This window comes from Curcuma longa, chromosome 1 (assembly GCF_044706935.1).
Source record: "Curcuma longa cultivar G26 ecotype Majalengka, Jawa Barat chromosome 1, ITB_CL_G26_1.1, whole genome shotgun sequence".
NCBI classification, from domain to species: Eukaryota; Viridiplantae; Streptophyta; class Magnoliopsida; order Zingiberales; family Zingiberaceae; genus Curcuma; species Curcuma longa.
In genome coordinates this window covers 19,852,364-19,987,726 of record NC_133861.1, presented here as the reverse complement: position 1 = coordinate 19,987,726, position 135,363 = coordinate 19,852,364, and the positions used below count along the sequence as shown (strand labels likewise).

General features: G+C 38.4%; 26 protein-coding genes, 1 long non-coding RNA gene, 1 other non-coding gene and 3 pseudogenes across 36 annotated transcripts in view; 18 read left to right on the top strand and 13 right to left on the bottom strand.

Moving 5' to 3' along the window:
• LOC141835528 (WD repeat-containing protein DWA2-like) overlaps nt 1-1,220 on the bottom strand; it is an 8,300-nt gene extending 7,080 nt beyond the window's left edge. For both annotated transcript variants that reach the window (XM_074722939.1, XM_074722945.1), the window contains exons 1-3: nt 1,099-1,220; nt 934-1,017; nt 728-860 (exon numbers count right to left, since the gene is read on the bottom strand). In XM_074722939.1, the coding sequence (XP_074579040.1) occupies nt 728-860; nt 934-1,017; nt 1,099-1,146 (265 nt within the window). In that variant the 5' untranslated portion in view covers nt 1,147-1,220. The remainder of the gene's footprint in view (nt 1-727; nt 861-933; nt 1,018-1,098) is intronic.
• A 4,618-nt stretch (nt 1,221-5,838) lies between these two features.
• Nucleotides 5,839-11,304, top strand: LOC141835709 (putative plant SNARE 11). Its single transcript, XM_074723087.1, has 10 exons — nt 5,839-6,314; nt 6,752-6,844; nt 6,996-7,089; nt 7,182-7,219; nt 8,652-8,737; nt 9,414-9,493; nt 9,906-9,962; nt 10,043-10,135; nt 10,228-10,302; nt 11,092-11,304. Exons 1-10 carry the CDS (start codon nt 6,241-6,243, stop codon nt 11,164-11,166), a joined length of 765 nt encoding a protein of 254 aa, XP_074579188.1. The 5' UTR covers nt 5,839-6,240; the 3' UTR covers nt 11,167-11,304.
• A 1,254-nt stretch (nt 11,305-12,558) lies between these two features.
• Nucleotides 12,559-14,186, bottom strand: LOC141844174 (large ribosomal subunit protein eL42z/eL42y). Its single transcript, XM_074732205.1, has 4 exons — nt 14,092-14,186; nt 13,084-13,263; nt 12,848-12,922; nt 12,559-12,781 (listed from the first exon to the last, which is right to left on the bottom strand). The coding sequence occupies exons 1-4, from the start codon at nt 14,092-14,094 to the stop codon at nt 12,722-12,724; spliced, it is 318 nt and encodes a 105-aa protein (XP_074588306.1). The 5' UTR covers nt 14,095-14,186; the 3' UTR covers nt 12,559-12,721.
• Nucleotides 14,187-14,778: 592 nt separating this feature from the next.
• On the top strand, nt 14,779-15,780 carry LOC141825722 (transcription factor MYB80-like). The gene is made up of 3 exons (XM_074713112.1): nt 14,779-14,911; nt 14,983-15,112; nt 15,177-15,780. The coding sequence occupies exons 1-3, from the start codon at nt 14,779-14,781 to the stop codon at nt 15,778-15,780; spliced, it is 867 nt and encodes a 288-aa protein (XP_074569213.1).
• Nucleotides 15,781-30,536: 14,756 nt separating this feature from the next.
• On the top strand, nt 30,537-31,022 carry LOC141825712 (uncharacterized). The gene has a single exon (XM_074713101.1). It carries the CDS (start codon nt 30,555-30,557, stop codon nt 31,020-31,022), a length of 468 nt encoding a protein of 155 aa, XP_074569202.1. The 5' UTR covers nt 30,537-30,554.
• A 5,372-nt stretch (nt 31,023-36,394) lies between these two features.
• LOC141835517 (cytochrome c oxidase copper chaperone 2-like) lies at nt 36,395-37,799 on the top strand. Its single transcript, XM_074722930.1, has 2 exons — nt 36,395-36,577; nt 37,364-37,799. The coding sequence occupies exon 2, from the start codon at nt 37,383-37,385 to the stop codon at nt 37,602-37,604; it is 222 nt and encodes a 73-aa protein (XP_074579031.1). The 5' UTR covers nt 36,395-36,577; nt 37,364-37,382; the 3' UTR covers nt 37,605-37,799.
• A 364-nt stretch (nt 37,800-38,163) lies between these two features.
• On the top strand, nt 38,164-38,793 carry LOC141813887 (uncharacterized). Its single transcript, XM_074701889.1, has one exon. The coding sequence runs from the start codon at nt 38,181-38,183 to the stop codon at nt 38,649-38,651; it is 471 nt and encodes a 156-aa protein (XP_074557990.1). The 5' UTR covers nt 38,164-38,180; the 3' UTR covers nt 38,652-38,793.
• Nucleotides 38,794-41,141: 2,348 nt separating this feature from the next.
• Nucleotides 41,142-41,516, top strand: LOC141825702 (flowering-promoting factor 1-like protein 3). The gene has a single exon (XM_074713090.1). The coding sequence runs from the start codon at nt 41,142-41,144 to the stop codon at nt 41,514-41,516; it is 375 nt and encodes a 124-aa protein (XP_074569191.1).
• Nucleotides 41,517-43,910: 2,394 nt separating this feature from the next.
• Nucleotides 43,911-44,873, bottom strand: LOC141847795 (uncharacterized). Its single transcript, XM_074735886.1, has 2 exons — nt 44,701-44,873; nt 43,911-44,514 (listed from the first exon to the last, which is right to left on the bottom strand). The coding sequence occupies exon 2, from the start codon at nt 44,498-44,500 to the stop codon at nt 44,093-44,095; it is 408 nt and encodes a 135-aa protein (XP_074591987.1). The 5' UTR covers nt 44,501-44,514; nt 44,701-44,873; the 3' UTR covers nt 43,911-44,092.
• A 619-nt stretch (nt 44,874-45,492) lies between these two features.
• LOC141839059 (pentatricopeptide repeat-containing protein At4g30700) lies at nt 45,493-51,354 on the top strand. 5 transcript variants are annotated; one of them, XM_074726720.1, is made up of 4 exons: nt 45,493-47,951; nt 48,794-49,006; nt 51,057-51,190; nt 51,279-51,313. In XM_074726720.1, exon 1 carries the CDS (start codon nt 45,493-45,495, stop codon nt 47,863-47,865), a length of 2,373 nt encoding a protein of 790 aa, XP_074582821.1. In that variant the 3' UTR covers nt 47,866-47,951; nt 48,794-49,006; nt 51,057-51,190; nt 51,279-51,313. The 5 variants fall into 5 exon arrangements, with proteins under 5 accessions (XP_074582821.1, XP_074582813.1, XP_074582845.1 ...); XM_074726712.1 differs by having other exon boundaries at nt 51,057-51,354; XM_074726744.1 differs by lacking the exons at nt 51,057-51,190; nt 51,279-51,313 and adding an exon at nt 49,637-50,032.
• Nucleotides 51,355-51,908: 554 nt separating this feature from the next.
• On the bottom strand, nt 51,909-53,432 carry LOC141839050 (RING-H2 finger protein ATL13-like; annotated as a pseudogene).
• Nucleotides 53,433-61,333: 7,901 nt separating this feature from the next.
• LOC141845206 (uncharacterized) lies at nt 61,334-61,850 on the top strand. Its single transcript, XM_074733265.1, has one exon. The coding sequence runs from the start codon at nt 61,385-61,387 to the stop codon at nt 61,703-61,705; it is 321 nt and encodes a 106-aa protein (XP_074589366.1). The 5' UTR covers nt 61,334-61,384; the 3' UTR covers nt 61,706-61,850.
• A 1,861-nt stretch (nt 61,851-63,711) lies between these two features.
• Nucleotides 63,712-68,199, top strand: LOC141842265 (uncharacterized). The gene is made up of 14 exons (XM_074730481.1): nt 63,712-64,146; nt 64,268-64,308; nt 64,663-64,732; nt 64,811-64,959; nt 65,065-65,157; nt 66,243-66,313; nt 66,678-66,739; nt 66,839-66,902; nt 66,997-67,081; nt 67,169-67,295; nt 67,384-67,470; nt 67,713-67,768; nt 67,861-67,937; nt 67,980-68,199. The coding sequence occupies exons 1-14, from the start codon at nt 64,071-64,073 to the stop codon at nt 68,161-68,163; spliced, it is 1,242 nt and encodes a 413-aa protein (XP_074586582.1). The 5' UTR covers nt 63,712-64,070; the 3' UTR covers nt 68,164-68,199.
• A 349-nt stretch (nt 68,200-68,548) lies between these two features.
• On the top strand, nt 68,549-68,620 carry TRNAW-CCA (transfer RNA tryptophan (anticodon CCA)). The gene has a single exon. It is a non-coding gene; the product is annotated as a tRNA-Trp (tRNA).
• Nucleotides 68,621-69,159: 539 nt separating this feature from the next.
• Nucleotides 69,160-77,679, top strand: LOC141842789 (aspartic proteinase-like protein 1). The gene is made up of 10 exons (XM_074730792.1): nt 69,160-69,727; nt 72,068-72,200; nt 74,180-74,412; nt 74,499-74,726; nt 75,469-75,607; nt 75,676-75,749; nt 75,823-75,922; nt 76,729-76,792; nt 76,883-76,954; nt 77,401-77,679. The coding sequence occupies exons 1-10, from the start codon at nt 69,432-69,434 to the stop codon at nt 77,622-77,624; spliced, it is 1,563 nt and encodes a 520-aa protein (XP_074586893.1). The 5' UTR covers nt 69,160-69,431; the 3' UTR covers nt 77,625-77,679.
• A 2,876-nt stretch (nt 77,680-80,555) lies between these two features.
• LOC141825690 (protein LNK1-like) lies at nt 80,556-83,905 on the top strand (annotated as a pseudogene).
• An 817-nt stretch (nt 83,906-84,722) lies between these two features.
• LOC141829466 (E3 ubiquitin-protein ligase ATL31-like) lies at nt 84,723-86,132 on the top strand. Its single transcript, XM_074716946.1, has one exon. The coding sequence runs from the start codon at nt 84,723-84,725 to the stop codon at nt 85,917-85,919; it is 1,197 nt and encodes a 398-aa protein (XP_074573047.1). The 3' UTR covers nt 85,920-86,132.
• A 116-nt stretch (nt 86,133-86,248) lies between these two features.
• Nucleotides 86,249-87,172, bottom strand: LOC141829475 (protein PLANT CADMIUM RESISTANCE 8-like). Its single transcript, XM_074716957.1, has 4 exons — nt 86,881-87,172; nt 86,716-86,787; nt 86,418-86,630; nt 86,249-86,322 (listed from the first exon to the last, which is right to left on the bottom strand). The coding sequence occupies exons 1-4, from the start codon at nt 87,170-87,172 to the stop codon at nt 86,249-86,251; spliced, it is 651 nt and encodes a 216-aa protein (XP_074573058.1).
• Nucleotides 87,173-90,050: 2,878 nt separating this feature from the next.
• Nucleotides 90,051-95,910, top strand: LOC141829458 (ubiquitin carboxyl-terminal hydrolase 17-like). The gene is made up of 11 exons (XM_074716933.1): nt 90,051-90,361; nt 90,772-91,822; nt 91,961-92,049; nt 92,722-92,807; nt 92,894-93,056; nt 93,633-93,753; nt 93,842-93,999; nt 94,417-94,501; nt 94,628-94,837; nt 94,954-95,015; nt 95,102-95,910. Exons 1-11 carry the CDS (start codon nt 90,051-90,053, stop codon nt 95,451-95,453), a joined length of 2,688 nt encoding a protein of 895 aa, XP_074573034.1. The 3' UTR covers nt 95,454-95,910.
• An 820-nt stretch (nt 95,911-96,730) lies between these two features.
• Nucleotides 96,731-99,165, bottom strand: LOC141821876 (uncharacterized). The gene is made up of 3 exons (XR_012601226.1): nt 98,737-99,165; nt 97,981-98,151; nt 96,731-97,046 (listed from the first exon to the last, which is right to left on the bottom strand). It is a non-coding gene; the product is annotated as an uncharacterized LOC141821876 (long non-coding RNA).
• A 215-nt stretch (nt 99,166-99,380) lies between these two features.
• LOC141842223 (uncharacterized) lies at nt 99,381-103,409 on the top strand. 4 transcript variants are annotated; one of them, XR_012602868.1, is made up of 5 exons: nt 99,381-101,876; nt 101,953-102,018; nt 102,337-102,374; nt 103,090-103,223; nt 103,318-103,409. XR_012602868.1 is itself a non-coding variant. In XM_074730455.1 (2 exons), exon 1 carries the CDS (start codon nt 99,381-99,383, stop codon nt 101,829-101,831), a length of 2,451 nt encoding a protein of 816 aa, XP_074586556.1. In that variant the 3' UTR covers nt 101,832-101,876; nt 101,953-102,198. The 4 variants fall into 4 exon arrangements, 1 of the variants encoding a protein (XP_074586556.1); XR_012602871.1 differs by lacking the exon at nt 101,953-102,018; XR_012602869.1 differs by lacking the exon at nt 102,337-102,374.
• Nucleotides 103,410-104,045: 636 nt separating this feature from the next.
• Nucleotides 104,046-105,116, bottom strand: LOC141847470 (tuliposide A-converting enzyme 1, chloroplastic-like). Its single transcript, XM_074735524.1, has one exon. The coding sequence runs from the start codon at nt 105,070-105,072 to the stop codon at nt 104,062-104,064; it is 1,011 nt and encodes a 336-aa protein (XP_074591625.1). The 5' UTR covers nt 105,073-105,116; the 3' UTR covers nt 104,046-104,061.
• Nucleotides 105,117-105,580: 464 nt separating this feature from the next.
• On the bottom strand, nt 105,581-105,919 carry LOC141815691 (uncharacterized). Its single transcript, XM_074703657.1, has one exon. It carries the CDS (start codon nt 105,917-105,919, stop codon nt 105,587-105,589), a length of 333 nt encoding a protein of 110 aa, XP_074559758.1. The 3' UTR covers nt 105,581-105,586.
• Nucleotides 105,920-106,598: 679 nt separating this feature from the next.
• Nucleotides 106,599-110,323, bottom strand: LOC141848666 (glutamine synthetase nodule isozyme-like). Its single transcript, XM_074736717.1, has 13 exons — nt 110,204-110,323; nt 109,527-109,566; nt 109,343-109,446; nt 109,204-109,252; nt 108,799-108,905; nt 108,623-108,710; nt 108,067-108,195; nt 107,883-107,957; nt 107,738-107,791; nt 107,575-107,612; nt 107,327-107,486; nt 107,002-107,062; nt 106,599-106,899 (listed from the first exon to the last, which is right to left on the bottom strand). The coding sequence occupies exons 1-13, from the start codon at nt 110,317-110,319 to the stop codon at nt 106,808-106,810; spliced, it is 1,113 nt and encodes a 370-aa protein (XP_074592818.1). The 5' UTR covers nt 110,320-110,323; the 3' UTR covers nt 106,599-106,807.
• A 2,889-nt stretch (nt 110,324-113,212) lies between these two features.
• On the bottom strand, nt 113,213-113,572 carry LOC141825679 (U-box domain-containing protein 20-like). Its single transcript, XM_074713069.1, has one exon. It carries the CDS (start codon nt 113,570-113,572, stop codon nt 113,213-113,215), a length of 360 nt encoding a protein of 119 aa, XP_074569170.1.
• A 2,094-nt stretch (nt 113,573-115,666) lies between these two features.
• LOC141829318 (uncharacterized) lies at nt 115,667-116,177 on the bottom strand. Its single transcript, XM_074716799.1, has one exon. It carries the CDS (start codon nt 116,039-116,041, stop codon nt 115,679-115,681), a length of 363 nt encoding a protein of 120 aa, XP_074572900.1. The 5' UTR covers nt 116,042-116,177; the 3' UTR covers nt 115,667-115,678.
• A 393-nt stretch (nt 116,178-116,570) lies between these two features.
• LOC141821622 (small ribosomal subunit protein uS3x-like) lies at nt 116,571-119,372 on the bottom strand. Its single transcript, XM_074708995.1, has 6 exons — nt 119,280-119,372; nt 119,031-119,178; nt 118,776-118,947; nt 117,304-117,358; nt 117,099-117,230; nt 116,571-116,907 (listed from the first exon to the last, which is right to left on the bottom strand). Exons 1-6 carry the CDS (start codon nt 119,307-119,309, stop codon nt 116,743-116,745), a joined length of 702 nt encoding a protein of 233 aa, XP_074565096.1. The 5' UTR covers nt 119,310-119,372; the 3' UTR covers nt 116,571-116,742.
• A 1,908-nt stretch (nt 119,373-121,280) lies between these two features.
• On the top strand, nt 121,281-122,356 carry LOC141821611 (transcription factor MYB123-like). The gene is made up of 3 exons (XM_074708985.1): nt 121,281-121,407; nt 121,488-121,617; nt 121,721-122,356. Exons 1-3 carry the CDS (start codon nt 121,281-121,283, stop codon nt 122,181-122,183), a joined length of 720 nt encoding a protein of 239 aa, XP_074565086.1. The 3' UTR covers nt 122,184-122,356.
• A 1,602-nt stretch (nt 122,357-123,958) lies between these two features.
• Nucleotides 123,959-125,408, top strand: LOC141825670 (transcription termination factor MTEF1, chloroplastic-like; annotated as a pseudogene).
• A 2,691-nt stretch (nt 125,409-128,099) lies between these two features.
• On the top strand, nt 128,100-131,267 carry LOC141825660 (transcription factor MYB56-like). Its single transcript, XM_074713046.1, has 5 exons — nt 128,100-128,108; nt 128,284-128,359; nt 130,034-130,243; nt 130,311-130,652; nt 131,101-131,267. The coding sequence occupies exons 1-5, from the start codon at nt 128,100-128,102 to the stop codon at nt 131,265-131,267; spliced, it is 804 nt and encodes a 267-aa protein (XP_074569147.1).
• Nucleotides 131,268-133,954: 2,687 nt separating this feature from the next.
• LOC141845244 (extracellular ribonuclease LE-like) lies at nt 133,955-135,177 on the bottom strand. Its single transcript, XM_074733310.1, has 4 exons — nt 135,011-135,177; nt 134,734-134,889; nt 134,257-134,455; nt 133,955-134,178 (listed from the first exon to the last, which is right to left on the bottom strand). The coding sequence occupies exons 1-4, from the start codon at nt 135,116-135,118 to the stop codon at nt 133,955-133,957; spliced, it is 687 nt and encodes a 228-aa protein (XP_074589411.1). The 5' UTR covers nt 135,119-135,177.
• Nucleotides 135,178-135,363: the final 186 nt, after the last annotated feature.

Here is a 135,363-nt window from a genome sequence, read left to right as displayed (position 1 = left end):
GTTGTGACAGTCCAACTGAAGCGCGAGCTAAGGGCGTGTTTGGTCATTGTTCGACTCTTGAACCAGAGGTGTGTCCGTCATCCATTCTGTGAGAGTTAAGGCACATCTGTAGCTCATTCGACGTGCAAGCTAGAAATGTAGTCGTCGCTGTTAGGCACACAAGCCAAAGGCATGTCCTGTCGCCATGGCTTGAAGTAGTACACATAGAGTGTTTCAGCTGCACATGTGTTTCCTATGTGGCATAATACTGCAACCAATTGATTGTTTCACCTGACTATTTGTCTGCACGACTATAAAATACTTGATTTATTTAAGCTCAACATTTTTCTCTAATTACGACCTTATTTGATCTTCGTTCATTGCCAGGATTTGGCAATCCTAATTTTTAAGCTAAATTTACACACCTTAAAACCTATGAAAATGAAAATTAATACTCACTAATGCTCAAGTTTATGTTTGTGCATTCTTGTTTATAGATCAAGCCCATGCTCTCATCCGATCAAGATAGAGGCATGAGATCGGACCAACCTTTTCTCACTCGAATAACCTTGGATAATACTTTCTCATTCACCCGAGAAATTATTCTACAACACTGCACTCGCAAAGTAGTAAATCCGTTTCCATATTAAATTAATTAGTTAAAAAAACTAATTTCCAACGCTTCCACAGGAGCGCATTACCACCCATGAGTCCAACATCAAATTACTGTAAGCCATAGTTCGCTCACCAGAAGTGAAAACCGTAGAGAAAATTCTGGGATCGAAGGGGCAAGACTTGAGATCCCAGATCTCGTTTGGGTGATAGAAGAGACCGTCGCAGATAAGCTCCGATCCCGAGGGAGACAGCCGGATCAGATGCACCTAATAAACAAAACCACCGGAGTCACCCACAAAATCATAAGATCGAGATCTACGACGCGCGCGCGAGAGGAACCTCGTTCTCCTCTTTGAGGCTGAGGGTTCCCGCGAGGAAGCTGGTGTGGTCGACGTCGGCTTTGACGTCGGTAATGCATCGGGCCTGGAGAAGGAGATAGGGAGGAAGATGGACGATGAGATTTCAAAAGAAGAATCGAATTGGATTAGCTGTTGCTGTTGTGACCTGGTATTTGAGGCCGCCGTAAACGATGCCGGTGGAGGGTCCCCGCATTGCGGCACGAGCGAGGAAGATGGCGGTCGTTCTCCGGCGGCGATGAGGGGTTTCGTTTCGATCGGCTCCGCCGGTGCCGCACCGTACTGATTAGTGAGGAAAGGCCCTGGGAATCGAAGGCTTTGATCTACCGTACATCGAGGCGTGAATTCGTATGGACGGCTGAGATTGGTCAAGTGATTTGAGCCCCGAATTTTATTTAGTTTAATTTTGAGTCCATTAGAAAATGAGAAATCTCACTTTGCCCCTTCTCAAAATTTTTGACTATTTTCATGTATTTCAGATAATCCAAATATAATTGGATCATAGTGGCTAATGCAATTTATCAAAAATTAACGTATTTAACTATAAAAATATTCAACATGCGCACGATATTTTTGAGTATAAATGGATTTTTTATTTTATATGAGTGCTTTTATATTTCTTCAAAATTTTAAAATAAAGAATTCCGGTCTTTAACTTGGTCGTCAAGGCCTGCTGAATCGGATCTTTCTTAAAATATAAGCCCTTCTATTAAAACTATCGAGGTTAAGTAGCTCGACTTCGAGAGACAAACTGTGATTTACCAAATTTCGTCGGCACATTCTTAAACCCTAATTCCCTATCAAAACCACCTAAGTCCCAAAAGACCGTCGGAAGAAAGGCTCGCCAGAATTGGGAGCGTCTGTCAACGAGAGAGGTATCCAATCTCCATCCTTCCTGGCCTTCGATTTCGGTTGACGTGTTTAACGACGATCGCCGGCGTCATGGACGGTATCATCAAAAATCGCCCCTATGCTCACCGATCGAGCGTCCTCCGCAAGCGCCGCCCCGAGGAATGCGCGGAGCAACTCCAGGACCAGCCGGCGGGGCCGTCGCCATCGAAGCCAGAGACGACGGCTGAGGCATCGGGTGGCTCGCCGCCGTTTGCATTCCACGAGATGAGGAGGGAACTCTCTGAAACGGAGAGAAAGGAGAAGGTCGCGGCATGGAAGACGAAGGCCGAGAAACGGAAAATGCTGATGGATTCTGATAAAAATGAGGTCTTGAAGAGGTTCAAGATGCTTTTGACTGTCGTGGAGAATGGTAAGGTTTTGGAAAGGTTGAGTTCTCTTTCATTGCTCTCTTCGTCTCCTCCTCCTTAAAAGTAAGGAGATGACTAGAGTTTCTGTCGGCAAATCTGCAAGAATTGATCTTGTTTTGCTTCATTGTTTATAAATTTATATCCTTTAATTCGTTTAATGCTGTTATTAAGTTGAAAATTGAGATATTTAAAGTGTCGATAGTTGCGAGATCTGAATCATGTGTTCCAGAGTTTTTGGATATGCCTCTTGATAACAAATTTTTGGATATGTCAGAGTTTCCCCTTGTCATTCTGATTTTATGGAGCTTTTGGTATTCATTGCTCGAATTCCTTTGTTCTTCCTGTGTTCTTGTTTGATTTTGTTTCTGGATATGTTTTTGTTTAGTTTTATTATGGGAAGCACATCAGATAGATAGTTGTCGATATTTGTTTGTAATCATCAAGATCATGTATAGGAATTGCAGGGTGGTATATTTATTAAAGATTTGTATGTCATATACTTAAGAATATGATTTATGAAGTTCGATAGTTTGATTAATGTGGGAAAACTTCTTGATAACAAGTATTTGAATATGAGAGTTTCCTTTTGTTATTGTGATTTTGTACAACATTTATTATCCACTGCTTGAATTCCTTAGTCCTGCCTGTGTTTTTATTTAGTTTGATTACTGGATATGTTTTTCTTGTGTATTTTTTTATGGGAAGCATATTTGATAGACAGTTGTTGATATCTTTGTCTATAATTGTCAAGGTCTTATATTGGGATTACAGAGTTGTATACTTAAGAATGTGAATTATGAAATTGTTGGTTTAATTAACGTTGAAATACCTCTTGACAACCAGTATATGGATATGTCAGAGTTTCCTTTGTTATTTGATTTAGTACAACATTTAGTAGCTATTGCTCGAATTCCTTGGTTCTTCCTGTGTTCTTGTTTGGTTTGATTATTGGATATCTTTGATTGTGTGTGTAGTTTTCTTGTTGGAAACACAAAGATAAATAGTCATTAATATTTTGATTATAATCCTCAAGGTCATATATAAGAGCTGAGTTGTATGTTTCATTATAATTGTCAAGGTCATATTAGTGAGTTCAGTAGTCTCATGTTGTTGTATATTTCATTTTCCTTGATTTTCTTCACGTAGAGAAAATAAACTCTTCATGGCGAATGATTCCTCCTCCTTTGTAAAACAAGAACCCTATGAATGCTAGATATACATTATACAGCCTGCATGTTTATTCACTTGGTACGTACTAGAAAAGGTGTTAGTGAATGTCAAAAGGTGTCAGTGAATGAGAGGATTGTTCCATTCACAAATCAAATTTACAGTATCAATAAGGATTAAGGAGGGTAGGATGAAGTCTTTGATTCAGTTTCCTGTATAATCCTGTGATAACCTCAGATCCAAGCTGCCTCCAAATTGCTCTCAATTGCACACAATTCAACTGTAAGAGCTCCTGTGACTTTCAGCATTTGTTCAATTTTGTCTCTTTTAACCAAGCCCAACCTCAATATAGCTACTAATGGGACTCTTAATATAGATGAAGAAGAAAACTACTGAGTGACACCTCCCAACTGAACTATCGTCGAGAGAGCATTGTCTCTCCCCCTTCATTTTACCATCAGAGTTGGTGTGGGGAAACTAGATAGGGTAAAGTGTTTCAGTACCCCACACCCACTGGAATACTGGATAGAGTAAAGATTAATTGCTACTAATTGTAGTTATGTTTTGTTGTGGTTGGATCACAATGTCTTTTGGCTTGTGAATTAGCATAATGCAGCATGTATAATCTCTGCAACCTCAACATGAAGAGAAGGGCATTGTAGCCTGATCAAGAAACACATAGCACCAAAACCAGTATCACCAGCCCAGCCACAAGGATCAAGTCATGACTGGATGGTACAAGGTCTGAAATGACCCCCTTCACTGCTAGAAGAAGCTTTCGATGACTCGGATCCGCCAAGAGATGAGTCTTTTGTAAGTTAAATAGATTGATGGATAATTCATATTGATTCTAAGGGTGATTTAATCTTCATGTTGTTTTTGAGTACTTGTGAGGTTGCTGCACAGGTGATAGGGGAGGTGCCAATGAATGGATAGTGTGTATTCCTGTTTTTAGTTCATTTTAAAAATTAAATGGTAGAGATATTATCTAAATCGAGCTCCTAATATTTAAAAAATGTACAAATCGGATTCGATGGGCAATATAATGAATGTTATCTTTCTTGGGAAAATTATTTTTTATTTTAATTTATTAAGCTGCTGCGTCAATCAACTTGTGGAACTGAAATCCATTAATTTTGCCTTTTTTAAAAAAATACTTAAAACTGCCAATGAGATTAAATGGGCAATTTGTAATTTAAAAATATTGAATTTTGCAGTCCACGAATCAAATGTTTAGGTTGATTCTTAAATCAAATTATTTTAGAGAAATAATAAAAAAAAATATTTTATACAGAAAAATGCTAAAAAATTTAGTTGGACATTTTGAAATAAAAGTTGACCGTAAAGGATGTTTGTTTTTCAAATCGGGAAAGCAACGTCCCATTTTGATATTTTATTAAAGAGTATCTCATCCCTATTTAAAATAATATAATTATCTTTAATACCATTTTTATTATTATTTTACCTATATCTTTCATCTAATTTTGTATCAATCACAATACTATGAAATCATAATTGTTATACATATTATAATAATTATAGTATTATAGTTATTACAACTGCAACAATTACAGTTTATAACTACGGTTTTATAAATAACTGTTGTAGTTGTAATAGTTATGAAATCATAATTATTATAATATGAAAAATAATCTTAAATAAAGAGGATTAAAATTTTTTGAAATCTTCGAAAAGTTTTCAAATAATATTTTTTGAATCTAAGATTCGGCTGTTATAGGTTATATCCGATAATAAATGTAAATATCTAAATGAGTTTTAATTTGATATATTATGTATTTTGTGATTCCATCCCAGATGAAAATTATGATCTTTTCAAACCTTACTTAACATTTGTGTATGTGCTTCGTATCTGTTACAATTGTGTATATGTTACAAAATTATAATTGTTATAACTGTGTAATAGTTATAATTTTGTAACTGTTATAATATTCCCTGATTCAAGATTTAGATAAAAAAATATTAAAAAAATAATAAGGAGAATAATACATATAGTTGGATAATTTTACACATGAAGTGGGATGATGTTTTAATAAAAAAACAAAGTAGAATATTATTTTGATAATTCAAAAAATAAAGAACGTCCTTTATCTTTATCGATTATTATTATGGATAAACGATTGATGGTTTAAAATAAAAAACTTTAAAATCCAAAAATTATTATCCTTGCTCAACGGCTGCCTGTACTAGTTGAGTATGGATTATATCGTTTTATTTTTTTAGGGAAATAATAATTATAAAAAAATACAGAAAATACAACATGGATCTTTTAAGGAAATTTCAATTCAGTATTTTTAGTGGGCGTGGCAGTGTATATTTTTTAACCGAAAATTCAAATTATAGAAAGTGGCAATAAATAGATAAACCTCAAATAAACAACCTTAAAAATGGTAACAAAAGAGCTCGGGCTGTCGAGAAAGCTTCGCAACCGTTGCGACCTCGTGTCGCGTTCGTGCTCCCAACGACGAGATTTCCACGCCCATTCTATGAACCCTAGATCCGCCCTCTCCCCGCTGTGTCCTGCCCGGCCGAGATCGAATCCAGCATCGCCGGTAGCCGGCGATTTCTAGGATTCCCCCGGCTCGACTTCCTCGGCCAGACGACCACGATCTGAAGCCTTGGCGGCCCGCAGCGACTGGATCTGGCCGCCGTGGATGGATTCTAGTCGTCTTCCGTAATGCGTCGCGTGGACTTCGCGGGGCGTAGCGGGAGCTGAAGTCGGTGCTATTAAAACGGGCATCCTTTGCTGGATTCGAGAGGTGGATTTCTTGGTGCTCACGTCGGGAAAGGGTCGATCTTGATTGGTAGTGGTGGTAAATCTCGTCCAGGAGAGTTTCTATTTGAAGATGGACTTGTCTGATGTCAGCGAGGAATTGGCCCTTACAGAAGGGCAGATCAACGATATATTTCGGGCTTTATCGTAAGAATTAATGACCTTTCTGTATTTCTGTAGGACGAGGAGGAATTATTTTTCTTGCTAAAAAAGTTTTTTGGAATTTAATTTAGTAGATATTGCAAACGACAATCTCCTAATTAATAGATATTTGCAAATGGCAATAGACCGTCGTGGTGCTTATCGATTATTGTATGGTTAAAAAAAATAATTATAATTATTCTAACATAAATATATTATTTTTCATGTTTCTGTTTTTCTCCAAAAGGTAGAAACACCATATACTTGATGCTAATGCTTTTGGCATCTAGCATAATTGTGGTCCAGAAGTCGCAGCCTTCCTTAATTGCTGGAAATTTTAGTATGTTTAGATAATTTAAGTGACAAATAACAATGATTCATTGTCCTGATTTCTCATGGATATATATTGTAATGATTTAGTACGTTGGTCAATGGTTTTGCAGAAATGGATTTCAGAAACTGGATAAAATCAAGGATGCCAACAGACGAAGTAGACAGTTAGAGGAACTGACTGACAAGATGAGGGAATGCAAGAGGTACACTCATAGATATACTCTTTGTTAAAGAATAGTCACTATCTATTATTATTTAGTTTCCTCTGTGTTATTTTTTTCACTGTTTTTGTTGCCTCTACCCTATAATCACAATTGTTTTCTGATTGAAACTTTGAATAATTGTGTATATCAGACTTATCAAGGAGTTTGAAAGGGTCATGAAGGAAGAGGAGACTAGGAATTCACATGATACAAACAAGATGCTGAATGAGAGAAAACAATCAATGGTGCCATTTTCTTCAAACTCCTATAATATCTGATTACATAATCCTTTTATTGCAAACATCAACTTATTAATTCATTCGCTTTGCTTGAACAGATTAAAGAACTGAACTCATATGTTGCTCTGAAAAAGCAGTGAGTAGTTCTGTCCCTGCTATTTATTTTTTCCTTGACTGAAGTTGATGAAATTTTTTGCGTTTATCCTCTTTTTTCAAGTTGGTCCTGTTTACAGCAGAATGTTGTAATGATTTTTCCTTAATTATCGATTGGTTAAAACATGGTGACCTTCTTGTTGATAAAATGTACCATTGATGTGGAGTGGAACATCAACATCTTGCTTTTCTGAGACTTGGTAGTCCATGTTAGTGAGGTTTACAATTTGGAAATTGGAGAACCAGAAACACAAGCTGATGAATCTGTGTGAAGCAAAGTCTTTATGTTTCCTTTTATCATAAATGCAATTCTTAGTTTATCTTTCTTTCTTATTTAGAGTAATTACAGAAAACATTTCCATCAATGCTTTTGCAAATAGATATACTAGCTAGGGTTTGATTTGGTTGAAATTTTAGTGGCATTTAGTCTAGTTAACAATTCAATCTTTATTTTCTTACTCTAATAGTTTTATCACTAATTTTTCATTTATTGAGGCAATTTGAGTTATTCTTTATGAATTGTTTGTCTGTCTTATTTAGAGTAATCACAAAAAACGGTTCCATCAATGCTTACTAGTTTGGGCTGATTTGGTCTAAGTTTTCTAGCATGTAGTCTAGTTACCAGTTCATGCTTTTTTTGCTTACTCTCATAGCAACATCATTGATTTTGCAGTTTTTGAGAGAATATAATGTTCTATATAACTTGAGTTATTCTTTTAAATGTTTTTTCAAAGAATTTTCTGTTAGAGACAGCACTATAAAATTTTTGGACTTTCTTGTTATAGACGATCCATTTTACTTGCCATTGACAATGCTGCCCTTTTATCTTTTTTGTGATTCTATTGTCACTCTAATGGTAGTTCTATTAATCAATTTGTTTTATGAGTTTCAGAATAGCTAGTGGGTCATCTTTTGTTGAGTTTATGGTTTATGAGCTAATCATAAAATGTTTGAGTATTACATCCAAAATTTTGTAGTTTGTTCTGCATTTACTATTTAGTATTATCATAATTGGAAACAATATCATGTTAGCATAATTATTAAATTACACAGTTGAAAATTCTGCAAGTACATAATATGTGGCCTTCCACTAAGGCGAAGTGGATGTGAGTTATGCCTGTTAGAAATTTTATGTCATTGATGATTATACCTTCTGCTACTCCAATGGTTAAATTAGTGAAGAAGAATGACATGGAAATCCAAATAAAAGCCAGATGATCTTAAAAAAAATTGTTGAAGCGTTTGTTTGATTAGTCAAACCTTTTCTTACTTGACAATAAACACTTGGTTTTACCCAAGAATTCCTTGTTTATCCTTGTGTTTCACTTGCACACACATCAAGTTGTCAATTTGGCTATGATTTCTTAACTAAACCTTGCAATAGTTCCTTTATAAATTGCTTTTGGTTGATACAGGCATGCAAGTGAAAATAAAAGGATTGATCTCTTTGATGGACCTGATGGTGATGGGTTTGGGGAAGAAAATGTTCAATTGGCATCATGTAAGTATTCTTTTTCGTGGCCTATTGTTTCACTGTCTAACTTCAAGTGCATTTAAACATACTGAAAAATACTGAAAAAAACCTAACATTTTAAAAGGATACGATCAAGTAGTATTGTTTAGAACTCCTTGACTTCACATTTGTCAATATTGGATACATCATTCACATTGAACTTGACTTCACATTTAAACGCACTGAAGGTTCCTAAGAGTTTGTTTGTAGTTCTGATGAAAGACACTTCACTCTACATAAAATTATGATGTGGTTGCTGTGAGGACAATAAGAAAACAATGGGGAGGCCCTTCAACCATAAACCTTTTCCAGAAAATTGTTCACTATAAGACTCTGGTTTAAACTTGTAGGTATTTGGTTGGTTCACATGATAATAAATTTGTAGTGGTTACTTTGTGTGAATAAAATGAGTAAATTTATTGTGTAATCCATTCTGATCCACCCATATTATTGGTCTCATGTCCAATTGGAAACGTAGCATTCCTAATTAGGAATTAGTTATCTCATTAGTTCTACATCTGCCATTATACCTATGCATTTTGGACAACCTTCTCAACTTCACTAAGTCAAGGTTAATAGAGCTATCTTCTATGGTTTTCTTCTGATGATTTTTTTGCAAGAAACAATTGGAGAAAATCTAAAAGCTGAATTTCTTGACTCTCAGCGATGACAAATCAACAGTTGATCGATCATGGAAACCGTATGATGGATGAAACAGATCAGACTATTGACAGGGCAAAGAAGGTTTATTCCCTCAAGTTGCTTTCATATTGCTCTCTAAATTGACCCCATTTTTCTCGATTGAGTCATTCAGATATGCTTGAACTCCTTCAAATTGCACTGTAGTAATCCATCCTTAAGTCTATTTAGATAACTGATATCACACAAAGGTTTTTTATTGTTCATATTTCATTTGAGAGGCAAAAGGAACATTTTCTTATGTATTGTTCAACGAGGAAAGGAAAATAATTGACTTGTATATGAACACCTAATGAGGTGATTATTCCTCTTCCATATATGATAGTTTCTAGTATTCTAATGAAGATCTTGCTTCTTTGTAACATGAAAATTAAATTGGTTTTCGTTAACCCGTTCTATTCGATAGTTATTTGCAAAGCTCTGGCATTTAGTTAACTATGATTAATTTAATACATAGGTCGTCGAAGAGACCATCAATGTTGGAGCAGAAACTGCAGCTTCTCTCAAGGCACAGGTCAGTTAATAGTCACCTTATAGACACAAAAAAGAAACACATTGCTTCTAGTATTCCTAATATTTTCTAAAATATGGCAGACTGAGCAAATGAGTAGAATCGTAAATGAACTTGATTCAATCCAGTTTTCAATCAAGAAAGCATCTAAACTGGTGAAGGAAATTGGAAGACAGGTTAGTTTCTCAAGGATTTATCATTAGGGTTATCAATCGTCCTGTTTCATTTCCAAACTTATCACGGCTACTATTATGATTATGTATTTTAGGTTGCGACTGATCGGTGCATAATGGCAATGCTCTTCCTTATAGTGATGGGAGTTATAGCAATTATAATTGTAAAGGTGGGTGGTTATTTAGCATTAACCCTTTGATTCTCATTTAATTTCCTTAATTGAATATTTCATTAAAATATAAAATCCATCACCAAACCTAGAGTTAGCCTATTAGACTCTAACTTATCTGGACTAAATTGTTTTCCTCTTGCTGATTAAAGGCTTTTATGAAACTCAGTTAAGATATTTAGCATGGAATATGTAAGGCTATTCATGACTTAGAAAGTTTCCGCTTCCCCGAGAGTTTCCACCCGTTGAATGTGATACTACACTTTTCTCTCCCTACCTTTGCAAAAAAAAAAAAAATCTTACCATTTTATTATTGGGCTTTGCACCATTAGGTCAAGGTGATGATCAATGATAAAATAGGATTTGAAATTTCAGTTTGCCCATTTTCTCCTTTACAAAATGTCTTATAGCAAAATGCTTCAGAGTTTTGAAACTCCTATCATTTTACTCTTAATAATTGGATTTTTTTTTTTTGCACGTGATGTGGCATAGGCATGGCTTACTCATCATTGCATTATATTGTTCGATAAATCAATTTTGTTAATGCTTAGGGGGTGTAAAGTTATAAGAGCTTGAGAACTTTATGATAATTTGAATAAGACAACCATCACCTGGACCACACCATAGGTCAAAACATTACGATTTTACAAGTACAAAGTAATCTGCTAGTTTTTTATATTAATATGTAAATTAGCAAACTCGATGAGAAAGAAAATAAAAATGAAAATTCCTCTTTTTTCGTTCATTTACTTTTAGTTATTTGTAACAAAATTTCCTCTGGTAATCCAGCTTGTGCATCCAAATAACAAAGACATCATTGATATTCCTGGACTTGCTCCTCCAGCTGCAAGGAAACTTCTGTAATGTCTATATCACAATTGGATTTCATATTCTTCCTCATTCACGGTAGTCTTATTTGCCATCTATTATTGAATACTTTCTCCATTTTATGTGTTCTTTTATTTTGTTTTTTCATCACTTTTTATGGTACTTTTCCATATAATTGTTATTTGGTCAGAACAGCATTTTGTTTTATAAAGATGTATATGGTCTGCCCTACCTATATTTCACGGTTTATTTATATATTTGTTCGAAAGTTTGAAACTGCATTTGGAACAGTCTGATATTCTTCATCATTCAATCTAATATTTGTCTTGAGGGGGATTTTTCTCTGTTTTCTGGGGAAGGATTCGATTCCTTAGGCTTTATTTGAAAGGGAGAGGAGAAAGGATTTGAGGAGGGAATCCATGGAGTTATTTAATCATGTTCAACAATTGAGAGGAAGGGAACTAAAATATCTTAATTGTTTGCTTGTTTGTGCCCTCACATCCCTACCTTCATTTACGCTAATCCTTGCTTCTTGTGGCTACATGCGACTGTTATCTGAACCCCTCACGCTCATTGCTAATGACACTCGTTCACCCTCGTGCTCTCTTTCATAGCCATAGCATTCATTGCCCATTGTTGATCCTCACTGTGAGCTTCCAGAACACGAAGCTCACCAGGCTAAATGGTTAATCACACACAACTCGTTACAGTGGTTTGTTCTCCTAGTTTGTAGAGGATGATTTTGGAGAAAATATTTGAATTTTTCTCCGCTAAGCAAATGAAGGATATCTCTAACATCGAGGACCTTTTCCCTTTTATACCTGTGTTTTCTGCTGTCAAATTTTGATTTAAAAATCCGAAAAAAAAAATCTACCAAAATCAGTTATAATAATATTATATGTGAATCTCAAATTAAATATCTGAAACCGATCTCATCCAACGGAAAGGGTACTAAAACGAAATTTTGAAAAATTAAAAAAAATGTTTATTATTTTTAATGCATTTTGGTTTCTGAGTTGGGATTTTAATATTTGAACCAATTTCGATTTGCGTTAAAATTTTCTTTTCCAAGAGTCCAAGGCAAGGTTAAGGGAAAAAGAAGTGGATTTTAAAAGGTGATTCTTATCCCAATTTTATTTCTTTGAATGGAAAAGTTAAGGAAAAAATTTCACTTAGAAATAAAATTCCTATAAATCGATGGAAACTCATTAGTGATAAATGGATGAAAATTTTAATTATCCCAACCCTTGGTCAACAAGTCATATGAGTACAATTCCGCCTATATTATTGTTATCCTTTTCACTTTGAATGTACAACAATTCAATTCCTGGCGTTGAGCATTCAACTCGGTATGCCACAAAACATCATCACCAAACAATCCCAGCAGTCATTCAAAACCAAATACATTCTTTTATAACATAAAAGACATGGGCAATAAAAGGCAGCTTAATACTAGTTTTAACTGTTCATTAATGATGTCAAGCAAGGACAAATAAATTGTCGGATAACAAGCTTCAAGATCTCCAATAACAAATTAGATCTACCATTATAAGTGACGTTGAAAATTGCATTAAATGTCCAAAAGATAGAACTAGAAGAGTGAGGTTCCCTTCCCTTTTTTGTCTCCGCCAATCTCAAAATGCTTGCACCTCTGCAAAGAAAGAGGAGAACAATGATGAAGATATCCTGAATTTCCAGTGGATTATTACAAGTATACCTTTATCGGGTGCTGAGAGTAGTGTTTGCAACTCTGGCATTGCAGCTTCAACACTATCTTCTTGGTTGTTTTTGCCTGCAAACCAACACTTCTTTCATGAACAGCTGCAAGTACTTTGAACAGAAAGACACTGTTGCAGAAACTTATGCATAATATGCTTTGTAAATTGGCAGAAATAAATCCTCAAAATGATCGCCAATGCTTCAGAAACACTTTCTTGAGGAACATCTAGATACCTTCTTGTGGAAAACAGGCTTCGTCTGTCCACCATAACCTGACTGCTTCCTGTCATAACGGCGCTTTCCTTGAGCTGACAACCTATCTTTTCCCTTCTTGTACTGTGTGACCTTGTGGAGGGTGTGTTTCTTGCAAGCTTTATTCTTGCAGTAGGTTTTTTTTGTCTTGGGAACGTTCACCTGTAGATAGAATACAATGATATATCAGCAATATCAGTCATCACGACAGAATAGAACTTGCTAAAAGGAAAGAAAAAACCAAATTGATGGAGGTTTCTCATTGGGTAAGTAAAATTAATTAGAGTTAGACATGTGAGATCCCAAGAAAATTAATGAGTAAACATGTAAATGACCTGAACATTATTTACAAAGATATTGTGCAGATGAAAACTCATAGAGGCTAGAAAAATAGATACTAGTCAACTCTAAGATTTATTTATTATGTATGCTACGGTTACTCTAATGCTTAAAAGAATCACTTCAAATTCTAATAACCATTTAATCTCTAATAAAAATTCCAGTGCCCATATTACATTTTCCTCATAAAACAACAGATTCATCTATTAAATAAAAATGAAGAGTAAAATGACATTTTTCATTGGGAAAAAACACATAACAAAATCTTATCCACGCACTGACTTGCGCCAAGCATGAGCTTAGATTGGATTCTATGAATCAGAAACAGTTCTATCCTATAAGTAGATGTTAGTTCCATATTCCCCAAATGAAGTGAACAGAACCTTAATGCAAAAACATTGTTTGATAAGAAATTTATAAGCTGATTGATCACTACAGTCCAATGATTAAGGAAGTAGACTAAGGTAGCATCCCAGATCGTAAATACAATAAAACATATTTAAATGAAAGCAACAAAAACATAGCCTCACAAATCTGTACACCACAACAATTTTCATTCAAAATTAAAAAAAAAAAAAACACTACTTAGAAGAAAAGAAACCATAAATTTCAAATATGGTGGAGAAATAGATCAGATCGGTGTCTCAGTACCATGATTGCAGCTTTGCGTCCGCGCTTTCGCCTCCCAAGCCTTCCGGGACAGGACGGCCTGATCTGGGACGCTGGTTATATAGTTAGGTTGGCGATTGGCGATTTGGGGGCTAGGGTTTCGAATCGTGAGAATATCGATTTTGCCCTTCTCATGTTGATGTATGGCCTTATGGGCTTTGACAACTCAGTAGCCCAATAAAGCCCAATTAATAAGCCCAATTAACAATGTTTCCTCTATTGATTGTTCGGAAACAATAGCACATGATTTACCATTATCAACATATATATATTCATCACCACAGACGAATACGCAGTCAACAGCCAAGAACAGAGTTTAGAGGAGGAGACTAGTTTTGACCAGGGCTCCTTGCAGTGCGGGTGAGCAACCTGCCTCCGCTTCACGCCCTCGACGGGCGTTGAATTATTTAATCCAAATCATGCATCTCAAGCCGCCTTATTCTTCGTTTGCACCCACACATGCGCTCCTCCCTCAGCCACTATACATATATATATATGATACAAACATCATACAAAAAGAAGAACAGCAGCAATTAGTTTAATTTCTCAAAGTGATTGTTTCCCCAAGACAAGGAGAAGAAAAGAAGCTTGATTATAGCTAGACAAAGAGAGGGGAGAGATTAATTATATATGTCTGAGACTACTTTAATTAATAAACTCAATAGCTAGATGGGGAGGATTCCTTGTTGCGAGAGGGAGAGCGTGAAGAGAGGACAGTGGACGCCGGAAGAAGACACCAAGCTCGCCTCCTACATCCAACAACACGGCACTCGCAATTGGCGTCTAATTCCGAAGAACGCTGGTAGGCTCTCCAATCTGATTAATAATACTCTGCTTTATTAATGCAAGTTCAGGCTTCATTTCTTGTAATAGGATTGCAAAGATGCGGAAAGAGCTGTCGACTCCGGTGGACAAACTACCTTCGCCCGGACCTCAAGCGCGGCGAGTTCTCGGAGTTCGAGGAACAAACCATAGTGAAACTGCATGGCGTCCTGGGAAACAGGTAGAATCAATTTAAATCTATATTAAAAGCATTTAATTCAGATTTAATTAGATAGATGTAGCAGGTGGTCGATGATAGCAGGGCAGCTGCCGGGGCGCACGGACAACGACGTGAAGAACCACTGGAACACCAAGTTGAAGAAGAAGCTGACGGGGATGGGCATCGACCCCGTCACTCACAAGCCCTTCTCCCATCTCATAGCCGAGATCGCCACCGCGCTCGACCCCCCGCAGGTCACGCACCTCGCCGAGGCCGCCCTCGGCTCCTTCAAGGACGAGATGCTCCACCTGCTCGCCAAAAAGAGCCCTGCTTCTACTGCGTGCTTCAGTTTAGCTGCCGGTGTTAATAATATTGGGGACGAAAAAGTTATTGAACTGAGCTCGTGCGACAAGGTCTGGATCGAGGCCATGGTGGATGGCTGTGAACCGCCGTCGTCGAATGGAGTGCAGCTGTCCTGGTTGGTCGACGACGACTTGGGGGGAGGGTCCGCGTGGAGCGCCGATGCCGGTGGGGGCAGACGGGGTGGCATTGTAGGACTGAACGGAAAATTTGAGGAGGATGGAATGGGTGGGAAATTTGCAGGAAGAGGCGGCGCCGGTGCCGGCGTGCTGGGATCCGACTGCGTTCCCTGGGATTTGCCTTGTGATCTGATGTTGATGCATCCTTAATTAGGCTGCGTTCTTTTAGAGAGAAATAAGCGAGCAAAGAAAAGAAATAAAAATGGTAGTTTTTTTCTTGATTATCTAGAAAGACATTTTTGTTTATCTTTTTCCTATTTTATTGGCATCTAAATCGGACAACAATCTACAAATAAAATTTACATATCTTATAAACACAGGCAACTAAATAAGAAATCAAATTGTTGACACTGTGAAGAGATCACTAAAGAAATAAGAGAGTGAAGGGCTCCGCTAGAAATCCCATGGAAGGCACTACGATCAATAAATTAAAATTTAATTATCACTCTTTCAAAAATGATAAATCCTAGTCAGTGTCATGGACTCAATCTCTGGGGGTGACTCATCCCAGTCCCATGAAAATTTCCTACCGACCACCAGGGTAAATCGGGAAACGCATACGGCGGTCAATCTAGATGCCCAGCATCCTTTGATTGCGTTCCCCATTTGGAGGAAAATTCCTACAAATATGCCATAGCTGGGGATCGAACCGCGGGTCCCTGAGTCACAACCCGAATGTCCTACCATTGCACTATTGCCCCGGGGACAATTATCACTCTTCCAGGTTTTGAAGGAAATGAAGGATTTGGAAGGAAATGGAGTTTAAAAAACAATCTAGGACACCACAGGCAATATGCTTGAAGGTTTCGATTAGGCCCTTATGGGCATAGTCTAATTGGTATTCAAATGATAGATTTATAATAATTAAAATTTTTAATTAATAAATTAGAATTTTATGTAATTGTGACTTGTGATCTGGTCTAAATGAGGAGGTGGGTGACACGGAGGTCTTGGAGAAAATACACCAACTTCAAGAATTCACTACAATACTCAAAGAGAGTTAGAATGGAGGTCAAGATAGAACTTTATTTCAGTCATTATGATGTTCAAGTCTGCTTAAAAAGTTAAACGAGAAGGAAAACATGATAGAAAAGAAGTGATTAGAATTGTGTATCTGTATCAGGTTGAGAGTGACCTTCTTTTTATACTACCTCTTTAGCGAAATGTATGGAACCCACCACTCTAAGTTCTCCACGTCTGGGTTAAGGGGTTGTCACTTCACTCTCATGTATCTCTCACCATGTGGTCGACGTTTTTCTTATATCTTGTTAAGCGCATCATCCCACGTTCACCACTTGAATAGAGGATTTGGAGCTTGAGTCAAGCATCAAATGGTGAAGTCCTTAGAGTCAATAATTGAGCGTGGTGTGGTGTTATTATTGGAGTCGGAAATAAGGCACGAAATGGTGCTAATCTCGAGGGTTGGGAATAAGACACCCAGTGGTGCTACTCCAGGAGTCAAGAATAAGATGCCAAGTGATGTTGATCATGAAGTCGGAAATAAGATGTCGAGTGGTGTTCAATGTTTCTATGTTGTCGGATCTTCACTAGACATAAGTCCTATTGGGCTTGAATGTGACTTGTAGGGTCGAGATTTGAGTGTCTTAATTGGATTGAACTCTGTATAACTTATAATTTACAATTTAATTTGACATTCTATATCAGATTGAGGTTAACTATCCTTCTCATATCTTCTGCAAAAGGTGGAATCTGTTGCCTTCACGGTCCCACACGATCGGCCCCCAACCATTTGTGAGGAGGTAAATCAGAAAACTGCAGTTGGTCACGACGCAGGAGGGTATTGCCTGGCTTCGCCAGGATTCAAACTCTTGCCCTCTTCTGCAACTCTGCTGCGTCGTAACCAACTCAGCTATGCTCCGGGAGCAATTATCCTTCTCATATATTCTGCAAAAGGTGGATCCGCCACCTTAGCGGCCCCACACGGTCGGCCCCACGACCATCTGTGAAGAGGTAAATCGAGAAAGTGCAGTTGGTTAACTATCCTTCTCATATCACTCTCATAGAATTTACTAAAATTTTAATTTCAAAGAGTTATCTTTGTCTACTAGATAGAAAACAGTGGAGATTCAAAAACCCTCTCGATTATCCTTTTTCCTAAAATTACAAAATCAAGTAAACAAAATAAATGAGTAAAATCTTTAAGCTAATCAAGTTTATGCCCAGTTTACTTGGAGGTGCGGAAAGGAAAACTGCGGAAAGTTTTCCTTTGCATGCATGCACCCCCTGTTTACTTTTTTAAATTTTTATGGAAGGAGAGAAAACTAATCCATCTGCTGATGAGTTTTCTGCCAAAATTGGTTCCTTCCAAATCGGACGGAAAGCAAAGGATGGAATAAAAAAAGACATAAATGTCCTCTGTCTCTCTCTTCCGGTCTTCTTCCTCGCGTCGACCACCCGCCGCCGGCTTCATAAAGCTTCCAAGGCAACGTAACTCCTGTTTTGTCAAAATCACATCTCCATATATTTTAATTGATTTGCCTCATTCATCCTGCGTCAACACCAGCTTCCAAGGCAACGTAACTCCTTTTTTGCCTTGTTTAGAAAAAAACTGGGCAGTGGAAGGTTGTCGGGCGGCGGCGAGAGCGAGTAGATACTCGACTTCTCCTCCTCCGTCAAAGCATCTGCAGCCTTCCGCACCTCTTGCTTTTGAAGCTGCACCTGATCATTTGGCTCACGCCCACACTGGCGGCTGCCGCTTGCAGAGGATGGCTCCGACGCCCTTTGTAGAGGGTGGCACGCCCACACTGGCGGCTGTCGCTTGCAGAGGGTCAAGTTTTAGAAGTGAGGTTCCAAGAAAATCCCACTATGTAACATTTAAATATTTTTAAAATGGTTGGAAAAACTTGTCCAGCGTGGATTCTCACACCGCAAACTCCCAAGTCCAACAAACCGCAACCCGAAGTCTTATTGGGTCTATACGATTAAGGCCCATCAAGCCCATATCGTCTCTATATATTCACAGCAATCTTATCCAACGCAGAAGACCGTTGCATTCAGGCGCTCCTTCGCCCCATCCTCTTGCTCGCTCTCGCTCGGGAGGATATGCTAGCGCTCAGCTTGCTACGTCTGTCTTCGTCTTCCTCCAAACCCTCACCCTTCGATCTTCCCAATCCCAGCCTCTTTCCCCTTCTCCCTCGCGCCATTAGCATAGTTGGACCTGATCTCCCATGCCGATCGCGTCTCCCCTGCCGTCGCTTCAAGATTCTCCGTTCTCGTTCGGAGATGGATTTTCATGTACCCACATTTCCTTCACTTTCTTCTTTTCACTTTTCGGTGTCAGTTTATCCTCGCTGACTTATCTCTTTCTGCTAGGTAAATGCAGATCGTGGTTGTCACAAAGGGGGGCTGGAGATCGACGCTGATGGGATCGTGGGGATGGAAGACTTGGATTTGCCGGTGGATATTTGTGCAACTCGAGTTCTTCCCTCTGCTCTTTCCCTGGCGGAAGGGTTTGACAAGATAATGGAGGCGCTCGAGGAGTTCAAGGTTAACCCACCGCGTACGGGGAGCGGTGTCATGAGATTCCAGGTCTGATAAAGATTTAGTACGAATCTTGCCAGGGTTACTCCGAATGGCTTAATCCCTTAATCTTTTGAAGAATTACTTGGAACTCTTTTTCCAAGATGCTAATAAACTTTTCGCCTCATCATTAAAAAGAACACCCATCTTTGGTTTATGGTTTAGGGTATTAAAAAGAACACCCATCTTTTTCTCGATCATGTTTCCACTTTGCAGCAGGTAGTCCATTTTGATGCAAAGCTTCAAATCCATTTATGGTGAAGGCATACTTGCCAGAAGCTCATCTCAGACAACTGGCGTTTCATATAAATTTCACCATCAACCTTAATTCAACAATTTAAAACCCTAAGCCACAACTCCAATGGAGAAGGCGATGGAAACTATATCAACCAGAAACATGAGAATTCACCTTGCCAATTAATCAACGGCAGGAACATATAGATCAAACATAAACCCTTATGAAAATCCAAGAGATCCATCTTACACTTAGACCTAACAGAAAAATAAATAAAAAATAATAACATGAATAATGATCACGAAACCATGATTGAGGAAACTGCTGATAAATCATATAAATCTTGACACATCACCATAAAATCGAGAAAAATACACTCACCATATAAAATTACCTCTACTGATGAAAATGCCCCTGATCATGGTGTCAACTCAACCATCCAATAACAAGATGTGAAATGATCACTCGACCTTGTTCATCTTTCAAAGTGAGGGATACACCACGACATGTTCTTGCCACGGTACCTATGGCATGTCTTTTTATTGGATTGTTGCTTCCAACTTGCCATTATGAGGTAACCATCAACCATGTAGTAAGGTGAATGCTCAAAAGAATGAATAAAACAGTCTTCTTTTTATCATCTAAGGTTTTGTTTTCTAGTTCGTTAGATGACAAATCTATTTGAAGCAGGTCTTTCTTTCAAGGAACAAAAAAAAAAAAAATCCTTTTGCTTATCTTGCTAAATTTTGTCGAACATCCCAGTACTATGTAATAATAGAGATTTGGGACACCCGAATTGAGCATCTGTTTTAGGTTATTATGCAAAAATTATCATGTTAGGTTGGCTGATTTTCAACTTTTAAAATAACAGGTTGAAGTACCTCCTAGTACAAAGGCATCGAATTGGCTTTGCTGTCAAAATAAGGATCTTTTGGTGTATCCTCAGTTTTATCTCACAACTACATCCTCTACTGTCGAGATGAAGAGACCAATGGAAGTTTGTGGGATTGGTGCTGCAGTCATTGTCCATGGTTTTTTGTTCAACCCACAGGGTTCAAGTCTGATATCAAGGCAAGTTTTTCTACTACCTGTTTATTTGCATTATTGTGGAATTTTATGCATACATGCCTCTTTAATGTGACTCTGAGTCTTGATAATTATAAGTGATGAATCAGGTTTGCTTACTGAAATGGACCCTTGGTCCTAGATTCATATATATGAATCAAATAATAGCCATTCTTTACCTGTTATTATTTATTTCTCTTAAATGTGCATAAAAAGGTAATCCTAGGGACCGTACCTCAGTTTATATGCTGCTACAATAATCTATGTCCTTAATGTGTGCTACATCTTAATTTGGCATTGTTTATGCGCATCCAATTTTTTTTAATCAACAGTCTGATTCCTATTACTTTGACAAAAATATGTCTGTTAATTCTCTACAGGTTGTAAGAAAGTAATGTAGTAAAGCGTGAACATAAAAAAGAGATACTTTTGTTGTGTAATTGATGCCCTGAAGCTATATTCTCAAAATGAATATGTGTGGGTCGGTGTGTTTTATGTATAACTTGCAAGTTTTGGAAGTATGTAAATGATTGTACTCCATGTAGAAGTTGTAGTATAATAATGTAGTGGCACAATTGATTATCTGCAGATATCTTTCAATTGATTCACCCCTGATAAGAGCTTATGGGTTCCTAGGTAATTATATTGATGGTTCATTGTTGGTGGAGATGCTCAGTTCATATTACCTCTGTATTCCACAGGTGAAATTACTTGCATTTAGCTCTTCATTAACTAGAATTTTTATGTATTTCAGAAATTTTCCTATCTTTAAAGAATGTAATGTGATAAACATGCTATTCCAGTTTTTTACATATCTCACATAAATATCCAAGTTAACATATTTAGCCACATGTTTCAGGTTTTGGATTATTGTTCTGTGATTTTGTATGTGGATATCGAAGACTTTTTTTAGACATGTTTTATTTGTGTAACATTGGAACCGTTGAAATATTAAAAAAATTTCCCAACTTTAGATGGTAAGGTAGGACATCAATCATTTAGTACAATGGTTCTCACCCATATGGACATTAATGAAGGCGAGACATGCAACATTCTTCTGAGCCCTGTTTTTTTTTTTGGCTGGGAGAGGCACTCTTCCAATTCAAAGCTATTGCAATCTAATTGCTCAATTGCCAAAAAATCACTACTACAACTACTTTGGTATGTCACAACTCACAAGTAATTGGTAAAAATTGAGGCTAACCACTTTATTCTTGCTTATTACATCTCGAGTTCTACATATTAGAATGGTGCCATCTTTGAGTACCAATTGCTGAGAATAAGATCTTTTTACATTACCATTTGTTAAAAACACAAGAACACCTACATTTCATGGATAAGAAACATAGCGATCATGAAGAAGAGAAAGCTAAAAACACTGAAGAACACAAAATCGAGCAAGGGACACATGTCCTTCCTAGATCAACAAACTTTTGTACATTGATGACTGCATGGATGAATGCTATTGTTGCCATTGGTAGGGTGTTCCATGCTTGGTGTTTAATCTTCTAGAACTTCTAACAATTCACAGCTTCCAGAAGATTAAACACCAAGTATGTCTGTTACTCGAGCAAGGGACACCATTTACGTCGACTTACACCTAATAGTACTGATAGACCCGACCACGGTTCGGAACCGCCGGTTCGACGGTTCGTGGGAGGTCGACCCTTAACCTTAACCGCCCAAGACGGTTACGGTTCACGGTTCGGAACCGCCGGTTCACGGTTCGGTTCACGGTTCGCCACGGTTCGTGACGGTTCGAGATTATTATATTAAAAAAATTAAAATTTAAAATTTATGAAATTTAAAACTTAAAATTTATTGAAAAAAGGGCTTGCACTTATTAAGTTGCCTACGTATCCCCTTAGGGTATAGGGGAATCAAAGCCCACGTAGTTCTTTTACATTTTTACCCTTTTACATCACTCATTCACTCACTTCCATTTCCTCCCGTTCCTCCCGTCGTATTCGTTCCTTCCGTATCAAATTCTTCGGCTTCGTCTTCTGAAAGTTGCATTCCTTGGATTCTCTTCTCGGCTCTGGTCCAATCGTCGAGTAGTGCTTGGGCTTCCAATGAGTCGGGAGACATAGTTGATCGTCGTTCATCTAATACGTTGCCGCTGGCACTGAATGTCTGCTCCACAGCAACAGTTGACACTGGACATGCTAAAATTTCTTTGGCAATTACCGAGAGAACGGGAAAACTTGAAGCCTTCTGTGACCACCACTTCAAAATATCGAAATCTTCGCTGTCTGCTTCATTAAAATCAAAAGAAGTGGTAAAATAATTCTCAAGTTCCTGTGTGGAACTTGAGGATCCTCGTGGACGTTTCGTCCGTTCTTTTAATAAAAGTTGTGCTTTTGAAAGTTTTAAATTAACATTAGTAGTTTGTTGTTGTGTTTCAGAAATATTAGTTTGTGTTCCATATTTAACATAATATTGATTATAAATATCAGATAAATAATTTCTAATAATATATATAATATTAGCAGGATTAGGAGAAGAAGAATCTTTAACAGGAATTAAAGCGTCATAATATAAAGTAAGCATTTCTTGTAAAACTTCTAATTTAAATCTAGGATCTAAAGCAAATGCAACTAAATAAAGTTCAGGAATTAAATAAAAATATTTTTCCCATTTTGTTTTCATAGCTACTATACAAGAAGTTAAAGCTTCATTATTAATATGTTCATTTAAAATTAATACTATACTACAAAAATTCACTAAAATTAAATGAGCAGTAGGATAATAAACACCGGAAAGTTGTTCGGTTGCATCATTAAAAACTTTTAAAATTTCACAAATACTACTACAAATATTCCATTGTTGTGAAAATAAATATATATTAGTATTACTATTTTCTGCAAAAAATAAACATAATAAATCTTTATATTGAAATGAATCTTGTAATAATTGATATGTAGAATTCCAACGTGTTGGTACATCACGTGGAAATTTTTTAGGTCTCATTCCATTAGCTCTACAAAATCTACCCCATTGTTTCATCATAGATGGATGAGACCATAAATAAGAAATTGCTATTCTAATTGGTTTAATATAATTTTCTAAAAGCCTTAATCCGTCTTGAACACATAAATTTAAAACATGGCAAACACAACGAATATGAAAAAATAAACCACCAATAACAGGTTGACAAATAAATTTTAATTCGTCTATAGAAGCGATATTAGAACTAGCATTATCTAATGATATTGAAAATATTTTTTGAGTTAATCCATATTCTTCTAAAATTAAACATAATAACTGTGCAATATTATGAGCAGAATGTGATTCATCAAAAACTCTATAAGCTATTAATCGTTTTTGGAGGATCCAAGAGCTATCAATCCAATGGCAAGTCACACCCATATAGGAATGAGTTTGCCAATGATCGCTCCAAATATCGGCACATAAAGAAACTTTATTATTTAATTTACTAAATTCATCAATTAAATTCTTTTTTCCTTGTTTTACTAATTTTTTAATTGTACGGGTAAGAGTAGTCCTAGGAACACGTTTAGCACTAGGATTAAGGGATTCTTTACAAAAATCTTCAAAAGTACATTTAGATCCAAAACTAAAAGATAAATGTTCTACGGAAACAAATTTAGCTAATGATTCTCTTAATTTATTATCAGAATATAAAAATAAACCAGAATCAGTACTACTACCGGTAGAAAATCTAGATAATTGTGTTTGATTTAAGTCAAGTCCATATTCTGTCGGGTGCTTCGTTTCTACATGTCGTTTTAACGACCCATAGCCGCCGCCGGCTTGGAATTTGTAGGAAGCATTACAATGCTTGCATTTTGCACGCATTTCTCCCGACGGAAGAGTGACTTTCTCAAAATGTTTTGTAAAAATAGTAGATTTAAGAGGAGGATTTTCCCGAACCTTAGAAGTAATTGCATCAGTACTTCCTTGTGTTTCGGGCGTTGGAAGGTGTTGGGCGGCCTCGATCTCATCGTCGATGGATTGGATGTTGGGATCCTCGTGCGCTATTTCTTTTCCCCTCCGAGATCGAGAACTTCCACCACGGCCTCCTTCCATTGTAGGCGAAAGACGGAGTCGGAGCTCGGAAACGAATGAACGCGAACTTACGAAATTGAGAATGAGAGTTAGAGAGTAGAGAAGTGTGTGAAAAATGATGAAATGAGCTCCCTATTTATAGAATTTGGATCATAACGGACACTAAATCCTAGCCATTGATCAAAAAACGGTCAAATGATCTCATCCGTTGAAAAAAAAAAATCAAAAAAAAAACTAAAAAGCCTCCAACCGCCGGTTCCAACGGCTATACCATAAAAAAAAATAATAATAAAACGCTTGAACCGGCGGTTCAAACCGGCGGTTAACCGGCTGAGCCGCCGGTTCAAGAGGCCTTGAACCTTAACCGGCCCGGCAGGCTGCCGGGCCGGTTACGGGTCGGCCCGGCTAACCGGGTCAACGGGCTGGGTCCGGGTTTAACCCGGTCCGGGTCCGGGCCGGGTCCGGGCTGGACCCGGCCCGTGGGCGGGTCTAAGTACTGAAGACATAGAACTAATGTCGATTAGTATTTGATAGGGTTGATTGAGTATTTGGTAGGGTCAACACGACACTAGATTTCCTCTACCATTTGAATGAAACTACATCTCATAGATGATTTGAATTGGCAAGTTGTTGTTTGATCATGGAATGACCATTAATTAATGTATTTCAAAATTTTTGCTTCAGTGAAATGGCTCTTTTTCCTCTTCTACCAGTTTCAATTCCACTGATTGTGGTTGTTTTCAGGTTGTGGTTGAAGAACATATGGGTTGTTCCTTTTTGGCAGCTACCTTGGTTTGGGATGATTGTATGTTATATACATTTGCTGATGCAGTTAGTACCTTTGAGATCAATGTTCACCAGGTAGTTTTCATAAAATGCTCTTGTATTTTTACATTGATCAACTCCAAATATTATTAATGCCAAGAAATTAGCATATCAAAGTGCATTCCCTTGAGACCCCCATATTGATGGAAGTATCATGCAACGAACTTTTTCTGCTTAAAGTAGGACCAGCTTGTCTAGCCATTTTAGCAATTAGTGTTACATAAGCTAGTCTTCTCCTGTCATTTAAACACATCATCTTCCTTCCTTAGAGGCATCTTGTCCTTTGCTTTTGCCTATCAATGTTATCTCCTAAGATAAACTGTTATTGAGCTTTCTGGTCAATTCTATCTGGAAACATCAATGTCATAACCATGGAGTCATGGACACATCTTAATCATCTCTGTTACTACTTGAACAATCATTTCTCTTTTCTTTCTCTGTTTGGTATGCCATGCCCTAGGTCAATCCACTGAATGGTAGGCATAACCCACAGGTGTGTAACCTTAAAATAAGCAACTGCCAATTAGTAGTAGTGTCACAGCTGAAAATAATATAACTTTCTATAGCAGGTAAACATATCAGTTCATAAATATCTAGTGTAACTAACTAGAAAATCAATATAAATAAGGCTCAACAATAAAGCTGTATCAACAACATAAATGCAACAATGATCTACCAGTAAAAACAACAATTCAATTTTTGCAACATCTCCACTACCATAAAAAATCATCTAAATCTCCACAGCAATGCAACTAATATGGGAAGGAAGAGGGAAGTTATGTGGGTGGGGCACGATCCAATAGCATCATTGATTCGGCATTTAATTTTCCTACACCAACTATTTGATCTTCTCCTTGACCACCTGTACTATGCATATCACTTAGCCATGCAACCAATCTTGGATCCAACCTTTCACCATTGGAGTGGCAAAAATAATGCAGTATTATTTTCTAGAAACATACTTCTGTGATGAGACCTTTCACCATTGGAGTGGCAAAAATAAAGCACTATTATTTTCTAGAAACTTACTTCTGTGATGAGCATTTTTTGTTTCTTAGGACAAAATGAAAATTATCTTCATAGACAATTAAAAAGTTATCACCCGTTAACCGTGGTTCCTGTTGGATAGAGAGAGTGTGATGTTGAGAAGATATAACTATTTTATAAAGCCATTGCTCGATGGTTTGGCATAAGCATACATGATTCATCCTCATCAAGCTAATTAGATGGTTATCTCATTGAATTTGGGTGTCATTAAAACGTTTGGACTCTTATCAAGTTATTGGGCCATGATATGCTTTCTATAGTGGTTCAATGACCTTTCTAAATCATTCTTGCTAATCCAATATGTAACTCATGTGTATCTCTGCTTTCTCTTGGATCTGAGCATTTCTAGAGAGGAAATAAAATTACATAAGTTTATATATTTACGTAAGAGAAGGAAAAGACAGCATATAAGAGGAAAATGTTTTTAATATATTGTTTCTTTTAGATGGCTACTGATCTCAGACGATTTTAAGGAAAGATTGAGTTATCTGTTCAGTGGACTTGGCTGATTATGGCAAGAAAGAGGACTAGATAGAGATTTGACCATTGTGAATGGAAAAAAGTAATGACTGTTTCTATCTTTCAAGTTATATTCTAGAGAACTCAGAGAACTTTCAATTAGAATTGTTGAAGGAAGTATGATGCCAAATTTGAAGTCTGAAATATGTTGCTTTTATATTGTTTAACTTGTTACGGACCCAGTGTTTAGTATATTGCGTGGGAAAAATTGCCCTTCAAGTTTCAAGTTTTATGTCCAATATTTCTTGTATTTCTCTTTGTTTTTCCTTGCAGATGAGACACTATATTCCTCAATTTAGTACCATCGACAAATTATGGATGAACCATGCTAACAGGAAGTCAGCTTTGGTTGGGAAGAAAGATATACAAATGGTATCTATAACTTATATGTTCTGTGCTGCTTAATATTCTGGTCAACTTCTTCCCTACAATCATAGTGTAGAAATCAACTTTTCTTATGTGCTTGCTTTGAACCGTATAGTGGCTGTGTGAATTCTATATTGAAGCAATGAAACTAGCTAAGCATAATCGATACTTGTTGTCAGATCTTTGTATCACATAATTCCTTCCTTCCAAGTAAGCTAACCAGTTTGGTTACTTTTTCTGTTGGTTGCAACCTCTGATTGAATAAGTCAATCCTCTTCATCAAATTACATAAATTACACAAAAATTCGTTTAGCAGGTTATAAAAAAAACTTATTCTAAGACTAAACTATGTAGGCTGTGTGAATCCTATATTGAGCAATGAAACTAGCTAAACATAATCGATACTTGTTGTCAGGTCTTTGTATCACAGAATTCCTTCCTTCCAAGAACTAATTAGCTAACCAGTTTGGTTACTTTTTCTGTTGGTTGCAACCTCTGACTGAATAAATCCATCCTCTTCATCAAATTACATAAATTACACAAAAATTGGTTTAGCAGGTTATGAAAAAAACATATTCTAAGACTAAACTATGTAGGATGAATCTATGTAAGCTTGATTTTGAACATTGTCAATAAATGATTGATTAAAAGTCCTATCATTGCTAAACTGAAGTTAGAAAATCTAGACAAGAGTTAGATCAATGTTTCTTTGTGATGTGTGAAAATAGGATGAGTATGGAATGCCAATGTTGCATGTACCAAAATTCCGTTCTACCCAATATGCCACTGCTGCTTTCCTCATTCCAATATGCTCCTGATTCAATTAATTCCATGGAAAGAGTGACAAAGCAGAATCAGGGATTTTTTCTTATCCCAGATCTAAGGTTATGCAGTTACCTGTTTAGTCAAAGAATATAAAAAAAATAATTAAACAAAAAATATTTTATATATATATTTTTTATATACGATTAAGTCATTTAAGATTTATTCTTTAGAATTTAGGGATTAAATTATAGTATTAAATATTTAAAAAATAAAATAAAAAATATATATTTACTGTTTGAGGCATTGAAAAAAATTAATTTTTTTAATATTTAATACTATAACCCAACTCCTAAAGTTTAAAGAAAAAATCCTAAATGACTTAATCGTATGTAAAAAATTAGAAAAAATTAATTTTTATTTAAATTTTTTTTATGTTTAATACTATAATTCAACTCTTGAATCCTAAAGAGAAAATCTTAAATAACCTAACTGTAAAATAAAAAATAGATAAAATAATATTATTTATGTTGGCAAGGCAATAAAAAGTCTTTTAAGAAATTGCATATAAATATTTATCGTAAACAAAAAATATAATAAATATTAATCGATCTGTGTTTTCTCTGTAAATTTTGAAAAGTATTTAGGTTTTCTAAAGCAAAGCTTCGCTGGGTTTACATATAGCACCCGCCGCAAGACTGGAAACCCTGACGAACGATTTCAGCAAGCGGATTCTAATCCTTGCCTCCTCGCGCGATATCCTCTCGGTTCTTGCATAATCGATCTTCTTGCAGATCGAAGCTCTTCCCTTTTACCAAAAGAGGAGGTGGCCCTCTCCTCTTTGACCACAGACGAGGTGACGGGAACCCTATTTCCTCGCCTTTCCTTTCTCTTTCAGGTTTGGTTTCCGTCCTTGTATAGGAAATGATTCGCCTTTGGTCATATTTTTTTTTCTGCTTTCTCATTTTCAGATAGAAATCGCTAGTCTTGTTGTATTTTTGTTACTTTTTTCATGGACATAGAGAGGCGATTCATAAAAGAAAAATCAATGATTCATGTGGGCGACAACGAGGTGGGGTTTTTTAAAGTAGCTACTCGAGTTGTTAATCAAACTTGAATACCTGTGGTATGGGAGGGATTTGGCCATTTGGGTGAAATGGTAGATATCATGTGTATGAGATGAGCTTGGATTTGCATATTTTAGTTTGAGTCTGATCATAGATATATATCTTGTATGTTTAACTTCAATTTGATGGATAATATGATTTTATTGAGCAGATTGATTTTTAGACTCTACACATTTTAGTTCTGAAAATTTTGAATTAGTTATTTTTAGAGGTTCAAATTGATCATTGTTTTTGATATTGGAGGTATGAAAATATGTTAATTTGGTTGAATTTAGTCATACGAGTGGATAGTGATAGAATGAGTGTGAGTATAGTAAGTACCCATTATGGATATGAGCCGAGTATAAATTTGGAGTTATCAAACAGGTATGAGCATGCTTGATAGAAATTCACAGCTAGTCTATCTATTACAACCTCTAGCTGTCTACTTCTTCTCGTTGGGCAATCACTTAATTTTCTGTTTGGTTTGTGAAAATTTTGTCTCCTTTGAATCTATTAAAAGTGTGTGGTATCAAAAATTCAACAATTTATATTTTTTTACTTCTCAACTTTAGAATTTCATTTTCTAGATAATAAAATTTGAACATGGAAAAAGTTTAGAAGATCTAATCTTTCCAACTTCATGGTTGCACTTCCAGAAACTGTTCTACGGTCGAAATGGGTGACCAAAATGAAGTACAAGCTTGTGCACTATCAAGCCAAGGCCCTGCTTCCACACAGTCGCCTGACAAGTCGAAGCCAAAGAAGAAGATCTGCTGTGCCTGCCCCGAAACTAAGCGCATTCGGGATGAGTGTATCGTGGAGCATGGAGAGGGTGCCTGTGCCAAATGGATTGAAGCGCATTTGCGATGTCTCCGTGCTGAGGGCTTCAAAGTTTGATCAATCTTCAAGTTTACATGTTTTTCTCCCATTCTTGGCTGCATAGATACATTGCTTTGATGATTTGCTTACCAAAAAAAGGCTGGATAAAATGGTATAAACTTTCTCAGATGGCAGTCTGAGACATATATACATTTGAAATAAATTACTGTTTGTTGGGCGTTAATGAGTTTATATATATTAGCTTCCTGCAGAATGCAAAATGGCAATGAATTACCAGTATCTTACATTCAATAAATTAGTCTATCATCCTTCGTAATTCATTACTGTTAATTGTGAGATTTGCATACCTGTCTCAGTCAATTATTATAAGGAGATGAGTTGTTATCAATTCATCTAATTATCTGCTTCATTCCCACCTCCAAAATGCTCTGAATTTGTCGCAAAAATACTCACAGTGAAATGTTTGGGCCTCTGCATTTGTTTACTCGGCCCATTTATTCGGATCCAGCCCACCATCCATTTTTATAAACGATTACGAACCCTCGTCAACCCTATCGCCGCTGCCATCCTATCCATTTTCGCCTCCAATGGCGCTGCAACAACCATCCTTCTCCAACGCCGCCTTCCCCTCAAACCCAGTACCTCCGCTTCCTTCCGCCGCAGTCGATTCCTCCGCGACCGCCGACGAATCCTCCAAGAAGAAGCGCCGCGCACCCCCGGGCCCCGCGGAAGTGCTGGCCCACTACGAGTCGCAGGGCCTCAGCCCCCGCGAGGCCTCCCTCCGGGCTGTCGGCGAGCTCCAGGAACTCCTCTACAAGTACGCGGCGAAGAAGAACCGATTGGCGACCGATTACCCCCGCAAGCTCGACAGCGTCAACACCCGCCTCGCCGTCCTCGAAATGAAGCTCGACGCCAAGCCTGGATTTCCTGAATCCTTGGCCATTGGGGTCGTCGCCAGTGCGTTCGCCTCTTCCGTCCCCCATGTACTCAGCGGCCTCCGTAGCATCTGGGACTCGGTTCGCTCCGCCTCTGGAGGCTCCTCCCTCCCTTCTTAGTTACTCACTGCAATGTTACTCTCTTGTTTATTTCTACTTTTGGATATTGTGCTACTACTTAGGTGTACAAGATTTCCTTCCTTGAAAATTATATCAAAATTTCCCATCTCATCGAATGTTAAATTTGAATTCTTGATCACAAACTAGTGTTAAATTGTCAGTAGAGGCCTTAGTGCCCTTCTTCTTGGTCTCCTTGTCTTTTATAGGCCCTGGGAGTGAGCACCCATGGAATGTTTTCTATCTTTCACATGAACACGCATCACCACTTCCTTTTCATGTTGATTCCTCAGAGAAGCTCAAAACAAATGGCGACGGAGAACATTCTTTTATCGATCTCATGTTTTGATGAGAATGAATTGTGATCTATGTGGAGTGATTCGGCCAGGCAAGCTGACCTATTCATGTGGACTACGGAACCAAGCTAAGCTGAGAGCTTTTTGTTGGTCTGTTACTATATCAAACAAAAAGGTAATAGATTTCATGTGTAATTTTATGCACATTGTTAATTCCAAAATAAGGTTTGAGACACGTGTAAATTCAATAAAACTATTATTTATATATATAGAGAGAGAGAGATGGATTAATAATTAATTAACTAATGAATGCTCATCCTTCATCCATTAATGAGTCAGAGATCCTTTCAACCATTTAATTAATTAGTGAAATGATCATTGAATTAGGCTAAATTGAGTGTTTTTTTGTTGGTCTGTCAGAATATATATAGATAGATAGAATTTGTGTGCTTTTGAAAAAATAAAATAAATAAATAAATAAATTTTAACTTAATAAATTGCATGTCGTATCTATTTGCGAAAAAAAAATCATCCAAAATAAGATTTGGAACACATGTAAATTCATTAAAAGTATCATTTAATTAACTAATGAATGCTCATCCTTTCATCTCTTTATTAATTAGTGAGAGATTCTTTCATCCATTTAATTATTTAGCGAACCGACCATTGAACTAGGCTAAAAAGAGTGTTTTTTGTTGATCTGTCTGTGTGTATATATATATATATATATATATATATATATATATATATATATATATATATATACAGAAGCGCTATACTGAGCGCCCTGTATAAGCGCCTCATGCGCGTCTGCTGACCTGGCTTTCTGACGTGGCTTCTCTTCGCCTGCGCGCCTGCTCTTCGCGTGCGTGGCAACGAAGCCGCGATTTTCTTCTCCCTCGCCAAAGCCGAAGCGCGATTTTGTTCTCCCGCGCCTGAAGCTAGGGTTTCTCTCTCGATTTTCTTCGCCGAAGCTAGGTTTTCTTCTCCTGCGCCCGAAGCTAGGTTTTCTTCTCCCAGTCCAGTCCCCCTCTACTCGCCGAAGCTCTCCCTTCGCCTAGGGTTTCCTCTCCACTCCTCGCGAGCTGCAAGGTCCGTCGCCACTCGCCCCTGCAATTTCCCAGCCGCACCCTCGCCTTCGCCGCGCCTCTCTTCTTCCTCGACATTCTTCGCAGAGCCCTCGCCCCCGTTCTCTAGGGTTTCGCCGCGCCCTCGCCCCTGTTCTCTAGGGTTTCGGCGCACCCTCGTCCCCTGTACTCGCGAGCGCAAGGAGCCGCGCCCCTGCTACTCCCGAGCGCAAGGACCCGCGAGCAGCTCTTCTTCGTCGCCCCTGCTACTCGCGAGCGCAAGGACACGCGAGCAGCTCTTCTTCCTCGCCCCTGCTACTCGCGAGCAGCTCTTCTTCCTCGCCACAGGGTTTCACCCTCCTCGCCCCTGCTACTCGCTAGCCGAAGCCACTCGAAGGTCCCTAACCCTATTTTTTTCCTATTTTTTCTTATGTTTGTGCATATCGTTATCCACAAAAGAACATCTAGTAGCCTGATTAGGAGATAAGAAGATGGAGGAAGACTATTTGCCACTGGATCTGCTCACTTCTTCGATTATTCTGATTTTGGTTATGTTTGATTTGTGAACTACTTTAATTTTCTTTGACAATGATTGATCATGCTGTGATGATTAGATTCCAATTGTTAGACCTGTAGATGTAACGGTGATTTCTTAGGAGTTTAGCAATGTGTCATTATACCATGTATTTATCAACACTGGAGGGTCAAGGTGAATTAGATGGAATTTGATAAAGTCAATTGAGGTTGTATGTACTACGAAATGAATCAACAGTCATTGTCATTTTAATGTGCTCGTAAATGGAAAAGTTAAAAATATGTAACCTCAGGTGCTGCACTCTTCTGGATCGATGCAATGCTGCTGCCAACCAGAGTTCCAAACTCCTTTCACATATGCTATGTACTTACCAACTTTACAAGCCAAACGAAGAAAATTTGAGACATTAATTTTTAAATTTGTAGGTCTCAAAGAAAGTTCATTCAGACTGATGGATACAAACCGATCAAATATTTCAAGAACCAAAAAACTGAGACATGCAGGGTGACCTGGTTCTATTTAACCTTTTGGTTTTTCCAAATACATTATACTTTAGCAGTGAAACAATCCCACAAGTTCATAAATAAATGACCAAATGAGGCAATATAAAAGGAATAATTACATCATTGTCATTTTAAAAAACATGATATTTTTATTATATAAAGGCACCAATGCAAGCAATCATGCACGACCAGAATCGCTTTGACGGTGTACTTGGAGACGTGCCCCTCGTCCCTCAGTTGCGAGAGTGCAGTGATATCCAGGAGCCCAGATGTCGCATGAATCACTTCCAGTATTGCTATAGCTTTCACTAATTGTTCCACTTCCTGAACACTCAGAATCATCTTTATTTGCTTCAAGGCCATTATGCTGGTCATGATTTCCAACACCACCATGAATGTCATGAGATTCATCATCTTCTGGATGTCACTATCAGTTGAATAATCTTTTTCAATTTCAGCATCTTCTGAGTCTGAATAAACCTCTGATGACACTGACTCATCATTTGAGGAATCATCCTGAAGTTATTATATCTCATGAATATTTGATAAATTTAAGCTAACAATTTAATATGGTTCAATCTGAAGAAAAGGTAATTGACCCGCTTCAATATCTTCTCAAACCTGCTTTAAGTTCATCAAATGTAATTGACCCGCTGTTGTCTGTGTCCATTGCCTGGAACATTTCTCTAAGTCCAGCAATCTCTTCCTCTAAAAGGCTTTCAGCTATAACCTGGCAAATAGCAGCTAGAATTTAACCTATACTAATCTATATGGGATAAATTCCAATAGCAAGGTCAAATTTAACCTATACTAACCTCACACGCAAAGCCATCTTCTTTAACTTATTCATTGCTGAAAATTGCTTCAGACGGGAGAGAACTGCAGCATCTAGTGCTTGATCAGGAGCAACCCCATGCTTACAAACCCATGGATGACCTGAGCATAAAAGTAGAAATTGCACATTTGACATGGGTATCATCTTGAAGAAACTACATATTAAAAACAGGTTTATGGTTTATGGTTTATGGTGCATGCTCTACCACTAAAGGGTATCACCTAGGTACCATGTGAAGAGTGATAACATCTCTGTCAGGAATATCCCAAGCATCCACTAAAGGAGAGCAAGGACAAAATGCAATATAGTCAATCATGAAGAACAAACTAGATGCTGTAATTATAAAACGCCTGATTTAAATCCTCTATATTAAAATCAACCAACATAGTGAAAAAGATATGGAAAAAAAACATACTCATGGACATTGGCTCAAAGTTTCAATCCAGTACCCTCCAATATGTTGGATCGAGATCGCGCTAGAGGGGGGTGAATAGCGCTCGCGGCTATTTCGTTCGTATCGGAATCGTACGAGTAACAAACACAGTGGAATAAAAATAAGAGTAAAAGAAGACACAAAAACACCAAGATTTACTTGGTTCGGAGCCTTGAGCGACTCCTACTCCAAGGCCCGCGATCGTTGATCGCTTTCGATGGGCAATAACTATAATATCGAAAAATCTTAATACAAGAGTTATATCAACAATTAATAAAGGAAAACCTTGGTTGGTCTTTGATACAGCACGTTGAAGAAGCAAGGACAATCACGTTGAAGCAAGGAAGCACTTGAATTCAATTCTATTTACTGTTCCCGAAAGAAGGCTTTTTCCTCTTGCTTTTTCTTCCCCTTCACGTTGCACACCAAGCCCTTTTATATTGCATGCAACACTAATCCAGATCCTAGAAAATAGGGATTTAACTTCCTTTTCCTTATCTTCACATTGCACACCAAATTTTAATTGCATGCAACAATAATCCACATCCTTGAGATCTAATTTCCTTTTCCTTATCTTCACGTTGCATCCAAAGGCTCTCCTTTTAATTTCATGCAACAATAATCCATGGGATCTAATTTGACCGAAACAAATAAGTTGACCAAACCTCATGCCAAATTGACCAATAAGTTAATCTCCACTTTATTTGATCGGCTCCTATTCCAGGTTTGGTCGATTCTGACCTGATCAATACGGCTTGATCAGTTGACGCTTCTTCTTGGTTCGGTCGACCAATCCTGGCCGATTCCAACCCTGCACAAACATATTAGTATCCTGCAACACAGAGTTAGAACATAATAAATGATATATAAGGAAAATAGATTTGACAGTCTTCGAACTGTCCGGTTCTGACTTCGAATTTCCAACCGGAAACTCTAGGTCGAACCGACGCCTACTGTTCCCTCTTCCGGGGAACGCGTCCTCACCTACTCCCCTCATGAGATATTACCTGATGCCAGTACGATCCTCCAGATTGACTGGACTTTTGCTCGGCGCTCGATGCTCCCGGACTTTCTGCTGGACTTCCGCTTCTCGGCTAGTCCAGTCTTCCACCTAGTTCACGACACCAGGACTTTTCACCTAGGGTTACCACCCCCTAGGACTTTTGCCTGAAGCACTCGACCCACCAAGACTTTCTGCATAGGGTTACCACCCCCTATGACCTAGGGTTACCACCCCCTAGGGTTTTCCCTTTGCCTAACCGCAGCTAGGACTTTTGCCTAAGTACACTTAGGACTTTCCTGCAAACTCATTCACACCGTTAGATCACAAATAGACTTAACTTTGAATCTCTTTGCCATAATCAAAACTTAGGTTCGATCGTCGGATGCTTCCCGCACCAACACAATAGTTATAAAGGTTCAAACTGATGTGTTGCTTTGTGCACCACATGATCCACAGAAGCTCAATACAAAAAAAGAAATCTTTAGAAGAAGTTGTTTTACTACCCAAAACCAAAAGCATGCATAGACAGACATAAAAATTCAAGTATGGGCTTACAGAGAACTTCGAGAGAAACATAGTATGGGCTTCCAACCACATCAGTGAAAATTTGATCTGAAAGACATGAAAACCTGCTTTAAGAAGTTGCAGAGAACCATCTAGTTTGTTCAACACAGTGAAGAAACTTAACAGTATTTCAGACGAACGATTTCAGCAAGCGGATTCTAATCCTTGCCTCCTCGCGCGATTCCCTCTTGGTTCTTGCATAATCGATCTTCTTGCAGATCGAAGCTCTTCCCTTTTACCAAAAGAGGAGGCGGCCCTCTCCTCTTTGACCACAGACGAGGTGACGGGAGCCCTATTTCCTCGCCTTTCCGTTCTCTTTCAGGTTTGGTTTCCGTCCTTGCATAGGAAATGCTTCGCCTTTGGTCATATTTTTTTTTCTGCTTTCTCATTTTCAAATAGAAATCGCTAGTCTTGTTGTATTTCTGTTACTTTTTTCATGGGCATAGAGAGGCGATTCATAAAAGAAAAATCAATGATTCATGTGGGTGACAACAAGGTGGGCTTTTTTTAAGTAGCTACGCGAGTTATTAATCAAGCTTGAATACCTATGGTATGGGAGGGATTTGGGTAAAATGGTTGATATCATGTGTATGAGATGAGCTTGGATTTGCATATTTTAGTTTGAGTCTGATCATAGATATATATCTTGTATGTTTAACTTCAATTTGATGGATAATATGATTTTATTGAGCAGATTGATTTTTAGACTCTACACATTTTAGTTTTGAAAATATTGAATTAGTTATTTTTAGAGGTTCAAATTGATCATTGTTTTTGATATTGGAGGTATGAAAATATGTTAATTTGGATGGGTTCAAATTTGGAGTTACCAAACAGGTATGAGCATGCTTGATAGAAATTCACAGCTAGTCTATCTATTACCACCTCTAGCTGTCTACTTCTCGTTGGGCAATCACTTAATTTTCTGTTTGGTTTGTGAAAATTTTGTCTCGTTTGAATCTATTAAAAGTGTGTGGTATCAAACACATTCAACAATTTATATTTTTTTCCTTCTCAACTTTACAATTTCATTTTCTATATAATAACATTTGAACATGGAAAAAGTTTAGAAGATCTAATCTTTCCAACTTCCTGGTTGCACTTTCAGAAACTGTTCTACGGTCAAAATGAGCGCCCAAAATGAAGTACAAGCCTGTGCACTATCAAGCCAAGGCCCTGCTTCCACACAGTCGCCTGACAAGTCGAAGCCAAAGAAGAAGATCTGCTGTGCCTGCCCCGAAACTAAGCGCATTCGGGATGAGTGTATCGTGGAGCATGGAGAGGGTGCCTGTGCCAAATGGATTGAAGCGCATTTGCGATGTCTCCGTGCTGAGGGCTTCAAAGTTTGATACTTGTTGATCAATCTTCAAGTTTACATGTTTTTCTCCCATACTTGGCTGCATAGATACATTGCTTTGATGACAGACTTTTCTTTGATGATTTGTTTACCAAAACAAAGGCTGGATAAAATGGTATAAACTTTCTCAGATGGCAGTCTGAGACATATATACATTTGAAATAAATTACTGTTTGTTGGGCGTTAATGAGTTTATATATATTAGCTTCCTGCAGAATGCAAAATGGCAATGAATTACCAGTATCTTACATTCAATAAATTAGTCTATCATCCTTCGTAATTCATTACTGTTAATTGTGAGATTTGCCACCTCAGGGATTGAGTCCATGAGACTGATTGAGATTTATCATTTTTTAAGTTGTTATCAATTCATCTAAGGATCTGCTTCGTTCCCACCTCCAAAATGCTCTGAATTTGTCGCAAAAATACTCACAGTGAAATGTTTGGGCCTCCGCATTTGTTTACTCGGCCCATTTATTCGGATCCAGCCCACCATCCATTTTTATAAACGATTACGAACCCTCGTCAACCCTATCGCCGCTGCCATTCTATCCATTTTTCGCCTCCAATGGCGCTGCAACAACCATCCTTCTCCAACGCCGCCTTCCCCTCAAACCCAGTCCCTCCGCTTCCTTCCGCCGCAGTCGATTCCTCCGCTACCGCCGACGAATCCTCCAAGAAGAAGCGCCGCGCACCCCCGGGCCCCGCGGAAGTGCTGGCCCACTACGAGTCGCAGGGCCTCAGCCCCCGCGAGGCCTCCCTCCGGGCTGTCGGCGAGCTCCAGGAACTCCTCTACAAGTACGCGGCGAAGAAGAACCGATTGGCGACCGATTACCCCCGCAAGCTCGACAGCGTCAACACCCGCCTCGCCGTCCTCGAAATGAAGCTCGACGCCAAGCCTGGATTTCCTGAATCCTTGGCCATTGGGGTCGTCGCCAGTGCGTTCGCCTCTTCCGTCCCCCATGTACTCAGCGGCCTTCGTAGCATCTGGGACTCGGTTCGCTCCGCCTCTGGAGGCTCCTCCCCTCCCCCTTCTTAGTTACTCACTGCAATGTTACTCTCTTGTTTATTTCTACTTTTGGATATTGTGCTACTACTTAGGTGACAAGATTTCCTTCCTTTATAATTAGATCAGAATTTCCCATCTCATCGAATGATAAATTTGAATTCTTGATCACAAACTAGTGTTAAATTGTCAGTAGAGGCATTAGTGCCCTTCCTCTTGGTCTTCTTGTCTTTTATAGGCCCTGGGAGTGAGCACCCATTGATGAACACGCATCACTACTTCCTTTTCGTGTTGATTCCTCAGAGAAGCTCAAAACAAATGGCGACGGAGAACATTCTTTTATCGATCTCATGTGTTGATGAGAATGAATTGTGATCTATGTGGAGTGATTCGGCCAGGCAAGCTGACCTATTCATGTGGACTACGGAACCAAGCTAAGCTGAGAGCTTTTTGTTGGTCTGTTACTATATCAAACAAAAAGGTAATAGATTTCATGTGTAATTTTGTGCACATTGTTAATTCCAAAATAAGGTTTGAGACACGTGTAAATTCGCTAAAACTATTATTTATATAAAAATTAAATTTGAACTTAATGAATTACATATCATATTTATTTGCAACATTGCTAATCTGAAAAAAAAATATCCAAAAATAAGATTTGAGATACATGCGAAAATTCAAAAGGACTATTGAAAAGGGACTATTGAACTACTTGAGTGGTTTTTGTTGGTCTGTCAGAATATATATAGATAGATAGATTTTGTTTACTTTTGAAAAAATAAAAATAAATAAATAAATTTGAACTTAATAAATTGCATGTCGTATCTATTTGCGCAAAAAAAACATCCAAAATAAGATTTGAAGTATCATTTAATTAACTAATCAAAAAAGTTTCTTGTCACAACAGATTCCTGTCACAAATTTTATGACGGAAATCTGTACCGTTTAATTTTAAAGTTAAAATTAAATCCAGGTCGTAGATTGAATGGATGTTTTTTGCGATGACCTGGATTTAATCTTCTATTTTAAAATTGAACGGTCCAGATTCCCGTCACAAATTTGTGACAGGAAATATGTTGCGACAAGGATCCCAACTGTTAACTAATGAATGATCATCCTTTCATCTCTGAGAGATGATCCTTGTAACAATAGATTTCCGTCACAAATTTGTGACGGAATCTGGACCGTTCGATTTTAAAATAGAAGATTAAATCCAGGTCATCGCAATCATCTATTCAATCTACGACCTGGATTTAATCTAAACTTTAAAATCGAACGGTCCAGATTCCCGTCACAAAATTTGTGACCGAAATCTGTTGTGACAAGTAGCTTTATTTTTATTAATTAGTGAGAGATTCTTTAATCCATTTAATTATTTAGCGAGCCGACCATGGAACTAGGCTAAAATGAGTGTTTTTTGTTTTTTTGTTGATCTGTCCGTGTGTGTGTATATATACACACACACATATAGAGAAAGATTTCATATGTAGAATTGTAAACAAATTAAGCAAGTCAAGCTAGGTGGCATACATGTTTATTTGATAAGATAATCGAGTCAGATAAAGTCGAGCTTAATATGAATCAAACCATTCAAATAATTATTCAAACTTAATTTGATTTTTTTTATGACTTTGAGCATTATTTAAGTTTGGGAGTTTGATTTGTTTAAATGTTATCGAATTCTCAATTCAAATTTATTTGATTATTTAAAAGTTTTATATTTTAAATTTATTTGGTTGATTATTAATTAAGTTTGATAACAAAATTTTATTTATTGATTTTAAATTTTTTATATTTATTTAGCAGGTTGATAATAATTTTAATTAATGAACATAACTCATCAATATTACTCATAACTATTATTTATGAATATTAACAAATTAAATATGTAGAGTTTATTTATTTAATTTAATAAGTTCTTTAAATTTATTTATTTAATTGATCTTATATATTAAATAAATATAAGCAACCTATTATTAAGTCAACATCAAATTTATTTACAACTCTAGTCGTATGTAGTTTTGGAAAAATAAATTAATAAAAAAATAAATTTGAACTCGATAAATTACATGTCATATCTATTTGCGCACATCGTTAATATGAAGGGAAAAAAATCACCTAAAATAAGATTTGAGATATGCGCATAAAATCAAAATAGATAGATAGATTAATTAATTAATGTTCATTCGTCCATTTAATTAATTAATTATATATATATATATATATATATACTTTTAGAAAAAGTAATTAATAAAATAAATAAATTTAATAAATAAAGTATATATCATATCTATTTGCGCACATGTTTTTTAGCTTTGTTAATTTAAAAAAAAAAACATCCAAAATAAGATTTGAGTCACGTGTGAAAATTCAAAAGGACACATGCGAAAATTCAAAAAAGGAAAATAGCCTCCACCATAAATATTATTTATATTATATATATATATAGATGCATTAATTAATTAACTAATGAATGCTGATCGATCATTTGGTCTATTTAATTAATTAGTGAGTGGAGGCACTATGTCCGGAGTTTGGGTATTCAAGAAGGGCGTGATGAGCCTGGAAATCCCCGGCGGAGGCAGCAGCGGTAGCAGTGGGGGTGGCGGAGGCCTCGGAGGAGGAGGAGGAGGAGCAGGAGGGGAGGGGAGTCTCCGGAGAAAGGTGTTGGTTCACTTGGCGAGCGGGGAGGTGGTGTCATCGATGGAGATACTGGAGCGCCGGTTAGCGGAGCAGGGGTGGGAGAGGTACTCCACCTCGCCGGAGTTAGTGCAGTTCCACAAGCCGGCGACTGTGCACTTGATTTCGGTGCCGGGGGATTTTGGCCGCTTCACTTCGGTGCACATGTACGACGTTGTGGTCAAGTGCAGGAACGTGTTCGAGGTGCGCAACGCATGAGCATTATCAATATATGTATTTTTTAATGAAAAATCTTTTTTATATAATATAGGGAAGTTGGTTTTTGCTTCACACAAGATGAGAATTAGTCGATATTAAAAAGTGGATATAGTTTTTAATCTCATTGATTAATAGTTTTGGTTTGTGTTATTAATTTTTCTTCATGTTTAAAATAATTATAATTATAATTCATGGAAGTGGATGGTTTACATGGGCGTCCGAGAATTTAATTACTTGATCATAATTAAGCGTTTTGGATCTTTTCATATCTTTTCGGAAAATGTAATATAATTTGAAGTTTTTCCGAACAATTTGCTATCTCAAATTTAAGTTAGCTAATTACGTTTACTTAAAATGATCGTAAAGTAATGGTGTAGGTGTGATATATATATATAATCCATTTGAACTAAACACGTAAATGTATATTCAGTTTTTGGGTTGATATATATTCATGAAGTTGTTAGTTTTTGTTACGTTTAAGATATTCATAAATAAACCGATCAATACCAACATCGATCGTTATATATAGATACTCTTATAAAAAAATAAATTGACTAGATGTTTTTTTAGTGATTCTTTGTTAGGCTTGTTATTTTTTTTCACGTCATGCACTACAAAAATGAACGGAAATAGCGACGGACCAATTCCGTCGCTATTCCGTCGCTAATATTGGTTAACGACCGAACAACGACGGAAATCAGTCGTCGCGTAAAATTCGGTCGCTGACGTCACTTTAACGACGGAATACAAATTTCCGTCGCTAATTAGCGACGGAAATTTAATTCCGTCTCTAATTATTAGCGACGGAATAATAATTCCGTCTCTAACATTAGCGACGGATATTTAATTCCGTCTCTAATTATTAGCGACGGAATTATACGTTCCGACATTCCTCGTTAAACGTTATGGCGACGGAACCATATGGCGATATTTAGTTAAACGTTAGCATTAAGCGTCCATAATAAATTATTTATATTAATTTATTATTAATTTAAAAAAACTCCTCGTTAATCTATCGCTCGTAGTTAATCATCGCACGACATTCCTCCTCTCTGTATAAGCGTCAAGGAACGACGCGCTAACCTGCACAACGTCGTCGGTCATCTTATTCGACAACTCTCACGTGCAAGCCGTCGGCGAAAGAACGCCTTCTTCTTCGTCTTTTGTTGTATGAGGGCATCTCCTCGTTGATCGATCTTTACACTCGTCTGAAACCGTACGTAGTTGGTCTTGCAGTGGAACTCATCGATCGCCCTCTTGGTCCTCTTCGATCATCAACCCTCCTCTCTCTTGCAATCATCTCATCTTTGCTCCTCGTCTCCAATTGCGATCTCATCTTTGTGCGATAGGAAGTCTATTTACAATTGCAACCAGTAATAATGATTCACTCATTGAAAAAATATACTAGTAGAATGATGATTTGTTTGTCAATTTCTACAGGGGATACGCATGCTAATTTCCTTTTTCTTACTATAATAATGACCATGCATGAATAAGTACGGTAGATCCTAAAGAACATTTTATGCAGATAGAGGCCATATAAGGAGGCCTAAATATGTTAGCTGTCGCTATTCCTTATTTGATTGAATCAGTTCCAAAGCTTCTTGTTTGCTCAGTGTGCAACCATTATAATTCATCGGTTGGCGTGGCTCTCTTTTATATTATAATTACTGCCATTTCCCCTATCTTAATTTATGGCATTGAGAGATTTCAAGTTAAAACTGCAGGGATTAGCAAAGGTTAGATCTATACAAAGAAGATGACATAGATTTTGTCTGCATGGACTAAATTATTGGCATTATATTTTCATTTTGTGTTGCTTCTTTACTTGCGAGCTTAAGTGCATTTCTTGGATTTGCTATACTTCTAAATCTCCTTTTTTTACTCGGAAATCCATGGAGGGTCTGAGCCAAGCAGCAAAGAGATTGTTGCAGGAAGCTATCAAAGACGAAAACCTGATCCCTGACAATATAACTAATTGTGTTGCGGTACGTTTTCTAGCGGATCAAGAAATCACAAAAACAGAGCAGCGCGCAGCAGAAGCAGTAACAACACCATGAATCTTCCGCTCTCATTGTTGTATTAGTCGTCGTCGATTAATTGAAGGAGAGTGCTTCAGTTGTTAGCTCTCGTTTGATCCTCCTCCCTCATCGACTTCTCCTGCTAATTAGTGAAGCAGAGTGCTTCTGCCGGTGCTGCTACTGGTGGAGGAGCGTAGCTCTCCGCAGTAGTTTTCACAATGGTTCAGAGCAGCAACGGCGACAACCTCAATTGCTCTAGCGATCGCCGGCGCAGGTGATCTATTCCATATGAAAAGCTACACCAAGATAGGCTTCAGTTTGCCGAAGCAACAGATTCATTTTTAGGTGGGAATTAGGAAAAAGATTGAACAAATTTAAAAAGGATCATTTATTTGTTTGAATCGACGAGTCATCAATGTCATCAACAATAAAATTTTCAACGATCAGCTGAAATATGTAACCCTCTTTTGATCTTTTTCGCAGCACAATCGGCAAAGGCAAAGCAACCTGAAATGTTTCCATTCTCTCTGGGCCTCCAATCTCCACCGACCGTTCTCAGTAGCTCGTCTCCTCGATCGCATCCAGCTCCGGCTTCCACGCCCGGGCCCGGGGCCGTACCTTCTGGGCCACGGCTGGCACCACGACTGGTCCGGCCCGCTTGGCAGTGGCGAGGAGGCGGCCCATGTGGGTGGCGAGGTCGACGACAGACGACTCGGCGCGGAGGAGCTCGTGGGGGATGAGGAAGTAGACGCCGCCAGCCGTCAGGCGGTCTCCGAGGCGGAGGCGCTCCGAGCCGAACGCGGCGAGGCGGGCGGCGGGGACGAGCACGTGCTTGGGGGGACGCCCGGTGAGCTCACCCGCCGTCACCGGCGCCGGCAAGTCCACCACGTGGCCCGTGGCGTGGACCACCCGCACGCAGCCCGGCGGCGGCCCGTCCAGCTGGCACGAACTGGAGCAGCCCATGTATAAACTAGATCCTGAAAGACAATTAATGACCGAAAGATAAAATTAGAGAGATCTGCTTCAAAGCTAGTGTGCAGGGAGGACGAGGAAGAGGAAACAACAGATGCAAAGCCCCAAACAATATTAATTTTGGAACTGATACAGAAACGAAAAAGATCGAACAAGATGGATGGAAGCTTCAAGAGGGCCGGGGAAATTACCAGAAGATTAATCTGAAATCGGTGGAAGAATACACAGATGGAAGAGGTGGATCGATGACCAAAGAGGGAGAATTAGAGCTAACTAGCGGGTGAGGAAGCAAGAATGGAGAGGAAGAAGATGGAGTAATAAAAACGTAAACCACACTGCAGTTTCGTTGGTTGATAACAAGTGGAGATGTGGAATTTTGAACGTCTGATAGCACTCGGTTGACTGCTGACTCGAAGCGAGTTTACTTTGAAATGTTCGCCACTTTTTGGTGGATAAGTGTATGGCCGGACATGACTAGGTGTGATTGGATGAGAAACAGTTCATCTGAATTCTGATGGCACGCCAAATAGCTGCTGCATCAACGACCAAACCCATCTCCTCCGGATGAGATATTTAAAATTATTTTAATAAAAAAATAAAGTTTATCATTTCAACAGTTTTACACGATCGATATTGACAACCCCACAACCATTTGTGAAAAGGTAAATCGAGAAACTGTAATTAGTCATGACGCAGGAGGGTATGTCTGACTTCACAAAGATTCGAATCCTTGTCCTTTTCTACAAATTTGCTACATCTAACCAACTCAGCTATGTCTCAGGATAACATTTCAGCTTCTTTCACGTCGGTATATATAGAGGAATTTGAGCGGACTAATAATATTTTATTTTGATAAATATAGAGCTATTGTATGTATGCATTTTGGTAAATTATATTTATATATTTTAAACGATATTTACTTGTTTCTAATAATAAGGAAAGAAAGAAAGACCATTTAAGCACTAGTGCACTCCTCGCGTCGCATGGTTGATGGCTCCATGCTCTGGCCTGGCTCCGCCTCCCTCGGCCGCCACCGCTACCTTGGCATCATCTCCGCCGCCGCCACTCTCCGCCACCTCGACCAGATACTCGCCCACTCCATCGTCTCCTCTCACCACCCCGATCTCATCACCGTCACCGCCCTCCTCCGCCGCGTCTCCGATCTCGGCGGCTCAGCGGCTGCCCCCCACGCCCTCCGCCTCTTCTCCTCGGTCGAAGACCCCGATATCTTCCTCCTCAATGTACTCCTCCGCACTCTCCCTCACTCCTTGGCTTTACCGCTACTCTCCTCTCTTCCCTGCCGCTACCCTCACCTCCGCCCCAACTCCTTCACCTACGCCACTGTTGCCTCTGCAGCAGCCGCCCGCCCTGAATCGATCGCGGCGCTACACGCTCGAATCGTCGTTGATGGCTTCGCCAATGACCCCTACGTCGGTTCTGCCCTCGCCGATCTCTATCTCAACTCGTCCCAAGTATCCATCGCGGAGAAGGTGTTCGACGCAATTCCTGAACCGGACACCGTTCTCTGGAACACCCTCATCTCCGGGTTGGTGAACAATTGCTCCTTTCCAAGTGCAGCGAGCGTTTTCCAGAGGATGATGATCTCCAACACTGCCAAATTCAGTTCGACCACTTTAGCTGTCATTCTCCCAGCTGCAGCGGAGCTCCAAGATTTGATCTTGGGGTCGCTGGTGCATTGCTTGGCCATCAAATTAGGATTTGCATCTCTTACCCACATTGTCACCGGCTTGATTTCCATGTACTCGAAGTGTGGTAATATCTCTGCGGCTGAATTGTTGTTCAGAGAGATTGAATTCCCGGATATAATTGCACACAATGCAATGATCTCAGGCTACTCCATAAACGGTTTGGTCACCTCATCTGTCTGCTTGTTCAAGAAGTTGTTGGCTTTAGGTGTTGAGACACCAAATTCAAGCACTATGGTCGGTTTGATTCCAGTTTTTAATCCTTTTGGTTATGAATTGCTCATAACATGCATTCATGGTTTCAGTATTAAAGCTGGTGTTGTTTTGAATTCTGCTGTATCCACTTCTTTCACCACCATCTACTGTCGAGTTGATGATATGGAGTCTGCAAGAAGAATGTTTGATGCAATGCCTAAGAAGAGCATTGCATCTTGGAATGCCATGATATCAGGATACACACAGAATGGTATGACAGAAATGGCAATATCATTGTTCAAGGAAATGCAAGTCTCTAATGTTAAGCCTAATCAAATTACAGTCACTAGCATTCTCTCGGCGTGCGCTCAGCTTGGATCTCTCACCTTGGGAAAATGGGTACATGACATAATCATAGAGGAACAGATTGAGCTCAATGTCTTTGTATTGACAGCTCTGATCGACATGTATGCTAAGTGTGGAAGCATCTCAGAAGCTAGAAAGATATTCGATGAAATGGAGGAGAAGAATGTGGTTTCTTGGAATGCTATGATATCAGCTTATGGTCTCCATGGAAAAGGCACTGAAGCATTGAAGCTTTTTGAGGCAATGCTGAGTGCTAGCATTGTGCCTACTGGTGTTACATTCCTCTCTGTTTTGTATGCTTGCAGCCATGGAGGGTTGGTTGAAAAAGGTCAGAATATTTTCAAGTCCATGCTCTGTGATTATGGAATCAAGCCTAGGCCAGAGCACTATGCTTGCATGGTAGACCTTCTAGGTCGAGCGGGGAGAATCAATGAAGCTCTAGAGTTTATCCAGACAACACCTGAGGCTTCTGGCCCTGGTGTTTGGGGTGCCTTGCTTGGCGCTTGCATGATTCACAAGGAAAGTAAGCTAGCTCGAATGGCTGCAGACAAGTTGTTCGAACTGGAACCTGAGAACCCTGGTTATTATGTTCTTCTTTCTAACATACATTCCTCAAAAAGAAACTACTTGGAGGCTGCCATGGTGAGACAAGATGCTAAAAAAAAGCACCTGGTGAAATCACCCGGATGCACTTCGATTGAAGTGGGAGATGTTATGCACACTTTCACAGCTAACGACAATGTTCACCCACAGTCAGCTGCAATTTATTCAGAGTTGGAGAAGATAACTTCAAAGATGGCTGAGGAAGGGTATCAACCAGACACTGATGCAGCTCTGTACGATGTTGAGGAGGAAGAGAAGGAGCACATGGTAAAAGTTCACAGCGAGAAGCTAGCAATCACCTTTGCGATCATCAGCACTGATCCAGGAACCGAGATCAGGATCTTCAAGAACCTAAGAGTATGCTTGGATTGTCACAGCTGGACCAAGTTTGTCTCCAAGATCACCGAGAGGTTGATCATTGTCAGGGATGCCACTCGGTTTCACCATGTTAAGGATGGGGTCTGCTCCTGTGGGGATTATTGGTGATTTCATGAACCGAGAGAGGATATAGCTAGTGAAGTATATGAGCCAGATTTCCTGAAATTAACATGCATTACAGATTTCCGAGAATGGTATGAATTCTAATTCAAATTTCAGCAATTGCTATTCTTCTTGATAAAATTTTCATTTCGCCCTTACAGTTATATGAATGTATCCGATAAACCCAATCCTTAATTCGTGGGACTGTTTCTTGACCACAACGAAAATTGATTCCCATAAATCATCCTTCCCAGAATAAATCCACAGATCTCATCCTTTGTGTAATGCTTTATATATATCTGAACAATGATACATAAATTTAGCAATAACATGATTGCTTGCAACTTCTTAAATCAAGTCTTCACGTATATATACTCATACATCTCTGGAACCAAAAGTGTTTGACGACAATCAGTCAATTAAAATCACATTTTATCAAATTAGAGTTAATTATATTCGACTAATCAATTATTAACAACCCTATAATCACAAATCCGATTATTAACATTTCTTTAAAAAATCAACATACATTGAATTATGAGAATTGTGAAATGCGATAACACATACTTGCCACAAATCCGATACATAACATATGTATCTCAAAGGTGCAATAAACTAGTTTATATTGCTGTTAATTTAAAGACAAAGAAAGTTTAGTTTCCAGACTTGTGTTAAATATTGTTAAAGTATCAATTCTATTTCTAAAGGGATTAGATTATGAAATGATGGAGGTGGCATTAGGTCACTTCTAGTCCAATATAATTGCAACCATCTCATTAATTTGCACAAGTATAATTAGTTTCAATTCATTATCTTCATAATTTCTCATGTAGTGCTGGCGAACGGCATTTGCTTAATTAGGCTTTAATAGGCCATTTATTGGGCCGAAAAATCGCACAGCCCAAATAATTAACTACAAGCACAACTCCTCCAGAGTGCACGCCAGAATCATTTCTGCAACATAGAAATCGGTGGACGGCGACGACGAAGAAGGCGGAGCCGCGACGAAGCCATGATAGAGATGCCTCTCCTAATGTTCTGGTGGGCCTTGACTCGCATTCCAATCGGGGTCCAGTCGCCGTGGATCTCATAAGGGGCGTTAGCGAAGGGGGATAAAGCTTCCTTCTTTTGGACTTTCCATAGGGAGGTAATGCTAGGGTTTGATGGTATTCTTGCTACTTGTTTGATTTGCATAGATGCAATGCTAGATGATTAAAAATGTTGTTGTATATTGGACTTATTACTTGCTTTTCTTGGTCTTATTGAAAATAATATTGAAAGGATAGGTGATAATCCTTGTTCTTGTGATGAATTACGATCCAATGGATTGATACAAGTGGTATTTTAATTTTGTAATGGTATTTGCAAAACCAAAATTTGAAGTGGGAAATACATGAGACAGTATATTTATAGGGGTATGTATGTGATTTTGCCAAATTATTTTTTCAATGATGAAGGGGGGAAAATGATGTCAAAGAACGTAAACAGTGATCTAACCAAGTAAAACCAATGTTCTTAGTTAACACTGAGCCCAAGGCTTCGTTTAGTTAGGTGGAAATGTCACAAAATTGTTCATAGATCATGAATCTCTCTGATATATTTATGTTGCTTTTCCTATTCCTCTCCTCCTCTCTCAGTAATCTAATTTAATACTAGATATACTTTATCCAAATTATGTTTCTAAATTCCTAAATAGAAAATTAATCAGTACCCTAACCAAATATAACTTCTGTTGTTAGCTAAATTCTGTCTCCAAACTCCTAAATCGAACAATTAGGGTCACAGATTCAGAGCTTCACTTGCTGAGACCAGAGGACTTATCTTTACAACTCTTCAACCATGTGGGATCATTGGAGCATCAGTGAATGGATTGGACTGAAATACACATGAGGTCAGATATTTTTTTCCCCAGCTATGAGTGACTATATATAGTTAATGGTCACAAATTCATAGGTTTTGACGTTAGTAATAACAGAATCGGTCAACTAAATAATTTTATTTCATGATGCAACATTCGTATTTTCTTTTGTTTCACCACTTTTCTCCAGTCATCAATTTTTTTTTTTTGTGGTTTCTTAAGCTGATTTAACTAGGAGGCAATGCCTTTCTCAATTATTATTTTTGACATCCCTTTCAGTTGATTATGCTGATAATATTCTCTATGCTCTTTGAAATTTCTTCTCTACACCTAAAGTTGCAGTTAAAGTGCATATTTTGGTTCGCTAATTATGTTCTGATGTAGCATCTATGTAGCCTTTTTGATCAGCAAGATTATGCTTTTCAATTGATTGGATGCTCCCATTGAATTGATAAGCTTGGTCTACCTTGGCTTGGTCAATCTGATCAGCATGACTTGCCCCATCAAGCCGATTAATGTTGTTCATTCGGTTGGCTTGATTCCTCTTGTTCAAGGGTCAAATTATTTTAGGTTGCAGAGAATGTAAAGGTATAATTGTAGTTCTGGGTATAACATCCTTCTATGGTCCATGCAAACAATAGCACTGCCAAGATTATTATTTCATTTTCCTTCTCACTTTTTTGACTATCCAAAGTAAAGACACTGAAAAAGAAAAAAAAAAGAAAATACTTCTGCCTAAAGTTCATTCCTTGCTTTTTTTTTAATCATATTTTCACTCCACAACTAAATGGGATCTAATTAGGGTCCAAAAAGCTTGTTGCCCCTCCGATAAGTCTGCAAAGGGCATTTAGTCTCACACTGACAAGAAGGCGACCCTTTCCTCTAGGAGGCTTTTGAGACTAGGTAAAATCATAAGTCGCTTTAGGTTTGCTGAATCTCTCACTAACAGTTACTTCAATCTGATCAAATACATATTTTGATGAATCGTTTGCAGATCATAAATGCAGCCTTTAGATGCATGCCCAAGGCTCTTTGGGTAGAATAAATTAAAGGTTCTCCATATAATTAACAGTAGGGCACCAAGGAACCTACCAGGAGCAAAGCTTGGTGTCCATTTGTTCTATTGTTAACTTTATACTGAAACTTCAATTGCACTCTGTTCTCCTTGCTTGCAAACACATGCAGCACATCTAATTAAAAGCAACCGAACCTACTGGTGAGGTGCAACTTCTTTTCTTCATCAACTAAATGCGAGAGCACGTTAGAAAGTTTCTTGGAAGTTTCTCGTATATGTGTTTTGCTACTTTGCTAGCTAATAGATTCTCTCACTCTCTCTCAGGGCACTTTATTTTCGGTGACAAAAGCATGGTTTGCCTAGAAGAAAAATGAATCTTTCTTTCTGCTCCAGAGTGGCATATAGCTAAGAGATCCAGAAACAGGACGCACCACGAGGAAGCAAACAGAGCAGAGCAGGTGCCAATACACTGTGCCCACTCCAGCGTAACTCAACCACTCTATTAACTATTGCTAGCTATAATTTCCAATACTATTCTCACTGCAGTATACAGCAAAAGAAAACTTTGGAACTGTATCGCTTGATTGTTCTGCATTCAGTATGTTAGACAATTGCCAAACGTGCATAAGTAGGATTAGTTCATAACTTAATATTTTGAGATTATTTTTTACTGTCTTCTTGTCATCATTTTGGATGAATTATGAGGATTTATTTGTTGCATATAAGCCAGTGAATCAATTCTTCCCTTTTGCAGTTGATCATGATCAAGTCAGGATATAGCTTAATGCGTTCTGATCTCGAGGTAAGCTATTAAGATAATAAATAACAGTGACTGCTCATACCATAAATTTATGCTCTTTCACAATAGTTATTAATCAAATAATGAAACAAACTGATCACAAGGATAATACTATATTAGTTCACAAGTTAGGAAATGCCGCTGAGTATTTATTTAAATTTAAACTAACTATCAAAAAGAGTTAAACGGTTGGTCTGCCTCCTTTTAGGTGTGGTACTATAATTGCTTCTATAGGTGGGATCATGAAAATTCAGGTATATTTATTCTACTCACAAAAATGAGACTATAACAGTTACGATTTGGTAGCAAAATAAATATAGCATTGATTGTTTCTCTCTCCTTTCATCTTTTCTCAGGTTTTTGTGCGAATCAAAACATTTAACTAAGATGAAAGAATGCAAGTGATGATTCTCCGAGCATGAAAGAACCATAAACAAATTGATCTATATTTGATGACCATCTTTACACCCTTTTTTTTTCTAGATGCAGCAATTCAAAGAACCAGACCAAGAACCGAAATATGAATCATATCAAACGCAATTTTCGATCTTGTTCTGCCTCCCTGTAATCCAGAGAAGAGTTCTTCTCGCAAATGAAGGTGTTTCATCCACCCTTGACACTGCTCCATCGAAGCCGGCAGCCTCCTCCACATCTGAATCCAATTCCAGTTCGCTCACGTTCTCACTGCACCACTTAGAACCATTGAGCTGAGCCGTGGCGGCGAATGGGCTGCTGCTCTGCTTCGGCTTCTTTTCTGTTTTTCCATTTTGAATGACAGGCAATCTGAAACGACACTGCCCGCCTTGTTTCTACGTCCTCCGTCCTTTGCCGCAGCCAAATCTTGGACACCGAGAAGCTCTCTTTTTTGGGCAAGCCATCAAACAACTTGTCTGCATTCCGTGCATCGCCTCTTGAGCTTCTCGCCGCATTGAACTCATTGAACCCTTCTCTTCTGGAGTTGCCGTCGCACTCCGACCTGGCGATTCGTAGCCCGGGCTTCTTGAAGCTCGCCGTGTTCTTCACCGGCTTGATGGAAACCCTGAGAACAGACCTGTCCTCCATAACGTACTCGTACGCCCCCATGGAAAAGCAACGCCTTTGGTTTGCTTCCCCGCTGCTGCTGCCGTGCGCCTCACTTCCACCGATCTCCACGCTTCTAAATTTCCCAAGTTTAACAGCCACATCGATCTCCTCCTCCTTCGCTGATATTTCATCATCAATTGACTCGGATTCCCTTCTCTGGGAACCAAAACCGATCTCTCGGGAGCTGTTCTCCCCGCCGGATTCAAGAACGACCGCCATGGAGCTTCCGCTGTGGCTAGGCGACAAATCGTGAAGGAGGCTCGCCCTGCACAGCGGACAAGTGGAGTGGGACAGGAGCCAGGTGTCAATGCACTGGATGTGGAACGCGTGGCTGCACTTGGGGAGCAGCCGGAGCTTGTCGTCGCCCTCGAACTCGCAAAGACAGACGGCGCAGTCGAAGGGGTCCTTGACGCCGGCGATGGACTTGTACTGGAACACGGGGAGGGCGTCGATGAAGGCTTGGTCGACCCCCGCGTCGTGGAGATGGAACAGCTGCTGCAGCTCCCCCTGGAAGGCCGTGGCATGCCCCATTGTCTCCGGGTCCCTGTTGCTGGGCCGGAGGAAGTACCTCATGAGCAGGTGAAAGAGACCGGAGACGAAGAAGATGATGGCCAGGATTACTATGATCAATAGGATACTGGGGGTGATCCTGTTCCCAAACTCTACTAGAGAAGAAGGAGGAGGAGGTGCAGAAAGGAGACTCCTTTCCGCCATCGATACGATAGGAATACAAGAGGAAGAAGTAGATATGGTTCACCGGTGCTTGCTCTCTCTTAACACCAAAACTCCATGTCCAACAAAGCTTACAGTAATGGAGGAAGAAGAAAGAAGCTGTTTGTTGAGGTCAAAACGGAGCGGAAGTGGTGGTGGAGAAATGAATGGCGGTGTCAGGTGATGGGGTCACAGGTATAAATGAATTTGCGTACGCATGGCATGGACATGAATGGTGATAGCTGATCACGATAACGATTAGAAAAAAGGAAACAGAGAGATTAGAGAAGCCCGTGCTTGATCTCGCTTTCGATTTGCAGAGGGTCGGAAGAGCTGAGTTCAGTTTCCGAGGTGAGTCTTTTATTTAGTTCAAATCCAAAAAAAAAAAAAAAAACTAAAGCTTCTCCTTCGGCTTCTATTTGACTTTGCATGCACTTTCTTCAAATGTTTCGTCTTGCATAGGGATAGATGGTTGCTTCTGTCCTGATCAACGTCTGCAACCTGCATGGTTTGTCACAGAAGACGAGGGGATTTCATGATTTGTGCCGGAAGAAGGGGAGGTGAGGCGCTAGTTTAGACTTCTAAAGGGGCGGGATTTCCCGTGCCTTGTGTCTCATGCTACATGAATGGGAACATTGCAGATTATGTGAGCGAATCCATCAGAGGGGAGCCCCACTTGGAAATAAGGTGTCACATATTCTAAAATTATTATTTGAGTTATTTTTTAAAAAAAAATATTTAATTTTTATCTACAAACAAATCAATGTGGACAGTTAATTCCTTAATATTTTATGATATTATTGTGTGAGAATATAATGTATTGACCATCTTAGTGAGCAAAATGTTCTTTTATTAGTTTTTACGTAGTTCTTGAGGGACGACTTGATAGAAAAAATATTTAAGAAAAATTAGAAAAGAGGAGGTTTTCTATTTTGTTTTACAGGTAGATGTTTTAAAAAAAAAAATAGAAGGGGTTAAGTTAGGAATTCAGATCTGTATATTTTTTTTACACTGGGTGTTCAATTTAAATATTTGCTTCAAGATATGGATATTAAATGTTTGTTATTAATATATATTGTACTAATTAATGAATGATCTTGGGAGTAAGCACCGCCTTATTTAATAAAATAAGAATGTAATTAACTCCAGATCTCTTCAGATCCAAGGTTTATGCATGCATTTATGGCTGGCTTAATTAATTGTTTCCTCTTGTTGTGTTCTGTTTACTTAATTTCAAATTATGCATCAAACTTGATAAGATTGCTCTTCTTTTCTCTCATAGTAATTAATTCATGGAAATGATATCATGGCTCCCTGGATCTTGTATACAAAGTTGCACCACCACAAGGACTACACATTCTCTCATATGTTCCAATGTTGCATCATTATATTAGTCATTAGAATTAGGCAAATAGGTATTGCAATTGTGCTTCCCTAGATGATGTCTCAGTGTTTTTCTTGCGAATTAAGAGACATTAATTAAACCCGACAACTTGCCTTTATGTTAGAACACCTAATTTACAGCTTGCAAAGAGACAGTAATGATTTACGTATATACCAGATATTTATTCGCCATGAATGAGGCACATGTTAGTAATTAAATAGCAACAGTTGGCCTTCAATATACAACGCATGCATGTCAACTACTCTTTGAACGGAGCTTAAATGAAGGAGATTTGCGTGGAGTTTAGTTTTTTTGACCTCTTTAATTAATTTTAAACTGCTCGATATATATCAGAATAATTAATGTGAATTAATTCCTTTGATGTAATTGTTGGATTGATTAGGATTGGCAAGAGGGGATGAATTACCTTTATAAATAAAACTAGATCTCTTGCACAACTTTTGCACAACTTTAACAAGGATAAATGTTAATTTCAATAATAAAATAAATCCAACATAAATTAAATGAAATAAAACTAGTAAGAGGTGAATACAAATAGATATACTTGATTACAACCTAGGTGATTGTAAGCCAAGAGAGTTGAAGTTTATTATCAAAAACTTCTTATAGGCTAAGAAGCCTTTTACAAACGTTTGTAGCACAAGACGGAAGCTAAAAACAATATTACAATTGCAGTGTTATTTTTCTCATTAGCTTCTAAGTCTATTTATAACATACACAAACTAATCTTGACCATTGATCGTAGATAGAATTTGATCTTGATCGTTGATCTTTGATAAAGGATAAATATTATCCTTTAAAAAATAAAATAAACGTTTATTAACGTTTGAATCATCCTTGATTAAGGATAATCTCTATCCTTAATTTGACCGATAATTAAAAGCTAGAGCGCATGCACATTGAAGCCGCGTCAAATTTGACTTGGTCAAGGTCAAATTTGACTTGGTCAGAGTCAATAGAGTTGACTTTTTTTAGAAACATCATTTGGGTGATTTATGGCCGGCCCACCAGAGTTAGGCTCATCTGAACCTGACTCTAGCCTTTCGCCCCTCGAGTGTCTTCCTCCCGGCTTCTCATTTCTTGGAACGTCGCGCATGTCCTTCTCGCTCCACCGGTGTACTCTTTCGTAGCTTCCATGTCTCTCGGATGCACCGAGTCCGTCAACTCACTCCCTTGTGTCATCCTCTCAACCACTACATCTTCCGTTTAACTTCCTCCACTCCTAAACTTCTGCACACACTTAGAAGGCATGCATGCATGCATGCACAAGTATTATATCTAATATGAACTTATCGACGATTAAATTAAATGAGTAAGTTGTTTGTAGTCGAAGTCTTAATTTATGTTTTGTAAGTTATTTATGTCCTCTTGAGATTAATTATTAGAATCAAACTTTACCTTATAATCTAATAATCGTTCCAAGTGATACGCTATAGGGACACTATGATGGACCACGTTCCTATGTAGAATAGGCTACCTGAAATCTAAAACACTTTAGTTGACACGTGAAGCAACAAACGAGCTTATAGTTAAAATGTTTGTTTTGCAGATTGTTTATACATTTTTTTTTAGTTTGATAACAAGACACATTACGATATTGATAACTATATTTATAGAATAATTATGAGTTCACTAGTTTTTTATTTTAAATTTTGGTTTTACAGTGAGAGAATTAAAAGAAAGACAGAAAGTAAGACCTAGCTATCACAAGTTTGCTTTTCATGGGCTTGGCCCTCGTGAACAAACTGACCAAGAAGAATTAATATGAGTGAAATAGAAAATACTGCTGGTTCAATATCTCTTCTATTGGCTTAATAGTGAAATGAATTATAATTTTTCATTACCAAACAAAAAAGAAATACACGTGCAAAGCACTGATTTTGCACCATGTATAGTAAATTAATGGTGATTAGTAACAGTAATAGTAGCAATAATTAATGGTGGTGGTCCATTAGATAGCTAGAGATAGAGATGATAATAATAATAATAATAATAATAATACTGTCGCTGTTGTTGGTTTGTGACACATGGGGGACACTGCAGCCTGCTGCCTCTGCAGCTCAAGTCATTTTCCAATTCATCGCAGCAATTTAATTTGCCTGGAATACTATTTTTAATTTAAATGTGTCAGCTGTTTGCTTCCTATCGCATTTGAATTGTTTCTGTACCTAGTCATCAGTCATGGGTAGCTACTTAAACCCTAACAGTGGTAATAGAAACAAAACCCTACCTGTCGAATTCATTCCATCTTCCTTTTTGTAACACATGAATTAATTAATTAAGGAAAGGATTAATTAGGATTCATTTTTATATTATCAGTTTGGTATATATATTATAATTTTAATCTTTTAGTTATTTAGTTGGGTTTTAAAATATAGATGGCTGATCTGAAGGTCTGTTATTAAAGAAAAATCATATGATATTTTTTATTTAGATAAATACTTTTTATCAGTTTTGGATAAAAATAACTACATGTGTGTATATATATAACTTTTTAAAATGTGATGACATATATCTATTTATATTTAAAAATTAAGGAGAAAATTAGATTAAAATGATTTCTTGGTCATTTTAATCATTTAAAAAATGAGTCAACTCCAATAGCCTTTTTAAGTACATATTTATTTTTGTTTATATCCAAAAATTTAAGAGATAAAAATTTCACGTAATAATTTATTATATATCAATAAACTTCATAAGTTGTTTAGTCGCTTTAAAAAAAATCTCAATGCTCTCTTTTGATGAGAAAAATTCAACTCAATGTCAATTTAATTAACATTTTTAATCAAAATTGTAGTATAACTACATAGTAATTTTTGACTAAAATTGCTAGATAAGTATATTTTGACTAAAATCATTATATTTTATTTTTTTCTAAAAGGATTTATAAATTTAACAATGCCCTTGTATCACTCTACACTATTTTAAAAATATATATACCATAATACTTTTTAAAATTTCTGATTTAACAGTTTTGATTAAAATAATAATACATCTCTATTCAGCCATGCACATGAGTTAAGTTAATTAAGCACTAGATCTTTTTCTTTTCTCTTCTTTTCTTTTGGCCACATGGGTGATGAATTTTAATAATCAGGGTTTATATTCTTTTGATGCTAAATTTAAAAAAGTATCACTTTGAAAAATATTTTATTTTGAAAAATAGATAGATATATAGATATAGAGTGCTTTGTTTTATTGTCATGCGTTTGTTCTTTTGTGTGTGTTGTGAGTTGTACGCTGGTGGCCTTGGCGGCAGAAAAGGAGGGTTGATTCAGCAGATTGGTGTATTGGATACGTAAAACCCGGGAGAGGAGGATACGTTGCTTTCCATCACAAATCAACTTGTTGAATTCGCATTGCCTTGGGATACAGTTGTCTAACCCCAACAAGGACCTGCAGGTAATTCCGCCCAGCTATGAGGGTGCACAAGCACTTGGCCCTCAAGAACTGTCTCCTTCATTGCCCATTTGGGGAGTTGAGTGGCAGTAAAACCCTGCACTGCACAACAACACACACACAGAGAGGAGTTGGTGTAGATGAGTAAAAGAGCACAGCAAGAAATAAATACACCACTGCCCACAGTCTGGATTATCGTTCCTTTTTTTTTCCCTTCTGCTTCAGTACCAAATAGCAATACCATCCTAGTCTTCTTTTCTCCTTCGCCTTCTTCACAGCTCACACACCACAGAAAAAGAAAAGATGGAAGCAGTAGTTGCGGATGAAGAAGAAGAAGAAGAAGAAGAAGATGCAGAGCAGCTGACAGCTTGAGGTGCCTTAAATTTGTGTGTGTGTGCGCGCGCGAGTGTGCAATGTATGATATTGGCTTAATAGGCTCAATCACTCTTCTTCTTCTCTTCTCATTGTTTTGGTCTTTGATTTCCAGTGTAAAATTTCTGTGGAAGATCTTGTAGCTAGTTTAATTTATCTCCTACATTTAACATTGGTGTGACATGGAAGAAGGGGAGAAGTAGAGAAGAAGGAAATGAGACAAGGAGTCAACTTGCTTGTTCCCTCTGTTCTATTTATTACCTCCCTTTTGAAAATTTGGAATGTTGGTGCTTCACTTTTGTCTCTTGCTTTTGTTTCTTGCATTTTGCCTTATTTATTTATTTATTTATTTTTGCTGCTTTTTGGCCATCTCATTTTCATTCTTTGTTTGGCCAATATTTCTGTCTGCAGTTTTCAGTCTCGACCTGTAGATCAGTTAAATCACAACAAATGGTCAAGAGGTGTGGAATGTGTAAACCCTAAGACAGTCTTCTTAGTTGCAGGTAGAAGACAAAGCTCTTCTTTGCTGCCTGGAAACAGTAAAAAACTATACAAATCTTTTGTATGATCACTTGTTCGATCATACTGCTGGATTTGGAGGTGTAGTGATTTGAGCAAGTGTTTCTTTTCCCCCTTGGTTCATGATCGACGACGATTAAAATAGAGATAAAAAACGACTATTTTCTCAGATGCAATACCAGTCGAGTTTCATCTCATTCAAGTTTTTTTTTCTGTTGATGCGAGTGTAATGGCAAATGTGTTCCCCTTGATGCTAAGACTCGAACTGAATTTCTTTTTTTAGAAAAAAAATGAACAGAGAGAAAGAAAGTGGAGGAAAATCAAAGAGCTGAAACTTTGTTTCTCATTTATCTACACAACCAAAGACTTCTCATTTATATATATGCTTCATCAAATAGTTTGCACGTGAACAACGAAGATTCAACCAGTTGGATGTTTGTCGTACTGACTGTGCATGAACCTTCAAGAGAAAATCGAGACAAAGGCCCTTTATTTTATTTTATTTTATTTTATTTTATTTTTGCCATTCTGATCTAGAGTGTTTGTGAATATATCCGCCGGTCCGTGCATTGAATGATCGAAACAGAGCACGGAATCACCTCCAATCTCTCCAAAAACTCAACCTTTCTCGACCTCTCCGCCATGTCCACCTTCCTGATCCCAATGTCCCACCCTCCACGAACCTTCACCCACCGCCCGCCCGCCAAATGCTCGACACAATTCCTTCAAGAAAAATGGCCTAGCATCTCATCAATAAGCCAATTCCTCCATTACCTGGTGCCTCAAGCAGATTCTCAGCGTTCTCTTACGCATGGCATCCAGTGTTCGCATCAGGAAGCAGAGCCTTAGGATTTAGCTTCGACAGATAAGTTGAAGTAGCCTTGTGCTTCTTGAAGACATAGTCTGAGTCCTGGCAGGCCAAGAGCAGAGCATACTTCTTCCCTCTCTCTATCGTCGTCGTCGATGAAAAAGGTTTGAATTGGAGAAAGGCTTGAGATCATGTTTATATGGAGCTTCTGCTGCGCAGGATTGATAGTTTGTTGGCTACTGTCACATATGCTGGAAGGCTAAGTAGGCAAATCTTGTGAAGAACTTGGATTCCGACGCTGCATGCTGAAATATCGAATCAACTCATCATGATTGTGGTCAGATTCAATCTGAACTTTAAAGTTAATTGGTAAAGGAAGACTATCTTTTTATGGTTAAGTGCAAATGTTTTTCTTGATCTTGTCAAATAGGTAATTACGAGAGAAACAGATATTTGTATTATTTTGAATTATTCTAGTTACAAGATAGATATGCCTTTTAATATGGAGAGTTGCAAAAATATTACTGAAAATAAAAAAATATATATAAAAAAAGAGATTTGGTTGATTCTGATGTATGAAGTTAAAATTAATGTCTTTTCCTTTGATGAATTACTTTGGATGAAATCAATGTGGCTCTTTTGTATCATTCTCATTTCTCAATCAAATCTTTTGTTTTCTTTTTAAAAGTGAAAAAGGGAAGAAAAGAAGATTTGATATACTCTGATGTATGGAGATAAACTAGGAATCTAATTTGATCTTCCTTCTGCAGCAACTTCGACATTGATGGCTAGGTGAGAGTTTTCTCTGTATTTTCTTGTGACAGTTTATCAGATATTGAGCTGCCGGAGAGATATCATGTATAATTAATTTTGTTTCCTCTGTCAGATAAGTAGTAATTAGTAGAGACGGAGTCGGAAATTTCATATTAAAGAAGGCGAAAGATATGTATATACGAAATGATGTCCTCCATTACGCCTAATGTTTGTCCACCAAAAAATCTATAAAATTAAGTATCGAGCATAGAATGTTTATCTTAACAATCTAAAAAAATTTATTTACGATTCCAAAATACAAAATATTTTGAAAAAATCATGAAATAAAGGACTTAACATGATGACAAACAAATTGAAAAAAAAAATTAAAATATAAAAATAAGAATTAAAAATTATGATGGCGTTGTTTCTTTTAACCTTAAGCCGCCTCAAGTTATTTTCTAAAATAAAAGGAATAACGAATGACAATATATATATTTTTATTTTTAGTGATGCCAAAACAAATTTTGCATTTGTTTGATTATTCTGCATGTGCAGGCGACGCGCGGGGCTCAGCAGATGTCGGTAGCCGGTAAATACGACGGCTCTGGCGGACACGTTCCCTCGTTGAGTGCGCGTCGACTACTTTACAACTCACATGCAGTCACGGACAGCTTCTTGATTTATATATAAAACAATTAATTAATATTTCGCCGCTTTCCCTTCCTCTTCGATCTCATTATAAATTCACAAACTGGAAGAAGAATAGATCGTCGTCGGCGTGAGAATCCAACTGCAGATCGATGGGCGTCGCGGCGGCAGAGCACGCGCTCCTGCTGCAGCAGCTCGTCTTCGACGGGTGCATCGGCGCCTTCGACGGCGAGATCTGCCGCCGCCCGTACCACCGCAACTGTGGCTGCGCTCTGCACCGCTCCTCCTCCGACGCCACCTGCCGCCGTGGCGGAAGCCGCAAGGCCGTCAGCTTCCGAACGCGCGTCGCCTCGGCAGGTTCGATCTCCGCCGACGGGGGGAAGGCGAAGGCTGCTGCGGAGCACGTGGCAAAGCAACGGGCGTCGTCGTCGTCGTTAATGGATCAATGCGTTAAACTAATAGATCAATGGTGATTTTGGAAGCTCTGTCTCGCCGGTCTTTATGTATATCTAAATTTTCAGTTCGGCTTCAAAATACCTTCTTTTTAGTATCAACCCCAATCTTATGGAAGTTTTCCATCAATATTACTTTCGAATTATCGTTTTTTTTTTTGCCATACTTTTAGAATTTAAACTGCTCAGTAATTTTTTAGGGGCTAAGAGTTCATTCATTCAGTTCTTGTGTTTAACGGGATTGATAGTGACTAAGTTATGTGCAATTTAAAAATCACAAATATAAAACCTAAAAGCAAAAGAAAGTAAAAGAAAAGAAGAAAATAATAAATGAAAAAGATTGCGTTGGCGTGTGTCGACTGGTATGGACTTCAAAACATGCAGCTTCTGCCGCTGCCCTCCTCTGTTTCGATCAAACTCTGAAATAAACCTTCAACTCCATGACTTGTTCATCACTTCTTTTTCAACTAATTAAATCCGCAGACAATTGTTTCTTCGGCCCTGCTCGATAGAAACAAGAAATCCTTTGAGCATTTCTAATTTCTTTATGCCTTTTTTCAACTTAAACACCAATTTTAAAAAGGCCAAAACAAATATAGACGTAAACTTTACTTCCATTCCAAGCTTGATATATATTCACTCCAGCTAGAGAACCCCCACTTGGATTCCATTCTCTGTAAAGAAACTGATAAGCTAGAAGAGATGGCAGGCAAAGTTGCAGAGGCATCCTGGCTTCTCTGTCTCCTTGAGGGTTGCATCTCTGCCTTCGACTCCGAGATCAAGAGACGGCCGTATCATCGCAACTGCAGCTGCGCCTTGCACAAGACTCGACGCAGTTCGAGGGGTCATGTCCGTCCGTGCGCTGCTGCTAGGGTTTCGTATCCTCTGGGCTCTAACGCCGCCAAACCTCTCCGTCTCGCCTACTCTGCTCCTCTTGCTGCAGCGCTGCTCGCTTCCTGAAAACAGTGGCATAGCCAATTAGGATGGTACATTATTAGATGACAGCGTTTTTGTTGCATGTTCTAGTCTCCTCTTTGTAGTATTGAAGCATTCTATTTGAATCGGCTTATTTGTTGTAGTAAAACAGAAACAAATTTTATTACAGTGGCTAAAAAGAAATTGTTGCATAATAAAGGAAAAAAAGTGCATAGTAATCTTTCACAATGAAATGATGGATAAGATTAGACATAAACGAAAATTACATTAAATCGAATAAATTTATTGAATCAATTGAATTAAAAAATTCATTCGATTATTTTAAAATTTTAATTATATATATATATTTAAAATAATTAATTCAATTAATTCGATTGTTTAAAATTCCTTGATTAAATGGAATAAATCAAATTATTTAAATTAGGAAAAAATAATTTATAAATTTTAAGTAAATAAATTTATAAATACATAATTAATCAATAAAATTTTTATAATATTTAAAAAATTTAGTTAGTTCAGTTAATTCAATTTTTAACCGAATTAATCGATAAATATCGATTCGGTTTGTTTAATTTTTATTAAAAAATTTGATCAGTTTGATTAATTAAAAAAAATTAATTTATTTGATTCAGATTCGATTCAATTTTAATCGAATATTTAGGCTCGGGCCTAGTTAAGTCGGATAAAACGTAATGTTGAAATTACAAGAATTTTATTTCTATTTAATAAACCGTAAAGGTAAAATATAATATTCTAAATTATAGGGGGACATATAAAATTAAGTAAACTTTGTTAAAATGGTTTTTGAAAAAAAAATTAAAAGAAAGAACAGCTCCAAATAATCCGTTTTAACAAATTTGCTATTTTATTGAGAAAATCATGATTGATGTTAATAAATACGCTGTTGACTTTGTCAAGCGGTTTTGTATATATTATTGTTCTCGCGATTTTGGAAATTTGCGCACCTTTTGCCGCCGTTGGCGATCGTTATTCCGGGAACGGGCTTGGCTTGGAACTATCGATTTTGATAGATTTCGTTTTCTAGGGTTTCTGTCTAGCGCCGACGTTTCTTGTTCGATCAAAGTTGGTTGGCGGGCAGAAGCATTCAATTGAATTGGCCCTTCCGTGGGAACTTTCGGTTCCTCCAACGAGGCGTGTGGGGTCTGGTTGTAGAATCAAAGGATCTCTGTTGGTGGATTTTCTTGATCGGTATTAGAAGGATTTTGCGTTTTGCTTGTGTGGGATAATTGCAAATTGATTCGATTCGTTATCGGAAAGCAATTGCGCCGGCGGCCTTCTTCTGATTTTCAAGGCGGAAGAGAGTTGTAGGGCGGAACGCTGGTGTTTTGCGCTTGGAAATAGCAGTTTGTTTTTTGTTTGATTATTTGAGAGATCTTGAGATTTGTTCTCAATTGATTTTTGTGGGTGTCTTTGGATTGGATCTTAAGTCATGGAGCAGATTATCGGTGGGAAATTTAAGCTTGGGAAGAAGCTTGGAAGTGGTTCTTTTGGCGAGCTCTACGTCGGTATGTCATTTTATGCTTGTCTTTGTGGATCATTCTTAAAGTTCTGTATTTTGAATCATATTGATTTCGACTCCATCTTTGTTTACATTTTCCCTGTTTTTTCCTCTTTGATTTGGTTCAGGTGTTAACATAGAAAATGGAGAAAAGGTGGCACTTAAACTGGTACGTGCTGTTACTATGTCCAAAGTCGAAACATTTATATTATAATATATGGATTTTGAACATTACCCACCTATGAACTCGATACGGTTAAAATTAATGTGTTGTCAAACATTACACATGTTCAAGTAATGCTTCGTTCGCCCATTTTTGTCATACCATCATACATATACATTTATTTACATAGTGCTTTAGAGATTAAGGTTTGAATGTGTTTGTTTACTGGCATTCAGTTTTCTAGTTAACATGTATAATATTGGTTAGATTCCTGTACTTCAATTTTTCTCTAGCTTGTAGTAGTTCGTTAGAGTTCCCAACATACCTTGACACTTTACTACTTATGGTTCAAATTGCCAGGAATCACTGAAATCTAGTAATCCTCTGCTTCAGTATGAAGCGAAAGTGTATGCTCTTCTCCAAGGAGAAAGTAAGTTGTTGAACCGTAAGTAGTATTCTTTTTGTTTGCTTATGCACAATGGTAATTTTGGTTTGTGATTCATTAAAGATGGAGTTCCCAAGCTGAAATGGTTTGGTGTGTGTGGAGAATATAACATCATGGCCATTGATCTTCTTGGTCCTAGCCTTGAAGATCTATTCAACTTATGTGACCGGAGATTCTCATTGAAAACCGTACTATTGCTTGCTGATCAGTTGGTACGTGGATCATTTCCCCCTAGATTTTAGCTCCAGTATTTCCAGACTAATTTTTTCATAGCTCTGGCAAAAGAGACTTCTGAAGCATTGCCATAATATTTTCAGATAACTCGGGTTGAGTATATGCACTCAAAGGGTTTTCTTCATCGTGATATAAAGCCTGACAACTTTCTTATGGGGCTTGGTCGAGCAACGCAGGTGCGTCTATAACTTAATCTGCATATTGATTACACAAGTTAGGATGAAATGTTTTGCTAAACATAGTTGCAACTGAGAACATCTGGAGTTCTAGCTCAATATATTGCACAAAGATATAATGATCACAATATTGTTTTATATGCTGGCAGCAAGTTCCAGGTTACTCTTGTTAGCAAGAACCATGAAACAACTACCTTTAGTGACAATTCAGAATACCTCAAATTTTAATTTTGATATTATTTATATTTGTAATTATATTAAAATGGTTGAATTTTGTCAAGTTCGATTGAGTTTTCTCAGTCGTGATCCAAGGGAAGTTGTTTTCTTATTCTTTTATTTTTTTTTCGAAAGGTGGAATGCAGAATGTCCTTCTTGACAGTCTAAATTGCAGAACCAATGTATCTAAATTGGTCCTCAGTTCTCACTTCTCATAATAGCTCACCGGTCTGCCTTTTTGTCCATTCAAGTGCTGCTAGTCAGCCTCATTCTCTGAACAATTCCCTTTAGTTTTTTCTGTCTGAGATTTTCATTTCAACTGCTCTAGATCTTAACTGAAAGTTTACCTCAAATAGAGTTGCATGGGTAGAGGGATTCGTGCAGTACTTTGTCAAACTGAAAGTTCTTTGTTTGCCTTTTTATGTAGAGGACAATTAATAGAAGTGTTGTGCAGTTCCTTAGACATAGAGATTGATACAACCTATTTTGAAATATGTTGGTTTTTATTGTTCTATTATAATTGATAGACTTTTCCAATCCATTATAGCGTCTGAAATCTCAAATCTCCCTATTGGTTCAATAATTATTATTGATGTTATTTCTATGATTAAGTGACCCGACCTAATTTACATAGCCACACTTGTCAAATGCAATGATATCTCAGATCTTAACTTATTGCTATGCATTTTCTCTGCTGTGAGCCATTCAGTACGTTGCTCACAACATGGTTTAAGTTTTAATAGCTTTCTTCAGTATGCATAAGGGAAATGCTAGTCTGAAATTGCCACAACGGCTAAGCATGGCATTCTGTTTAATAGCAAGTTTTCACCTTTCCAAGTTTCTTGATTGCTTTTTTTTTTCACTCTCAGGTTTATATTATTGACTATGGTCTTGCGAAGAGATATAGGGATCACCAAACCAAGAAGCATATTCCATATAGGTAATAAAAGCTTGATTTTGATATATTAATTTTGAAACTTGCTTTGAGTGGATCACACCTTTTGTACATTGTTTTTATGACACTGGTGCTGCATAAAGCAGAAATAACAGGATTAATTTGCAGTATCTTGGAAGAATTTACCTTTGAACTTTCAGTTTATTAATTCAGTCTTGATTATTCATGATGACACTAGCCACTTCAACTACTAAAAAATTTTAGTAACTGTTGTAGGTTTTAGTGTTTTGATATCTTTACATCTTTCTGATATTAGTTTTGTAGGTATGTTCTGTTGTGCTGCACAAACTTTCTGATATATATATATATATATTTGCCTTTTGGTTTTATAACGTGTTTCCATTTACAGGGAGAATAAGAGCCTAACTGGAACAGCACGATATGCAAGCATTAATATACATCTAGGAATTGGTGAGCATTTTTTTTTTAACCTTGAATATTGTCAATGCTATTTTCAGTTTTGCAATTTTTCTCGAGTTTTTTTTTTTATGTTTAAACATGTACCTACAGAAGCAAGCCGAAGAGATGATTTAGAATCCCTTGGTTATGTGCTTATGTACTTTTTGAGAGGAAGGTTAGCTTCATTTCTTCTCGATGTCTAGATTTCATCATATTTGTTTCAGTTAGATAATTAAGACACATTTCTGGATAATTTATTTTCTCTTCAGCCTCCCTTGGCAAGGGCTTCAAGCTTTCACTAAAAAGCAAAAGTATGATAAAATTAGTCAAAAGAAAATATTGACCCCCATAGAGGTAATTGAAAGTCTTCTTCCCATGTAGTTCTTAACAACTCGATTAACCTACATTATTATTCTTTACTTTTAATTTAATTATAACTAGGGACTTTGCGAGTCATGGCCGCCAGAATTTACATATTATTTCCGTCACTGTCGATCCCTTGGATTTGAGGACAAGCCGGATTATTCATACTTGAGGAGGCTATTCAGTGACCTGTATGTTCGACGAGGTATATAAAATTACTTTCATGCTATAATATTTCAATGCCCTCTGCTTTGTCTGGCTTACCGAATTTCTCTCGTGGTGTTCTATCGCAGGATATCAGTTTGATTTTATTTTTGACTGGAATATGATACATTCTCAGATTTGTGTGAATCCTCGACCTCAGGTATTGCTGTTTTTAAGTTTTGCGATGTCTTTTCATTGCCGTGCAATAATCTTTTGTTTCATCGGCCAGGGCGCATCCTTTGTGAGGCCTGAAAGAATTCCAGGTTTTGTTTCTTTTCTGAAGTTTTAACATAATCACAGACAAAGTTCAGTCTTCTGGATTGTCTATCTTTATTTGCAGCGCACAAGATTCGTGATCAATTCTCAGGCGCAGTTGAAGAATTCGGTGGGCGGCATTCCTCGGCCTCTGCCCGTCAAGGTGATCATTCCAGGCGCAAATTCCCCGATAATGCATTCCTACTGTTAAAACAAGTTGTAAGTTCCATTCTTGCCAGAACTTCAATCTTGATAAGCAGTTGGAACCAAATGCTGTCTCGATGCCAACAGATCGAATATTCTAATTGCAGGTTGATTGCGAGAAAATCTGCCAAACGTCGCCGCACCACGAGACTGCTTCGAAGAAAGTCGCTGTGCTAAACAGCAGGCCGAGTTTCGTCGAGCCAAACGAAGCGTGGCGGAGCAGAAGGAACAATGTAGTTCCAACCGTCAGCCAACCATCCAGTAGTTACCAGAGAGTTCTGCAGCAGCCTGTCGTAGCCTCCGGCTCTTCTCGCGCCTTCAGGCCCGCCGCAGCGAGAGGAACTCCTCGTAACGAGGCCCTTCTCCGAAACTTTGATTTTCTCTCTCTTGAAAACAAGATGCAGAAGTAGACAAAATCATTGCAAAGTTAGTGGATTGTGAGTTTATAAGATCAATCACATTTATTTCAAACATTAGAATCCAGTGCCAGATATTAAAGGGGAAATTAGTGTTTATTATACTACATCTTGTTGTGGATAATGACGTTCTGAGTATCGAGTTAATGTATATTATCCTATAGTTTCTTAAGCTCTGTAAACAAACTTCTCGCTGTTGCTATTGTCTGCCTATATGCCATAGATCAAAACACATCTCGAGAATTGAGCCGGGGGCAAGTAATACTTAGCACAGTAACTTTAAAAAAATAAATTCGAATCATAAACATTTCACATAATACATAGCTTTTCTAATATTTCTAAGGTCATTAAGGTAAAGCTCATTCGCTTTAAAGCAAGTGGATCCGTGGCGCAATGGTAGCGCGTCTGACTCCAGATCAGAAGGTTGCGTGTTCGATTCACGTCGGGTTCATGTCTTTTTTCTTCTTAATCAATGTGCAGTTAATTAATTGCACGAAAACAAACAAAAGCTCTTCTTTTTGTGCGAGTAACAGCAGCAAATCTGTTTCCAAGGATGCCCATCAAATTAGGAACGAGATGCCATGCACGTGAACTCCACTGCCCCTCCCATCCCATCCATTTTTTATTGGCTATTTATTTATTTATGTATATCGGGAATCAGCAATCTAACTAATGCCACCACACGCTAATTAAAAGGAGAAATACATTTTTTTATATTTAAAATAACATCTTGTTTTTTTTTCTTGAAGAAAACAACTTCCCCTGACACAACTACACAAGTTATACTCCAAGATTACGACATTGATCTGCACCGTCCATCGCATCCATTCCACGACTCGCAAAACAACCATTTTTCTGGGTCGCGTCGACACTCGCTCGTAACCAACTCCAACGTCTCAATTTTCAGGGCGTGACTTGTTATTGAAAAACATTAGAGGGAGGTTTATATAAGAATACCAAAAGAGTACACAGCTGCGTCGTCCACTTCACTTCGTCTCTCTCTCTCTCTCTTTACCTCTTCCTCTTCGAAATCGTGGGCTCGATCGAGGAGGCAGGCGAAGGTTTGCTTCCAAAGCCCTAGATCCTTTTCCCCTTCCAAAGTTCTTCCTCTCTGCTGTCCTACATTCTTACACGGATATTTTCTTCTTCGGTTCTCGGATCTGCTCCATGCCCGCTCGCGCTTCTTTCTGCCATTCTCGCTTCTTCCGGGGGCCATAGATTTCGTCCCATTTGGACACTGCCATCAGATCTGCACATTTTACATGGAGAAAGTTCGTATCTTGATCGCTTTGGTCTCTGCGAGCTGCGTAGCCTGGGGAGCAGGCGGCACTTCCGCGCTCTCGTTGGATCTCATCCACCGCTTCTCCGACGAGGCTCGTGCGGCAGTGGCGTCACGTGGAGGGGTTCCCGGGTGGCCTATCAGGCGGACCGTGGAGTATTATGGGATCCTGGCGAGGAACGATTTCCAACGGCAGAAGCGGCGTCTCGGCACTCGTTACCAAATTTGGTTTCCATCAGATGGTAGCGAGACTGTGTCATTCGGGAACGACTTCGGATGGTGAGTTAACTCGTTCATTTTTTTAAGTTTTGTTTTCCCTTCAAAATGTCAAGCTTTTGAGTCATCTGGTCGTTCTTTTCTTAGAAGAAGACAGTAAAATGGACATGAACAAAAAAAAATGAAGCTATTTGCACTTGGTGTTCACGGCCTGTAAGTGTTGATGCAAAATTAGTGTTGAATCTGTAGGATCCAAAATAGTTAGGACAAACATTAACGATGAAGTGTTGATTCCCAAGTACTTTTGGTTTTGTGGTGTTTTCCAGGTTGAATTATACAATTATAGTATTTAAGTTATTGTCTTTAATTAAGTGACACTTTTAGTCATAGAAGAATGAAGAATTGATATTCCATTCCACGGTTAGTTAAAGGCCTAGCAATTGCTGCACCAAGTAGTAAAGAAGCTGTCTCTGGTTCATGGAATATTATTTAGTCTACCGAAATACTATGACTACGAGTTTGAAATCAATTATGCTCATGTTTAATTTTTTACAGGTCAAAGATTCTTTGCTAGAGGAATTTTACTATAAATATCTTACGGTATCTAAGAAAAAATCATCTCCTATTGAAGCATGCTGAACTTAAAATATTCCCCTTGTATTGACAAGTGGACAACAACAACAAAACTGCAAAAAGTAATGGGTCTCAAGCATTTGGAGTAGTCTATATAGATATTGGCTCACCGTTAGTTCTATATGATGTTATTTTGTTGGTAATATCCGTAGATTTTTAATTACTTTTAATGACATTAAATAGAAATTTCTTTGGCCTCACTCTACTCCTTAGAACTTTCTTATAATTGATACAATTTGTCTAACTTCATATGGGACCATCTCAGTCAAATTTCTTGAGGAAGAGATGGTACACATGTAACCCCCCACTTGACAGAGTGTTGTATTCATAGCTGTCTTGGTTCTTCAATCTACAGGGCATTCCCAAGCCCCAATTGGCTTTCCTTTGACCCTGTCAGGTGGTAATGGATTAATTGTAGATTTCTCATGACCTGATTTCATTAAGAGAATATAAGTTGTCGCTCTCACACTAGTTTTCTGGTTTTATGAGGTACTCCAAAGTAGTTGTGCCTTGGGAAATAGATTTCACTCTTGTGTGTACATAAGCATCCTGACCTGAAGTTGCATGTGTTGGTCTTTCTGTGATCTGAATTTGTTGTGTTTTCTTGTCTTGGAGTTCAGTTCCTCCTCCCATTTTCCTTTTATTATTAACTGTCTCATCCTTCGGCTTAGGTAGAATGATTGTAGTGTGTGTTCTTGATGTTCACTGCCAAAAGCTAGGATAAAACTAATCCTCCCCCAGAGGAGGTAGCCGGTGTCTGAGTGAGGGAAGAATGACTTATGGTGTCATTTTGTCTGTTCCACCTACTCTAGGGAGTAGCCTGCAGGAGAGAGAACCCTCGCATTAATCATACACACTATTAGGGACCAAGTAACCCCATGCCTTGCACATAAATATTTACAGGAAATGGGAATATTTGATCCCCGATAACCACAAATGAGGGTGTCATTGAGAGCCAATGCTGAGATTGTGACCTCTAGAAGGGCCAGTTGAAGGCCCTGTAAGGAGATTGCATTTCTCCTGACGGTGATGAGATTCTTTTTTCAATAGAATATGAGTTTTACTTCTGTGTGTTATAATCTAAGCTTGGATACCTTCATTATAGGATCTCATCTGAACGGAATTTAAGCATAGTCTTTGATTAAGTTTATATCATTTAGACATTTTCTCTGATTTATCATCTACTCGAGCTGTCCTTGTTTGCTCACAAGTAATATTTTTCTTTTAGATGGCTTTTTCAGTAACCCTGCACATCTGCACAATTTTTTTGTGCTTATTTCTTAACTGATAGCTTTTTTCGGTAACCATGCAAATCTGCATAATTTTTTCGCCCTTATTTCTTTACTGTCCAGCATTACAACCAATATACTATAGCTATTTTATCACTCTCTTGTAACTTTTAAAAGACATGGAGCATATGATAGTAACTGATAACTCTAGAAGTTTCTCTCCTTTTTACCATTCATTCTTTATCCTTTTTATGACGTGGATACATGCCTATCATATGTTGATGACAACAAAAAATTTCATGATACTCTTGGGAATAATAGGCTGCTGTAGATCATGCACTTGTATATTGATAGTACTTTATTCATATATTTTATTCAGTGTAGACAGCAGATAACCCTATATTCTGCAACACTTTGTAGAGTATTATTTTTATACCATTTTGTATTAACATTTTCATTTCTTACTATAGCCCTTCCATTCTAGTCAACGTTGCTGTTTAATTAACATCAGAGAGTTTTATCATCTCTTGTTGATTGGCAGGTTATACTACACTTGGATCAATATAGGGACACCTAATGTGTCTTTTCTTGTTGCGCTGGATTCTGGAAGTGACTTGCTATGGGTTCCTTGTGATTGCATTCGATGTGCTCCATTGTCTGGTTATCCCAGTTTGGTAGGCAAATTTGTACTGTGACCCCCTGTACAAGGCAATTTGGGTTGTAGTGGCAAACTTTCCATGCCTTTAGGTTTTGTTTTTCATACTATTTAATTACCTTTCGTTTCTATTTTGGTCTCCATTAAATTGTCTTGCCATATTATTTTAATACACCATGTTTAAAATGTTTCTTTAAGTCCCAGATTTTTTTAGTTATGAATATTGTTAGCTAGCTCGAGAATATTTACTAATAATGGGCAAATGCATCAAGAAATTCAAATATATCTGGACATAAAGTTTGGTACTAAAGATTTATGTTTTGAGTGGAAGTTGTAGTTTCGAAGTATATTTTTGCCTTAAAGGAAGTATGTTGTTGATCTTTTGCTATAAAAATGTCAATATTCTGCTGATATCATTCTCCTCATCCTTATTGCTTAGGTTGTCATAACTATTGTCATATTTTAAATCTTATTTATTCTTTAATAATTTTTTGGTGTCACTTTTAGTTATTTTGCACCTTTTATGTTTTCTTATTTTTTTATGATTGTGTCAATCATTAAATTTTTATCATTTTTAGAGTAATAACTTTTGTGCTTTCTCACACCATCATCAACTCTATTTGTCGTGTCTCTATTTTTTTCCCATCTCATTGCGCATGACATCTGTATTATCAACAGTGTTCTATATGACGGCCGAGGCGACTGCCTAGGTGGGAGGCGGGCATCAACATTGCCTTTACCTTAGTATTACATTTGGGTTCAAAACCTGCCTTCATGGAAATGGAGGGTTGCATCCATATACATTATCTAACAAATAACATTATTTTTATCATTGTTATGTATCATAATACTACATTGTTATGTTTAACTTTTCTGGTATGTGAAATTGTGAAACTTGTGCTACCTTTTTTCCTCTCTAATTCATTTTATTTCTTCAATGTTATGTTTATTTTTCTCTTAATTGCATGTACCCCTTAAAGTGTTCCCTTTCAATTCGCTATCCTAATTCTATGACAAATTTGCTATCCTAATCCTATAACAAATGACTTTTCTCTTTACCTGCACCGACTCACAATAATAGTGAAACCCTTCATCACCAAAAATAGTTCCTATCATTTTGTTTCTTCAATGTTATGTTTATTTTTCTCTTAATTGCATGTACCCCTAATAGTGTTCCCTTTCAATTTGCTATCCTAATTCTATGACAAATTTGCTATCCTTGGCAAAAACAAATGACTTTTCTCTTTACCTGCACCGACTCGCAATAATAGTGAAACCCTTCATCACCAATAATAGTTCCATGTTCCAAGTTGCTAATTTGATCTTATAACAATGGACTAGCTCTTTTACCATTGCTTTTCCAGAACAGTGTAGAACCCTTTGGCTACTTTGCAGCATGTTTGAGCTCTTTTCAAAGGACATGGATGGTTCTGTAACGGCTGACAACCTAACATTATTGAAAATTATGATTGACGATCATGATCACAAGAATTTTGACCTCAAACCTCTAATTTTCCCCCAGGGTTGTGATTCATTTTCGATTTTTTATAGTTGTATGTGTTACAGTGTAGTAATGTGTAAGATGTTAATTAGTGTATCCATGTATTTTGATGTGTAAGATTTTGATTATGCTATTTCATTTCCTGCCAAATTTTCACTATAATCTCTATGATATTATGTACATTGTTGGTTTGACTAAAGGATGTTTCACAAAGTTGTAACATGTTTTTTTTTTAATTTAGTTTCGATCTTATGTAGGTGTGTATAGAAATTGTAGCAGTAACTATTTGTTGTTTCACATGTGTTTGTTTTCTATTTCTTGTGATTTATGAGCATGTATATTCCTGATTAATTGCCAACTATGTATTGGATTAGTAAATTTTGCTGTAGACAAAAAAACAAAGGACTGTTCGGTTTAAATTTCACAGCAGGTTTAGCACTTAATTCCAATGATTGATTGGCAGGTGCTCCCTTTTATATGGAACATCTATTGTGCAGGATAAAGATCTTAGCATGTACAATCCAGCCAAATCAAGAACCAGCAAATATCTCTCCTGCAATAATGAGCTTTGTAGTTCGCAATCGAGTTGTGATAATCCAGAAAACCCTTGCCCATATAATATCAACTACAGTACAGAAAATACATCCAGTTCGGGTTTGTTGGTTGAGGATAAATTTCACTTGGCCTCTAGTGAGAATCGACTGTTGGTGAACGCTTCAGTCCTGATAGGGTAGGCTTATTTATTTATTCCCATTCTGAGTAGCTGAGTTGCTTCTTTCACAAGTTTCTTAACATGATTTTGTGCTCCTGAGCCAGCTGTGGTAGGGTGCAAAGTGGTTATTATTTGGATGGAGTTGCTCCTGATGGCCTTCTTGGTTTGGGGTTTGGAGCTGTTTCAGTTCCAAGCTTTCTTGCAAGAACTGGATTGATACATGATTCTTTCTCTTTGTGTTTTCGGGATGATGATTCTGGGAGAATATTGTTTGGAGACAAAGGCCCTTTAACTCAACAATCTACGTCTTTTATTGCTGTGGATGGAAAAATGTATGTTTGTTTACAGATAAATCATATTATTATTATTTCTGAGCCACTGTTCCATTACTACTGTTTTCAGAACTCCTTTTCTATGCCTGCAAATGTTAATTACTGTATGAATATAGGCATCTGAAATTATTACTCAAAGAAAAACCAAGTTACACCTTATTGTCCTCTCACCATGCATTACTTTGTTTGTAGTGTCAAATGTGTTCCCTAGTTTCATCCGTAGCTCATTGATTATGCTGTATCTTTACTGACTTGTTACTTCTCCCTTGGTTTGGAGCCCACCCCTGCTTGGTGGTAGGAGTAGTGGTGGTGGTATTTACTCCACCAAGCCTCTGTTTTCCAGTTTAAACCCTCGTTAGTGCAAAATACACCATTTTTTTTGAAAAAAATATTATCCTTTATTCAGATATTTTTAGGGTGTATTGGTGATTCACACATGATATATAGAAGTCATCAACCATCTGGATCTGATGTGACACATGCAAGTGGCGATGGTCTGGTGCATATATTGCATATGTTTACAATTTGAGCAGCATGTTGCTTGGGAGCAATGAACAGAAATTGAATTGAGCTCCACAAGTGCATGGGCGATGAAACACTATCCATTTACACATATTTGTTGCATGCACATGCCATCTCACAGCCATTTGCATTACCTTCCTTCCATCTGGTGTGTGAATCACAAGTAAACCCTTAGTTGTGGTACTTCTCATTACATTTACTGGTCCTGATTTTGTCTCAGTGAAACTTATGCCATTGCGGTGGAGAGTTTCTGCATTGGATCTCATTGTCCTGTAAATACCAACTTTCATGCACTAGTTGATAGTGGATCTTCCTTCACCTTTCTCCCTGATAGTATATACAAGAGAGTTTCTATGGAGGTACTTTTTTCATTTGTGTCAACCCATATTTCCTTTGTTAGAGATTAACATGTCTGTGGTTTGATTAGTTTGACAGACAAGTTAATGTTTCAAGGATTGCTACCAGTCGTGAATCTACTTGGGAATATTGTTATGAAGCCAGGTGAGTTGCTTCTATTATGGAGCTTGTTCTGGTTTCTTTTCCCATTTACTCAGTTTTGCTGCTTTTGTAACAGCCCTCTTGGGATACCTGGTGTGCCGAAGGTGACATTGATATTTGGTGGCAACAAGAGCTTTGTGGCTATGACTCCTATTCATCCTATTTACACCAAAGAGGTGCCGCTTTGTCTGAACTACTACTTGATAATCTTGCAAATGTGCTTCTACCCATTGTCTTCTAGTGTTTGTTTATCTCTATGATTATCCAAATTCTAACTTTACTTCGATTTTATCAATTTCATTGATACTGTAAATATATAAGCATACAGACATACTTACAACTGGATTTGTCTAATATATAAGTATAAAGAATAAGGGAATACCTTTAAAATGTATTCGGTAGCTTCGTCAATCTTGAAATTTGAACGGCTGAAAATTGCCTTCCTTTTACTGCTTGAACACTTAACTTTACCTCGAAACAAGCTTCTGAAAAATTCCAACTAATGCTACTGAATATCTGAATTTGCCCCTCAATGAAATAGAAATTATCATTTGCCAGGAACCTACAAATTTGTGGTACTGCATGTTTATTTCTTATTATGTATTCTAGTTTTTGTTTATTGCTGTCATTGTCCAAATTCTGATATTGCTGTAAGTTGTATTAGTTTTGTTGACACACACACACAGAGGTAGTGCCTTAATTTTGTGTAGGGTAACTTTTGAGTATTGAAATTTAAATGGCTGAAAATATCTTTGTATTGTTTGAATTATTTAAGCAAAGTTCGAGCTGATTAGGTTGTCAAAATGTCTAATATTAGCTTTGTCAAACATCTGATTGTTTGCTGCCAATGCCTATGCCAATTTTCTTAATGCCTGTTGCAATATAAGTCGAAACATATAAAATGAGCAAAAGGAAAATTTTGTAAACTCAGCTTCAGTTTTTCTGTATGAGTGGAGAGAGGATATGAGATTTTATTTTACAGGGGGAACTCGCTGCATTTTGCCTAGCTCTACAGTCATCACCAGAGTATCTTGGAACAATTGGCCGTGAGCATTCAATTGGCAAACTTAATTGTTTCCATTTTTGTTTCATTTACTTTCTTTATTTTCCTAAGAGAGTTCATTCTGTGGTTTCAGAGAATTTTATGACAGGTTATCATATGGTCTTCGATAGAGAGAATCTGAAGTTAGGATGGTCCCAATCTGATTGTGAGTCATTCTGTGCCTTTTGTCTTTGGTTGATTTCTCTATTTGTCTACCACAGGCTATTTATTTAAAATGCTTCTGGAGGTTGGCCAATTTTTGTAGTTTTAATTCTACATACTAGTGCCAGTGCACTTGCCCAAACACTCTTACTTTGTGGCTCGATGTCCTTGTGCTTCATAGTTAATTAGACGCTTGTCGGCGATCCAATATCCCACATAGTATGATTCTTTTGATTTGGGAAAATTCCTGAACCCAAAATCCCACACAAATTATAAAGAAACAAATAGCCCAAAATCCCCCAATAACTTGGGTTTCATGAGACTAGTCACATCGAATTTTAACTGACTTGCCCAGGTTGAGTTAGTTTGGCCATTGATAACTCCAATGTTCCGAATGCCCAACAGTCTCTAGATTTCTATCAAAGAAAACTTGACCATCTGTTTGTGCAGGTCATGCTCTTGACAACAGCAGGCAGCTGCCCTTAGGTTCACCACCGCATAACAGGCCAGAGAATCCATTGCCGACAAATGAACAGTATCGTTCCCCGCCGGGCACTATCATCTCCCCTGCGGTCGCCGGACGGACGCCGACAGCTAATGCATCACCTGGTTTGGAAGGAACGAAGGGCTGGTACTCTTTTTTGTTGCTGATCGCTGTGTTTGCAATAGGTTGATGATGCTTGAAATGGATACTCCTTAAATAGTGATGTAAATCTTGTTATTTAATTATGCCTTCACGTGGTCCAATGTGTTTTTTGCTGTCATTGGAGTTACTTTATTGTGGTTAGTATTCATATATCTTCATCCTTAATTCACACCTACATCGCTCTTTGTATCTGGTATTATCATAACGCCCTTTCTACGATTCTCGTCGCGTTCCAGATTTAACTTTCACTATAATTCGTTGAAATTATTTTATAAAATGCATTACAAACTCGCCAAATTAGTTTACCCTAAGAATTAAAGTTGAAAAAATATATTAAAAAGTTTAAAGGATTTCTCAAAATTAAACGTGGATTCACAAAACACCTAAACAAAACTGCGATAAAAGCAGTTCGCTTTTAAAATAGTTCGGAATGATATATGTATTTTCTGAAGACATACATGAAAATGCTCATTACGTGTATTTATAGTTCGGAATGATATCTCGCCCCTTCCAGTTCAGTCATCAAACGGTGACATTTATTTCGTTATTGGAACCTTATATTAAATTGTACTTATTAGATATCTCACATGAAAAGAGACGCCACATGACATTTATTCCATTATTGGAACCTTATATTAAATTGTACTTATTAGATATCTCACATGAAAAGAGAAACCACTTTTTTTTTAATACCAAATGGTTCCTAATATAACGTCTCAATATCATTAGTTATTCAAAAGTTATATATGTGTTACGGAATTTTAAATCCAAATTACTTGAGAAAAATACACTGTCTCTTTCACCACACCATGCTTGAGAGGAGAAAAAAATAAAGAGAAGCCACAGACCAATATTTGGCTTCCTCATTTGATAATTCAATTACAATACCCCAAATGTGAAATGCAAAAGCAACATTAGCATTGCATGGCTAACCACTGACCTATGTTTACCAGAAGAAAAATAAGAGGCTCATAAGAGGAAGGAACTTTGTGTCACTTGGACGTATTTTTCTCCCCACTTTCTTCTATTAAGGTAAACAGGATCGCCTCTGAGGTATAGCTGAGTTGGTTACGATACAACAGAATTACAAAAGAAGACAAGGGTTCATAATTCTGACGAAATCAAATTTCGACATTATAATGTTCTCCTCGTAGTAGTCAATTATAGTTATTTGATTTATCTGATTGTATAAAAAAATGATAATCTATAGCACATTGGCCTTCGGAGTATAATTGAATTGATTAGTACATGATACATTTGTTAAAGTGAATAAGAATCAAATCTCTCGATGAAATTAAGATAATATTTTTCTCGTACAATTTGGATGTCAACTATAATTATTTGATTTATTTCTGATTGTATAAGTGATTGTGTGAAATGGTTGAAATGATGAATTTTATAAGATAGTGAAGGGAGGTACTACACGTGGCACGTTTTGTATATTTTCTCACCTGTAAAGTAAGGGGCCCGTTACGGTACGCGGCTGGACCGCTACGTGTGTATGAGAAGTGCAGTGGCTTCTGTGTTTGCGGCTATGGGCCACCGCCAAGCGGGAGCGGAGCGTATCTCGCTCGCTTCCTCTCAGCCACGAGTTGTGACCCGGCGGGGCCCGCAGTGTTTCGGGTGGTGCCGCCACGAGTCCGTCGTCGGGGTCCACTTCCCGCCCTCCTCGTGCCAGTCGTGTAATTTCTTGTTATAAAGCAGGCGAAGAAAAGCCGCCCCAATTTTTTCCCACTTCTAATCTTCGCAAACCATAAAGAAAGATATTCAGAGAGCGAGATAGAGAGAGAGGAAAAAAAAAAGCTAGCAGGAAGAGGAGACGAGTAGTATATCGCGCTGTGCTGTGGATCTACTGATCTAGAGTAAGGATTCTGCAACCCTCCTTGTCGCCCTTTTAGTTGCTTGTTTCTGGTTCTCTAGCTCAGTTTGAGCTTGATTTCCGGAAGATTCGATTCGGTAGTTGGTCTGAATTTTTCGTAGTCAGAAAACAAGAGCCGCTTTGATGTTATGATTTATATTTTTTTTCCATAGGAAAGACTAATTTGGATTCGGGGAGGCTTATAGTTTCCGTTCCATGCTGAAGATGGATGATTGGAACCAAGCCGAGGTATAGTTTCTTTCATTTTTCTTTAGGTGGTCCGATCCCTTGTGTATTTCTTTTAATATTGTATTCTTAATTTCATTTTGGATGAGTATTTCATTTACTTTTGTGGTTTGCTTAAATTTTGACTGATTCTTTCTCTTCTACAGTTAGGTTTATCTTTTTCTTTAGGTCTTTAACATGGATCTTAGCTTCGGAAATTGGCGGGATTGTAATTTATTAAGCAGTTAATTAATATTTCATGAATTCCTAATTTATATTTTTTTAAAAAAATCTTTAAGAAAATCTGTTTCCAGGAAGTCGATGGTAGCCTGACTGTTATTCCTGAGTGAAGAAAACTAACGAGCATGTCATTTTGGGTTAAGCAATTTAGTTCCCTGTTTGATATCGATGATTAATCAACTAATTTGGTGTAGACAGTTTAGTTCATACTTTGATATGTGACTAATCTTGTGCGCTACAAACTTTGAGAGCACTGGTGTCCTAGGTGCTTGCCAAACTCTAAGCTGAAGAAAATTTTGCACCAACAGAGCATTACCTTATAACAAACTGACAGTGGCAGGGGAAGTGTTAGAGCCAAGCAATTCGAGAAAAATGAGAATTCTCTTTTATTTGATAATTCAGCATTCATTATTTTTGTAAATTTGTCTAAACACAAGTACTGTGCTTGCTTGAAAATTCACAAATGAAATTTTAATCCTGTTTCTTTCTTACCATGAAGGAATCTGCAATGTGAAAGTTGTTAATAATATCATCAATGGCTATTACTGTGCTGACTATACTAGCTTGTTTTCTTTATATTTATGATAGATTGATTCATTACCATAAAGAGCAACTCTTCTTGTCGCTTTTGTATCCATGGTAACTCCAAGGAAAATGATATTTTTAAATGTTATCAAGTTTTGTCTTCTGAAAGTTTGTTTTTCTGTCCAATTATAGTGGCAATGTAAGATGTTTCTTTGGTTATCCAGATTGAAGACATTGTTTTTGGTAATATTGGTGAGAACGACGATTGTAGATTGTCTGATGGAGGTAGCATACCAGTGGAAGAGTCCCTAGAACCAGGCAACTTCATTGTTGCACATCAAAGTACAGAGACTGATATTGGAAATAGTGCAGGGAACAAAGTGTCAAAGAACAAAGATTCTGCTTGGAGAAAACAAGGAACAATTATTTGCCCTTCTCTTGAAAATGAAAGCTTCAGTATAGCGAAAGGTTTGTCCCTTATATAGTCATCAAGACTGCATACCACCCTCAGATTATCCCTTCACTCTACTTATGGGTCTTTCCTTTTCTGTGCCAGGGGATTGTCAAGGCCTAATGTCACAAAACAATACAACTTCGCAAAACAAGATGTGCAGCTCAAGCAATCCTGGTGCAAGTAGGAATGCTAAGGAAGAAATGGGCATTTGCCAATTGTCATTTGAGAATGATAGCTCAGTCCACTCCAAAATTACTTTGTTTGCAAATGACAATGATCAAGAAAATGATCTTCTGTATTATGATTGGTCAGATATCAGCAATTTTGAGGACGTTGATCAAATGTTCAGGTAGGTCAGAGTTGGTATTGTATACCACAACTCTATTCTTTGTTTTAATTTTGATGTATTGACCATCATTTTCATTTTATTTTGTTTCTCTTGGAGAAATTGTGACCCCACATTTGGACAATGGAGCAATACAGATGGACCATCATGGCTATCTTCCTCAAATGACATGTTTGGTCCAGAAGATACATTGACATCAGGCTTCGAATCTTCAACTCTAGAATTCAAAGAATTGGAGAATGCTTCAGGTATTGTGAAAACAGTCGGTGCTTGCATGAATGTAAAACACCTCAGATTGATACTCATAAGCAATCTTGTTTGACCCACCAGTCCTTCAAGTCAAACACAGAACAGGTTTTTAGACAACCACATTCTTTTGATGTCTTACTGAAGTAGCTACATTCATTTATTTTTTGCGGAGATTTTGATTCTTAAAATTTGTGTATGTTGTTCTTGAAGGCATATGATGGTGGTGGAGAGGACAAGAATAAATCATCTCTAACACCATTTAGCACTAATAATTTGGGTGAACATGAGGTAAACAGGATAAACCCTAAGCTATGTTCTAATTGTTTGCTTTTTATATTTTGTTTTTCATAATATTATTGTGATTTAGCTAACTGGTTGTGTTGAAATCTAATGTCATGGAAACTAACTTCCTGGTTAAACTAACTTCAAGCCATCATTTTGGTTGTTGTAAAGAGAGTTCTTTTTAAATATCATGAAAAGTTTGGAGCCTTCAACTACCACAAGTCAAATTAATATATTGTAACCTTGGCGTTGTCCATAAGAAACATTAATAATTGATGCCCATTAACTTACATATCTCTCTGTCATATGAGCAGCCACAGATAGACATTCAAACCCAGCAGCTCAATAGACAATTCTCATCTGATGTGAAAGGAAAAGGTTTTATTTCAATACTTTGGTAGTACTTTTTATCCTCTCCACGTATAACAATGGCCAATGTGGAAGTATGATGTTTCTTTTACAGGTCTTGCAACTTATCCTGCTCAGCTTCATTCAAAACAAGATTGTTTTGCAAAATCAAACTCTTCAAGTTTCACACAGTCCTTAAATCCTGATTTTCATGTGGACAACAAACATCTATACCAGGATCTTCTTTTGCAGTCAGCATCCAGCACTGTTACTGATTGTAAACAAGATCCTTCCTCATCATTTGAAGTCTCAGCTCCTGTTATCAATGACTCTTTCCATGGAATGGGGAAAGTACCTGATGCTTTGTTAAATAATTCTGTCATGAAACTGGAAGAAATGGTAGATAGGCCAAACATAAGACCACTAGAGCTGGGTAATTCAGTTAGGAAACAGTATGATAATTTTGGCCAAAACATTCACAATGACCAAGGAAATACAACATAGAGCTTCATGAAAAAGATATGGATTCTGCAGTAGGGAACAACCCATTAATGGCTTCAGTCTTCCAGATGATATTTCTGTTAAAATTATCAGTTTCCAGCAGCTTCAGGGTGTCATAGGTCAGGTATGTTGCTATTTATACAATTGTGTAACTCTATTTGTTTTACATACTTTGTCCCTTGTTATACTTGTGATTGTAAGTAATACAAAAGTCATGAGTCCTACTATTTTTAGGATTGGTTATACCGAACCTATCTTTGCCATTGGACTCTAATTCACTATTGCAATTATTCATCTATCAAATCTCTTTCAGATTACTAGTTCACTCCCCAATCTCAAAATTCACAATGTGGGTGGAAATCACAGTATTCACACAATGTGAGGTCATGGGTCCAAAATCCACCTTCATCATAAAAGGTGGGAGCTCTTCCACTGATACATTATCTAAAACAAGAATCGTTAAGTCATAAGTTAACTACTACATCTGTTATTTTGTCCTACCTACGTTGGTTGTAAGTAAATGTTTCAATGCAATTACATTTGTTTACTGCAGTTGGAAATAGAACAAAGCTCTGTATAAGAGACAGCCTATACCGATTGGCCAGGAGTGCAGAACAGAGACATAGTTTTGCTGCTGCAAATGCTGAAGGTGTTGATTATAGAAGAGGAATACATGGTACAGGAACATCAAACAGGTACACAAATCTAAGTATAAAACTTGGCAAAATCCTTTTTTTCAGATGATCTTTTATTTAATATTTAGGGTTTTTTTTTTAAAAAAAAATATACTTCTGTAAGCATCCCACATGATTATTATTATTTCTAAAAGACATGTTTGTGAAATTACATTTTTTCCTGAAATGTTTTGCTGTCTAACCTTTTTAAAAGGCATTTTGTGCAGATCCCATTTTCTTCTGAAATGTTTCGCTGTGTTTACCAGATCTGTCGAATATATGGGCGTAGAGACTGGCGAGTAATCCCATTGATCGGTCTGTAGCGCACCTGCTTTTCCACAGAGCACCAGAGACCGCAACTTAATCCGTTGATGATGCTACATCATTCGTCTCACATGAATGTACGACCTATATATGTTGATCTTGCTTACCGTCAATTCATGCTGGGAACTTCTTACACCCGGCTCAAATATTGTATATATTGAGTGGCAAAACCTTATTGACAGATCTCTATCCAGTTGTTTTGGATTACAGCCTTTGTTCAATTTTATTGAGCTATAAATAACACGTTTGATGCTCACACAGATGTAAATGCCATTTATTTACTGTTGAATCGTCTCCGTAGCCCGTAGGCGGTCATATTCCAAGTATCCTTCATGTTTGCGTGCATTGTGTGGGAGTAAGTATTCACGATGTGGTTTGAGCTTTTATGTTTGAAGCAACAGAACACAGAATTGTCAGTATTTTTAATTATGTTTTCTTGTCACCAACACCAATCTCTACTGTAAATAAATTTATGAGTTCGTTTTAAGTTTGGAAGAGGAGGTTATAATCCTTTTCCTGAACAAAACTTTTCATCCATGTTTGTAATGTCGATTGGTCGTTTGAACTTCATTTGTGCTCAGAGTTCATTGGGAGATGTTTTAGGAACAGTGGAAGAGTAAAAGGAGCTACATGTCCTTAAAAGGACAATGTATTAGTTTTAATACATAGCAAAATTTATAATTATATTCATTAATTTTATTCTAAAAGTTACTTACTTCCTAAATCCTTCACTTAATATAGTTAAAAGAAGGTACAATTTATCAAAAATTTAACAGTTCGCCGTTCTATAAAGAACAAACTGTACTTCTAATTATTTTTATCCACCAAACGTTTAACCCAAAAATGTTAATTTTAGTGAATTTCACAACTGAAAACCGGTAATGACTTTACTATTTCATTCCTCCAACATTTGAACCTTTTATATTTTTTCCACCATTTTTCTTTTTTTAAAAAAATCTTTTGTGACGGTTAATATTTTCTGGCATAAATAAAAAGGGTGTATATATTTAAATGTTTTACCGGGATCGCACGTGCTATTCACCCTCTGTTTTGTGCCAACGACGTCCTCTCCGACCAACTTGAGTTTTTCGTCCTCTCCGATGGCGACGACGCGGCGCCACCGCCGTTGGATGTCTGCCACTGTCGGAGGTATTTCGACAGACAACCTTTTCCTCCTAACGCTTCTTCTTCCCATCGCCCCTCTGTGCGCCGCCCGCGGAGCCCCGCCACCCCTCCCTCTGGACAGCCAAGCGCCGGCCGTCAAACAACCCCCCATGATCACCATCATCATGATCTCGGTCTCGGCTCTCTTACTTCTCGGAATCATCACCGTCTTCATCCGCCAGTGCGTCGTCATGGCCGAGCGCCGGGCCGCCGCAGCCGAATCGGCGGCGGGATCCCTGTCCGGGTGGCGGGCGCCGGGGCTGAGCGCGGAAATGATCGGGGCATTCCCGACGATGACGTATGCGGAGGCCAAGGGGCTAAGAGAGGGCTCCGGCCAGCTGGAGTGCGCTGTGTGCATCAGCGAGTTCGAGGAGGAGGAGGTGCTCCGCCTCCTCCCTGGTTGCTGCCACGTTTTTCATCCGGAATGCATCGACGCCTGGCTTGCTGCACACGTCACCTGCCCTGTCTGCCGAGCCGACCTCGTCGCCGCGGCCCAAACCCTAGTCGCCGAGGACCACGACCCGCCCCCATCCGTCGCCGCATCAACCGTCATTTCGGCCCCTACTCTACTCGCAGATCACGAGATCGTCATCGACACCACATCTACGGCGTCAGATAGGGTGTCGCCGTCAGTCGAATTGGCCAGCATCGGAAGCGAGCAGAGGGATGAATCGGCGCGGCCGACGACTCTGCCGCGATCTCTCTCCTCGGGGAAATCAAGGGCGCAATCGGAGCCGGCGCCGAGCGTCGATCGCTACACGCTGCAGCTGCCGGAGCACGTCCGACGGCAGGTCTTTGCCGCCGCATCTTTCCCCCGCTCCGCCAGTTGCGCTGTCGTGTTTCCGACCGCTGGAGCCTCAAGCTCTCAGACAGGTGGGATCAGCCGCTGGATGTGGAGCATGCGGCAAGGGTGGTCGGAGCGGTCGTCGCCATCGTTCCTGCGTCCGCTGTCGATGGCGTTCCCGCCGTGGAAGAGGAGCGACAGCGGCGAGTCATCGGGGAAGAAGAGAGAGGCTGAGGGATCCGCGAGGAGGAGAAGATTCCCGCCCGTGAGGAGCTCCTTCGACTGGCTCATCAACGGCTTCGCCGGAAGGGAAAGCGCCGCCTCGCCGGACGACCGCGCGCGGCAGTAACGACCACCGCCCGACGACGACTTAACAATCACTCCGTCCTCGATTCCGTATGATGACGTGGCTGACCCTGAACCGTTAGTTAAGTGAAATCCACGGCACAAAATGACTCGTTGATATAAATAGTATATTTATTGCTCAGCTGATATTATTATTTTTCATATGACAATCTTCCAAGCATAGAGCTCAGCATTGATCGTTGAACTGTTGAAATTGTGAGGATAAAAAATTTAAATTTTTGTGCTACGACATTGCTTAATATTCCAGCTTCGGATTTCACGGCCAACAGAAAAAACAAAGAACGAACTAAAATTGAAAATTCCATCTCCTTGTCATTTGTCCATGGACTGGCTTTCTGGAGCAGCAGTCTGCGTTTCTTGCTGCTGAGCAAGATAACCCATCCACCCTGCAAACGCAAACAAGAACACGAACAGGTTTAAATCATTGAGATTTTTTTATTTCTAAAAAGAACATTCGATCCAAGAAAAAATGGAATGATACCGAGAGAAGGGTCAATTCCTCTGTTTTGCAGCTCTCTGTATTCCTGGCACAGGGCGCAGCATGGGCAGAAGAGATGGAGAACCCAATCCTCAGCAGGAGCTTGCACTAGGTTATACTTTGTTCTCAGCTCTTTCCTGTAATGGGCTCCCAGAATCCAACAGGTGCACAGTGCAGGAGACATCAGCAGGTACATGAAACTTGCCAGAGCACACCCTACACCAAATTCATATTATCATGCTCCCTGTAGAGAAGAAAAAAAAGAAGAGAAAGACAAGAATTATTATGTATTTTTTCCTACTGGTCTTTCCCTCATCCAAGACCTCTGCAACCTGTCCAAAGGCTACGCAGGGGCAGTAGGCAGTCAACATGGCTGCACATAAAGAAGAGTGACCAGTTCATCAAATTTCTAAGCGGCGGGAGAATTGTTGCTAAAATGGATTTGAAGACCCTAAAACCAATCAACCATTAGTCTCATTGCGTCCACAGTCGAAAAGTCCGGTCGTCCATGGCCGGCCAATCCCTGGATGTTCTTGGTGGTTCGGACGAGCCTCATTCGTGCGCGTAGGCGGCGACGGTGGTAACTTCTCAGATTTGTCGATGACGGTCGCCGGCGGAGCAGTACGCTTACTGTTGTTGGGCGCATCTGCATCTAGATGTAGAACTTCCCCCACCGCAGCAGGTCCGAGTTCCGTGCCATCGCTGCTGGAATCCATGTCGGCGGCAGGGTCGACGGCTGCAGGTTGGGGGTTTGCCATTGTGCACTGCAGATTAAACTCCTGCAACTTCCAATCGGTTTATATCGAGTGGGAATATCAACATAGCGAGGTGCAAGCTGTAGAGATCAAAGTTGTGTCGTCGTTTCCGATATCTCATCATGAAATTTAAGGCTGTCGTAGCAAACAAAACTCCAGAAAGTCCGTGGCGACGCCATCAAAGCAAGCTCGAACAATTCAACAAGAATGACCATAATTCAACAACAAGAGAATGCCTGCCCAATGAAGTAAGCAAATGCTGGTACAACCTGGCTGGGCTTTGTCAATTTTGGGCTAAATATTCGATCCAAATGAAAACCCAACTAAAATCTTGGTTTCGAGAATGATGCATAAAAATATATGCAAATGTGTTTAATCTTCTCGTCTCGATTCTGAAATGGTTGACCATGCTTACCTGGATCCACGCATGCGCTCTGCCTGCTCACAGACAGTTGCAGCCCGCGCCTTAGCGCAAATCCAACCGTCTACTTCTCATCTAACGGTAGAACTCCGGTACCGCATAGTCCCTGATCTCGTGAGCGCCAGGTATATGCGGACAACGAGAGCTCGAATTCCGACGACGTAAAACTCAATCTCAGGCTACGGACGGTGGATCCTCCTGATTCCGCATCATAAATTGTATACGAACGTGTTCAGGTGAGTACGTACGGACCAATCGCGGTCGTTGACGTTCTTTCGTAGTCAAACCGTGCCAGTCCACGGACGGCCGTGATGTGGCTGGTGCATTGTTACGGATCTAACCTTACGTCCTTCACTTACTTTATTTCGTACCTCCCTTGGCAGTCGTTTGCATTCTTGAAAGTAGTTCTTGGCGAAGAAGGTAATTTTTGGGTATACAGAAAGACCAACGAAAATGGTTGTCGTCGGGAGATTTTGGGCTGGATGAGAAATTCACTCTGTGAAGGAGTAAAATGTAAAAAAGGAAACAAGAAAAACAATATTCCTCTTGGCTTGTCCTTGGTATTTGTTCTGTTGCTCCTCCACAAATTTTCCTTTTACCCTACTCCGTCGCAATATTTGTACCATTTGATACTCATAATGGTCATTCGCACACAAAAATAATATAAATAAATATTCAAGTCATGCGTACTTGATTATTCTACTGAGGACTTTTCCTTGTAGAGATGTTTAATTACGGCAAGGTGTTAGTCATTCGACTTGAATTCTTCAAATAAAACATAATTCAAATCATATCTTATTCCAAAGAAAAAAGGCAATTCAAAACACATTTAAATTTGTCAAAGGTAAAAATAAAAATAAAGCTTTATTTTAATTTTAAGGCAGTAGATGATCTAATTGATTAGAGGTTAATATTAATCGATTGCTATGATAATTTGACTGAGGAGTCAACTAAGATAGATCTGTATTAACTTGATTAAGGGGCTAGTTAACTTTCAAATAAAGAGTAATTAATTATACATCCGTATTGTGGTCCATGTCTAGTAACTATATTTAGCATACAACTTAAATTAGCTTAAGTATACTTAGCGTACAACTTATATAACATTTTTTATAAATTCACTCTAAAATCGATCAGTCATTTACAAAAGAAAAATTCATCTGATGCTAATTAATTTCATATTACGATGCCAATTAATGAAGGAGACTTTTAAATGCATCTGATGCTAACTAATATTCGAATGTCCGCGTGACTCAGGGTGTCATCCAACCTAATCAAATCTACTCCGCCAATAGGAATTGGTCAACGGCATGGTGTTGGGATATTAAAGTACCGACGTCGTGACGTCATTTCGATCGAATCCTTTTTATCCAATTCAATTTATTATTATTATTTTAAACGTTTGGGACAAACTTTAAGTAACTCTCAATATATTTTGTATATATATCGATGAAGTATACACATCACACATGATATAAGAAGCGATAGCGAGCGTTGTCATCAATAGATCAGGAGTTGATTCTTAACGGATATAAAAGTTTCGTTGGTTGTCTCACCTTCTAGGCGCTATCCTTATTATAGATGAAATTTTTCATGATTTACCTCCCTTCTTGAATCAAATTTGATTTATTAAGTTTGAACTATAGATATCCTTGCCATTACTAATTTAAAAAAATTAAAATTAAGGAATATTATTCTTACAATATAAAATAAGGAATATTTATTCTTATAAATTGATTGTTCTTTAATTATCTTCATTAGTTATTCTTCAAATAAAATTAAATGTGCTGGATAATTTAGTATTATATTGATTATTTCTTATCTGTTACTAATTTAATATATTCATAAACAATTTGGAAACCAAAATAGACTATTTATTTCTTTTGATGGAATTAAACACAATGTTTAAGAATTGTCTATAGAATAAAAATAAGCTATTCAGTATTTTAAAAAAAGTCATAGACATATATTTTTATAACAGTTTGAATTTATTATATTTTATAAAAGTCAAATCATCAAAAATATATGTTTTTTCCTATTTTTGGAACTGAATATAAAATAAATTGTTTTGCTATATTTTTTATTTTGATTTCTTGTCAATTACCTTTTACTGATATTTTAGGAATTGAGGCCCTTCCTAAAATGAAAATGAGATTAGCTTACGAGTTCTTGAAGGCCACCATATCTTTTTGTCCCTGCCATTTTTGTCCTTGTTATTTATTTTATCGCCATTAAAACATCGCCAGTTGTGTTATTGTACTTCCTCTCCGGCGTTGCCGGCGAACGATCTCGGACTGCACCAGAAGCGTACGTAGGGAAGGAGGTAGTCGCTTAAATATATCGGGGTGAAAGAGGCGGTTATCGGCCGCGGAGTGGCTGGCGCAGTGGATATAGGTGGCGTCTGGTTCGGTGGAGTTGTCCACAGAAAGGAGCTGCCTTTCGGATTTAGACGGCGGGAAAATGCCTCTAGAAGTATACCTACGGATTTCATGGGCGCCGCTGGTCGTCTTCCTCGTTGGTCCCGTGCTCGCCTTCGTGGTCCAGCGGAGGTGGCGACTTGCGATGGCGAGGCAGGAAGAGGTCCGTCGGCTGGCTTTCCTTGCTGCCCAGGAGACTATCCAAGCGGAGGCGGAGGCAATGAAGGCCTACGTGGCCACTTCGGCTGCGGCTATGAGTGCGGAGAAGGAATCCCCGGTGTGGCCGCCGGAATGCCCCGTGTGCTTCGGTCCTGCGATGGCGAGGTGCGGGCAGTGCAAGGCTGTCAGATACTGGTAGGGCACGCGAAATTTTCTCCCTTTTTCTCCTCTTAATCGCGAGTATTTCTCAAAGTGTGCCGTTCGGCGTGTTTTAAGGTTTCAGTCTCGTTTTTGAATTTCTTCAGTTAGGGTTTTGCATGTTTCTTTATGGTTCCAATTGGAACCCCCCAATTGCAGCGTAAAATGTTCTGCCCTCTTGTTTTGTTTTGATCACTGGGTTACTGTTGGTTGGAGCTGTTTTTGCTATCACTGTTTGTTATGGGTTCTTGAATCTTTGCTCAGCTTTTTATTTATCGCAGTTTATAGGGTTTTCAACTTCAACTCATCTCGACCAAGCATCTAAAAATATGTCTTATTCACGTCTTTGTCTATGTGATGAAATTAGTATCAATGATCTGGAAGATTCAAAATCTTTGTCATTGCAGCTCGGGAAAATGCCAGATCATTCATTGGAGACAGGGCCACAAGGATGAATGCCATCCTCCAATTGTTAACGATAGCAATACTGGTGCAGTGAAGGCTATTGATTCGGAGCCTGCTGTATTGGAGAAGAGGTATGTGCCTAAGGAAGAGCTGAATACCAAGGCAGTTGAATCACCAGAGAGGCCTTCTGCGCTCAAACCTACATCCCCAGATGATTTCAAGGACAAGCCCGAAGAAAACACTTCTGTTGAATTTTCTGCAAAAGAAAGCATTTCTGCTAGTTTTTCTGCATCATCAATAGCTAGTGGTTCAGCTTTAAGTAATAGGATACTTGATGGCCCTCTCAACGGTTGCAATCCAAACCCAGTTCTTGATGCTCGGTTAGGAGAGACTTCATCTTCTGATACTCCTACTACGAACCCTAGAACTGGGGCTGATACATATGATGCAAATCATTCTGTCCTATTGATTCCTGAGCTTACTAGATCAAATCCTTCTGCAAATATCACACCAAAGGTGAAATCCCAGGCAGAGCAGTTTCTCCCGAAGTTATCTGCTGATAAGTTATCTGCTAATGATAAGGCTAAGTCAGTTGCATCTCCTAGATCCTCAGAAATTTCTTCTGAAAAGCCGGTTACATTATCCAATTCTGTTGCTGCTATAGCAAATGCAACGTCAGTGTCTACAAAGTCCTCAGAACCAGCTGCCCCTACATTAGTAGAGGTTAAATCTCAGACAGACCACAATGAGACCCCTGCCTCAAACCTGGAGGCATCAGATACTGTTGCTAATGGGACAATAATTGAAACACAGTCACTTATTTGTTGTACATTGAGATCCTTACCATTTGCTTCTAATCAATTATCATATAGCAGTGGTGGTCAGACCATCACATCCTCTGAACGCTTGGAAATTGGCAATGCTCTTAGAGGTTCAATTAGAACAGATGATGATGCTTGTGGTGCAACCTTAAAGGGTCTGTCGACACCTGTAAAGGCATTTCTCAAGCAGCCTACATCTCATAAAACGTCAAGGAATTACCCTCCAGAATTGGTAAGTTGTCCTGTATCATCACATAAATGTGTAGTATATACAGTTGGGTGCTTGGGGGTGTGTAAAATTGCAAATCTGTTTTGACTCCAATGGTTTGTTTCCCCGAGTCATTTATCTTAATTTATCTTAATGTTACAGATGCTTTTCCCATTTGATCTCTTCATCAAACTCTACAACCCTAGCAAGATTCAGTTGCATCCTTGTGGTCTTGCAAACAATGGCAACAGGTAATAAAATTCTGCCCTGTAGGATTTGTCAATTAAGGATATCACATTTGCCATTTTGTTCTACTTAGTTCTTTGATCTTACAACTACTGCTTCTAATTCTTCCTATCTAATCATAATCTAGTCAATCAAATTATACTAAGCTGCATGTCACCATGTGGCAAGGGCTAGCACATCAACGAATCCCAATGTATTACAAGCTAGCCAAAGTCATGTATTAAATCACTTTTATTAACTTAAATAGAGTTTAGTTTAACCTCCTTAGAAATCTATCGCTCACACCTTCAACTCTAGTTAATTTATTGCTAAACTAGAGTACTTATTGATTTTTTTGATGTTCATATTGTCTCAAATTTTTGTTTCTTTTCATTTTATCATTTATCATTTATCATTGTGACACCTAATTGACCCAAGTTTGGGTTCCAACAACTGTTTTAAAATTTGTCGTTACTTTGTTTTATTGACTGCTTGTTCAATGATCAACTTGCCTATATGTATCTTATACATAAAAATTTTTACTTATTTCAAATTTGAGGCTTATTGCAATTCCTGCTGTCAGATTTTATGTATAGAAGACAAGGAATTGTATAAGCTTATCTTAATATATTATCAATCATGTTGGAGCACTTTGGTCATCGTTAACTCACTCCAGAATGTCCATCTTTGCATTGCAGCTGCTATGCGAATGCTGTTCTCCAGTGTTTGGCATTTACTCGGCCACTGTCGGCATATCTCCTTGAAGGTCTTCATTCCTTGAAATGTATGTTTAATGGTTACTTGATTTGGTTGTTACTTTTTATTAAATACATCATGTTTTTTTTAAAAAAAGTGTGACTCCATGACTAGGTCCAAAGAAAGCGTGGTGCTTTACATGTGAACTTGAGAGTCTTGTGATGCACACAAAGCAAGGTCAATCACCTTTATCCCCTCGGGGAGTACTCTCCCATTTACACAATATGGGAAAGAATTTTAGTCCTGGGCAGCAGCAAGATGCCCATGAATTTTTTAGGTTAGTTTTTTGCATCAGAAGCTGCCTTGTAGTTCCACTTTTTCTCTCTCTATATATATATTTTTGCATATGTTTTTGTCATGAAAGCCAATATATTGAATGGCATATAAGCTGTTTTGGCATGGAGTATAGAATATAGATCATGGTAGTATACTGGCAAATTTTCAAACCATGTTTTCACAGTATGCATCAAGCCATCAAGGACTCATACTTCATATTTTGCCCACTCCAGTTAACTTTCTGCATCAGATGTTTCTTCTTCGACACTCTCTGTACTTGATTGCAAAATACAATGCCACATGCACATTTGAGGATAAACATTAATGTTTTGTCATCCTCCAACCTACATCTTGCATCTTCAGACCAATGTTTCTAAATGAAGTTGGCAAGTTTAAGTCATTTCAAAGATTTAGTGACAATTTGTTGATTCTTGCAAAGTTGCCCAATTAGAAAGCTGTATAAACATTTATAGATGATTGGGATATGGAAAGATTGTGAGGAAACTATACAAACATGCCTTCTTTCTCATAAGTTGGTTATACTTAGTAACATTATCTTTGTTGATGCATTTGGCAGGTATGCAGTTGATGTTATGCAATCCGAATGCTTAAAAGAAGCTGGAGCAAATCCAGAAAGTGTGTTGGCAGTGGAAACAACACTCATACAACAAACTTTTGGTGGCTACTTGCTATCCAAGGTAACTTGTTTGTAGATCTAGTTACTCTGTTACCGATCAGTTTACTAGAAATGCTAAATCTTGTTATTTCTTGATATTCTGAATGTAGATAAGGTGCAATAAGTGTAAGGTCAAATCCAAACGTTATGAAAGAATGATGGACCTTACTTTGGAGATACATGGAGACATTGCTACCCTTGATGAAGCACTTCTTTGTTTTACGTCTCCGGAAATTTTGGATGGGGAGAACAAGTATGACTGCAGCAGGTTGGTAAATTGTTTAGCCCCTGATTGGCACGGATGACCTGAACCGGATTATGATTCTTTTGAAGAAGAAAATGAAAAATGCCTGGGGCTTGTAAAATATTTTTAAATACACGAGTCCTCTTTCCGCCTTTGTTAAATAAACCTATCTAGCTGACGTAATTCAAGTTATTTTTTGCGGGAAGGATATTTCAAGTTAGAGTATTGATGTCAAATAGATAAATGAAGTTAATAGATGGTAGATTTGCATATCCGCACACATCTATCACATCCTATAGCTCCTTTAAAGAGATGAGAGCATTAACTTGCCCATACTATTTGCATTATCATCTTCTCGAGCTCCAAAAGTTAGTACTGAGGCTAAACTGCTAAAGATTTCTTCTTGTTTACTATCTCATACCATCTTTCATTTCTCATTAGATGTAAATCATATGAGCGAGCAAGAAAGAGATTGATGATATTGGAGGCTCCCAACATTTTAACCATTGTATTGAAGCGGTTTAAGGTAATCACTCTGGTCTTTACTAGGCATTGCTTTTCTTGTTTTTTTGTCTTCGGTTATAGTTTTATATTCTGAATTCATTTGATAAAACCTTCAGTTTCATTTGTGTGTCTTTGATTCTTTCTACAGTCTGGTCAATTTGGAAAACTCAACAAGTCAGTTCAGTTTCCTGAGTATCTCAATTTAGCACGTTATATGAGTGGAGATGATGCATCCCCCGTTTACCAGCTGTATGCGGCGATTGTTCATAAAGATGTTAGGAATTCAACCTCTTCTGGCCATTATGTCTGTTATGTGAAAGATACACAGAGCAAATGGTATAAGATCAATGATAGCAAGGTATTCAAATTTTCAAGATTTTAAAAATGGACTAATCTAAATTTCCCCAAACTATATATTCTGGCGTTAAACAAATGTATCCACATCCAGTGAATCACCTTCTGAATTTTAAGCAGGTAAAAACTGTGGAGCTTGAAAAGGTTTTGTCAAAAGGTCCATACATACTTCTTTATGCCAGGTGATAATGTTACATGTGCCGATGCTGCATGTTCTTTCAATCTTCATTTTATTTTTGAAAATTTCTTATATTGATATCTCAAACAGGTGCTTGCCGCGTGCTCCGAGATCGGTGAGGAAAGCAATGGCCTGTGATACTGTACCACCAAGGAAGACTAGTGGCAAAGAAGCCAAGGGAAAGCCAGTTGGTTCCTGTAATATGGAGGAAAGTAAAGACTTACCCAAACAGCAAATAAAGAGGGAGGATGACAATTTTACGCAACCGGATCAGTTCGACAAGAAACTTTGCTCTCCAACTGATTCTTCCAGTGATAGCTCTTCTCTTTTTGATGAGGGTTCCTCCTGTAGCACTGAGAGCACAAGGGAGTCAACGAGCACAGAAGAAAACTCTGGAGAACTAGACTTTATCAATCCAAATAACCCCTCGAGTGTCCCTTGATTCACTCATTCATCAGAAGCAGACAAAAATGGGACAATCTCAGAGCTCAGATGAGGCGAATCGATTGGATGCTAGTTCTGCTGGAAGGAAAATGGACCCATGAGAGTTGTGGAAACTGTCAAGGTGCCATACTAATGCGTTGAAGGCAATGGGAGTCTATCCTCACTGCTTGAATGTGAAGAATGTAGATATGCAAACAGGAATTTTAGGACTGTAGAGACTGACTATATTAACGTAAATGAGGTAAGTGTGGTGTATGATGAAGGCCGAGTAGGTAAACGAACTGCCCAAACATTTTATTGATCTGTTTGGGTTGTAGGGAAAAATAATTATTAGGTATGTGCACTGAAAGAAAATGGAAAGAGAGCAAGAATTTTGTAGTTGCCCTTTTTTCATGGCAATGAGGTTAAGCAATTGTCTGCAACTGCACCACGAGTAAAGCTGAAAAATAAGAGTGTGGATGAATGGAATGCTCATAACAAACATGATACTAGTTTTGATAGGAGTTCAGTCATTTTCATTTGATATTATAAAAATATTAAATAAATATGCTTACAAACTTGATATTTGTTTTGATAAGAGTTCAGTCATATTCATTTGCTATTACAAAAATATTAAATAAATATGCTTGATGCTAAAGGGCTTGGCTTGTATTTGATTTTTTTTTCACAAATTTATTTAAAGTTTGAGTGTGATAGTATTTTTTTATAAAATTTTTATTTAAATAGGAAAAAAATATTATTCATTTATGATAATATAATATGACCTGATTCAATTGGAAATACAGCCGCCAGAGAAAAATTTAAAAATTAAATGATACAATTTAAATATATAAATGATGGAATTGAACTATTTATATTTTAAATTATTTTAATTACTTTTATATCATGAATTTAATTCTTTATAAATTTAATTAATTTTAGACCTTACAAGATATTGTTTGAAAAATATAATTAATTTATTTTATATAATTTTTTATTTAAGGCACAACCTCATTTATTATATAATTAATATATCAAAAATAAACACTCTAAATTATAATTTTTAAATAATCTATGTTAGAAATGAGAAGAATATCTTTTATTTGTTGGATAATGTGTCACCTAAATTATTTGGATAAACTTGTTTCTATGCTCGGTAAAAGCTCAACAAATTTTTATTAATAAATTTGAATATATTTTTTTAAGTCCTGAGATAAAGAACAGGCTTAAATAAAATTAAACTTGGTTCGACATAAGAAAAAAAAGGCACTCCCAATAATCAAGTCAGTTCCTATATTTAAATCTAAGGGTGAAAATATTCTTACATGAGGTGTGTGGACAGTGCATGTATGAAAATGATTGTCATTCGCGGACTGGAACAAATGACAACCTAGAACATCAATCGCCACGATGTTTAAAATACATAATTTATAGTATTAATACATGATTAGAAACTTCAATCGTTATTGCCATCAAAATTCAGACCTTTTAGCAGGCCCTTGGTCAATAGATGCGAGCTGCTCTAGAGCTTGTTGGTTCTGCAGGTGTTTCTTCATCTCCGACGTTGATGAGCATAACCATCGAGGAATGGCGGTGGATGACCGGACGGCAGCTGCATTATCCAAGATTTAGTTAGACATAAACCGAAGTATTGAAGCAAAGCTAACGGAAAAAATATGCTCAGATACAAAGAGGTGCCAGGATACACGGAGAAAACTAGTATTGGAGGGAAGAAGGAAGAACTACTATGAAACATCAAGTAACTTCAAGGAAATGATCAATCTGTGTTAGAAACCATAAGCATTGTCATTGCAAGTAAAGTTAAACATACGAAATCTCATTGTGTTCTAAGCATTCATTGTTAGTCAGGGACACTAAATGGAAATAAATACTCACTTGTCAAGCTCACAAGGTATGGCTTGTCCTTGTTGTAGTTGTTGCTACTCACATAACTGTAAAATACACTTCCGTGTTTTGTTTGCTTGGATTTATGCATCAGAGGGAAGTGAGGAGGGGGAGGGAAAAATTATATCATCGACATTTTTTAAGCTCCTTTTCACCCACCTCTCCTCTTTCCTCCTATTCATGATCTACCCAAGTAAACAAACTGTTTTGGTTATTTGCCTATGTGCTAAACATGAATAAGATATCATTCTAGCTTCACAGAGATGCATAATAAAATAGTTAAGCTTATGCACATGAAAGGAAAAGCTGGTTTATTCCCACTAATTTTCCTTTTCAGCAACATTATTTAGTGTTAGAACGGAGTGGCATTCTCTGGAGATTGGCATAGAATCGAACTTCCCAGGATTAACAATTCAAATGTAGATAGAAAACTTACCCTTAGGTTCGATAAACATTCAAGACGATTTTATATACATTGTTAACAGAACTTACATCTATCTATCTATCTATCTACAAATGCCAAATATTCTCTCTAATGTTAACACCTATGCCATGAGTGATCCAAAATCATATCTATTGTTCTTCATATGGAAATATTTGTGTCATTGATAATAAGATAAAACAGTGTGGCTTGGTTTTACCTTGCAGTGCAAGGAGGGAAGGATATGATCAACCCATTTTAGTTCCTTGCGGTCAATTGCCTCCCTTCCTGGTGATTGATTCTGGGTTAGATTCTTTATTTTCAGCATCATGGTTTCCCATGGAAATGCACATGCAATAATCATCACTGAATGCCTTCTGAGCAACTTTTACTGCATCATGTTTGTGAAGAAGCTTCAGAAGAATCATAAAGCCTTGAAGAATAGCAGCTTTATGTTTCTTACTACAACTGACATGTTAGATAATGGCTAGATAAAAATGAGACGAAAGGCACAAAACAAGGAGACTAACATGATATAGAGTAACCACCAGAACACAATTGACTAAAAAGTTGAAATATTTTTAAGTCTAGAGTAAAATACCCTTGCATGAACAAGGCCTTGGCCTTCTGGATGATAGCAAATTGCAAGTGGGCATGCTGTAGCATGCAACTTAATTCAATGGTTTTTAGTTTCTTGTAGCAAATTCATAGTTAAAGTGTTAAAACATTGCAAGCAGAGAGATCCTCAATTCATGCTTCTAGGGTTTCAGTAATATAAAAATGTACTAGCTCTTGTAGTTGTAGATAGGGTTTCAAATCACAATCGCAACGTATAGTTACAGAGACAAATACCAAATCGAATCATACTTGTAACCAGGGTTTCGAATAGCTCTTGTAGTTGTAATTAGAGCAGATTAAGTTATATATAATTACAATATGAAAAAAGAGTAGCAAGCATAGTGACTCAATCAAATACCGATCCAATCTTCTCCACTTTCGTGCCTGCGGTACTGAAGGCCTTCGATATCTGATGAAGCGCTCTTTCTGCTCCCACGCCCATGTAGATAAACAGCTCAAAGGCGAGTCCTTTAGTCAAAGAAAAGGAAAGCAAGGAAGCCGTAGTGGGTTCTCAGCCTACAAGAGTTGGGAGACGTCTAGGGGGATCGAGATCGAAGCTGCTCATTGTTACAAGAACATCCGTAGAACGGAGAGAGGGCGAAGTAGTCGAAGAAGAGGTTGAGGTCGAGATGATAAGTGTTGAACCACAGCTGGTCGAGGAAGCAGATCCCAATCATGTCCATAGCCGGAGTCTGGGGCATCCCATCGGGGCGCCGATGCGTGGATTCCCCACCGCCTGCGGTGGAGGTCCTTGCACCGCCGGAGGAACTGGCGTCGCCGCCATGGCCACCGCCTCGTCTCGGTCGCGACACGAGTTCGATCGACTCACCGGTTCACACGCTCAGCCTAATAAAACGGGTGGCGGAGTTAAATGGCATTTCGGGTTCGGATTCTTGAGACTGAGCAAGTGCGGCCCATTATAGCCCAATATGCTAACCGGCCTTCTTAAAGGGCCATTTGAGAGACATTCCACAGTCGCTCCTCCTCTCGCCCTCCTCGTTCATGGCCAAACTCCTTCTCCCTCACCTCCTTAAGCCCCTCCGTCCCCCTCCAAATACCTATTCCGTCGACCCTCAATCCCGCAAGCTCACCAAGGCCGTCGTCGGTATTCTTCTCTCTCGCCATGCCGATCCCCAGTGGGAGGAAACCCTCGCGGAGATCTTCTCCCCCGAGGAGGAAGACATGGCCCCCGTATTCGCCCGAATCCACGATCCAGACGCCGCCCTTGCCTTCTTCAACTGGTGGCGCCGCCGACGCCTGCCCTGTGCGGACCCACTCGACTCCCTCGCCTACTCCGCCCTCCTGCTGCTCCTCGCCAGGTCCCGGCGCCTTCACGAGGCTGCTCTCTTGCTCGAAGAGATGAAGAGAGAGAGCCGGACTCCGAATCGTGACGCTTCTGGCGCCCTGCTCGCTGCATATGCCAGTTCGGGCGCCAAGGGGAAGGCTTTGGAGGTTTACGCGATGATGAAGGATGAAGATGGGGGTTTTCCTGACGTTTCTGACTGCAACTGCTTTTTAAAGATGCTCGTAGAGCAGCGGGACTATGATTTGGCCCGTCAAGTGTACGACGAAATGGTTAAAAGAGAAGACGGAGCGGATAATTACAGCACTGGTATAATAGTCAAAGGTCTGTGCTTGGAAGGGAGGATGGATGAAGCTAAGAGATTGATCGAGGATAGGTGGGGAGTCGGGTGCATTCCTAATGTAGTATTCTACAACATGCTAGTTGATGGCTATTGCAGAAAAGGCGACATCAGGAGAGGATATGCTTTGTTCAGGGAGATGCAGATGAGAGGATTCTTGCCCACTGTTGTATCATATGGCATTGTCATTCATGGATTTTGCCTGAAAGGAAACATTGTGGATACAAATAAGTTGATTTTAGAAATGAAAGCATGTGGATTGCAACCAAATGTTCAAATCTATAATGACGTGATCAATTCTCGATGCAAACATGGTTCAGTTGTTGAAGCAAAAGCAGTGTTGAGGCAAATGATTGGAAGTGGGCTTGAACCTGATATCATTACATATGACATTTTGATATCCAACCTTTGTCGAGATGGGAAGGTAATGGAAGCTCAGCAGCTTCTTAAGGAAGCTGTAAACAGGAGGTTGGAACCAAATAAATATAGTTATACACCAATAATACATGGATATTGTAGAATAGGAGAGATTAATATTGCAATTAATTTACTTGCTGAGATGATTGAGCGAGGTCATAAGCCTGACTTGGTAACTTATGGAGCTATAATTCATGGGCTTGTCTCCATGGGTGACGTGAACAGTGCATTAGCAGTTAGGCAGAAAATGCTGGATAAGGCAGAAGTCCCAGATGCTGCAATTAATAATGTTCTAATAAGTGGCCTCTGCAAGAAAGGGATGTTTCCCTCTGCTAAGAAGCTGCTTTCTGAGATGCTTGATCAAAATGTTATCCCAGATGAATTTGTTTATGCCACATTGATTGATGGATTAATCAGAAGTGAGGATCTCAATGAGGCAAAGAAGATTTTTGAGTTCATGGAACAGAAAGGAATTAAACATGGAATTGTGGTGTACAATGTTATGATTAAAGGTTATTGTAAATTTGGCATGACTCTTGATGCACACTTGTTTCTCAATAGAATGAGAAAGGATGGTTACTTCCCTGATGAGATCACTTATACAACACTTATAAATGGTTATGCCAAACAACGCAACTTGGATATGGCTATGAGGATATTCATTGACATGATGAAGCGGAGATGCAAGCCAAATGTAGTCACATATTCTGCTTTAATCAATGGATATTGTCAAAATGAGGACACAGATACAGCTGAAGCTATATTCAGATATATGCAGTGTAGTAAGATCATACCTAATGTTGTTACATATACTATTCTTATAGGAACCTTTTTTAAAATAAACAAAAATGATAAAGCTATTTCATATTTTGAGGCCATGTTGAAAAGCGAATGCCAACCTAATGATTTTACATTCCGTCACATACTTGATGGACTAACTGATGATATTTCTATTGCATCAATAAGAAACAGTAATGTTCAGCATCAACATGAGCATCCAGTTTTCAGTATCTTCAGAAATATGGTTCTTGATGGTTGGGATCACAAGACTGCTGCATATAATACTATCATTTTCTGCCTTTGCAAGCATCTAATGCTTAGAAATGCATTGGAATTGAGAGATAAAATGTTAGAAAAGGGTTATTTTCCTGATTCTCTCACATTTCTTTTCCTTCTACATGGAGTTTGTGCTCTAGGGAAATCAAAAGAATGGAACGATATTCTTTCGTGCCAGTTGCAGCAAAATGAACTCGAGGTGGCTGTTAAATATGCCACGCTCATAGATGAGTTATGGCATCATGGAGAAAGTTCTGAAGCTTCCTTAATTTTGCAGACATTGCTTGAAGACAGTCCACAATCTCCAGATATGGGCAACCTTGTTTCTTTTTTATAACCGTGAGCAGTGCACTTGGATTTTGAAAAGATGAGACAGAGAGAGGTAACTCTTTTATTTGAAGCGATTGCAAAAATTAGTAAATGGCTAAGGCTAACATGAAAAACATTTCTTGGTAAAGTCACATGTAAAACGCATGGAGATGAGGTTATCCAGTTTGGCCCATGCATTCTACATCTGAGGCAAGGTAAGCTTGGTATTATAACCAATTAATATGATCAAATTTGTGTTGTCATTGATTTAATATTCTGCTAAAGTCGATTGTACCTTGATAAGAAGCAAAATTATTGTCCCAATCTAAAAAAAATTGCACGTGGATAATCTTGATGTGGATAAACATGGTTGCTTAGTTTTCGTGGGAGTTCATTCTGAGGTAAAAAATTCCCTACATTGAGCAACAATATTGGACTTGTTTTATATGAAACTTTAATCGCCATGTTCTAATTGGTTGTATTCATTTTTTTATCTGCAACATTATGATGGCTTATTTTTTTTCCTTCTGCAGTTCTGCTGTGTAATTTTAATCTTGACGTCAAAACATGTGTGAGTAAAGCAGATTTTTGCTGCATATTCTTGCGGATGTTTACAGTTTCAGGGGTTCTCTTTGGTGCTTATGTGCGTAGTTGTTAAGTGCACTTGCAACGTATTAAACTTCTATGAACTCTGTTGGTATGGTATTGAATTGTGTGTGATAACTTGGTTTTTGGTAAGTGGTACCTTCAGTCAGTTTCACCCAATCTCTTCTCTCTCTTTTTTTTTTCCCCTTTTCTTCTTACCATAACGGTCCAAGAGTTTCAATTGAATTCAATGCACTTGCTCAAGGTTCTATTGATTATCCAAAACTCATCCCCCAAGAAGCAATTTCACATTCTTTTTTGGGGGCCATGGTCCATAATATTCGGAACAAGTGTTATGACAGGAGCTACATCGTTCTTCAGATCATAAATGATCAAGGAGTCATTCCTTCATTAATCCTTAGGCCAAATGCTAGCAAGCTACATGTGTATCTTAAGAAGCTGAATTTCAGTATCTTCATGAGATGGAACCTGATCGTCCATCAACAGCATAACCAAGAATTGCTGTATTGCTGACAACTGTTATATCAGATCAATTTGTGCACACTATAACTAGTCTATGCTTTTATCTAGTAGTTGGCATTACACATTTTGCTAGATTGCTACCAAATATTGTACAATATTCTTATCATCATCTTTTACAATTTATGATCCATGAGGCAGTTGAAGTGTGTTGTATGCAGATTGAGGTGAGACATGCAATGAGCCTATTCAGGATGGTTTTGCTACCCAGATGGCAGGCTACTCGCATGCAGATAATGCTAATTGTGGATATGATTCAGAGAAGCATGCAGGAACCTCCTTGTTCATTTCCAAGGTTGGACAGTAAATTCTTATATTTTTTGCCGTTTTACTTGAAAACTATATGGAGAAAGGCGAGATTTTGCTGATATATATCTTATTTCGAAAAGATCTACATCCATCTGCACCCCAATTGAATCTTTTGGTCGATCTTATAAGAGATAGTGGTTCGCCTCGCAGCACTGAATGCCTAAACACCTTACCCAGAGGTCCTGAATTCATTAGCAACTGATGGCTCAACTTGCACTTCAATTTTGATGCTGTTCGCAGGTGCACATCACAATTCTCAAGTCACTAAATTGCTTATGCAGATGAAAAACAAGGCTATCTTTATGATGTTTCTCTTGTTTTTCTCTTATTGGATTTTATACAAAAATAATGATTCGTATGAGCTAATGATCTTCGGAGGCTGTATCTTTTTTCCTCGCATTGGTTTATTGAAGACTAAACAATATACAGTGAAAGTTGGTTCTTTCTTTTTACTGCTTTTGGTATCTTGAGATGATTATAAGTTAGTTTGCAAACCTAAGATGGTCGTGGTTGTTGAAGGATCTCTCACACTTTATGCAAAATCAAAATGTAAAAGATTTTAAAAATTGTAAGGAATTTGAATATTTTGTTTTTGTTTGGAATTCATGCTGCAAACTAATTCATTTTATGTTGTTTTTAGTCATCAAAGTTGATTTAAGAATTTTTTATTTATCCTCTTAGCTTTGAAGAAATTAAAATAGTTTACATGTTATTGGCTGATATACGAATCAATTTGGGGACCTTTGTGTTAGTTTTTCAACGGGAAATGTAGGAAGGGAGAGGATAATTTTCACACTAAGCACTAAACTTTACTTGGCATTTTTTTAAAAATTTAAAAGTTTAGAGGTAAAATGAAATTTCGCCATCAATTTGTTCAGCAGCTTGTCTGCATGGAGGAAGGCGGCGATCTTTTTTCGCATCGCCACCGCCTTCCTCGACTCCGGCGCCCACAGGTGGAACACGTGCTGCACCCCCGCCGTGACGTACAGCTCCACCGACCCATTCCATCCGCTCCGCCGCACCGTCTCGCAGTACGCCAGTCCCCTCGCTGCATAGAAGTCATTTTCCGCCACCACCACCAGCGCCCGCCGGCAAGGCATCGCCTTCAGCCGATCTTCCGCCTCCTTCGACGGATCCGCACGCGGGTCCTCCAAACCGATGACTCCCGCGCTCACGAATTCCCACGAGTTCTCCAGCCACTCCCGCTGCCCCACGCTCGCTGTCTCGCCGTCCAGCGGGTGCTTGCCCCAGAAGTAGGGGTGGATGAGAACGACGCCCTCGATGCGGGCGCCACCGCCCAATCCGCCAGCCCCGATCTGGATGAGGACATTGTGGGCGATGTTGGCGCCGGTGCTGTCGCCTGCGAGGAAGATCCGGCGGAGATCGCCGTGTTCCGCGAGCCAGGAATCCGGACCACTGCCTCCGGCGTGGGACGCGACCCAGCGGAGGGCGGACAGGGCATCGTCGTACGCGGCAGGAAGGGGGTGCTCAGGGGCGAGGCGGTAGTCGAGGGACACGGCTAGTACGCGGGCGCGGGCGACGAGTGCGTGAACGAAATCATGGTAGGTGGAAGAGAAGGGAGATCCGATGACGAAGCCGCCGCCGTGGAGGTAGATGAGAACAGGGAGCTTAGTCTTGGCGTTTATGTTGTTGGGGAGGAAGAGGCGAGCGGAGACGCCGGTGGCGGAGTCAACGATGACGTCCCTGGAGGCGACGATGGAGTCGGTGGCGGAGGCGGGGACGAGATCGGGAGGGTCGAGGCGTTGGACGCGGCCGCTCTTGAAGAGGTAAAGGTAAGGGGAGTAGTCATAGGCGATCTCGGCGTCGGGATCCATCAAGGACAAGCCAGATAAGGTGTTCGATAAAATGCGCAAGCGGAAAAAAGGTAACCGGAACAAGGTGTTCGATATAATGCTCAAGGCTTTATTGTCGAGTGGAATTTGACTTGGTTAGTGGTGCTAAGTCTCTTCATCTTTGCCCCGTTTGTAACGGATGACAAATAATATTGCTAGCTCAAACAGAAGAAAGGTAAAATAAATAAATAAATAAATCTAACCTCTATGATTTAATGCGATCCAATTGATAAGTTGGAAGGTAGTAAAATTCGGAGAAGATCTGAAATATGGAAGAATTAACATAAATGCTAGCTATATGATACTCTTAACATCTAATTAGTTATACAGTTTTGCCCCAAATCATCCACTCAAATTCGGGAGAAGCCATGCTCAGACTAAAAGTAGAGAAAATTACACATATAATGTAGTAATTAGACAGCTACGAAATATCCAGACGAACCACTCAAAAATATATAACACATGACACATAATACACATATAATGGATCTAATTCTTAGCAGCCTGATGATGAGTCATATTGATGGATCTTCATGTGGAGATGCTGATTGGCATATGCGATCAATCTGTTCATCTCATCATCGTCGTTGTCTTCGCCATTACGACGACTATTGACATCGATGACACCGTTCCTGTTGACGTCGGCCTGCTTCATGGCTCGCCGCACCTTCCACCATGCAAACCATGCATGCAGACTACGTAGCGCCCGGTGCAAGTCGTCGATGGTGAGCCGGCCGTCGCGGTCGGAGTCGAATTGCCTCAGCCACGCCCTGAACTCGCTGGCGCTCATCTCCTTCTGCGCCAGCAAATAGCCATGCGTAAACGCCATGTACTCGCTCACTACTCCAATTCCTGATGAACTAATGACACAGTAGTGGTGGACAAGTTAGAGTAGGGAATCGAAGCCCACTTTGTTCGCAATCAATAGCCAATTTATTGAGAGTGACAAGCTAAGCCAGAGATATATAGCAAGGCAAGGAAAAGTATCTAGTTGGTGTTTGGTCGTCTTTTGAGATGTTTCTTTCAAGTTTCATTATTTTTTATTTACTGAAAATTTCGCCAACTTGGAAGGTAGGGCAGGTAGTCGTCAAGGTTCTCTCCCAAATCCATGTGAAGTTGATGCAGAAAATATACATTATATTCGTTCAATTGGAAGCTTTGGAGAAAAGAGCTCAGGTGAGTCTGTTAGGAGCTAGGTTTATATATTTTGGTGCAAGCGATGGCTAAGATATATATTTTGTTCCTTAATGAATTCTGATGCATTTCATTGTTTGAGATCGGTGATTAGAATAGATTTTTTGGTGCAAGTGCGTGCTTGTACCAAAATTGGAAGGTGTTGTATTAGATTTGGTATGGAAATAATGCATTCTTCCAAATTTGCAATTACTGCGCAAACCCTTTGTCAAGTTGGGCATAGCGTACTACAATACAACGGAACATGTGTTTGAAGGTACGCCATGGCAAAGTCCCATTGCTATAAACCAGGTCATATAGCTGCAAATTTAACATAACAAGGGAACCAATCAGAGCATCATCTCCTTTCACAAGTAATGATGCTCCATCAAATTGCATAATTATTCCTGTTCGTTCATATCATTGACGATGCATTAAAGATGAGAGGAAGCTACTATGGAACCCAAACTTATCAAATAGCGTATTTAACCAACAACATAACTGCAAGCCAAACAACCAATAACTTGAAATGATTGTTCGTGATCTATGCTTTCCAAATGATAGTTGTCTCAGCGATCATGGAGGTCACAACATATGGATCCATGTTCGAAGCAGGCCTCCGATCCTCAAAGTAACCTGAGGAGAAATAAGTATAATGGAAGTTCTTAAATGTTCACAAAGAATGCTAGTTCTGTAAAAGCACAAGATCTGCCAATAAGAAAGGAGGCAGAAGATGACCTTTGCCATTCTGTTCCGTTTCACGACCCACACGGATGGATGCACCACGATTGGCAACTCCCTGACAGTCATAGAAAGTATTAGTGAGATAAATGTTCCTAGAAAATAGTTTCCAAGTTCAGAGACTTTTGGATTAATTTATTTCTAGAAAGAGGGGCAAACTAGATAGATAAATGTCTTTGTAGTCCTAGAAAGAGGTGGAATTTTGGAGATAATTCATATTTTGGAGGTCTGATATAAATGTGAATAAACCGCTTCTGAAGCAAGAACATAGAAACGGTTTCCTCTTAGACACTGTAGTAGAGGGAGAATGCCCATTATGTACCCATAGGAAGGTGTTGATATCAGCAGTCTCATGTCGTCCGGTGAGACGGCGCTCATTTCCTTCACCATAGGCAGCAATATGCTCCTTGTGCCTCTTGCCAAGCTTCTCAATGGCACCCTTGATAACCTCATACCCACCATCGCTCCTCATGGACTTGGTACTGAAAGGAATACATTAGTAGACAATTTAGATACTGAAGGATACAGAAAATAAAGTCGTTGCTGAATTGTTTTTTGACAAGCTATTACCTGTAGTTTGTGTGAGCACCAGCACCATTCCAATCTCCCTAAAAAAGCAAAGGAATCATTTAAACATCTAGTGGAGATGGTTCTGAGTGGTCGTTCTTCAATGCAAGAAAAAGATCACATAGAGAAATCTCAATGCAGAAATAAAACAAGAACAAATTATGACCTGGATTGGCTTTGGATCAAAAGAGAGAACTACTCCAGCAATCTCAGTGATCCTCTAAAAAACCAAAACAAATGTGGATTAGGAAAGTAAAGTCCTCATGAAACAAATTTCAGATGCTCCCAAGCTGGAACATGAATTTGATCACCTCAAGAATGTAGCGAGCAGCCCAAAGTTGATCACCAGCTGAGATGCCAACAGCAGGTCCAACTTGGAACTCCCACTGCAAATTAAAGAAACAATTGTTTAAAAATAAAATAAAATAATGTAGCAAATAATAGTAATACAAAAGCCTGACAATCATCAATGCAAAATAAAATAAAAGAGTTCACCTGGCCAGGCATGACTTCCCCGTTGATGCCACTAATGTTGATGCCAGCATAAAGGCAAGCTTTATAGTGAGCATCAACTATGTCGCGGCCAAAAGACTTATCAGCACCAACAGAACAATAGTATGGGCCCTAGAATATGAGTTGAATTGATCAGAGCTAACAGAAACTGCTGTCAAATAGTTCAGTTCTTCATATAATTGATCAGATGATAACTCAACAATGTCAAGCAGATTAAATTATTTTACCAAAAACACAAGTCCTTACAATTGTCAGGGGAAAGATTTTTTTTATTATTTTGGGGAAAAAAGGAGGTCATTCACTTATGTTCATTTAATAGGCATACTAAGCCAACGTTTACCCATGGAAAAAGAGCAGTTTAACTAAAAAAAAGTCTAAGATGTTTGACAAACAAATAGGGTTAGAAAATTATGGTTCAAACTCCTAACCTGGGGACCAGGGAAGCCACCAACAGGGAAAAACAACAGTTTAACTAAAAAAAAGTCTAAGATGTTTGGCAAACAAATAGGGTTAGAAAATCATGGTTCAAACTCCTAACCTGCGGACCAGGGAAGCCACCAACAGGCCAGCCAAGAGGCCACTTGACATCTTTTTGCAAGAGGGTGTACTCCTGCTCAATTCCATACCTGAAGGAAAGAAAAATACAACCAATATAAGAAAATTATATTAGATTAAGTTAGTTTGAGAAAAAACAAGTTAAACTAAGAAACGTGCCAAGGCTCTTCAGCAACAATATCAGGATGGCTGAAAATCTTTGCAGCATTGTATCGCTTGTTAGTGGGGATTGGCTCTCCAGCTGGAGTATAACAATCGCATATGACCTACAAGTCAAAAAAGCAATAGATTCCAACCGGTCATAAAATTACGAGAACAAACTGGTAAACTTTGTCATGAAATTATGAGGAACAAAGATGAGCAATTGGAGTTTTTGATAGTAACATGGATGAATGCTAGGTTTTGTTGCTGCTAACATGGTGGTTAAAACCTGCTATTTGAAAGTTCAATTGCATGTATATGTTAAAAGGTTTAATGTCTGATCCTTAAAAAAGACTCACCATTACAATTGTTTTCCCTAATGTCTGATCCACAGCTTAAAATACAACAATGAACTACACTTACAAGGATATTGTTCCCCCTCCTAAAAGGATCCTTGAAAATGGCTTGAGGACTGCATGACACATCAAAAAAATTAAACACCGACATAAGAAAATTGAGAGCTAAGAATAACGAAAAGAAAAATTGGAGAGAATGAACTTACTACAAGATCACTTCACTGTCCTCACCAGGTGCTTGCCCTGTGCTTGAACCATCATAGTTCCATTTAGGTAGCTGGGAGGGATCACTGACAGGACCAGGGAGAGTCTGTAGCAAAGAAAGAAAAAAGCAGTTAAATCAGCTGTAAGGTTGGAAATCTAGAAAAACGAGTATATGATTAAACTTACCCTGGCCTTGCTTCTTATGTCCATGCCAGATCCACCAATCCTAAAACAGATAGAAAATATCTATTTAATCTCACTCACTCAGAAACGAGTTAAATTAGCACGGAGATTTACCAACCCTAAAAACCTCAAGGATTCAGAGATTAAAAATTTGGTCAAATGTTGAGGAATGAGGGCTTAACAATTGAAGGGGGAAAAGTCGGAGCAAAAAAGGATGAATCATTCAATAAGGTACGATTCAGTCTTCACCGGGGTAGAGAAAGAGCAAATAAGTGAAAACCAAAAAATAGACAGATTATTGAATCACACTGTACTAGAAAGTACATGGAAACTCGGATTCAACCAAGAAACCAACAAAAAAACAATAATAACGAGACTGCCAAGAGTAACCAGTAACCCTTGCCATAGAGGGGAAGATTCAACCGCTACCAACTAAGAAATGAAAGCTTTTTATTCTCTACAAATGGCAGAATTAAAAACCAAGATTCTGGTTCCCTGAGAAAAGACAGAGATCAAAGAAACAAGAACAAAAACATGATCATACGCAGATTTGCACGCATATTTCGACCACGTCAGAACGAGGGACAGGAAAAAAGGACAGGAAAGCATCGTTAGACAACCAACGGAGCAAAAAATGTTAACCTAAAATGAAACAGCTAGAGAAGAGAGTAAGCACACACCATATGTACTCGGCGATGATCTTCTTAGTGGTGTCGGAGAGGTGGAGGTTGATGAGATCTGTAAGCAAAGCCATGGCTACTTCGATTCGATAGAAGATCAAAGGTGCCACAAGCATTTTATATAAATGATTTGGTCAGTAGCTGATTTATAAATTGTAAAAAGAATCCTTATTATTTTATTTAATTAGGTTTCTTTGATTTTTTTTCCCCAAAAATTGTTGACAAAAAATACAATCTAAATTATCTATTTTGTGACTTGTAAAGTTTCCTGAATTATCTATTTTCCAAAAATTTTTAAACTCAGTAAGATTTTATCGAATTGAAAGTTAGATATCTCACCTACCCAAACGCCTAACCTTCCACTCTTTCATGTGACCGTTTGACAAATTGCACACGTCTTTTGTTCTTTTGGCGGTTTGAAGTTTACACTCTTTTAAGCAATAGTTTTTGGAATTTTAAGATCATTAAATCTTTTAGAGTCTTATTTGACTTGGCAATTTAACTCTTGGTAAGACGTGAATTTATGTATTTTATCGGTTGACCTTTTTATAAAAAAACACTGAAAATTCAAGAGACAACTTTGAATCGATATAATCAAAATCAAACGTTAGTATTTGTTTTGAATTGATTTGTGCATTGCGTCGCATCCGATGCGATGTTCATTCACGGGTCTGCGCTTTGATTGGTTGAATTCCCAAGGCAGTGGTGGATGGGCTCAACTTGCATGGGTGGTTTTCTCTTGAAATTGGAGAAAGAATTAAATTTATTGTTTGGGCGGTTTTAAAATTATATTACTTTATATTTACTTATTAAATGATTTAACATATTCATTAATTTTTTTATCCTTCAATTAGTCTTGCTTTATTATATTTTCTAAGAATCATTATACTTGGTTATCTATTGAAGGTTGTAATTGATAATCATGTTTGATTGGAATGAGGGATTCCTAAGTAATGGCGATTTTTTAAATTTTTCACAATTCTAGATTAATAAAAAAATATTTTCAAAATTATCCTTTACGATTATATTATAATATTATTATCTAAGATTAAATCAAATAATATTTCATTTTATTTTATTATCCATAATTTTAATTATATAATTATTAAATAATTACATAATTAAAATTCATAAGATCGAACTTGTTATCTTTGGAAGTAGTTGATTTGAAAAATTAAATATCTAAATTATTAAAAAAAATATCGAAAGATACGACTATGTAACAAAGCGTCGTTCACATTAAAAAATCACAAGTCTAATCATTTAAATTTAAAATAAAAGGACAAATTTGAAAATAAAATTTTAAAAGTAAATTTTCATTAATTAAAATTTTGATGTTCAAATTGATATTTTATTTTTAAAAAATATAAAAACAATAAAAATATTATAATATAAAATATAACATTATTGTAATTAATATTTTTATTGAATACTAAATTTAAATTATAATATTATTATTAATTTATTAACGGTTAAGTCGAAGGCAATGGATGAGATGAACTATCTGTTAGAATTGGCGGTTGCGATTAATTTTATAAAATTTCGATTGCTGTTCTCAGCGACCCGGCCCCGGCAAAATATAACTAACCGCGAAAAAATCTTAACTGCTCCCTCCCACTTCTTTAAACCGGCAGTTTCTTTTGCAATGCGATCTCTCCTCAAGCCATTCGAGCAGGATCCACCGTCGTCATCAAGCCGTGTTATCGTAAAGCTTTTGGTGAGATTTGAGCGGCAACACAAACAAATTAGGAGCAAAGGATGTCTTCCCCTTCGCCTTCGGCCATGATCTCCGGGCTAATGGCGATCGTCGCAGCCGCGAGCTTTGTGTTGTGCATCGTCACTGGTATTTTCCGCATCCTATTCTCGTTTTTGTTACCCGTCCTCCTGGACGTTGCGGAAAGCAGTGGCGACTGCGAAACGGCAGCGGCGGCCGTTGAAGCAGCTCTCGTGATTCCGTTTGTTGTCTGCATGTCGATAGTAATCGTCGCTGCTGCTGTTCTGCTGAACTCGAGAGATTATTGCGATTCTGGTTCGGAAACCGTCTCTCTCGTCGTGGCACTTCCGGAAGACGAGGACAGGATAACTATCGCTATAGAATGAATTAAACATTGAATTATTAATTTTGTAGATAGGTTTCAATGTGTTATTTTAGCAGAGAGTTTGCAGAATCCTTAATTTTTGGTTGGTTTCTTCTTCTTATCGCTATTAAAAAAATTTCGATTATCTTCAATTTATCAAAGTGCTTGTTACATTAAATGTGATTCGCTGGCTATTTGAATTGAAATGATCATGCTTTCCATTGCGACTCTGCATCGTAGAGAAGTGTATAATGCTTCAATCATGCATGGAGGATTTTCGCGGTGAAGATCCCCTTGTATTTTCTTCTTCTTTATCTACAGCTGCCGTACCAAATAGAAAAATGGTGAAGATTTCCTTAATCAGTTTCGTCCATGAGTGTTTTTTTTTCCTTTCAAAACCGTTGGATCTAAGCAAAAACAGCATGATTACTTCCCCACATATCCGTGGCTTCTAATAAACATTTATTCACCAAAAACTGCATGAAGATCCTTTTTACTATAATCATCGCCACCATTTCAATTGGATTCGGCTAAAGAGATCTATTTTGTATATTACAAATTTCGTAATAGAGATTAAAAACATATATAATTTAATTAGTTCTATTAAAAAAAATCAATTGTTATAAATCTAAATCACACTATCCGCACGGCTAAGAAAAAAAGACAATCACGTTATTTGACGCTTGCCACGACATTTTTCCCTCCATTGGGCGATCATAAACTAAGCATGATCAAGCTACAAGGCAACAAACTGGAAGATCGATAGAAGAGTTGAAATGGAATCAATATGACAGCGATATATCACATGATTGCCAGCGCTTCGATTAGCCCGTCTGTCGTCGCGAGGGCTTCCATCCACTCCGGTGGAAGAGAAGAGGCGATCGAGCTCTCTGAGGACCAGCGTGGAAGTCGGCAGATCTGAGAAGCGAGACTAAGAAGTCGAGTGCCTTGTGCCATGCGATATGACGGCACGTAGCATGATCGAAGGGTAGAAATAATTCAATAAAGCCAATGCCGAAAGGATTTCCTCATCGCCCGATTCCGCGAAGGCGGCCGAGAGGAGGCGGTCGGCGCCGCTGTTGGCGAAGCACTTCCGGTTGCGCTCGCTTTCCTTCGCAGAAGATTTGATGTTTGCGATCAGTTCGAGGATGCGGCCGCGGTCTCTACGGCGGCCAGCGAAGGCAATCTCCGCCAGAAGCTCGGATGCTTGGGTCGGGGTCACCGGAATCCGCGGTGTGGGAAGCCGGTCGACGCCCTGCGAGCTACTGGAGACGCAATAGGATCGAATCATCCGCCTGAGGGCATGGTTCGTCACGAGGTCGTCGACGATGGCTTGGTTGGTGACAGGGCAGATCCGATTCCCGGCTTCGAGCCACGTCTCGATGCAACGGCGATCATAGGTGATGCCGGTGCGGAGGGTGCAGCGGAAGGCGTCTGGCACGGGAAGCTAGGGTGGCTGGAGGTCGTCGACGGGTCGGGATGCTCTTCACGAAGGGGGAGCCTTGAGCTGGGCGTGTGCGATGCAAGGTAAGAAGCCATGCGGAGGGATGTTCTAATTGAGAGTTGAGATCGAAAAGACGACGGCTGTTGGGTTGAAAAGGTTTAGATTCGCCTTGCGTCTAGATATGAAGCTTGGGTTTTGAATGTTGGCCGTTGAAGTTTGACTTGCTTTAAAATTTTTACAAACAACGATGAAATTGATATTATACCATTTTGACTGCTTTGAAATTGAAATTGGTATTATATCATTTTGTAAACCAAATTCAAACTGATAAATTGATGAATAATTTTGGATAAAAATGAAAAGGACGTCTCAAATTATGAGAAATATAGATTTAAAAAAATAAATAAATAGGCGTTGCATCAATCATTCTATTTCAAAAATATTTTTTAATCCAGTGATACTTTAGAAATTATACGATAGCTATTATAATCCAGTAGCTACTATACAAAATGTAGAAGCTATATACCTAATAGATATTATAACATATTTAGAGAGTGTTTAGAGTTCATATAATTTAAAACTTATCAAATAATTACTACAAAATATCAGTAACTATTATAATATGTCTAGAGTGAGTTTAGGATTTATAGTTATAGTAGCTATATAATAATATTTATAATTATTTTAAAATAATTTTAATAAAATTTAAATAATTTTGACTAAGTTGATAAATAACATTTTGATACAATATTATTTAGAGATTCTAAATACTAAATCATAAACTCATTATAGTAATTACTGGATAATTTCTACATATTATAGAAATTATTTTATAATTTTTACACAGTATAAATCTTAAATTCTAAATTCTAAATTTTAAACATATTGTAGCATCTATAAGGTAATTTCTACACATTATAACAGTTATCTAATAACTTTTCTACATCTTATAGTATTTATCCGATAACTTTTATATATTATAGTAGTTATCCGATAACTTCTATATATTATAACTATTAGTAACTACTATAATAATATTATGTGAAAGGATATTTTTAAGATAAAATTATTAAAAGACCACCTATTTAATTTTAATTAAAAATAAGACATCCAACTCACAAATTTACAAATGATAAACACCCATTTTAATTTTTGTCCCAATAATCGTTTTAGTTGTGTCCCTCTTCAAAAGTTTAAGTTTTCCTTTTTTGCGAAATACGTCGTCTTTGTTTTACATTACCTAATTAATGTTGCAATACATAATAAGTTTAGAATAGTAAATAATAGCCACCGGAGTATAGCTGAATTGGTTACGACACCCATTAGACTTGTAGAAGAAGACAAGAATTCAAATCCTGACAAAATCAGTCAATACCTTCCTGCGTCGTGACCAACTGTAATTTCTCGATATACCTCTTCACAGATGATCGTGAGATCGACCATGTGGGACCGTTAAGACGACGGATTCCACCTTTGCATAAAAGAATAGTAAATAATATCTCTAAGTAATTATATATTTTTAGTATTACAAATTCTTAAAATGTAAATTAATAATATTAACAAATTCCAGAAAAAGCGTATTGTATCTCTGAATAAATATTTATAAAATACTTCTGAAACATTGCTGGTAGTTTTTTTTTTCATTCTCTCCACCTCCTTTTCTCTCTGCTGCAAGTGTAAATTGGCATTTTCGCTATAAATTCTCTTTCCTCAATGAATTCACATATACAAAACGGCTTTAATGATGCTTGATATCCATTACCATTTTAATGTCCAACTTTCTTTGTTCTACAGTAATATTTTGCTGGGCACGATGAGTCAGTTCAAATCCTGAACTGGATCTCCCTCAAATCCATTTTAGGAAGAAAATTAAAACTTCTCGAGCAGAACTAAATCATTTCATTCAAGAGAAACTACAAATTTACACAACAAACCTTTATATTTATATTAAGATCAACGACTTAACAGAGGGAACCAACGATCCTGGAAGTAGGACTGATAGGAGACCATGACGATGAGGAGGAGAAGGAGGAAACCAACACCCCAAGGCGATCCGCCGGCCCGATGGAGCGACTCCTTCTCCGGAAAGGGAACCAAGAACGAGAGCCCGTCCGAGGAGAGCCAGTGAAGGACGATTAGCAACAGCAAAGGCGAGACGATGAGTAGGAACTTGAGCTGATAGAACACGCCCTCGAGGATCGCCTCGTAGCTGGTGTACCAGGAGAGTCCGAGGAGGAGGAGGAGCGTGAGGAGGAAGAAGAGGAGGTGGAAAGGAAGAGGAGGAGGGGGGGATTGGGAGGCAGAAGCACTAGACATTTTCCTTTCACTTTGCTAGGTGATCATTGTCTGGCTCTGCGGGAGGGGTTTATACTTTATAGAGGAGAGTGATCTACAAAAGTAGTGAAATCTGAGATTGAGGACAAAAGAGAACAAGTGGGCGATTAAAATACACGAATCGTGGGGAGACGCTCGGCGAGTGTTGATTGGGGCTTGGGTGTAAATTATCAATATTCGAGATACTCGAAATCCTAAAGTTTCTTGGATTTGGGGATTTGCAGTCGCAGGGCCGACCATGTTGCTAGATCTGGAATCAAGGACAAGTGATTGGGTGGCAATTGTAGCAGTGAATTTATTAAATGCACATGGGCATAGTTTTTACTTACAGACTGGAATTATAACTCCTTTGCTGCAACCTGACAGTTGCTCCTGGGTCAAGTGAGATAATGCAGTGTCTTTGGAATAATATTAATAGTGTGCAAATCATTTTTTAAACATATTTTTCTCCTTCAATACAGCCCCTAAGACACTATTAGATATGAAAAAGAATTTTTTTCAGAACAGCATATTTTCTGGAAAGAAGGATTAAATGCGAATGAACCCAAAAAAACAGTAGTTTGGAAGATGGCAGTCAAAATAAAGCTTAAACAGTATATAAATAGGCCTTACTACGATTTATGTTGTGAAGCCATAACAAGGCAAGTCCTCTAGTAAAACTCATCTGCAGCAAACATTCATCATCATGCAATGGGTATCTCCGCGGGCACCAACAGGGCTGGCCTCACGTATTCCTCTTCGTCCTTTGGTGGATGGATAGTGACTAGATCCGGGAGAGGAGTAGTTGGCCCTTGCTTCCCCTTGGGATCCCAATCCAACATAATTTTGACCTTGATTCCAAGGACACCCTAAACATTAATAGGTAACAACTTTGATTATGTGGATTTACACTCACTTCAAATCATAAACATTTGCTACTTGCATTCAATGTCAGAACTGAAATCGTATTAGTCGGTGTGAAATAGATTGGTGCAGTCTATTTTGAATCTAAAATCTTAGCAGTCGGTGTAAAATAGATTGGTGCATTTCAGATACTAACCTGTCTAAGGAGAACATGCCTCACTGCAGAGTCAATGTATTCCTTTACAGGCTGACCAGAAGAAATCATGTATCCATCCTTGAACTTCATGGATTTAGCTCGCTGGGCCCTGAGTTTTCCACTAACTATTACCTGAAAAAAAAAACCAGGGGATCAATAAACATTCATTGGTAGGTCGATGGATCTCAATGATAAATTTATGTACCTCACATCCCTTAGCACCACTCTCCATGACAAACCTCAAGACACCATAACAGGCCCTGAGAGAAAGCACAAGTGAATGAGACACCGTTTTCATGCTAAATGATCATCCATGAGATACATTGATGTGGGAAAGATGCATAAAACATTGACATAAAAAATCATAAGGGCAACTAGAAAAAGTGACAAGCAATTAAACTACCTCTGAAACTAGCAATAGATTGTCATAATCCAATGACACCAGAAATCATATTGCTTTCACCTTGTCGATAATTTGAGCAGTAGATCAATAAAAATATAGATCACAAATATTAAATAAGTTTATAGCTAGAGATCAAGCCATACAAATTTAAACCTATGAATAAGAATCAAAAAATGTAAAATTGGATTAAAAAATTCTAAAACAAGAATAGCACATGCAATCATCGGATAATTCCACCAACGGCAACATAGCATGTCTAAAGATAACCATTATGCTAATTCTAAAAAAGGCAATTGTATGCAAACAAATATATCTGCTTAATCAAGAGAGAACTCATATCTATGCAACTACTTTTTTCTTAAGCGAATCATATTAAATTGCTTCTGATTAAATGAATCCTAAAAGTAGAAGGAATAAATTATTCACATTACATGGAAAGCAGAAAGCATTCTAAAAGAAGAACAGGCTTGAAAAAAAAAGAATCTCCAAGATAGGTTATTGGGAACTCAACATGTAGTTATAGAAGAGAAAGATAATGTTTGGGACCATGTTGTCAGGGGCTTTCATTGAAAGTTCATGATGGTTACTAAGCAGCCTATAGTCATCTTCTTACACAAAGTTAGCAATAAGCAACCTATTTTCTGTAAATGACAGACATAACCAAACAAAATCAAAATAAGTTGACAGGCTACAATAAAATCTGGAAAAATCTACAGGATGCCAAGCGAGCATAATATGGTTACAGAACAAAATGGAAACAATGTAAAGCTGTCAATAAGGCCACAAATATGCTACCAGGAACTTTTAATAAATAGATCAAGGTTTTCATAAAGTGATATCATGATCAAGATTGCATAAACGACGATCTCAAAATTGTCATATAATGATTATAAGTTAGAATTACAAGAAACAATTAGGTTCCTACATCCATTGAAGTGTGTGAAGACCCAGCAAACCAATAATTGGAATTGAAAGTTTCTGGAAAATAGTAGTTTGTGGTTACACAGAAAAACATAGAATTGCAACCTAAATAACCTCAGGTGACCATTAGGCATAGACTTCATCATATAAGCACAGCAATCTGAATTGGTGAGCATAAACGTAAATAACTTGGACAAATTTATATGACGAAGAAATGCTTTCAGCCAAGAGTCGTCCAGAATTGTGATGTAATACTAGAAGTCTAATTGGGCACACAATCTAGGTACGTAAACAATAAATAGACTACCCTTGTCAAACTTTGGTTCGAAACAAAGGGTGAAATGAATACCAACCTGCGAACAGCAAGGCCACCAAGAAGCTTGTAACGCAGCGATTCAGCTTGAGCAATGGCACAAAGCCCCCTGTTGTTTACTTTCTCGGCGTAGAGCTCCACGCCATTCTCAGGAAATTTGAATCTTTTCTGGACCACCGATGTTAACTCTCTGATTCTTCTTCCCTTCTCACCTGAATCACCAATCGATAGGCAATCAGAAGCGAAATCTCACTTGTTAACCGGAACAGATTCCAAAATCAGGGAGAATAATCACCAAGGACGTTCTGAGTGCGGGTTGCCCGGATAATGATCTCGGTTCGCATAGGCGTAACCCTAACCTCGACACCAGAATAGCCATCCTCAGCGAGTTCTCTCGTCAGGACCTCATTCAACTCAGCAAAGAACACTCCGTCCGCTACGAACTGTAACACGACGGAGAGAATCCACCAAAATAACCGATTTTAGCGCGAGGGATCAAAACGGAATAGTGAAAAGAGAATATTCAGATCCGAGAAAGGCCAACCTTGCGCTTCTTGCTCATCTGGGTCGCCATGGAAATCGCACTCGCGCCTCCGCCTACACGCTCCGGTGTACGCTGCGATCGTCTGGAACACAACCCTAGCAACAGAGTAGGCGGCGCTGATGCGGTGTTAAATAGGAGTTCGGTGAAAGGATCCAACGGTCCGAAGGCTCCAACGAATCGAAACGATTTTGGTGGGTAATGGGAGTTAAGGATAATAAGAACCGTCGGATGAATGATATGCACCGTCATAAGTGAATCAGAACCGTTATTTTCACCTTACTGCATCTTCTGTGTTGTATGTAGAAAGCAAAATTTTTATTTAAAAATAAAAAACATAATTTAAGCAGAGCGAAAAGGATATTTTAAAAAACTGATACATAATTTAATAATTAAAAAGATGCTATAATTTACAATTCGATAAAACTAATAGAATTCATTAAAATTAAGTGTTGATCGCAAGAAAAAGTAGCATCGTAATAATTGATTTAACAGATTTTAAATAGTATGCATTTCATGATCGCAAGAAAAAGTAGCATCATAATAAATGATTAACATATCTTAAATATTCATTCAAATTACAAAGATTTGAAGAGAAAATAATATTTCTTAATTAACCAGGTTTCTTTAAGTACAACACATACTAATCTACTGAGAGATCGTATCAAAGTCAGATGATGAATTATGTTCTCGCAACTGGCTCCAAAGCTTCCATCGTCACAATGCCGTTTCCTCGAATAACCTAGAGAAGGAATGAAGGATCTCTGATATCTTTCACCCGTGAAGGGCTCAAAAAATCGTAAATGAAATATTATATAAAAAAGTTTGTTATAAATTAAATATTAATATATTACTTATCAAAATTTATAAGAGTAAAAATGAAATCTTGTAACAAGTTTTAAAACTATTAACTATTTAATTTTTCAAAACCTTAAAAATAGTGACAGGAATCCATCAAACCAGAGAATTCTTGATCGACGTTGAATATGCAAGGAAAATGAGGTCCTCAACTTGACGAAGCTTGCTAAAGAAAATGACATGTTTAGACAGTTCAACTAACTCATTTAAGTCTCAAAGAAAATAAAGATAGTAGTTAATAACATTTTGAAATGGACAGACAGAGAAAAATGAATAGCGGACAGTGACGATGAATTCACATTGAATTATATTGGGGGAAATGATCTGTATTTTTCAGTGTACTTAAAAACAATACTACGGCACGCATTTAAGTTCCTAAATACTTAAAAAGGACTTACTTTACTTCCGAATTTATGAGAGGCCTTGTCTATTTTCGTGTATTTTTAAGAAGTGTCACACACTCTTTTTGAAAAATGAGCACCAACTGGAGCTTCAAGATTCCTAACGACAGCAACAGAGAGATACATGCACTTTGTAGTATAATAGCTTCAAGATTCCTAGCTCTGGATCTGTTAATTACCATCTCTTTTTGTTTTTTGTTCTGATCTGTTAGATTTCACAACGCATGTCTGTTCCTCCTGAAGATGACACAATTAATCATGGAATATCTCTTCATTTGGCAGTGACAAAAACTTTGAAGGAGCAGTGGGAATGGCAGGTGCAATGGATTCTGCACATGCATGGCGTGGTGATTATGACGCCTGCTCATGGCATTATGCGGAGCACTATGCATATGGCGACCTAACGCTCAAACACATGCCGTCAGCCTCGCGATGTTGATAATGATGGAGGCGATGAATATTGATCTATTGGATATATAAAGATGCTTCCATCTCCAACGAAGCGGTGCTGAGTGCTCTGATTTGGCATAGATCCACGTACGTCAAGCAAAAGGTCACACGGTTCTTCTTCCAAGCCACATGTGTACCTCCATTAATTAAGGTCCCGCAGCCCTTAAACTAGCATTATTATTCATATGAAAAGGGACAGATGATGATACGCATCTGTATGCTGCTCTATAACTAGCTAGCTAGTACTATATATGGGATGATATCGAACAGAGGGTCATTGCAGTATCCTTTAAACATGAGCTCCAAGAATCCTAAGCAGCGCTTTAACAAGGGGGCCTGGAGTTCCGCTGAAGACAAGATCCTAACGGACTATGTCAGAGGTCATGGGGGAGGGAGGTGGGGGCAGGTTACCAAAACAACAGGTCATATTATATTTTACATAGCAACTTCTTCTCCTATGTATGTTATCTCAGTAGTAAAGCACAGTTGGGTGTGGCTTTAGGCCTGAATCGATGTCCGAGGAGCTGCCGGCTTCGCTGGCTGAATTATCTGCGGCCGGATATCAAGAGGGGAAACATATCCAACGAAGAGGAGGATCTCATCGTCAGGCTCCATAATCTTTTGGGAAACCGGTTGTTTAATTAAACTCCTTGTTCAGAACGATTTGCAGAGATCGAGTACTGTATATTATATTGATTCTTTCCTCATGTTTGCTCGTACGTGCTAAACATGCAGGTGGTCTCTGATAGCTGGAAGATTACCCGGTCGAACAGATAATGAGATCAAGAATTACTGGAACACAGTGCTAAAGAAGAAGCTAAAGGTTCAGTCAGTTGGTGGATCCACGCAATTAAATCGCAAGTGCACGAGTAAAAGAGGGATCAAACAGTCGCCTGCATGTAACGAGCATGAGAATGGAACCGAAGCACTGCTCAGTGGAGATCAACAGACACTAGACGCTGCTTTCTTGCCAGTCGATGAGAGTGATGTATTTTACCAATCGATGGGTTCTGATATCGAGCAGCTCTGCTCAAAATGGGCTCCAGACATGGATGGCTTCGAAAAAGAACGAAGAATTTGGGCAGGTGCTTATTCTCCTGTGCCTTTTGATGATAGTTTGCTATTTACCAAAGAAATATTAGACAATTGGCTGGCAGATAGCAGCATGCATGCAACCGTACCTTCTTCCTCCCTGTGACAGATTACTGAGCCATATGCATGCATGGTCTCAGAAGGCTCATGGAGTAAAATTATGAGCGTTGATGTGCATCTCTCGCATGTGTCCAAAGTTGTTGTACTCTGCATGATTACCCTCTACAGCAATCAATCACAAGATGTGTGTGCCCCAACATCCGAAATATGTATGTTTCTGCGTGCAATATGAAACTCTACATCAATCAATAACAAGTTGTTATGAAACTCTGCTGAGAGTCCGAGGGTGATATGCCAATTAACTACTACTAATTCCTCCAATTATGTGAGGATATTTTGAATTTCTCTCTTTCTTTGGAATTGGCCCAACATGTGAGGCTGACAGACGTGACCTACAAACCGTTGATGTTATTGTCTACCTTGCTTGAGGTATGCGTGGAGCAAACGTGTACACTTCTAGTTCCGACCACTTGATCATTTAACTTTTTGACGTTGAGAGCGACAACGTGAAATCTCATGCCAGGCCAAACGTGATCGGGTTCAAGTCTAGTCGAGCAGGGCCCCATCATGGACCTATATATATCTAGACTAACTCAGGCAAACAATTGACCTCTCTAGACAAAAATTTACTATAATACTCTTGTTTTTGTTTGAGATTCTATAAATGTTCTCGAATCTTTACAAACTATTCTTCCAATCCAAATCAAAATCTTACTTACTGTGGCTGCCAGCCAAACTGACAATATGTCTGGACAATTAAGAATTTTATTTAGGGCCTATAAATTAATATGTTAATTGTGACGTTTAAACACATCTTCATCTATAATACAAACTTTAATTAAAGACAAATTAGCTCCCGTATGATATTATTAGCGTAATGATTAGGGGTCAATTTCAGGAGGTGATGATTTGAGATTAATTCTGCCATGTGCATAACGTCTACTGCATGAACCTTCCTCTTAATCCAACCTTTTAATTAAAGGCAAACCAACTTTATCACATAAAAAATAATAGAGCCTAGTGTCGTAGGCGCCTTCCTCTTGATCCGAGTCTTAGAAATGCAAATATGTTATGTTCTTTGTTGCTGCTCAGCTTCCGGGTAGTAGCAGATCTATAAAGAGAATAAGTATAATCTCAATCTCGATAAGACCTATACTAGTTTTTAATTAAAGACAAACCAACTCTATCACATAAAAAATAATAGAGCTAAAAATATAGAACATAATCTTATACCATAAGAATGAAAAATATACTTATCAGATTGTTTATCCTACAAATATTACTATTTTGTTTTGGCAAACATAATTATATGACATAAACCCTTTTAATAATTTTTAATTTTTAATGATGACATTTCTATATGTTTTACATAAAACAAATCATAGTTATGTCCATGATTTTAATTTTTTATATAGAAATAATTAACCATTGACATTTTTATATATTTTTCCCTCGAGAGGCTAGGCGGTATATACAAAATAAAAGTAGACAAAAATGTGAGGGTCACGTTGAAAATAAAATAAGGTTGAGCATAATTTTAATATAAAAATATATATATTTTAGTAAAAGCGTGATTCAAACGGCTTGCTTGGATTATGATTAAAATAAATAAAAATAAAAATGCAAATGAAATGAACTGGTGCCGACCTGTTGAGTTGACTTTCTAGTTTTGCATGAGGCCCCGGTCGTCTTGTCTCTTGGAGCAGGGAAAGGGTTGAAGAATCAAACCCTAGAAAAAGCAGATCCGTCAGAGACTTCCGCATCCCAAGCTCATCCGTCGACGACGAATTCGAAGCCTGAAGGAGTGGATCGGCAACGACGATGGAGCCGCGGAACCTGAGCGGGTTCCTGATCGGCTGCGTGGGGGCGGCGGTGACGCTGTCCGCCTACTCCCAGACGGCGGTGTCCTCCACTCAGTGCGTCGCCCTCGGCCTTGTCATCCTCGTCTTCGGCCTCGTCGTCAAAGAAGGATTTTTCTCCCTCTGATTCCTTTCTCGCTCGATTCTCCTTGTTACTGCTTAATTACATGTAGTTTTAAGATCCATGTTGCTGCTCCTTTTCTTGGAGTTCGAAAAGTGGTGATGAACTGAAAAGTTTTCCTAGTTGTATATTGGTCAATTGTACTGTTACTTGTGTTGGGCCTTAATGATTTTGGGCTATAAAGTTTCTTGTGGGAGTGAAATAATTCGGCGAGGCGAGCGGTGGCTCTCTCCGTCGTGCCGTCGCCGCCCGCCATGCACATCCGCCTCCACCTCTCCCTTTCTCAGCGTCTTCGTTGCCGCCTCTTACGCATATTTCTGCCCGCAATCCCCTCGCTCACAGCCTTAGCCGTCCTCTCAGCGCCAATCCCATCCTCCGCCTCACCGGCTCCACCTCTCTTTGCCTCCTGGGGTTCCACCCCTGACGCCGGCCTTCGGTTCTGAGAGAAGTTCCGCCGTCGATGCCCTCCTCTCCCTGCGCCTCACCCACGTCGATGCCTCTTTCTCCATGTACCCCTCCCTCCTCACCTGCGACCCTAGCGCAGATCTTGTCCCCGTCTTCCGCTTCCTCCTCGGCCCCGCGGAAATTCCCTTCCCGATATCCGCAAGACCGCCGGACGCTGCCTACGCCTCCTCGTCGCCAGCGTTCCGACCAGCTCCTCCCTGCCCTCAACTTCCTCCGCCGCCTCGGCTTCCTCGGCTGCTACCGCGTCCCTTGTCGCACCACCATCCTCCTCGTCTCCAGCGTCAAGGACAGTCTCATCCCCGAGATTGAATATCTCTGTACCCTTGGAATCTCCCATCGGGAGACCCGTAGCGTGGTGCTCCGCTCACCCGGCTTGTTCACCTTTAGTATAAAGAACAATTTCAAACCCAAGGTCGAGTTTTTACTCCATGGAATGGGCAGATATCTCTTTGAGCTCAAGGAATTTCCGCAGTGCTTCTCCTTTAATCTGGAACGAAAGATCAAGCCCCGACATCCTTCATTGAAGGAGAGCCAGGTATGGATGCTGCTCTCTGAGATCCTTAAGGTCAGCGATGGGGGAGTTCATAGCTCGGTTAATGGAGATGCGATTTTCTGTTGACGGCAAGTTGTAACCTATCATCATCTTAGTAACGCAGTGTGTTATTAGATGTATGTAGAAATGCCTGAATTGATTGGCCTTAAAGTCCAACTGCAATCTATCAAAGAAAAGTACAAATCCTTTTGTCTTTTGTATGTTGGGCTATAAAATTATAAGTATGCAGAGTTGCCTAACTTGGTTTTTCTAATAGTCAAATAAAAGAGAACTTTCTCTAACTTTCTATTGGAAACACTGTTTAATTTATCTTGCAGTTGTGGTGGTTTAAAGAGAATGGATTGAAACTGGTTAGAAGTTGTAATTGATAGATCAAGGTAATTGACACCCATTATGTAGAAAGCTACCTAACATATCATGCACGCTTCTTATCTTGCATAACTAAGTACTAGAGATTTGAGTGCTTGTGCAGTAGAATAATTTTGAAATATGTTGTCTTTATTGACATTCTCTTATGTCTTTCTTTTATATCTATCTGAAATTACGATTGTAAATTCTATGGTGAGAACTGAATAGCTAACATTACTACTACCCTTGTCAAAACTAGGAAGTGACACATGCAGATAACAAAAAAAAACACTAAGATTAAGGGGCTATTCGCGGGATCCTATCCAACTGCCAGTGAATGCAATGGTCTCTCTAGAACATCTTTCAGTAATTTCGCTTTCACTAATAATTCTTGCTTCTGCTTGTAGATGAAAGGTTATACTGTTTGGTAAGTTGGTTCTCTCTTATCTTTTTCACTTGCAAATAAAATTTATCCATCCATCTTTCAAGTAAATGTTTACATAATTTTTGCATCACTAGTTTGTAACATTTAGCATATCAATGACGTTGTTAACTCAAATAACAATTAGGACACGTAAGGATTCCTTTTAAGCCTTGCATGTGTTGGATTGATTTAAGCAGCTCATCTCATTCATTTTGCACATTCCTAACTTAAATTCTCAACTAATGCTCACTGTTCCTTTATGTTGTTTTTTTATGTAGTTTTGTGGTCAAGTGGCTGGGTAGTTGCCCTTTCAGTAAAGTCATGACATTCCTATTCAGATGGAAATAGCTCTTTCATTTGGCTGGAAACAATCTTGATCATATTTATTGAAGTTTAACACAGAAACCAACTCAAGAAACTACTTGGTTAGAAAAGTCAAACTTCATATCAAATTGGATTCATTACTCAAAGCAGATTCCAGAAGACAGCAAAATTAAGTGTAATCTAGGACCTACATATAACTGATCTACACTACGATTACTTGGTATTTGTAAGTCTAACTGCTCAAACCTTGCTTGGCTGGTGTATTTTTGCACTTCAGTGGAACTCGGATTCTTAGATAAACTAACTAAAAGTGAAAGGCCAGGGGTAGAGAATGGCTACAAAATACATTTGGAACGTCCAAATTACAATCAAAATAAGAGGAAAGGGGGGGGGGGGGGGGGGGGGGGGGGGGGGGGGGACATTGTTATTTTTATCAAAGATCTATTATGCAGAGGTCTTGAAATTGATTTCGCCTTACCTTTGTAAAAAGAAAAATAAATAATCAAGACACGCCAAGTTAAGAATTTCTGTTTGGATTTTGCTGCGTATAGCTTTCTGCTAAGTCGACAGATCAGTGATATAGCTGTTGTATTGGTTTTATTTGCTTTTGGATTTTTGTTGCTTGCAGAAGTGAGTTGGTCTGACAGCTCTTTTTCATGAAGAATACTGCGCTTTTGAGTTACAGGTTACTTTTTCCTTCCTTTACAGTGAAATTACTATTGTGTTTAGTTCTGCGTGTTCCAGTTAATAATGTGAATGATACATGTTTCTATCCTGCTGGAGAGTAAAATGCTGAACTTTGAATTGTTCATTTTTAACTGCACTAAGATACATGAACAGACTAGCAGGTAGCTACTAGTAAAATATTTACTCCTTTTCTCTATTGGTAAACTACTTAAGGTACCATTTAATTTCGAGATATTACCAAATCTATGCTATCCTATTTGATAGTCTAACTGATTTGTAATGGTTGATCACTTCAGAGCTACTCCCTTTGACAATTTCATATAATATGGATGCATAGACCTTGGATATTGTGTTGGAAGCAAGGGCATTTACTAAAATAAATGGATCAATGGCAAATTGTGTGTTGATAAACTACCAATTGGGATGTTGAAATGTGTAATATATAATTCCCTTACTGTGGAAAATACATATCGGAAGACCTACTCAGTGCATGCACAATCAATTAGCCTCTGTAAATATTGATGGCATCATTTGAAGAGTTTAGAGTATTTTAAAGTTGTGCTGCGTCCTATAGTACACTATCAACGTCTTCTGGATATAGCAATGGTCCATGCAGAGATATTAAAAGTGTCAGCAGTCTGGAGGGAAGCTTGAATGAGAAATGCTTGTGAAGTGCAGCCACTATAATTTAAAGAGTGGTACTCAAAACAGTCTTTGTTGAACTTGGGAATGGGTTGCAGAAGTGGACACAAATAGTTATGTGACAATTGAATTTCGTAAAGCTTGCATTTTGTATGATAACTTGATTCTTGGCATCTGTTTCAGGTCCCCACCTTGCGTGGAGGATTGCTGCATGTTCTTTTCAAAGAACTTTGAAAATTTGGTTTACTTTCCTGTTGCCGGTGAGTACCTGATGGTGACTCAAGAACAGCAATATAACACCACACCTCTCACCTACCCAAATCAGTTCATTCACTCTTTATTCATGTTTAGCTTATTTTTACTCCAGGAAGACATGAATCATGGTCTGGAGATGAGTGCCGTATGATATGCAGTAAAGATATGATGAAAGTTTTGGCTGGTGGTCTCCAGATCTGACACACACTTCACCACTGTCTCTACTGCTGCCATCGCCACTGTCACTTCCGTGCTACCTCCTCCACACGGAAAGGCAAACGCAAATGGGTGAGGTAAAGATCATTGGCTTTTTGGAAATTCTATCACTGTTAAATATCTGGTGATGAAGATTGATTTGATGCGTGCTCAGTTCTTCCTCTTATCACTTGCAACCAACCGACTCACTCGAGCTGAACTGTGAGATCTTGACAATTCTTTTGAATGGTTATTGCACGATAACTGTTGCAGTCCTATCCTGTGACCATCACTAAACGTGACAGAATATTATATTGGTGGTTGCAGTTGTCTGAGACACAGGCAGGTAGTCACTGTTCTCATTACCTTCCATTCATGGTGATGGTCTTAAATGATTTCCTATGTTTGCATTATGTTTGTGAAGGAGCAGATAGATATGTTAAAGTGCATGCTCCTCTCTCGCAAGCTATGTTTGTAGCTAGCTTGCAGCAGTGAATGCTAGTCGTAGTCCATGCTAAAGGGTATTAGTGTCCGTGTATTTTGGACGATCATTTCTTGCATCATTTCTACTACAATAACGTTACAACTACTCCCTTCTTATGGCAATCTTTCACTGTCCCTGAAAGCTAAAGCTGTATGCATTTGAGAAGAAGAGGAAACCTTTTCTTCATACTCATCCTTTCAGCAGTAAGGCCTAGTTGAGTATATGGATTGGGATTGATTGAGACCGTTCAATTAAAACCATTAGCCGTTTAAAGTTTTGGAGCACCTAACTGTGATCCTTCCATAAACAAAAATATGAAGCCTTTTGTATGCAGTGCTTTACTACATCATGGAATGGTGCCACTAACTAAATTCAAAGATTGATACATGCATCCGATTTGGTGTAGGATTCAGGAACTGCGTAACTATTAGTTTGTGTCTCATTGTTTGGAACAGTATATTCTTTCTGCCCTCTTAAATGCAACCAATTCTCACTGGTTCATTCAATTGCACCGAGCCAAGCAAAGTTATATGCTGCATAACCTGCAAAGTGAAGGAAAGAGAGCAAACCCGTGTTTTTGTGGATCCAGAGCTTGAGAAGTACCCCAAGTCATGTGAGTGCAGGATGGTAATGCTTTTCGTAGAAACAAGTAGGCCCTTGTTTGTTTTCTTGTTGTTGTAGTATTCTGAGCACCATGTAGGATTCAGCGTGGAAGAGAACCCTCTATCATTGCAGAAAATCGACTTGGTTAGTTAAGTAGTCAATTGCTGGCGTTAGGTTTATTTAAGTTCTACTTTGTTCTCTCTCGTGAACCTGGAACAGGCAAATGACACAATTGAAAGCAGCATTTGGTATTATTTAATAGCAATTAAAATGTCCTATTTCCTATTCTCCTTAGAAAATTTTAAATAGGCCTTAAAATTGGGAACAATATTTCTTGGGGGGAAAAAGTTTTAGGGGGATAATTGTCAAAAAGGAGACTGCAATAAGAACAGCACTGCCGTGCAGCCTCCTTGCATTGCATGGAATGCTGCATGAAGGGGGACTGGGGGACCACTGATCGAGCGGCCGGGATTGAATCCTGCCCGATTCGACAGCCCTGGCGGACCCTCTGGTCGATTACTCTATTGCCATAATTTCTTTTTCTTGCATCTACGAGTACAATGGCATTTATTTCTTTACACCACTGAACAAAACTGACGAGTCTGAGACTTTGAGTAATTGTTCACATTCCAATTTTCCACATCCATTATAAGGTTAGGCTGGTGGTCCTCAATAATGTTCTCAGCAGCAGCACATGATGAGCTCTCATTCTTTTGTGAAGGGAGGGAGAAACAGCCTTTTACCAGGTTACTTTGAGGAGCAACAGCAGACAACATTTTAGTTGTAAACCGTGGAAATTCATATTTAAACTGTTCATGCTTCACACAAGTTGTATGAAGACACGCACACGTGCGGAGCAAAGCCTGAAAGCTGTTAAAAGAACTAGCTTTTTTGTTCATATCTCCTTGAATTATTTTCTTTGCGCTGAAGGTGAAGAAGCTATGGCCACTGCCTTTCCCTCCATGGAGAGCTGCCTCAGTCTGCAGGAGAGCAGTGAGGTGGGCAATTACAACGCAAGTGGTTCGTCGAGGATAAGTGGCAGAGGACACTGGAGGCCGGCTGAGGACTCGAAGCTCAAGGAACTGGTGGAGCTCTACGGCCCGCAGAATTGGAACCTCATCGCGGGGAAATTGGAGGGAAGATCTGGTATTGTTTGGTCGAACATGTTTTATCCAACTTTTCGTCTTTCTTATGCTGTTCTATGTCCATGAAGGGAAGAGTTGCAGGTTGAGATGGTTCAACCAGTTGGATCCGAGGATCAACAGGAGGCCATTCAGTGAGGAAGAGGAGGAGAAGCTGCTGGCTGTTCACAGAATGCACGGCAACAAGTGGGCCATGATCGCGAGGCTCTTCCCTGGAAGAACAGACAATGCGGTGAAGAACCATTGGCATGTCATCATGGCCAGGAAGTACAGGGAGCAATCCGTGGTCTCGCAGAGAAGAAGGCTCAGGTTGGAGGAAGATGCTCGAGCGTCGTCTCCTTGCTTCGCATCCACTGGTCTGGATCACAGTTGGGAGATTACTTCTCGAACCACTCCATTTGATTTCTTCTCTGGTACCGATTTTTTGAGCTCAATCTGTCTATTTAGAAGGAACGATTCTACTATGCAGACCCTTTCACAGCTGATCACGTGAAGGGAGCAATTTTATACGCGCACTAAACCCAAAGTGGAACGCACATAAATCATAAAGCTGACAAAACTCTACGTGTCATCTATCAATTTTGAAAGATATTCTAAGTGCCACCAGCTCTCGATTGCTTGCTTGGTCCTAGATGAACTCAAAGGATTCTAGTTTAAAATTCATAATCTTAGAATTCGTCTGTACACAAGGCACATCTCATTCATATGATTGGCTGTGAAAGGGCTGCACAGTAGATCTGGTCGTTTAGATCAACTGAACCTGACATAATGTCTGTAGACTAGAGATGATCAGCCTCTTTTGACACCCTATGAATTCTTACTCTTTGATATATTTAACCTCATTTTTCTACTTAATTGCAGTCGATCGTCCCAGAGATAATGAGTTAAACCAGCTATCTCAACAATCACGCCATGCTTCAGTCAGTGAGACACCACCATATGCTGAGGAAGAAATCAACAACGTAAACGTTGATGATGCAGCAGGAAGCTTCATAGATTTCCTTGGAGTAGGAGGCGCTGCCAATTGAAGCAATTAGATTGAGAGGAAGATAACTGTAGAGCCTTTGAATGGCAAATTCCATCAAACTCTCCTGATCGATAGTAATTAATGGTAACTGATGTGGAGCGGGGGCTTTCATTTCAGGCAGGAACAGTAACAATTCCTAATCTTTTATAAAGTTGCAGGCTCCTTTAAACTGCACTGATAGAGAAACGTATGGCAAACCAATTCGCCACAAGCTATTGCATAAACAGTGACCACGCAAACACATAAACTCACTGTTGTCTTATCCATATCCATCGCTCTCTGCTTTCGCGAGCTGCATCTCCCTTGAATATACAACAGCAAGGGCTCTATGTTCTAAACATAAATCTGAACCCCAACCAACAATTAGCTCAAAAAATAATTAACCAGTCAAATTCTGAGGTCAGCGAGCCGTCACACTGTGTATTAGGAGCATGTGAGGGCTACGGTGAAGTTCTAGACGAAGGCAGAGAAGGCTAAAAAGGGTGGAAGGGGACCGAGGCATCAGTTGGTAATCGACACCTTTCAATATCAGTTGGTAATCTACAATCTGACTACTAATTCTGTAAAAAAGGTAAAATTCGTCCCGCGGTTTCATAAGATTTGGCAAACTTAAACTCTTGTCGGAGGAGGATATCTTCTGTAATTTTACTCCTATCGTAACCAATTCAGCTATGTCAACTACTAACTCAATTATGTCTTATGTCTGTAGGGGCGTGAATGTTTACTATTTTTGTTTTTTATAGTGCTTGAAACATAACCTGATGATTTCAATAGGTTTAAATAAAATTATTACTAATAACACTTATAAACAAAAAAATAGTGGACTGTTTTAGAATTAGATCCAGTTATATAGAGAGGGAAAATTTAGATTTATAACTCATAAATCTACTTTAATGATTGTTTATATTTCTATAAATTGATTTTAAATCCATTTAAATAAAGTTTATTTGTCAATTAATTATATTATATAAGGATTAATTTACATGGGAGGTAAAATGTGATTTAAAAAGAAAAAAAAATCTATGGCGTTCGATGTCTCAGCGGGTACAGCGATCAAGGGAGATGATCGGGTTAAAATGGCATCATCTTCTTTATCGAAGCAACTATAAAACGTGTGTGAGAGGGGAGTAGAGGAGAGATAAATGAAAACGCGGCTGCACATCGCCCTAGCGATCGCTGCTCATCGGGAGAGGTACACGGTCTCCTCCTCATCTTCGTCTTCTCCATCTCTCCTGGTTTGGTCTGATGGTTTTCGACTCTTGTTTCCACGAATTTGCTGCTGTACTGCTTTTTATATGATTTTTCGTAAAATGGTAGCACGATCTGTGCATCTTTGTTTGTTTTCCTCAGTAAGATTGGGAATGGATGTGGAGTAAATTAGTAGATATTAGTTGCTCTTTTGATCTCATTGTTATAAAAGTAATTTGATCTTCCTCTTCAATGTTGTAACAGTGGGTCCTCATTTTAGTGTTTATATTCACATTTTTCATTGGAAAAGGGATTAAGAGTTGTACCTGGAAATTTCTGCGTAAGGGATCGCAAACTTCTTTATTTATTTTTATATTTATTTTCGTACAAGATATCAAACACATTCGTCTTTGCCTCTTTTATGGGTCTTGGTTTTGGTGGTTCATGCCACGGTTGGTGTAAGCAAATTGGATTGGTCGGTATAAGAAATCAGAAGAATAGAATTGTTTTATTGTATTGATTGATTACAATGTGGATTTATAATCATATCAGGATTTGAGCAAATGCTCCTTTAATTGATTACGATGTGGATGTTTCATTATCGACATTATATTCTTCATTGTATTAGTTCATTTCGACTCATGATTTGTAGGTCCAATTTTGAAGGCGAAGCTCAACGAGATGTTTACTCTTGTCTTGATTGTACAACTTTAAATTTTTTTACTTCAAAGCATTTACACGCGCGTCACTAGAAAAGGTTTGTCCAACTAGAGAAATTAGTTCCAACTTAGTGTTTAAAGATAGAACATTCATTAATTTCTCATACATAATGCTGGGATTTGTATGTATCATAAAGCTGTCATGGTTTTCAAAGTAGAGATCATGAGTTGAAGATTAAAATAGGGAAGGGTAAAGCAATTCATCAATCAACTTGTGTTTTTTATCTTGTATATATTTCTTCAAAGAACATGTTACTTCATTTGTCATTTCAATGAAAAGGTGCCCTCTAAATGGTTTCACTATCCCATCATAGTGAGTTAGAATCCCACTTTTTTCAAACAAGCTTACTGGTGGATAGGCGTTATCCTTAATGCCATCGTGTTATTTTTAAGCTTTTGCAATTTGATTCTAGTGAAGAGATTAAAAGGAGGGTCCTCTTCTCGAGCATCTTTTTTACAAAGTCTTTTGTTGCCTATCTACTACTACTTAGTGCTATTTGTTCTTCATTTCAATACATTTTCCTTTATATCTTTTCCTCTTCCTGTTGTACAACTGACACTTCCGACAAAACCAGTTCAGTTGCTGCGGCATTCTTTTGCACAATGAAGAATTAAAATTGTATTGGTTCTAAAAATTCATCAATGGATTATTTCCAACTTGTCATCCTTTATTCTAGCAATAATTTGAGAATGAGTACGGAATAACTAGGCTTGCTAGTTCTTTTGTTGCAATGAGGTGTTATTTCATATGAATAAGCTGCAGGAAGTTGCTTGCTTCTCATCAGAAGGAAGGGAACTCGATACTTGATGAACACTTGCTCCTTGGATAGACCGGGCAATCAATGAGGTTAGCTGCTGATGTGTCCACACACAGGTAGACTTGGTATAGTTGACTGTTCCCTGATTCGTCCACATTGCACTCGATTCCAGGAGTGTAGCCAATTCCATCACTGATGGCACTGCGGATGTTCTTGAGGCTGTAGAATCCACCATCTGGATGAATGCCTGCAGCCAGATATGGTCGGTGAGTGAGTACTAGCCATAAAGCATATTTGCAATGGATTAATCATTGAGGATAATCACCTGCATCTTCAAGGATCTGGAGAAGGTTGGTTTGCTTCTTCAACTGGAGGGATGTTTCGAAGTAAGAATGCTGGTCCAGAATGGACTCGGAGCAGGTGCCGTGCTTCTCCCATTCATGGCTCCAGAATTCGGAGCCATCTGAACTGGGGCATGCCAAGGTTGGCCAGTTCGCTTTCATGCTGCTTAGTAAGTCTCTAATCTGCAATTGTTTCTTCTTGTTTGTCAATACGAAACATAAATTTAAAGCCTTAACAACATAAATAGGAAAGTGATTAGATTGCCAGGACAGTTGCCCTGCCTGGCTGTAGCCTTTATTATAACTTCCAAAAACATAAGACCAAAGTTGGGAAGGAAATAATTGAATCCTTCTAAAGTATATATGCATTTGATGACAAGAAAATTTAGGATAAAGAAATGAACGGGAAACAGAACCATGATAGGCAAGAAATGAAAGGAAATTTGAACTTAGCACAGAACCTGGGAAGGATCATAAGGGCTATCAGGATCACAATTGGAGGGGTATGACCCGTCGTTGTTGTTAGGCCACAACCCATGGATGCCAAAATCGGGTGCAGGTTTTCCGCTGGTGGGATAGCAGCAACTTCGCCTTGTGTCACAATATGACCCAGGCCACTGTTTTCATATTTAGTCATCAACAGCATCATCGTATAATTAGTGCAATCAAAAAATACAAAGAATCTTACTGAAAAAAAGATTAGAGAAAGGAAAGAAGATGCTACGGAGTGATTATAACCTGTTGGACAAAGTAAAAGAAGTCGAAGCTTTGTGCTGTGATGGTACATAGGGTTGACAAGAGAAGAGGGAGGAATAGAAGAGAGCGGGGAGAAGAGTTGCTTGTCATGGTTGTTCAAATCCTTTGGATTGCAAAAATGCCTCTCCAATATGTTATATACAGACATGGAAGAGGAGCATAAGAACAGCATATTCCTAATGTTGCATTAAGAGGAATAAGTTAAGACATTGCCAAATTCAGATTTTAAAATGTGGTGCGAATTAATTGTAATAAGAGAAAGGAGATCACAAATCCAAATGAGACAGTTGGCACACGAAACTTGTTTGGAAGTTGAGTGTTAAATTGTATCTTAA

What these genes read in the sequence shown, in the direction of transcription:
- LOC141835709 (XM_074723087.1), top strand. Translation starts at nt 6,241, where the DNA reads ATGGACTTGTCTGATGTCAGCGAGGAATTGGCCCTTACAGAAGGGCAG. An exon ending in AAGATGAGGGAATGCAAGAG is followed by an intron (nt 6,845 to 6,995) that starts GTACACTCATAG and finishes TGTGTATATCAG; the next exon opens with ACTTATCAAGGAGTTTGAAA. An exon ending in TATGTTGCTCTGAAAAAGCA is followed by an intron (nt 7,220 to 8,651) that starts GTGAGTAGTTCT and finishes TGGTTGATACAG; the next exon opens with GCATGCAAGTGAAAATAAAA.
- LOC141844174 (XM_074732205.1), bottom strand. An exon ending in AGCCTGTTTTCCACAAGAAG is followed by an intron (nt 12,923 to 13,083) that starts GTATCTAGATGT and finishes GTTGGTTTGCAG; the next exon opens with GCAAAAACAACCAAGAAGAT. An exon ending in ACTCTCAGCACCCGATAAAG is followed by an intron (nt 12,782 to 12,847) that starts GTATACTTGTAA and finishes CTTTCTTTGCAG; the next exon opens with AGGTGCAAGCATTTTGAGAT.
- LOC141825722 (XM_074713112.1), top strand. Translation starts at nt 14,779, where the DNA reads ATGGGGAGGATTCCTTGTTGCGAGAGGGAGAGCGTGAAGAGAGGACAG. An exon ending in TCTAATTCCGAAGAACGCTG is followed by an intron (nt 14,912 to 14,982) that starts GTAGGCTCTCCA and finishes TTCTTGTAATAG; the next exon opens with GATTGCAAAGATGCGGAAAG. An exon ending in CATGGCGTCCTGGGAAACAG is followed by an intron (nt 15,113 to 15,176) that starts GTAGAATCAATT and finishes TAGATGTAGCAG; the next exon opens with GTGGTCGATGATAGCAGGGC.
- LOC141825712 (XM_074713101.1), top strand. Translation starts at nt 30,555, where the DNA reads ATGGCGCTGCAACAACCATCCTTCTCCAACGCCGCCTTCCCCTCAAAC.
- LOC141835517 (XM_074722930.1), top strand. Translation starts at nt 37,383, where the DNA reads ATGAGCGCCCAAAATGAAGTACAAGCCTGTGCACTATCAAGCCAAGGC.
- LOC141813887 (XM_074701889.1), top strand. Translation starts at nt 38,181, where the DNA reads ATGGCGCTGCAACAACCATCCTTCTCCAACGCCGCCTTCCCCTCAAAC.
- LOC141825702 (XM_074713090.1), top strand. Translation starts at nt 41,142, where the DNA reads ATGTCCGGAGTTTGGGTATTCAAGAAGGGCGTGATGAGCCTGGAAATC.
- LOC141847795 (XM_074735886.1), bottom strand. Translation starts at nt 44,500, where the DNA reads ATGGGCTGCTCCAGTTCGTGCCAGCTGGACGGGCCGCCGCCGGGCTGC.
- LOC141839059 (XM_074726712.1), top strand. Translation starts at nt 45,493, where the DNA reads ATGGTTGATGGCTCCATGCTCTGGCCTGGCTCCGCCTCCCTCGGCCGC.
- LOC141845206 (XM_074733265.1), top strand. Translation starts at nt 61,385, where the DNA reads ATGGGCGTCGCGGCGGCAGAGCACGCGCTCCTGCTGCAGCAGCTCGTC.
- LOC141842265 (XM_074730481.1), top strand. Translation starts at nt 64,071, where the DNA reads ATGGAGCAGATTATCGGTGGGAAATTTAAGCTTGGGAAGAAGCTTGGA. An exon ending in ATGTACTTTTTGAGAGGAAG is followed by an intron (nt 66,903 to 66,996) that starts GTTAGCTTCATT and finishes TTTTCTCTTCAG; the next exon opens with CCTCCCTTGGCAAGGGCTTC. An exon ending in GTCGCTGTGCTAAACAGCAG is followed by an intron (nt 67,938 to 67,979) that starts GCCGAGTTTCGT and finishes GCGGAGCAGAAG; the next exon opens with GAACAATGTAGTTCCAACCG.
- LOC141842789 (XM_074730792.1), top strand. Translation starts at nt 69,432, where the DNA reads ATGGAGAAAGTTCGTATCTTGATCGCTTTGGTCTCTGCGAGCTGCGTA. An exon ending in TGTCTGGTTATCCCAGTTTG is followed by an intron (nt 72,201 to 74,179) that starts GTAGGCAAATTT and finishes TCTATTGTGCAG; the next exon opens with GATAAAGATCTTAGCATGTA. An exon ending in AGGATGGTCCCAATCTGATT is followed by an intron (nt 76,955 to 77,400) that starts GTGAGTCATTCT and finishes CTGTTTGTGCAG; the next exon opens with GTCATGCTCTTGACAACAGC.
- LOC141829466 (XM_074716946.1), top strand. Translation starts at nt 84,723, where the DNA reads ATGGCGACGACGCGGCGCCACCGCCGTTGGATGTCTGCCACTGTCGGA.
- LOC141829475 (XM_074716957.1), bottom strand. Translation starts at nt 87,172, where the DNA reads ATGGCAAACCCCCAACCTGCAGCCGTCGACCCTGCCGCCGACATGGAT. An exon ending in CTTGGATGAGGGAAAGACCA is followed by an intron (nt 86,631 to 86,715) that starts GTAGGAAAAAAT and finishes AATTTGGTGTAG; the next exon opens with GGTGTGCTCTGGCAAGTTTC. An exon ending in AGGAATTGACCCTTCTCTCG is followed by an intron (nt 86,323 to 86,417) that starts GTATCATTCCAT and finishes TTGCGTTTGCAG; the next exon opens with GGTGGATGGGTTATCTTGCT.
- LOC141829458 (XM_074716933.1), top strand. Translation starts at nt 90,051, where the DNA reads ATGCCTCTAGAAGTATACCTACGGATTTCATGGGCGCCGCTGGTCGTC. An exon ending in TGCAAGGCTGTCAGATACTG is followed by an intron (nt 90,362 to 90,771) that starts GTAGGGCACGCG and finishes TTGTCATTGCAG; the next exon opens with CTCGGGAAAATGCCAGATCA. An exon ending in CTTGCAAACAATGGCAACAG is followed by an intron (nt 92,050 to 92,721) that starts GTAATAAAATTC and finishes TTTGCATTGCAG; the next exon opens with CTGCTATGCGAATGCTGTTC.
- LOC141842223 (XM_074730455.1), top strand. Translation starts at nt 99,381, where the DNA reads ATGGCCAAACTCCTTCTCCCTCACCTCCTTAAGCCCCTCCGTCCCCCT.
- LOC141847470 (XM_074735524.1), bottom strand. Translation starts at nt 105,072, where the DNA reads ATGGATCCCGACGCCGAGATCGCCTATGACTACTCCCCTTACCTTTAC.
- LOC141815691 (XM_074703657.1), bottom strand. Translation starts at nt 105,919, where the DNA reads ATGGCGTTTACGCATGGCTATTTGCTGGCGCAGAAGGAGATGAGCGCC.
- LOC141848666 (XM_074736717.1), bottom strand. Translation starts at nt 110,319, where the DNA reads ATGCTTGTGGCACCTTTGATCTTCTATCGAATCGAAGTAGCCATGGCT. An exon ending in ATCATCGCCGAGTACATATG is followed by an intron (nt 109,567 to 110,203) that starts GTGTGTGCTTAC and finishes TATCTGTTTTAG; the next exon opens with GATTGGTGGATCTGGCATGG. An exon ending in GTGGCTTCCCTGGTCCGCAG is followed by an intron (nt 108,196 to 108,622) that starts GTTAGGAGTTTG and finishes CTCATATTCTAG; the next exon opens with GGCCCATACTATTGTTCTGT.
- LOC141825679 (XM_074713069.1), bottom strand. Translation starts at nt 113,572, where the DNA reads ATGATTCGATCCTATTGCGTCTCCAGTAGCTCGCAGGGCGTCGACCGG.
- LOC141829318 (XM_074716799.1), bottom strand. Translation starts at nt 116,041, where the DNA reads ATGTCTAGTGCTTCTGCCTCCCAATCCCCCCCTCCTCCTCTTCCTTTC.
- LOC141821622 (XM_074708995.1), bottom strand. Translation starts at nt 119,309, where the DNA reads ATGGCGACCCAGATGAGCAAGAAGCGCAAG. An exon ending in GGTGGCCTTGCTGTTCGCAG is followed by an intron (nt 117,359 to 118,775) that starts GTTGGTATTCAT and finishes GCTTTCTCTCAG; the next exon opens with GGCCTGTTATGGTGTCTTGA. An exon ending in GGCATGTTCTCCTTAGACAG is followed by an intron (nt 116,908 to 117,098) that starts GTTAGTATCTGA and finishes ATTAATGTTTAG; the next exon opens with GGTGTCCTTGGAATCAAGGT.
- LOC141821611 (XM_074708985.1), top strand. Translation starts at nt 121,281, where the DNA reads ATGAGCTCCAAGAATCCTAAGCAGCGCTTTAACAAGGGGGCCTGGAGT. An exon ending in GCAGGTTACCAAAACAACAG is followed by an intron (nt 121,408 to 121,487) that starts GTCATATTATAT and finishes GTGTGGCTTTAG; the next exon opens with GCCTGAATCGATGTCCGAGG. An exon ending in CATAATCTTTTGGGAAACCG is followed by an intron (nt 121,618 to 121,720) that starts GTTGTTTAATTA and finishes CTAAACATGCAG; the next exon opens with GTGGTCTCTGATAGCTGGAA.
- LOC141825660 (XM_074713046.1), top strand. An exon ending in GAAATTGGAGGGAAGATCTG is followed by an intron (nt 130,244 to 130,310) that starts GTATTGTTTGGT and finishes ATGTCCATGAAG; the next exon opens with GGAAGAGTTGCAGGTTGAGA. An exon ending in TCCATTTGATTTCTTCTCTG is followed by an intron (nt 130,653 to 131,100) that starts GTACCGATTTTT and finishes ACTTAATTGCAG; the next exon opens with TCGATCGTCCCAGAGATAAT.
- LOC141845244 (XM_074733310.1), bottom strand. Translation starts at nt 135,118, where the DNA reads ATGACAAGCAACTCTTCTCCCCGCTCTCTTCTATTCCTCCCTCTTCTC. An exon ending in TCTTTTACTTTGTCCAACAG is followed by an intron (nt 134,890 to 135,010) that starts GTTATAATCACT and finishes ATATGAAAACAG; the next exon opens with TGGCCTGGGTCATATTGTGA. An exon ending in CCAGATCCTTGAAGATGCAG is followed by an intron (nt 134,179 to 134,256) that starts GTGATTATCCTC and finishes ATCTGGCTGCAG; the next exon opens with GCATTCATCCAGATGGTGGA.